This window comes from Amphiprion ocellaris, chromosome 19 (genome assembly GCF_022539595.1).
Source record: "Amphiprion ocellaris isolate individual 3 ecotype Okinawa chromosome 19, ASM2253959v1, whole genome shotgun sequence".
Taxonomy (NCBI): Eukaryota; Metazoa; Chordata; class Actinopteri; family Pomacentridae; genus Amphiprion; species Amphiprion ocellaris.
In genome coordinates this window covers 22584648-22728826 of record NC_072784.1, presented here as the reverse complement: position 1 = coordinate 22728826, position 144179 = coordinate 22584648, and the positions used below count along the sequence as shown (strand labels likewise).

At 41.2% G+C, this 144179-nt stretch overlaps 3 protein-coding genes across 10 annotated transcripts; all 3 read right to left on the bottom strand.

Annotated features, from left to right (window-relative positions):
• Positions 1 to 36198: 36198 nt before the first annotated feature.
• Positions 36199 to 43607, bottom strand: LOC111564670 (transmembrane protein 235). The gene is made up of 4 exons (XM_023264390.3): positions 42995 to 43607; positions 41831 to 41908; positions 41149 to 41286; positions 36199 to 37891 (listed from the first exon to the last, which is right to left on the bottom strand). The coding sequence occupies exons 1-4, from the start codon at positions 43167 to 43169 to the stop codon at positions 37647 to 37649; spliced, it is 636 nt and encodes a 211-aa protein (XP_023120158.1). The 5' UTR covers positions 43170 to 43607; the 3' UTR covers positions 36199 to 37646.
• Positions 43608 to 50262: 6655 nt separating this feature from the next.
• On the bottom strand, positions 50263 to 59137 carry fscn2a (fascin actin-bundling protein 2a, retinal). Its single transcript, XM_023264385.3, has 5 exons — positions 58042 to 59137; positions 54250 to 54406; positions 53818 to 53939; positions 53564 to 53731; positions 50263 to 53455 (listed from the first exon to the last, which is right to left on the bottom strand). The coding sequence occupies exons 1-5, from the start codon at positions 58862 to 58864 to the stop codon at positions 53250 to 53252; spliced, it is 1476 nt and encodes a 491-aa protein (XP_023120153.1). The 5' UTR covers positions 58865 to 59137; the 3' UTR covers positions 50263 to 53249.
• Positions 59138 to 75410: 16273 nt separating this feature from the next.
• Positions 75411 to 141191, bottom strand: LOC111564614 (BAH and coiled-coil domain-containing protein 1). Of its 8 annotated transcripts, none has more exons than XM_035945463.2 (29): positions 140934 to 141191; positions 137758 to 138081; positions 110450 to 110632; positions 103665 to 103790; positions 101138 to 103501; positions 100141 to 100255; positions 99850 to 100049; positions 99441 to 99602; positions 97752 to 98044; positions 97060 to 97405; positions 95317 to 96261; positions 93698 to 93867; positions 93393 to 93529; positions 93121 to 93234; positions 90220 to 90334; positions 89675 to 89909; positions 89352 to 89546; positions 88234 to 88407; positions 87810 to 88099; positions 87178 to 87258; positions 86598 to 86727; positions 86390 to 86504; positions 85072 to 85147; positions 83071 to 83179; positions 82869 to 82985; positions 82606 to 82767; positions 80142 to 81388; positions 79715 to 79951; positions 75411 to 79096 (listed from the first exon to the last, which is right to left on the bottom strand). In XM_035945463.2, exons 2-29 carry the CDS (start codon positions 137927 to 137929, stop codon positions 78887 to 78889), a joined length of 8820 nt encoding a protein of 2939 aa, XP_035801356.1. In that variant the 5' UTR covers positions 137930 to 138081; positions 140934 to 141191; the 3' UTR covers positions 75411 to 78886. The 8 variants fall into 8 exon arrangements, with proteins under 8 accessions (XP_035801356.1, XP_035801359.1, XP_023120068.1 ...); XM_035945466.2 differs by having other exon boundaries at positions 89352 to 89543; XM_023264300.3 differs by having other exon boundaries at positions 89675 to 89906.
• Between the last annotated feature and the right edge of the window lie 2988 nt (positions 141192 to 144179).

The window sequence follows — 144179 nt, the reverse complement described above, 5'->3', positions numbered from 1 at the left end:
AAAAAGCTGCAGTCACTTCCTGGATCAGTGGCAACAACAACAAAGCACATGACACCAAGAGTCATTAGTGTTGCAAACATGTAGAATTTTCACGGACATTTCAGATGCAGATGGACTACTGGGTCTTGTCCTGAGGAGCTGATCTCCTGTGTTGAGCCATGTGCTAATGAAGCTGTTGTTTAGTCTCTCCTATGTACAAGTCTGTGCACTCTTCCCTGCACTGAACATCATACGCAACATTGCTGCTTGTGTGTTGGTGTTTTATCCTTGGGATGAACCAATCTTTGTCTTAGAAAGCTGCTGGGTCTGAAGTACACCGGGATGTTATGTTTGGAGAAAATCCTCCTGAGTTTTTGAGATAGTCCAGCTACGTGTGATATAACAACATTGTTCTTCCTGTTTTCTTTGCTGTTTGTTGAGGTGTTTTGTTTACTATATTGTTTTGTAGATGTGATGAAGGCCCAGTTGTGGTAGCCACAGTTCCTCAGTGCTTTCCTAATGTGGGAATGCTCCATCTGCTTTCCGTTCTGATCCCAGGTTTATGTTCCAGTGGATGGTAGAAATCAAACAGCAGATATTGGTCTGTATGTGTAGGTTTCCTGCAGATTTCAATGTTGAGGCCTCCATTCTCGTCGACACGCACTGCACGGTCCAAAATAGGCAGTTGGTTATCCTTCATATCTTCCTGAGTGAACTTGATGTTGCTATCTACCAAGTTAATGTGCTCTGTGAGGGCTTCTACCTCTTGGGCTTTGATTCTGACCCAGGTGTCGTCCACATACTACCATCCAAAAGTTCAGGATCACCCAGACAATTTCATGTTTTCCATGAAAACTCACATTTTTATTCATATGCTAACATAATTGCACAAGGATTTTCTAATCATCAGTTAGCCTTTCAACATAATTAGCTAACACAATGTAGCATTAGAACACAGGAGTGGTGGTTGCTGAAAATGTTTCTCTGTACCCCTATGTAGATATTCCATTAAAAATCCTCCATTTCCAGCTAGAATAGTCATTTACCGCATTAACAATGTCTAGACTATATTTCTGATCAATTTAATATTATCTTCATTGAAAAAATTGCTTGTCTTTCATAAATAAGAACATTTCTAAGTGACCCCAAACTTTTGAATGACAGTATCTGCTCCAGCCACTAGGAGTTGTTCCCTTAAACGTGCTCAGAGCTATGTTTCCACTTCCTCCATGTAAAGGTTAGCCACAATGGATGCCCATGGCACAGTTGTGCTTCTGTCTGTAGAATCCTTTGTTATATTTCAAATAGGTGGTTGTCAGGCAGAGATCCAGCAGGGTGCATATCTGGTTGGGTTTGAGGTTGGTTCTGTCCCCCAGGGAGCTGTCTTGCAGGAGGTGTTTTCTGACAGTTTCCACTGCCTCCGATGTGGGAATCCACGTGAAGAGTGATGTGACATCGAATGAAACCATGGTTTCATCCTGGGCCGGTTTCACTCTCTGAACTTTGCTTGCAAAATCAGTGGAGTTCTGTATGTGGTGCATGGTTTTACCTACCAGCGGTGCTAAAATTGATAATAGGTGTTTTGCAACATTGTAGGCGACCGAGTTGATGCTGCTGATGATGGATCTGAGTGGTGCTCCCTCCTGGTGTATTTTCGAAAGCCATACTCTTCCCAGGGTCTCGTAGGTAGTACTGTCACTGAGTAGTCGAAGTCGGGATAGTCGAAGGTGTTGAGTGCCACAGTGCATCTACCTTCGTTGGAGGGCAAAACTGTGATACTCTTGGCCATGCCGAGAGATGCTACTGCCCTCCTTTCCTGGGATGTGAGGTTGGAAGCTAGCATTGGAGAGTGTTGCTGATATTTTTAACCTGAGCTGTTCACTACTGCTTCTGTGAGGTTGTTGTTGTTTCTTATGGCTGTTTCTGTGGCTATGACAAGATCCGCCATTGGTACCTGCTGTGGAGATATGCATAAATTCTGTCCTTTGGCTAAAACATTTTTCTCTGGTTGGGTTAGTTCTTTTTCCAGGGTTAGGTTTTTCACCCATCTTTCCGGAGTGTCCAATATTGTGGAAGACTAGGTTTTTCCTGGTTTATTCGGAATTTGTCCTAATGTTGTTTATCCTGACCTGTAGTATTAAAATATTTTGGTTTTGTCATTTCTTGCCATTTTCATGTTAAGCCAGCTGTGTCCTCTCAGTAAATTTAGTTATTTCTTCCATGACTGTGCTGGGTAGGTCTGTATCCAATTTTTGGAGTGTCTGTTCACTCCTGTCCTGAAGTGCTTCAATGGTGAAATGAATCTGTCTGACCTTTTCATTTAGCAGTTCTGTGCCTTTTGTAGTTAGAACTGAACAAGCCTCTTGGATGAAGTGTCTTCAAGAGACCTACAAGAGAAGTCCAGCTGATTTTTACTGAAGCTCCTACGACTCCCATTTTATTTTTAAGTAACAATATGTGCAGACGCACAAATACAAGGTTAAGGCATTCACCAGTTTACTACTAGCATCAAAAATGCTTACAAGTATCAAAAATCACCCTCATTATGGTCCATTTCAATGAAATTTTTAATTTAAGGGATTATTTATGGATTATTAATGTGTCATTAATCCAGTTTTAGAAAAATATTGTTTGTTTTCGAAAAAGACATTGTCATTCATCACAAGTTACTTTCCACCACGGATGTACAACATTTGTATGACATATTTGGACTCACATGAAATAGTGCAATGCAACTAAGACTTACATAGATACATTATTTAACAAATGATACCTGACGGTGCATACTACCTGTCAGGTGTCATCAGTAACATGATGGATAATGTAGAGGCTAAGAAGTGCTCATTATCTATTTTATATTATAGGTTCATACATTAATAATGATAATGCTAGTTTAAAACAAACAAACAAACATCTGTGTCTGGTTATACTGTCTGTTTTGCAAATGATGATGTGAAATATAACATACAAATGATGTGTTGACTGTGATTTTGTGATTTTTGCTGTGCATGAACTATGGGTCATACAGTATTCAATCTAAGTAAAATGTAAACACTGAAAATGCATAAAGACAGATGGTGCTACATTTAATTGTTTTTTATTTATTGTTTGACTCAAATGTTTTTTTGTTGTTTAGCTTTATATTGTTTCCTAGTTTTAAAATTGATTCAGTATGTTTAACTGTGCATTCTTGCCACTGGGTAATGTGAATAAAATAGTAATAATATTAATAAAACAGCATGGACAAAACATGGAAATACAGAGGAAGTCATGTTCCACTAAAAGCAACAATGGAATCTCTGGGTCACAGAGGGTATCCTATGCTGTGGTTGTTAAACAGTGTTGAAATGCACTGAGCTTAAGACTATATTGTTTAAAAGCAACACATAAAGCACTGGTTCCATATTAATGTATTCTTATTTAGCTTAAAATGTAGCTCACATCTGAGATCTAACAATGGCCTTAAGCTTCTCTTCTGCTCAGTGTTCTATGATATATATATATATATATATATATATATATATATATATATATATATATATATATATATATATATATATATATATATATATATATATATATATATATATATATATATATATATATATATATATATATATATATATATTCAGCCTGCACTTCCTGGGTGTGTGAATGTTAAATTGTGCTTTTTAGTTCCCTTGACATGTCTTTGTTGAATGGCAAGTCCACACTTGTACTTTTGTAAAAAAAATAAATAAATAAAAAAAAAATGCATCTCAGGAATTTTACCAAAAGAAGTTTGGAAACACAAGCAAAACAACAAAAAAGTCCAAAAGTAGACCTCTGTACTCTTTGTTACAGCATTAACAGTGATCCCTTGGTTTGGTTAAGCACAATAAGTCACAACACAGGCATCTGTAGAGAAATCCCCATGGTTTCATTTTTAAAGAGGGAGAAAAAAGTGCAGCGGTGTTGTATTTCTAATCCTTTTTGGAACATCCAGCATAAGACCAAGGGAGAAAAAGCACAGACAGACCCATTTACTCTGTTTTAGTTTGAAAATTCCTGTCAGGACATGAAAAGATATACCAGTGAAAACAAGCGGCTGCCATGGAGATGCATATTGAGAACACTCAGATCTCTCACGTCAAAGGAAACCGCATGGCACGGAGAAACAGCTCCTGCTACTTCCATGGAAGCGCAGCACTCGCGAAGAAGGAACAATCCACACTGTTTGCTGTTTCTTAGCAGACCACATACAACCCACACTGACTGCAAAGCCTGTCCTGTAGTTCATTGGCTCTTACAACTCAGTCAAATGTAATAATATTAAAGGTCACTATTATAGGCTCAGTGACCTGAAAATAAAACAGGACTTTACAACATTTTTTTTTTTTTGATAGGAAACCATGCTATATATGGGTGAAAGTCTGGTGGTTTCCATTGCTCTGAAAAGTTTGCTCAGCAGTTCCAAACTTTAAGAGAACTGTTTGGGGGAAAAAAATAATGAAGTGGAATTTTACAGTATCTAATGGTACAGTTTTTGTGTTCAAGAATGTAGGAACTTTAGTATTTGCTGTAGCACTGTGCATTTACTTTGTGTTAGTGTCTTATTTCAGTGTGTGACACACACACAGGGTAAAGAGGTTCAGTTTCCAATTAGGTTTTACAAGGAGATGCTTGATCTGAGCTGCCTTGAAGATAAATGTCTGAGGCGCTGGGTCAAGTAATTGGGGTTTTTGTACAATACAGTGGCAACGGTTCATTAGGAGCTGTGCCATATGTCCTGTATATTACTGGGCTATATATACTTAAGCTAATAAGGTGCATTTCTTGTGGCAACGACTCTTCCCTTGAGGCTAAAGTGTGAATGTGCACAGGATTTATATTATAACTTGTTTAACTTTGAGTGTAATTAAAAGGGCAGCTTATGATACTCTGTTCATGCAAAAACAAGAAAATTAGGTAACAGCTGAAAGGTGAAAAAAAACACCCTTCAAACAAATTTCATTTTTGCTGTAGCATGCAAATGGCAAAGGCCCAGCTGGCATATAAATAGCACAAACTCTGGGAATAGTCTTTCCAGGTGTCAGTGCAGGTTCAAGTGTAATCAGATATGCAGTGAATGGGTGGAATCATCTGAAAAGTAATTGCATGCCTTCAGCTACATGAGGCTCATTATCAATAACATCTGAGGTTGATGATCACTGGCTTTGTTTTGCTTTAATTGATGTTGAATTTTCCAGATACCAAAAATGTATCCTTTTCTTTAGCCCTTAAAAATATTAAAAGCTGTGTTTTGTCAGTCTTTGACAATATGCAGATACATTTAAGTAGAGCACTGTGTATTAATCAGGGCAAAAGATTAAAAAAAAATTGAGATGGGAATGCTCCTCCTGTGGCTCCTTTTGGAAAGCAATAATAATCACAGTTAAACCAAACTGACTCACAGCACTGGAAACAGCAAGGACCTGCGTGAGAAAGGTCCAGAATGTTGCTAAGTAACAAACTGAGAAAAAAAAGAAAACTTCTTGATGGAACTTTAGCAATATGTGTTGAATATTTAAACTCTTTCCACGTCTGCGATGGTAAGTAAACACAGAGTTTAGACAAATGAGCTCACAGGTCAGTGAAGGACAGGAAACACGCAGGCGGGCTCATTTTTAGTGGGCTGACTCATGTGTTTGATATATCGAGAGTTAGCGGAGGCAGGACTTTGGATTAACCAACTTTATCTCCCACTCTATATCATTTACTATTCTTTAAAAAGCTCTTTTTCAGTTCAAGGATTATTTTCAGCAGTCATCATGTGCCATTAAAGTAATGATGATATTAGCATAATAGTGTTCCACATCTTGCCACTGGTTTGAGATGTGCTGTTGGTGGTTGTTTCAGCTGGTTTAACAGTATGTCAAGAGAGTAAAGTGAACAATATTTCTGTTTCTTAGACAAACAAAACCTCTTTTTGCTGTATCACAAAAGCATTCATCCAGTGTGGGAATCAACTTACACCGAACACAAAGGTGAATAGAGTGTGAGGTCTACTTGCAACACCATTATCGAGGCCAATAGTAGTCTGTGACCATAATTGGCCAACCTATTATTTATCATGAGTTTGATAAAAGTCATAAGCTGTATACTGACAGATATCTTACAAAACCTGTGAATGAATAAGGGTATAAGGGAATAAGGGTGATTGTCAGAGCCTGTTCCTGCAGGTTGAGTCACAAAACACACACAGTGACTGTAAACTGGGATGGATCACTGTTCCCATCACCTACATACACACACACACACACACACACACACACACACACACACACACACACACACACACACACACACACACACACACACACACACACACACACACACACAGACACCACACACACACACACACACACACACACACACACACATCCCGCTGAGTACATTTTTATCTGGAAAAATGTTTCATGATATTTTGTCTTTACACTGAAATGTGCTCTGAGCTGGTCATGCTCTCTCCACCAGTCTTTGTGTTGTGAGGTTCCATCCAGAAAAAGCGCTACATCGAAGCTTAAAATCACATTTCATCAAATTCACTTTATTACTCCACCAAGGAACACAGTGGAGTTATGTGCCGATCGCCGTTGGTTTGTCTGTCTGTTAGCAACATTACTCAAAAACGGATGAATGGATTTGGATGAAATTTTCAGGGAAGATCAGAAATGGCACAAGGACCAAGTGATTACATTTTGGTAGTGATGCGGCTTATAGTCTGGATCCATGGATTTGTTAAAGATTTCTGTATCATTGTGAGATAGCGTCACGGCGTCACTGTAACTATGACAAGTGAAGACTACGTCAGCTGCCTGCTGACAATCACATGATTGCAATCCTACTACAACTCCACCGCTGTGGACCATGAGTTTTTTTAAAGATTTCATCCGTCGGAAATCATACAACAACTGAGCAGCCTTGGTGGAGTACTGTGCTCCCGGAGTGCTTTTCTTGTTCTATATGTCATGACTTATTTTTAAAAAAATCACCCACGGTGAACAAATTGCACCAGATCCTGTGAGGAAAAAAAACTATTCTAAACTCATCAGCACATCAGACAAGTCATGATAGACTGAGCTGTGACCAACCAACACATGAGGAAAATTCTTAGTCTTTTTAAATGAACTGCTCACATACAGCAGAGGGGACACAAGTATGAAGGCAAATTGAGAGGAAAATGACCCATACTTCATGAAAATAAACAAATACAGTCTGTCTCAAAAACAGCATACAGAGGAGCAAGTTGATAGGGATTTTGAAAGATATATTCAGCTTGGTGAAATATCTGTCTAAAGTTAATGTGCAGAATAGTGTGAAAAAGGCTGACTGAGGGTGTAAAAAGGCAAGTTGTAAAATATCTCTAGTATGCAGAAGCAATGTATTATATATAATAAGTATTGATAACACCTGTGGGCAGAAAAATGTTGCATGTCTTAATACCATTTTTAAATTTAACAAATAAAAAAATCTACTTTCTTTTTTAAATTATTATTTAGGGTTCTACAACTTTGTCATGCACAAAAGATATTTATTGAGTTCTTTCTACTCCTAGTCATGGTTGTGCTGTTTCCACAGAGGTGCAGGACTTCATGTTGCAGTGAAAAATAAGCCCACAGTGAGAAAAAAATGTAACAGGAGCAAAAAAACCAACCAACCAAACAAACAAAAAAAAAACCCAAAAAGCACAGAAACTGCTTAGGTCAAGAGGGCCATTTGCACATAAAAAATATACATTTGGGAAGTACGGCCATAGATGTTGAAAACAAAAGATATAATGTAACAATTTCAACATCGGTCAAAACAGGAAAAAAAACAATTGCTACATAGTTTTTGCTTTATATCCCGTCACAGATGTACTATATTGTAAAGACCACACTTTCAAAATAGCTCTAACCAGAAGCACACTTGCTCAATTTACATGCCAGGAAATGCTGAAACAGTTCTGTGTATTAAGTATGAAATAGTCTCAGTGGCTGATTGCAGGTGCAAATGTTTAAAAAAAAAAGAAAAAAGTGATGTCTTGATGAAAAACAGTGAACGGATCACTGAGAAATGCAGCTGCTGGAGGGACAGCTGTGAACTCTGACATTACTGGCTAGCACATTTTCAGTGATCACATGGTGCATGTGTGTGATTGTGAGGTTTTCTTTGCATTTTTGGAAGTTTTTGACACACCAAGAAGGGAAGTGGATCATTTTTCCAGTTGATGTGATGAAAGACACCTAAAATATTCCGCAATCGTCACACAGTGTTCGTGTAGCTGCAACTAACCAGCAATGGACAATTGTGTTAAGTTTCTACCATGCATCACTTCCATTATGAGGAAATGTGACTTTGGCAAAATGGAAGGTGTGGCATTTTTATGATTTCCTATGACATAACATACACTACCATTCAAAAGTTTCGAGTCACTTAGAAATGTCCTTCTTTTGGAAAGAAAAACAGTTTTTTTCAATGAAGATAACATTAAATTAATCATAAATCCAATCTAGACATTGTTAATGTGATAAATGACTATTCTAACTAGAAACTGCTGATTTTTAATGGAGTATCTATATAGAGGTACAGAGGAACATTTCCAGCAACCATCACTCCTGTGTTCTAATGCTACATTGTGTTAGCTAATGGTGTTGAAAGGCTCATTGATGATTAGAAAACCCTTGTGCCATTATATTAGCACATGAATAAAAATGTGAGTTTTCATGGAAAACATGAAATTGTCTGGGTGACCCCAAACTTTTGAAATGTAGTGTATAAGTCAATGTTTTTCACTGATGCCTTTGTGTGATTGTTTAAATCTTGTTGTAATCTGACATCCTTACAGCACAGTTCATGTGAGCTGCTTTCTACATTCCATTCCTGCTTGGTGGAGAAATGACAAGGAAAGAAACTTTTAAAAAAATTTTTTTTAACATTTTGTTCACTCTTTTATGGTAAATCAGTGAGAAAAAAATGTAATTAAAGTTACAAAAAAATCTCACTATAGTTAAGGATGGAATGATGTGTCTGTGTTAGAAATGACATTAAAAAAAGTAATGAAACCTTTCATTGTAAGACGAACAGCAGCTATCAGAACAACTCGTCTGACACATTTCACATGAATGAGAAAACAACTACCATACATAGAAGAATGGGAGGAGACGAGAGAGGGAGGGAGGGAGGGAGGGAGGGAGGGAGGGGTGTTGCTCTCTTAGTAACAGTTCAAGGAATTGATTGTGGCCTCTGAGAAGTGTGACTCATGCAGTGGCGTATCAGGAAACCCTTCAGATGCTGGTCACAACCTGTGCGCCTTAAGCAAACATTACCACATTTCATGCAAAACGGTCACACTCCTCTTCACCCCTCTCTCTCTTTCTCGCTCTCTCTCTCTCTTGTTCTCCTCTTTTTTAAAAAATCTTTCACATTCTCAAAACAACTACCTGTGGGCAAGTCAGGCTTCACTTTCTGCCCCCACATGATCTGCTCTTCGTTTCCCCACTGCAGTTTTACTTTACTCTAAAAGCACTCGAGCAGGATATCAGCACGTTTGTGCTTGGAAGTAGCAGCACAAGAAACAGAGCTTCACATGCCAAACTGCTCACGTCAGATGAGTAGCTTTTGTTCTCGTACTTCCCATAACAGAAGAGCAAACTGTTCTCATCCTGAATGACTGGCTGTGCATTATTTACAACTAATAAGCAGTTTGTGCTACCTCTACAAAGCTATTTAAATGATACATGTCTCAGCCTATGTAACTCCAGCCAACGTTTGAATCATCCATCTGGAACCTGTTTGTGTCCCACCAGAAAATTTTATAGAGTTTCAGTGGACTTCTATGTCTTTTATTTAAAATTAAACAAACTTTATTCTCGTGGCTATTTCTAATAAACCAGTGGTGCAGCAAAAGCCGAGTCTTGCGCTCTCTCTCTGTGTTTCATGGTGGGTGACATCAGGTCAAGAGAGCATACAATCCTCCCCCTCCTCTTACCCACAGCAATGATAGGAAGTGATACTGCTGGGACCCCAACTGTGGTGATGATAACACTCAAGGCCCAGATGATTAGTTTCCTCTAAAGTCTACGTGTTTTACCACAAATGTACGAGTGTCATGTTTAGTCAGACAAAGGTAAAGGCAATATCCAGTCAGACTGAACAATTCCATTGCTTTGTTTTTAAGGTGGACAAAGTGAAAATGAGTACATTCAGTTCCTGTAAGATTTGAAACGTTTCACTGTGGTGGTATTTACGAGTCTGATTTACTCAGGCAGTAAGTAGCCCCCTCAAAGAGAGTTTGACTAATTTTGGATTTTTGTGATTGAACAGATTCTTTCCATGGCTGTCTGTAAATATAGAGTGAAATGTAGTGACATATCCTGAGAATACATTTACTGTAACTCTTACGGAAACGTAATCTTTAAATACTTCATTCCTATCTTCACTTCCTTTTCATCTTTCTCTCTCATTTACAAACATGCGTTTCATGCGTTGATGATTCTGTCATATGAAAAAAAAATGACATCCAGGAAGAGAAATAGAGTTAAATCAGAATTCACACTTATTTGGATGCATGTTGCAAAAAGCAAGAGTGATTATTTTATTGCTTTTATTCAAAGAAAGACAGCGGATACGTTTCACTATGCCTGGTATAGTTTTTCTCAAGTGTGCCGCTTCATCCGGTGTCTATGTGGTGGGGGAGGAAAAGAAGACGCAAAGGAGACGGCAAGAAAGATACAGTGAGATAAACTCACACTTGCACAGCGAATTGTGGGAAGTGAGAGTGAAACATTTGAGGCTTTGGACATCAAAGATGTAAGCTTCATATCTCTATGCTCATCTGACTCAGGTGAGTTTTGTCAAAGAGGTCTCTCCCTGCTTCCTGGAAGAGTCTGTTGCAAACCGAAGAATTGTTTTTTTCTTTACACATCAGATAGCCAGAAAGCATAAGCTTCCCATAAACTACAGGCTTGCAGCGTCACAAAGCCACTTACCCCTCATGAGAACAAACAAAGCAGGGATGATTATAAAGTATCATTTTACTCTAGAAAGTTGGTTTCATTTAATTTTTGCATTTGAATAGTTTAAAATGATTTCATAGGAACTATTTCTCCTGACATGGCCTTCCTGGAAATCAAATAGGTGGCTTTATTTGGAAGCCAAATGACACGGGCGGCATTCAAATGTCCATTTTTGCCAGTAATTCAGATAACATGCAGGGGAATGCCTCACTATATTCCACTGAAATTCCCATGAAGAGTCCTGTATACATTATTTCCTGTTATCAGTGTTGATATTTGGTAAATGTTCAAACATTTATATGGCCCTTGTTAACATTATAGGTTTGTGATTTACAGTGTATTTCTCATTCACATTCACTCACACACCAACAGTGGCATATCTGTCACTATTCCATCCATTGGTATGGATTACTTCTCATCTTGTCATCCTTTTCGTTAATTTACCTTTTTTTTAAATTTCAGTGTCAAACACATTATCTGTAACTCAGGGCAGAATATAAAGCCCAGATGTGGTAGGTGAAAGAACAACATGTAAATGGTTCAAGTGTCAGTAAGTCCTCATTTGCCTTCCTGCTTAAGTACATTCCCATTATACTCTACATTTATCAGCGCCACATCTGGAAAGCTGTCTGTGCACGTGGAGAAGCAGAGCTGCATGCTCTTTGTGTCTTTTTGCTTTACACACTCAGAGCACTACAATAGAAATATTCTTAATTTATGAAACAGGACGTATTTGAGCTACCTGGGTAGTAGCATTGAACAACAGTTGTTCTAAATGGCAGTCCCTTTTTCCACAAAACTCCCCAAGTGTTGCTATCACAGTGTAGAAATCCCGCATATTAGGAAATAACATGATGATTCCCGAAAATAAATGAGACTTGCCAAAAGGCTTGCGAAATTAGGGAACAAGCAAACTGAGGAATGCATGGTGACACATATGTTGACCCAAGAGCAGAAGTGTCTCACCCACTTCCATATTATGCACAGAAAACAGTCTGAGGTATAAGTGGGAGAGGGACTTAATTCCTAAGCTTCCATTAGCAATGAATGAGGTCTAACACAGACAAGACTGAGTGTACAAAAGCAAAGCAGCTGCAGTGAATTACAAGGCTATTATGAGGAATGTCTCTTGTAATGAGTGCTTTGTTACTAATTTGTCTGTAATTTGTTACAAACAAATACAAATTTGTCATTTGTCACATTTGGCTTCAGATGAATAGTTCTCATGATTTCATGTAATAAAGGAGAGCTGACGGTAGGTTTACACAGTAAACCTGTGTGAGTGACAGAAAAGCCTGTGCATGCAAACGCTGCATGTGTGCAAAGAGTTCCACTTTAAAATGATAACTCACATCTTCTGTGGAATTTACAGTAAAGTGGACATTGCTGTTTACTTGGGAGGAAGCTTCTTCGTAAGAAGTCACCACAGCTATCAGTTCCCTTGAAGTTCATTTGTTTGAGTTGACAAAGTATTGCTTCATGATATTTACACATGATAAAGTAGAACAATATTATAACAGTGGATTTTATGATAAGAAAGTGAATTAACAGCTTTGTACCATGCAAGAGTTTGTTTTAAATCATAAAAAAACTCATTTAAAGTCATTTGAATGTTTCCCAGTTCCATATGATTTTTTTTAACACTTTAGCCACAAAAGTCATTGTGTAGGGGTGTGTTACAAACAGATGGGTGACATCCTGAATCTGGAAGCAGATATCACTACTGTACACAAAATGTCAAAGTTGCCTGTTAGTACAGCAAGAAAGGAGGGATAATTACATCTGAAGAGAAATAGAAAAGGAAGAATGGAATAAGCAAAAAGAGAAACTGACACAGACAAGCAAGACAAAGAAGAAAAACAAGCTAAACAAAAGCACATGGAAAGAAAATAATACCCATCTCAGCCTAACCCTCTGGGGCTCTTTGTAACACAGGATATGGATCTGTTATTCCACTCTTTACAGGAAAGAATGACCACATTGTTACTATGGCAACCAGGTGACACGGCATGTGGCTTATCCGCTGAGCAAATAGGCCCAGTGGTCAGGCAGTCTGACATGGTATGGTATGAAGACCACAGCCCCTGACCCAACTGGCTCAGATCAGCAATGACACCAGCCAAAGCCCTGCATTCCCTCGGCCAAGACATTCAATGAGACATTCAAGCATTCCCAGTCAAATAAGCGCAGATACATTTGTGATAATTAACATGTCTGTACAGAGAAACAAATAAATGCATGCACACAACAAATACACAGGAGAAAGAGGTTTGCCACAATGCAGGAAAAATCTCCAGTTTTCAAAAAAATTGAGGCTCTTCTTTTTTTCAGCCCTAAAGGTCAGAGCCATAGTTAACCTGCAGCAAAACACACGTGGGTCAGCAGACTGGAAATAAATTGTCCATTTATCAAATCATTCAGGTTTCATTTTCTGCACACAAAAATGTAACTTCGCAGCAGAGCAGTGCAAACTGATTTTCACTTGTTTGGATTGACTGCTGTATTAGTACAAAATGATTAAACTATTATATGATGTGTCCAAAACAAAGGATTTTTTTATTACACAAGCTGTCATCTCAAAATTAAAATCTTCTAGCTCAAGTTAATTATTCATATGGACAGTGGTTATAGTTTATTTCTTCTTTATTAGTTTATATTACCAAAATTTAAAGTAAAAGTTTGGTGGTGTTTGCCTGGAAACACCACTGAACAGCTCTTTATTTCATTATCGCCAGAGTGCAACAATAAAATAGCGACACTCACTAATCAGAATCCCTTTGTCACACATGTTCAAGTCTGCAAGTTGAGCTGAGTATTCATCAGTGCGTTTGAGCAAATAAGAATGTGTAGGTAAAATAATTAAAATGGTCTCCCTGCCTTTGGGGACTAGATTTTTTTCTCTCTCCAAAATAAAGCAAATCTTTAAACATGATTCTGATGCACAAGGTTATATGGCAGTGTTAAAATTGCTACACTTTAAGAACATGTTTGAATAATTATTTGTGGACACTGTGGCTGGTGGAGAAAGAGCTGCTGCTGCTGCACAATGAATGGGCCAGATTCCATTTGTCTTGCCTGGTGTCCACTCAGAGAAATCCAAGCTCCTCCGGTCTGAGGTAATGCCATAGTGTGTGCAGACGGCTGCTCAAGTGGATCAGATGACAGCAGGGAGGCCAGGGAGAGATGCTTCCATTTTTAATCAACTCACTGACACACACATCTTCTCTCTTTGTTTCTCTCTTTTATGTTGTCACTTTTTTTTATTACTCTCCTGGAGCTGAAAATAGCAATAAAGTCGCAAACAAAGTCCTGGGCCCATGTACCAAACAACGTTTTTGTCAGGATGGCATCTCAGTCTCAAAGACAAATTGTGTCTAAGCATTAGTTTCACTTTTTATCATTTGTCAGATATTTCCAGGTGACTTACCAGTAGCCAACTAAGATAATTGTTACAAACAATTACCTTAGTTGGCTCAAAAGATTAAGGCAAATTAAAGACATGAAAGTGCTAGAGCAGAATAAATGCATAAGAACTACAGAAACAGCATCTTGTACAGACTTCCCCCATAAGTGCTGGACTGTAGCATGTATTTGGTAAGAAAAGAGCAGCAAATGGTAAACTAGAGTGTGCATTTAGACCTGCTGACGTATTGTTATATGGATTTGTCTGAACCACTTTGTTACTTCTTTACAGGACTGTTTATGAACACCAGACAACCTCTTTCTGGCTGACCTTAGCATCAAAGGTGGGGTTTTATAACCTCAATGCTTAATAGCAGAATAGTCTGTAAAGTGTTCACTGATTAGATCGTTCTGTTAATTATTGGTCATTCCCCTTTAGTTAGTTGACCCTTGACCCCATGAATTCAAAAAGGGTAATGGAAGCATGATTTGATGAACACGTGAGTATTAGTTATTTAGAGACAACATTTGTTATCCCTATACAAGTTGCTAAGAAGACATTCAGAGACTGAGCTTATAAAAAACAAAAACTACCTAATTTAACTTTGGATGATATCTTCCAGTGCAGCAATACACTGCTCCCAGTGCTCCTGCCACATTGGGAATGCTCCTTAGAAGTCAAGCATATCAAACACCATCTCCAATGTGCTTTCAATCTTGTCCAGCATGTAAAAACTGCAACCCTTCAGCTTAATTTTCATTTGGGGAAGATGAGCAAGTTGCATGAAGTCTGATCTGGTGAGAGGGGCAGATGGTGAATTGCCATTGTGTTGGTGTGGCCAAAAAATATGTGTGTTTTGCACTATGAGTGGGTGTCCACTGGAACAATATCATGAGCAACAGTACAGGTCGTTTGCCCCCAGTGTTTTCCCTCAGACACCTCAGAATGTGAAAGTGGAGCTTGGTGTTGACGGTCTGGCCCCAGGGAATGAAATTAGAGTGCACAACCCTTTGAATGTCCCAAAAAAGATGCTCTTGCTCATGGTTGCACTGCTGATCTGGTGTGTCTTTCCACTAGCTACTCCACTGAAGACTGCCGTTTGGTCTCTGAGTTGCAGCCGGAGACCCATTGCACATTACCAGTGATGGTCCTTGACATGAAGATTGGATCATTTTGACACAGAATTTGATAGTTGCTTTCTGTGCAGGTTCCTGGTTGTATTGCAAATGGCCACCTGCAAGTCATCCTAATGGGTACCTAAAGCCCCCCTGATTTCTTCCATTCAATCTATGTTTTAAGTGAGAACTCTATGTATATAAGCAGAAAGGTTATCTAATACGAACTTGCCCTGCATGAACAAAGTATTGACTCACTTACTAAATTTAAAAAAAAAAAAAAAAAACAACTAGTGGATTGATTGAACTGGTTGCAGCTGGGCTAGACACACCCGGCCTGATTACTACCAGCCCTGTTTAATCAAATCATCATTTTAAAAGACCATTTTCTGAAGCATGAAGCTGGCTAAAAGGTCAGATCAGTTGCACACTAAGCCAAAATTTGATGAAATCTCATAAGAAAGTGAAATACAGGCATCTGGGAAAGGCTACAAAGTATTTCTAAGTCTCTGGTGCTCCAGATACACAGCGAGAGACTTTATGAACGAATGGAAAAGACTGGAACAATACTGAGCCTTTGAGATAGCCAACATTTCCAAATTCTTCAAATCATCAAAAAAAAAAAACATCCAAGGAACTGCTAATCTCACCTCAGACAGAGGTTCTGTGCCATCAGGGGTATACCAAACACAGATTTAGAAAAAGAATATTAAGGGCAAAGAATGGATGTGGCAGTGTGATGTTGTTTGAATACTTTGGTGCTTCAGGGAGCAACTTGCCAAAACTGAGTAAAACATGAATTCTGCTCTATAACAGAAAACCCTGAAGGAGAATGCCAGGACAGGCATAAACGTAGGACCACTAGTCAGTAGCAAGAAAGAATAGAATTAATGTTTGGGAGGAGCATTAAAGTCCAGACTTGAACCGTATCATGATGCTGAGGTGCTGCTCAAAAACAGCAGTTCATGCCTACAAACCGTCCCATGCATTGCAGCAGTTCTGAAAGAACACTGGGCCAGTATGACACCACAGCAATGGCAGTGACTGATCTGTAGCTATCTAAAGTGTTTGGTTGCAGCTGTTGTTGCTAAAGGTGACACAACTTGCTGTGTAGTTCTGTGGGACTATTATTTTTCACATTAATGATATTAGGTACTGGATTACTTTTATGCTTCAATAAAGGCAACTGTATTTTGTGTTTACTCAGGCAACCTTTATGTTCTATTTTGTTTGAAGCATCAGCAAGATACACATAAAAAGAGGAAAATAGAACAGGCTCCTACATCTTTCCATAGCAGGGTACTGCATCATAAATCTTTATTGAAACCAGTCGCATCAAAATAAATGTTCAATTTCAGTTTATTCTGAAAAAAATGGTGCAATGCATCTTTAGAGAGACAGCTTATGGGAAAGTTTGAGTGGCTGATGAATGGAAACTGTTCAAAAACAGCTTTGTAGCAACAACCCCTTGAAGACCCCTTTATTACAAGTGAAAATCCCGTATTTTAAATTTTACTTCAAGAAAAGTAAAGAACTCTCAGTTGAGGTCAAAAGTGCTCCTTCAAATTGTTTGTTGCCAACAAGTATTTAAATGGTGTAGTGGGTTGACATGAAGCTATTTTTAGCCTCTTTATGTACAGCTGAATCATATGATCTGTGTAAAATCAAGCAAATAGTAACTTCAAGTGCAACAAAAATATGAAATAGAGAAAAGGAGCATTATCCCTGCCTGAAATGAAGTAAGTATAATGTAAATAAATAAAAAGAAAAATCCTTTATTTTGGAACTCAAATGGACATTTTATCAGTCACACTTCCTCTCAATTCAAGATCAGCAAGTTTGCAAAATTGCGGCTGCAGTTTACATAACCCTCTTAACATTCTGAATTTCGTGTGAATCATTTATCTGGTTTCTCAGGAGCTATAACATGGAATTTTCTCAGTGACACAATATAAATGAGTCTATCAACTATTTCCTCTTTCTCAGTAAGTACCCAAGAACAGGTCTGGCATTTGACAGCAGTATCCGCAGATGACAAGTTCCTACTATTTGTGGATAAAGTTAACATACAGTCAGATGGTTAATCTTTAACTTTTATGCTTTCCTCATTAAGCTTTACTCTCAAAGGGTCAGTTGACAGACTGCTTCATGCTTATTCTGTCTTGACCACCAAAGTCATACCAAAGAAATTCACAGACCAAGAAAAAATGTAAAATTCAGCTCAGACTAACTTGAAGAAATAGAAAGAATGCAAGAGGGAAGAGAAAAGAGCACTAAGAGCAGAGGGAGAAAAAATGGCCAGATGTGTGGAAAGAAAGAATGGTGGGGAAAAAAAGTATTGAATTTCATATTTATTTAACACCTGGCTGCAGCATGGAGTGCATTTGAATAAACTTATGGATACCTCATCTAGCTCATATTCAAGCTCCCGTCTGTTTTTACTGGAAGATAGTGAAGGCAGAGAGACGGATTGGAGGGGGGGAGGGTATCACAGAGGTCTGATGTAGTATGGAGGGCAGGAGGGTTGGCAGAACTCCACCAGTGAGCTCATGTTGGCCCTTTCCATCTTGGCTTGACGTTTGCTTCATCTGTGAGGGGTATGCAGTGTGACGGCCTTACAAGAGTTGTTTTGGCTCCATTGTTCAATCACAGCCGTGGGGTGGACCATGCACTGCAGGTGGAGGGCATAGGTAGATGACATTGAGATGGTAAAGGGCATGTAGTGACACAGCACTGTTTTGTTTTTGTTTGTTTTTTTTGACAGAAGAACTATGTCTATGGGATGAACACATATATGTCAGTTGAGCCAAGCTGTTCGTGCTACATCCAGTCAGAGCACTAAGCAGACCTATAAGTGGATAGACTGTGGAATAGAGACAAATTCTTGGAAACACTGCATCACTGTTTGTTTGTTTACCATATAAGTATGTGACTGAGAGCTTGTAAGCAGGGGAAGATACTGTTCACCCTGCACACAGCAAAAAGACCATAATGTGGGCCTTTGTCCTGCCACCACATGAAGACATCAAAAGTGGGTCATTGTGGGTCAAAAGTGAGTTGCAGACATTCCAAACACTAAACAAAGGATTTTTTTCCTCCTATGAGACATGACCATCAGCTTCTTTTCCAAAAGAAATTCCCAAGTGTGATTTTTAATTTCTTGCCAGCAGCCTCTGCAGAAAGAGACAGGACTTAAGCTGGAAAGTGTACAGAGTTCAGATCAAATGGCGCACAATTCAAAAGTCTCTGCGTCTGATGGGATAATGTATTCCATGACATACTTTTTTCTGAATGCACATGCTAAAAAAGGAGGGGAGGAAAGGAAGTTATTATTTATGCAAAGAATCATGGTTAAAAGATAAGATGTGTTTGCATACATTTCAATGGAGGAAACTCTCACCAAATTGTGTCCACCATACAAGGAAAAGCACCTTACTCTAACTGAATACAAAGCAGGAAACACTGCCAAGACACACACCACTGGGCCTTACGGGAAGCATTTGAATTTCCTGGCATGACACACGTGTCACCTAATGCCAGCTACAAGTAATCTAGTGATTGCGATCCAGACAGTAATATTTATTACATGCCTTGACAACAATGTGTAGAATGTAGTTGCACACAGAGGGACCCTGCATTCTTTAAACATGAATGAATTTATGAATTAATTGTTTTAATTAAAATATTTGCTCCTTCAATGTGTGAATGTATTGCACTCAATGTGGTAAGTATGTGTTTTAATTTTGAAAATGTGAAAGTATGAAAGAAAAACAACATCATCCAACTCTTTTGATTGCAATTTAATCTGTAATTCTACTGTAATTTAACACTTGCAATTTCTTTAATATTATACTGTAAACAAATCTAAAAGTCAGTTTTGCACCCCACTATGTCACGGCATAATGCAGGTGTGCATGAGCACAGGCATTGTTTTAAAGCATGAGACTAATCCTGGTTCAGAGTCTGTACGCTGTAATATGTGCAGAAAGTGGTGAAAGGCTTCCATCTAGTGGAACTTGCGACACCACTTCATGACAGAGTCCAGAGGAGGAGCCTTGAGATTATTACAAACATTATGTGTCAATCTGAATGATTAATTACCAGCCTACAGGGTCGCTGCATGCATAATTTGTAATAAAGCTTGAACAAGCTCCTGTTTATCACAAGGAAGCCACAAGGGCACATTTATCACTTTGTTAATTTTAATGTGTTTGTTTATTCACAACTGCTCACATATATTATGGTGATATTTGCTGTAGTTATATTTATTAGCTAAAATGCCTCTGACTATGGAGTCACAGGAGTGCCACAATAAAATATAAATCTGTTAAAAAATAAGGAAGTAAATGTGTAAATATAAAGAGAAATAAATAAATAAATCTGTTAAAAAATAAGGAAATAAATGTATAAATATAAAGACGAATAAATAAAAGAATAAATAAATAAATACATATATAAATATATAAATTAATAAAAAAGTAAATTTTGTCTTTGCTTTTCCCTTTTTCTTTTGTCTTTTCTTTTTTCCATTTTGTCATTCTTTCCATTTTGTCATTGCCTTTTCCTTTTGTCATTGCCTTTTCCGTTTTGCCTTTGCTTTTACTTGATGGACTGAGCTGTCAATCAGATGGCTCCGGGCGGGGCTTTCTGTCCAGGGTGGGTAGCCAATACCTGATCACAGGATTCCTGCCTGACGCCAGCTCCTAGCACTGCTAAAGTGAAGTGATGTCACCATGGCGCCTCCGCTGATTCTACCAGCAGACACTGAAAGGGCTCTGATCATTCAGTAAGTAAATGTTTATTTTCTTATTGGTGCCAGTTTTAATGCACTTTATATACACCTGTAGTGTCAAATATAATGTGTACCATACACTCCAGATGTCGATGGAGTTTATTTGTGTTTGTGTTGACCAGAGAAGAGAGTTAGCATCCAGTAAATACCTGCTTTAATGTGAATTAGCGATGCTAACCGAGCTAGCTGCTCAGTCGTAGCCTGATTAAAGCTAACGTAGCATTAAGCTAACGATGTTTGTGTTGTTTCATGTAAACAGCTGAATTGTGTTGTGTTAGTATAATGTGGTACATTAAGTTAATAAAACTGTCAGTGGAGACATTGGTTCACATCAATGCAACGTTTAGAAAACCTAAATGTGATTAAAACAGTAAAGTTAAGGTTCTGTGTTGTCAGTAGTCCTGAATATCTGCTGAGTCTCTGAAGTCAAACTGGAGAAAGCAGTAAATCTGCTCTCTAGTCGTTAACATTGTTTAATGACTGATTCACATGTTGTAGTACGTATTCCTGCAGTGTAGACTGGAAAAGAAAACTCCCGGAGTAAAGTAATGATGAACACTACAGTTATTACATTTAAATGACATCACAGATAAGCTGAAGAATAAAATCCTCTCCCCTAAAGCTAAAGTGACTACAGGACTTTCTTTCAGTCCTTGGAAAACTATATGAAATAGGAAATCTTTCCAGGGATACTTTAAAATGAACCTCTGCTGGTGATGCTGATACTGTGATCTCTGTCTTCATCTCAGGTGTCTCATATTCACTGTGAGGATCTTCTGAGTGAAGCCAACAGAAGGAAAACCTCGTCTGGTTGTGAAGAAGGAGTTAGAAGAATGGACGACATCCTCAGTGAACCACTTCCTGTTTAGATTTCACTTACAGAAGGACAGACCAACTGTTTCAGCAGTTTATTATTCTCTGTTCTTAGTATTCACAAGTTCCATTTATCACCTTTAACTTCATCTCCGCTGTTGTAGCATAAATCCAATATAAAAAGTCCATGTTATCTATAGCAGATGTGCAGCATTAAAACATCAACACATTCAGGTCAAGAGCTTCATTATTACCTTTATTGCACATTTAAAAACTGCATTATTTAACAATTCTGAACTGCAAAGATGTGTAAACACATATAATAACTGGATGAAATAAACAATGTGTTGCTTACAGTGAAGTGTAAACCCTGAACAGTCACAAGACAAGTTGTATTATGAAGAGAGGAGCTGAATCTGCAGCATTGTTGTTATTAATGGAAGGATGAGGAGGACATCAGTGCTGCTCTTCCTCACAGTGATGAAGGAGAAAAGACTCTTCAGACAACCACAGCTGGATGTTCATGTTCACTGTAGTTCTCAGTCCACATCAGACTAGATGTTCCCAATGATCCAGACCAAGGCTGGAAGGAAAAGACACTAACAGTGAGGAAAAGATCTACATGGTTCTTTCATTCCAATTGCTGGAACATTAGATATAATAACCGTTGTGTTCATCATTACTTTGATCATATTCCGGGAGTTTATTTTTCCAGTCTACACTGCAGGAATATGAACTACAACATGTGAATCAGTCATTAAACAATGTTAATGACTAGAGTAGATTTACTATTTTCTCCAGTTTGACTTCAGAGACTCTGCAGATATTCAGGACTACTGACAACACAGAACCTTAACCTTACTGTTTTAATCACATCTAGGTTTTCTAAACGTTACATTAATGTGAACCAACATCTCCACTGACAGTTTTATTAACTTAATGTACCACATTACACTAACACAACACAATTCAGCTGTTTGCATGAAACTCAACACAAACATCGTTAGCTTAATGCTATGTTAGCTTTAATCAGGCTACGATTGAGCAGCTAGCTCGGTTAGCATCACTAATTTACATTAAAGCTAATATTTACTGGATGCTAACTCTCTGGTCAACACAAATAAATTCCATCGACATCTGGAGTGTATGGTACACATTATATTTGACACTACAGGTGTATATAAAGTGCATTAAAACTGGCATCAATAAGAAAATAAACATTTACTTACTGAATGATCAGAGTCCTTTCAGTGTCTGCTGGTAGAATCAGCAGAGGCACCACGGTGACATCGCTTCACTTTAGCAGTGCTAGGAGCTGGCGTCAGGCAGGAATCCTGTGATCAGGTATTGACTACTCACCCTGGACAGAAAGCCCCGCCCGGAGCCATTTGATCGACAGCTCAGTCCATCAAGTAAAAGCAAAGGCAAAACGGAAAAGGCAATGACAAAAGGAAAAGGCAATGACAAAATGGAAAGACAATGACAAAAGGAAAAGACAATGACAAAATGGAAAAAAAAAAAGACAAAAAGGGAAAAGCAAAGACGAAATTTACCTTTTTATTTATATATTTATTTATTCTTTTATTTATTCCTCTTTATATTTACACATTTATTTCCTTATTTTTAACAGATTTATTCATTTATTATTTCTCTTTATATTTACACATTTATTTCCTTATTTTTATAACAGATTTATATTTTATTGTGGCACCCCTGTGACTCCATACTTTTTAGTCTATTTCAGCTCATTGTATCAGTATTAATATCTGTGATTTAACCATTTAAGATGCATCAGGCAGCTGTTTTCTGCAAAAAAGCTACATTACAATTACAATTACAATTACAATGCAGCTATTATACAAATAGGTGCCCCATGCCAAACAGCAAAGAGACCAGTTTAACAATGAACACTGCATAGCGGGATGAACGTTGAGGAGAATTTAGTGCTAAAGAGACAGATATTTCCCTTAGGAGCTGGTGGAGAGCAAAATGAGAGTGACTATTGAGCCTAATTTGTTTGGTTGCCAGAAACACAAATCCAAATCAATGCTACTGTTGCTCTTTGTTGACTCCATGTGCGAATAGGCAGCTGCTACAGTCTCTTCACCACAGGCATATGCCTGTGATTGTGTGATTTCTACGATCATAAGAACCTGTTATCATTGTTGTATGTGTCTTTGTAATAAACAAAAGCACTATACATATGTAATCACAGGTAGCTGGTATGTCCAAATGGCTATAGCACCAGTTAATGCAGGGTTAAATTATTTGAAATTTAATATTTAATACTACTGCAAATGATGTATGTGGATTCAATTGTGGACTTTGCTGTCTATTATGAAGCAACAATGTTAGAGGATTTGTATTTGTGCACAAAAAATAAAAAATAAATCTTTGCAGCTAGATAATTTGGACCAAAAGCATCATTTCCTATTCAAATGTGCTTTTATTTGTTGGCTTCTGGCTGTCTATCACAGCCTTCCATGCAACAGTGGGGTTTAATTTGACTGCTGTTTATTCCAGGGATTTCAGTGTTTCCTCACAGACCCCTGAAAGCCCTCAGAAAGACGTCATTTCAGCTTTGTACATGTATATAGGCCCGAGCAGAAAATGCCATAAAGATTCAGGTTGGTGTCTTGAATCAAATTAGAGGCCATGTGTATCATGGTTTATTGGGTTACCATGTCTCTGTGGGGCATGACGCCATTACAGCTGCTGCAGCCACCCTGCATGATATTTCTGGGCAGTGAGGGACATGGAGCTTGTTTCTCACTGACAATTTACCTCATGGCCTTTTTGCATTATTTGCTGGCTTCATTTAACCATATTAACCGCACATGGACTGTGTTTGCTGGCAATTTGGTAGCTCTATGAAGGAAGCTGCACTGTGGAGATAAGAATACGTTTGGCTTGAACAGAAACAATTTGTATTTGTCAGCTGAAATAAACCCAGCAAGACGGGGAATGTGAAGGGAGAGGGTGACAAAGGTGGAAGAAAAACCGAGCCATTTGCGCCATGCTCTTGCTGTCCTCTCTGTTCTTTACTTCCTCTTGGCTCAAGGCTGACAATATTGAGCAGCTGTCGTCAAAGAGAACTGGGACTATTTTATTCACAGAGGGGATGTCTTCTTTCTCCCAACTTTTCCTTTGATCTGCCTCTCTGAAATCACACTTACCAATATCTGGATTCGCTTTTTATACATAGACACATTAATATATACGTCTTTACAGCCTTCTAAGCCCACCAGGGAGCCCTTCCAGTTCTCCTCCCACTCTCAGCTGAGAGAATTGATAAGATGTTCTAAAAATCAAATGTTACAGCTTTTAAATCCAAGTCACAAGTCTCCATCAGTCAATTTCAAGGCATTAAGATCTCTGAATGATTGTCATCATGTGATGTTGCATTTAGCATTAATCAACCATCTGGAAGCTTAAGCCTTTTCAGCCATTATTTTTGAAGGTTAAAAAAAATATAAAAAGTGTTAATGAGCAGCTCCTGAGTAACACTGACTGGGATATACTGTATTAATGAATTCATTAAAATTGCTGAAATGGAATAATGATCACTTTCAAGTCAATCTTGATTAACTTTGAGTGCCGCGAACCTCTATCACTAACTATTTCATTAGTAGTTGTTTTTGTGCTCTATTTGGTGGTATTAAGATACTGATTGGAAATTCCTCTCTAAAAATTCAGTATGCACTTACTAGTTTTGTATGACGATGCTCTACTTCACTTCAGGTGGCACAAAAATATAATTGCTTGTAGCTTGCTTAAAAGTGGCTACAGGCACAAGGCCAGGCACATTACTGGTTAACTCACACAAATGATGTATTTTGCGATGTCTTGACTTAGACTACAATCACTGAACAGACAATGGAATAATATAAGTTTGAAAATGGATTTGGGTTTTTTTTGTATAATTTAATTTCACTACAAAGTAGTAATGATATTAAACTGTTGCTTTAGCACCTTTCAAAACTACGGTAACAAAACAATAATATACATAGTACTAGAAACCAGCAACATAACAACAAGAGATCATCAAATATTAGTAAAGACAATAAAACAGTAAAAGGGCAATAACAAAACATTACATTATGAAATGTTTTTCTGTACTAGCAGGTTTTAAAAGCTTTTTGATCTGAGGCATTGCCTGAGATGAATGTAAAGTAGAGCTTGTTCCAAGGTGTTGGGACTAAAACAGTAAAATCATAGTCCCCCTTTGTTTTAAACCTGTGATGTGGGACTTTTAACAGTTATTGATTATCTGATCTGAGGTTTTGTGGTGCAGAAATGATTTAGAACAGAGCCAGACAATGTAAAGATTTAGGAGTAATCAAGAGAATCTTCAATTGAATTCTGCACAGGTTAGGGAGCCAGTGCAATTCAGCCAGGACTGCTGTAATGTGTTCCTTGTGTCGATTCTTTGTGAGTAATATTGTTGCTGACTTTTGAATCAACTGTAACTGGGTAATTACTGTATCGTCCAGGCAAGTGAAAAGTAAGTTTTAGTCATCCAAGTGGAAGAAAATGAGAGTGTCCATAAGCTATTCAACAGTGGTTTTAGGGAGCATTGATTTGATCTTGGCAACAATTTTTAATTTGTAGGTGGCAGAATTGAACCAAAGTCATAATGTGCTGATTAGAGAGATGGTTTGCTCAAAAACAACTCCCAGATTTCTGGCTGAGTGCTTCATGTTCATTGATAGTGATCCAAGGTGGAGGGGTGATATTGCTTGAAATGTGGTAGGGACCAACAGCTAAAACTTCAGCCTTATCTGTATGAAGTTATGGGAAATTAGAAGGCACTGAGTACTTAATTGCAGTAAGACAATATTGCAGAGACTCAACATTGCCATGACTTTCTGTGGTGTCCAGCTGGGAGTCATTGGCTTAACAGTGGTAGGACACAGGGGTAAAATAGTGAATAACATGGCTGAGGGTCAACAGAACAGAACAGAATAAATTGAGGCCAAGACTGAACCCTGTGGAGACCCAGTCTGACATGAGGCAGTTAAAGAAGTTGTCAGCATCAACTTTGAAAACTCGGAGCAGTTCCACCAAACCCAACCCACTTTCTGGGTCTATTGAGAAGAACTGTATGATATACTGTGTCAAATGCCACACTAAAGTAGAATGCAAACAGTGCGACTACCAGAGTCCGCATTCATTAGGATGTCATTTGTTACACTGTTTCTGTACTATGGTTCTTTCTAAATCCAAACTGGAATTGGTCAAAACACATAGTTTCCTTCCATTATTTCCAAAAAATGGTTGTCAACTACCTTTCCAACAATTTTTGGGACCAAAAGTAATTTGAATATAGAATGTTTCTTGAGAAGATGTTGAATACAGGCCTGTTTAAAATAGTCCAAGAGACTCATTCACAATGGTAAGAGGGCAGGACGACTATGACTCCAAAACCACTTTAAACAGCTTGAGAGGGAGTATATCAGATTTCCAAGCTGTGAGAGTAATGTGGGACACAGTGTTGGCCAGATCCGTGAGGGTAATGAGGGCAAACACATCTAAGAGTGGTGGATGGCGAGGGCTCGGGTAAGGGTGGAAATGAGTCAACAGGAGCAATTGATTCTTTGTTGTTTTCTATCTTCTCAACAATATACTCTAAAAACTTCTCACAGTCCTTTACAGCAGTGGTACAAACTGTAGCTGGGGGAGGGTGTATTAAACTCTTGATGCTATTGAGGTCAAGATTTGACTTACATTTTTAGAGGCAACAAGATTTGAAAAATAAGGAGTGGGAGACCTCACTTGTTACCAACGAAAGAAAGGGTGAAAGAAAACAACAACTACATCACATGCATCAGATGAAACCAAAGCTTTTGCTTGTTTTCATTTTTAGCCTCTCTATCCACTTTTTTTTTTTTTTTTTTTTTTTACTAATGTTGTAATATTTTCATGGACCAAGTGTTTTGGGTTGTAGGGACAACATCACCTAGCTTTCATAGGTGCTATTTGGCCCAGAGTTCTGAAACACATGATATTAAATTGATTAACCATGTCATTTATGTTGTTACACTGAGGAAAACAACCATGAGCCCTGAAGATAGCAGAAAAGTCTTCAGGGTTGCTAGATAGGTTGCTATTTGCTTTCATTTAAAATCATTTTTATGATTTGAAATAAAACGTCTCAAAGAGGGAGTACATGTCTGAATCCAGGGTAAAAACTAAGTCAACAGTGTGGCCTCATTCAGCTGTTTGAAATTACATATGTTGCTTTAGATTTAGAGATTCACATATAGTTAAACATTATGACCTAAAATGATCATTAAAATGTCCAACCAATAAAATGTGATCATAATAACAACGGAAAAAATATAGAAAAACTGGATGTGATACATGTAGTACCAGGTAATTGTATGTTGTATTACTATACAATGCCTATAAAAAGTATTCACCATGCTTGGGAGTTTTACCCTTTAATGGCTCTTCAGCATTTGATCCTGACCAATTTAATGGGGCTTTCTTGACAAGAATTGAAAATTTAAAAAAATTCTGCAAAGTAATGTCAATTGTCCATAAATACAGGAATGTAAAATAAGTGATAGCGTAAGTATTCAGCCCCTTCAAAGTGACTCAACAAATTCAAAACAAGTGCAACCAATTCACGCTAGAAGTCACACAATTCGTGAAATAGAGATCATCTGAATGGTTGTGTCTCAAGTGAATGTGTTGTAATATAAAGTAACCTGTATCTGGAAGGTCTAGTCAACAGTGAATCGGTATACGTGGCCAAAACTATACCATGAAGGCAAAAGAACACTCCAAGCAACTCTGATGCAAGAATTTTCAAAGTCACTCCATATCCCTTTGAATACAGTCAGATTCATCATGACTGAATGGAAGTAACCAGGCATATGTATAAATCTGGAGAGAGCAGGATATCCTAAAAACTCAGTGAATGTTCAAGAAAGAGAATAATGAGTGAGACCACCAAGACACTGAAACTCACTGTTCAAAAAACTAATTAAATCTCAACCACAGTTCACCAGAGGGCATGTGGCAGACTAAAGCCAACTGGAAGAAGATTCTTGTTAGAGAGTGTTCAGGTAAGGACCCCAGGACACAAACAGCAGGCAGATTGTGGCAAAAGGGATATTTTAATCAAACAAAACTACTAAACAAAAGACATAGACAGGATACAAAACAGAATGACGTGGCACAAGACAAGGGAAAAGAAAATGGAAATAACAGAAAAGGGATGTGGAAAGTACACATACACAGAAGGAGACATAAACAGGGAATACAAGAGACATTGAGAAGGAACACACACAAAGGAATCTAATAAAATAAAATTCAAAACCTAGACAATCCTTTTGTCTGATGAGACCCAAATTTAGCTTTTTGGTTGTGAGACTACACATTATGTTTAGAAGACACCAAACACTGCACAATATCACAAACACACCATCCACACCATGGGGCATGGTGGTGGCAACATCATATGAAGATGCTTCTCAGCAGCATGTCCTGGATTTGTAAAGGGTAAACTAAATACAGCAAAGTATAGGAAAATGCTGGAGGACAAGCTGGTGCAGTCTGCAAGAGGTCTGCAACTTGGACAAAGAGTGGTTTTCCAGTAAAAGCAATGAATCAAAACAAACAGTCAAAGCTACACAGACATGGCTGAATAACAAGGTAAATGCTCTGAAATGGCTGAGTCAGACCCCAGGCCTCAATCCAACTGAGAATTTGTGGCTGGACTCGAAAACGGTTCACTCACAATCCCCAAGTAACCTGACAGAGCTTTTGTAGTTTTGCAAAGAAGGATGTGGTAACAGTGCAGTGTCCAGGTGTACAAGGCTAACTGAGATCTATCTGCACAAGCTCAATGCTCAATTGCAGCCCAAGGTGCACCTACTAAATACTGTCTTGAAGGGGGTGAAAACTTATGAAATTGTTTATTTTTTGTATTATATTTTTAATGAATTAACATTTCTTTGTAGAAATCTGTTTTTGCTTTGACATGATCATTGACCATGAGTCCATGTTGAAAAAAAAAGAACATTTAAGGGGAAAATTCCAAGCAGGATGAATACTTTTTATAGGCACTGTAAGTGGCATGATAAAATCTTTTAAAATAAAATGTGGCTAATTGTAGCAAGAGGAAATAAGCATTAAACTGTTTTATTTAATCCACAGAGTGATTTCAGTCCAGCAACTAAATAATGAAACAGGGATCTGTGTGGCAAGACTACAATAATAAGGCCTGCCTGATTATGTATTTTTTACTGCTGCAGAATTTTACTGGGTAAAACTGCAAAAGTCTGTTTATTCTTGTCACACGATCCTGTACATGTGGCTCACATTAAGTTGAGTGGAAGTCTTGGATCTAAAGTCCCCCACTCAGTTTATCAATCGCAGTAATTCCGCCTCAACATCATCTTCAACTCTGTATTTGTATGCAATTGTGCGCCTGTGTGTCAATGTGTGACATAATTTACAGGTGAGAACTACCCCTCCCACACTATCACTTTCCTGAAGAGAGTATCCACTACCAGTCAAAATTTTGGACACACCCTCTCATTTAATGTTTTTTTTTTTATTTTCATGACTATTTACATTATAGATTCTCATTGAAGGCATCAAAACAATGAATGAACACATGGAATTATTTAGTAAACAAAAAAAGTAAAATAAGTCAAAACACTCTTGGCATTCTCTCGATGAACTTCATGAGGTAGTCACCTGAAATGGTTTTCCAACAGTTTGAAGGCGTTCGCAGGGATGCTGAGCACTTGTTGGCCCTTTTGCCTTCACTCTGTGGTCCATCTCATCCCAAAAAATCTTGATTGGGTTTAGGTCAGGTGACTGCAGAGGCCAGGTCATCTGACTCAGCACTCTATCACTCTCCTTCTTGTTAAATAGCCCTTACACAGCCTGGAGGTGTTTGGGGTCATTGTCCTGGTGAAAAATAAATGATGGTCCAAATAAACGCAAACCAGATGGGATGGCATGTTGCTGCAGGATGCTGTGGTAGTCGTGCTGGTTCAGTATGCCTACAATTTTGAATAAATCCCCAACAGTGTCACCAGCAAAGCACCACCACACCTCCTCCTCGATGCTTTGCAGTAGGAACCATGTGAGTAGAGATGATCCGTTCATCTTTTCTGCGTTGCACAAAGACACAGCAGGTGGAACCAAAGATCTCAAATTTGGACTCATCAGACCAAAACACAGATTTCCACTGGTCTAAAGTCCATTCCTTGTATTTCTAGGCCCAAAAAATCTCTTCTCCTTGTTACCTTTCCTTAGTAGTAGTTATTAGTCATTTGACCATGAAAGCCTGATTCACGCAGTCTCCTCTGAACCACTGATGTAGAGATGTGTTTATTACAACTCTGTGTGGCATGTATCTGGGCTCTAATCTGAAGTGCTGTTAACTTGTGATTTCTGAGGCTGGTGATTCGGATTAACTTATCCTCAGCAGCAGAGATGACTCTTCTTCTTTTCCTGGGGCGGTCCTCATGTGAGCCAGTTTCATTGTAACGCTTGATGGCTTTTGCGACTGCACTTGGGAATACATTCAAAGTTTTTGTAATTTTCCAGACTGACTCACTTTCAGTTCTTAAAGTAATGATAGACTGTCAGTTCTCTTTACTTAGCCGATTGGTTCTTGCCATAATATGGATTCTAACGGTTCTCAAATATGGCTGTCAACTGTGTACCAACTTGACTTCTGCACAACACAACTGATGGTCCCAACCCCATTAAGAAGGCAAGAAATTCCACAAATGAACCTTGACAAGGCACGCTTGTGAAAGGGAAAACCGTTTCAGTTGAGTACCTTAAGAAGCTCATTGACAGAAGGCCAAGGGTTTGCAAAGCTGTCATCAAAGCAAAGGGTGGCTACTTTGAAGAATCTACAATATAACACATATTTAAAGTTATTTCATTTCAGAATTGCTTGTTTGCTACATAATTCCATATATCTTGCCTCATAGTTTTGATGTCTTCAGTATCAGTGCACACTGTAGAAAACTGTAAAAATAAAGAAAAAACATTGAATGAGAAGGTGTGTCCAAATTTTATTGGAGGAAACAGATGAAAATGAGATCCATGGCATCATCAGTTTCTTAGATGATCCCATTACTATTGGTGCTCACTGAGCAAGGGATAGGTCTAATTAACTTTTCAAGTGGTTCCTCGAAAACACATCTTATTCACGTTCCTCCAGGGATTGAGTCCCTCCTCGCTTTATGAGACCACTCAATCCTGAGACATCAGCCACACACAACCCTCAATAGCGGCAATGGAATGAAGCAGTGGGATGTGGAGAAGGTGACCGGGCAGGTTACAGATTTAAGCAGCAACCACAACAGGAAAGAAAGATGAGGTGAATCAAAATGTGGAGATGAAAAGGTTGGTGAATTAATCTTTCAGACCTTTATGCCCTTGCTGCCCTGGAGGGAGATGGTGTAAAAATATGAGGAAATGTGCAGAATCTGTCTCAGTAAATAAGTTTATGCTAATTTTCAATAAGAATATGATAGCTATAAAATTGTGAGATATACTGGATTTCTAAAAGGGTATATTTAGAGATTTAAGATCTTTCTTCAGGGGTCAGTTATTGTCCTATTTCCTGTTCCCTATTCCACTGTGAGCATCTGCTGAGAGCTTTCATTTAAGAATTGCAGGCTATATATCTATGGATTGTGTTTGTTTAGAATTATAGATACTAAAGATAATTTTCCTTGTAATCTCATTGGACCCCTGAATGTCATCAATTGTAGCAGCTCAAAATCTGCTGCAGTGAAACAACAACACAAAAACAACTAAACCATATATACACAGCAGTATAATGAGCTGCCTTCCCACCACAAAAACAGTCCTTCACATGCAATCTCAGGTGTGATCCACTCTATTCAAGGTGTTGACAGGATGTGTAAAAGGCATTGCAAACTCCCTTCAGAACAACTTATTATAAAGTCAAATTCACAGATGAAAAAAAACAAATCTGAACATGTCACAAGAATTGCTCAGTTCATTTTATATCCTCCACCTAAACAAAACTGGACATTTTTCAATAGGATTTTCTGAATGCATTTTCACTCAAGGCCACTTCATCAGTATCACAACATGGCACCTCCACAAGAATGAAATCCTTGTCAGCAAAATGAGAATCTGTCTTACATTCAGTGAATAATATTGTTGTCCTTGAGGAAGTATTCCATTTTCTGAAGCATTAGAGTGAGTGGCTTGTTCATTATGATGATAGACTACAGAGGCTCAGCACACTTTTTTGACACAGTACAGAAAATCTGTCGATGGTTTATGCTCTACTGTGTATACCAGCATTTCTATGACAGGGTTTCTAAACCTTTTCTAAGTTTGTGTTTTATATATAGACTGTAGACATAGGAACACAGTAGGCTCCAATTACCTATATGAGCTGTCATACTAAGCGCAAGAACATGTAATGTATTATGTCAACCCACCTGAAGGTACCACATGTCTGCTGGAGAAATGGATATTAGCCTTTGGTAAGGTGAGCGCACTTAAAAATGCACCAAAATGTTTTCTGAGTAACCACATAGAGAATCCTAATTATGCTTAATGACACATATAAAAGTTCACCGATAATAAAGATACATGTCACCTTGGAATCTCAAGCCCATCTCATACAATGAGTATTTGTAAAAATGCTGATTGATAATATATTTGAGAATGTCAGAAAACAACTTCCCAAGAGTGATATTGATCAAGAAAAGCAATTCTGATTCAAATAAATTCTTAAAACTGAGAACCTAGAGGTTGTGTGAGTGAAAATTACTGCACCCTGTCGAGGACAAGGGCACAAACCAGAGTAATGGCTTAGCATCAACTTTGGTGTTCTTCTGCCAGAGCGGATTGAAATATTATGTTCCATAAAAATTTAATGGGATTTCAGCACAGCTGATATATAAAGAGGGCTGCAAGGCTGAGCCATTGTGGTTTGGTCCTTCTTTTACAGCTCTCTCCTCTCTATACCATCGGAGACAGGAATACTGGGCCGGTAGCTGCCATACAAACAGCTGAGTGGACACAATGTTTCACGTTTTGGATTTTGATTAAGGTGCTGATGCACATTAAATCATGTTGCAAATCACATTTAGACACACCTTTTAATGCTTTCGAGTCTATCTCTGCCATGAGCACCCTTAGTAAAGACTTTTGCTCTTCTTTTCCCATTACAGTGCAAGAACATGTATTTTAAAAGTGTGTTTAGTGCAGGGCCACATCTTAGGGTTGATTCCACTTACGACTCTATTAGCCAAAATTGCCTCTCACATTTTCGCTGTCACTTTTATTGCTCTTTTGTAATTTTTTTTTAATCTTTTCTCTCTGCTCTCTGAACATACTGCACAAGTCCTTGTACAGATTCTTGAAAATCACACATAAACTACTGCAGATCCTTACCGGCAACAGCACGTCACCATGCTGTTCAGATTGCTTCACTGGCTTCCAATTCAAAACTCTGACACTTGCATTCAAAACTGCTCCTTCCTACATGAACTCTATCATCCAGGTCTACACAACACAACAACAAAAGGTGCCTGATACAACCACCACAACAGAGCTGGTCGATAGCTAGCTTCTTTTCCTCTGTGGTTCCCCGTTGTTGGAAGGAGTTACCAAACTCTGTTCAATCTGCAGAGTCTCTCTCAGTGTTTAAGAAAAGACTAAAAACCCAGCTCTTCAGTGAACACCTTTGCATTTGACAGACTGCAAAAAAAAAAAAAAATTCCTATTACGCATTGCTTGTAGGCACAACAGTCCTGTTCTTACATTTGTTCGTTTTAGAGCTCTTATCCAGGTTTTTTTCTCCTGACTAGAGTCTTGCTTGTGTTGTATCTACTCTCAGATGTATGTCGCTTTGGATAAAAACGTCTGCTGAATGAAATTGTAGAATTGTTGAATTGTAGGGTCAATATATAATTGAGGGACTTTTATTGTGCAACACATTTTTGTGGAACAACAAAAGACCTAAACTGAACTTACGCAAACTTCAGAGACCTACGAATTGTGGTGGACTTGGAGTTCCGAACCTTATGCTTTATGATCAGGCATTCAGTCTAAGACATATGGTTCGTTGGCTCTTGCCCCGGGAGAGAGCTCCTCCTTGGATGGCCATTGAAAGTGTCCTTTGCAGTCCCCTGCCTCCAGAGTATTTAATCACAGCTAAATTACCTTCAGGAACTAACACACACCCGGTTGTTTCCCATCTGCAATGGGTCTGGAGGAGAGTTGCTCTAACTCATAAAGTTAGCCCCTATCTTCACTCTCAGGCAGGACTATGGCTGAACCCTAGGCTCTGCATTGGTAAAGCACCCTTTCTGTGGGAGTTGTGGTATCAAAAAGGGATACGGGTCTTAGATGACCTCTATAATGAAGGCATATTGCACTCATTTGATAATCTAAAACAGCAGTTCGACATCCCACAGAATCAGTTCTGGAGATACCTACAACTGAGGCATCTGCTGATGCAGACGTTTGGATCTACTTCCACGCCACCTCCCAAGGTGGATATCTGGCATCGAATAATAACTATTTCCAAAAAGGGCCACACAGCCTCTGCTTACTACTCCATGTTACTGCTTATTAGTGTTAATAAGAAAATGTTGCCTCTCAGACGGATATGGGAGACAGACTTCAATGTCAGTTTCACTGAGGAGGCTTGGAACGCAATTCTTAGCAACTCCAAGATAATGTCGACAGAACTCAAAACAAGACTTATTCATTTCAAAATATTGAATAGAGTTTACTGGACTCCGTCCAGGTTGCACAGAGCAGGGCTGAGGGATAATGCAGGCTGTTGGAGGTGCAATGAAACCGATGGGTCTCTGTTGCACATGCTGTGGAGGTGTCCACAGGTTAAGGCATTCTGGCTAACAGTTCATGACCATATCAGTGAAATTATGGGTCATAATATCCCTCTCACCCCAGACTTGTTCATACTAGAAGATCCAGGAACATTGAAGAATTTAACGTCTTCACATGATGAATGGATTCAGACTGCACTTATTTTGGGTAGGAAACTTATTGTTATGAACTGGAAGTCCCCTTCTGCTCCGACAGCCACTATGTGGTTTATCCAATTAGGAAAACTTGCTGCTCTGGAGAATCTATCATACAGGTTACTCAATAAGGTGGATCTTTATATGTGTAAGTGGGAAAGATACCTTGCGTATATGGACAGAGGACAACAGTGTCTTGTCATAAGGTTAAGATGAAGTCGATGGTTTGCTGACTGCAATATAGTAAAGTGGCTAAATGTCAATCTTCTCCTGAAGAAAAGACTGGCAAGACTCCAAGGCTTTCTGAGTTATTTAATATAAAGTAGTGTGTTAGTCAAGTATGGATTTATGGCATGTCAACAGGTTTACTACAATATCTTTATAAATGACTTTCAATTTTACTCAATTGTTTATATAATACTTTAGAAGAATCTTTCTGTGAAAAGGCAATGTGGTGTTTGGTTATAGGCGGCCATGTTGATTTTAGGCCTGAAAACAGCAAAAATGTCAACTATGATACCTGTCAGCTATGTTACAAAAAGTTCCGCAATTATATATTGACCCTGTACAGGCATATGAAAAGAACCAGTGAACAAATCTTGGTGTCAAGTATATTCATGGAGGTTTATGGAGCACCCTGTGGAGTGCTCTTTGTAAGTGATTAAGTTTTCTGTACATTATGTATTGTATTTCAAGGGTTATTCTTTCTTATTTCAAATTTCAAAATTCAAAATAAAATGTGCAAATGGATTGTTGCCTTGCTATCACGAAGTAGGAAAATACCAATTGAATACTTTGGCGTTTTTCTGCATTTTGCTGATTTCCAGATTTCCAGTTAGTCAATGCAGAATTTGTTGCCTTTGAATTGTATTGCAAATAGAATGTAAAACAAGTACATCGTGCATGAGTGAGCATATAATCTCAATGCATTTGATGATTTGATTACAGCTATCCTGGTCTTCTTTTACTGTTGTCTGTTTCAAGTATGCATCTACTCTACAGCTGGACTGATGTTTCACTGCTTTTCTGCCACTGCTAACAATAAAAACAGAAACTGTTCAAGTATAAAAACACAAGGAAAGTTTGTTATGTTTATACAACATCTACACAACAAATCTTACTGCAAAATGCTGTATTGTCACAGTGCTCTATTTACTTGCAGCATGCAGAGAGAACAAGTTGCATTTCCAGAACAGAGTATAACAGTAAAGCAGGCAGTAACACATGCACCCATTCTATACTGCTGAAAACAAATAGCAGCATCCCCATGAGTGCACTTATCTTCAGCCCTATTTTCATGATTAATTCATTTATTGTTAGGTTGGGTTAAGACGTCTGTAAGCAAGAGGCACAAGCTAACATTTTAGATGTTGTTCTAGAAATCAAATAGTCAGCAGCTAACAATGTCTCAGCTTCGACAGATTAAATGCTTTTCTAAAGCAGTGAAATGCAAATTTCCTGGCACACAGAGCAGCATATGCAGCAGCTGTTCTATTACAATATATTAGAAACTGTACCATGTCTTACTGTGTGCTATAAAGTCTAGTCTCCTTCATTGCCTGGTAGGTTCCTCCTGCAAAATCAGCATCAGCACTATTTCACTTGAATGAAATACTCTATGTCACTGATGCAAACCATAATTGAATACAGTATAACAAATGGGTGCACACGAGATATTGGAGTGTATTTAATGAAAAAGCCTAATAGAGCATGCAACCAAAAGGAAATAAACCCATACAACTTACACTTACTGCTCGTTTTGCCTACATTTATTTTGCAAAGCAGAGAGACAGATTAAGCTGTTCTCTATAAAACACAAACAACTGCTCACACATACAAATGCAGAGCTAAATCTTTTTTTTTTTTTAAAAATCCAAAATTATTCATGCAGTACAATAATTAAATGGGTCTATTGGCTGAATGATGGCATCAAAGCTGAAACATAATGTATTATTACATACAGGATTCATTCAAAGCCTAAACAGCTACTTTTAATCTAGCGGTAATTACTCCATGAGTAAGAGCATTTTATGCCTTTATTTGATAGTGGGAGAGAAGATGCACAGGAAATGTGGGAAAAGAGAGTAGAGGATGCATGAAGCAAGGTCTGGGAATCACACTAGGGTCCCGACTCTCAGGGAATTTGCACCCACATGGTTTGGCTATCAAGTCAAGCCCAAGCATATTTTTTTTTTCTGTTTGTATGGCTTGCATCATTTTTCACCAGGACAATAGACAGAAAATGATAGCAAGAGAGTGACAGGCAGAAGTGAAAATTTAAAAAAAAAAAAAAAAAAAAGATGTTCACCAGCATAATTTATTTAGTTTCTCTGTGTCTGTTGTTGTACTTATGTAAACCCAGTTTGCAGTTTGTTGTTCTGACTCTTGATTAGCTTGACCTCTTCTCATCTGTTTTCCCCCAGCACCATAAATAAATGATAACTGCATTTCAAAAACAACAAAATGTGACCTTTCAGTTTTACTCGGGCACTAGAATATGTCAGTTTATAACATGGCGATGGCTACACCGGAGTCGTAATGCCCCTTCATTTGAATGATTCTGGCAGCCAGCATGAGTAGCAGGCCAGTTGCCACCTCCAAGCTATAGGAGAGCCAGGCTGTGGCTAAGGACCAGCCGAACGACACATCCACATAGACGAGATTCTCTGGGGACACGATTCGCTGGAACTCCTCCATGGCCTGATTTGAGTATTTGATGTAGATGCTGACTCCAGACAGGGTGAAAAGACCTGTTGATGCACAGACAAACATGTTGGGTTGTTAACACACATCCCTTGTTTGTACCTGTAACATGGATCCATCTGGAATTGGAATGAATTCTCCAGAGTTTGAGCTGAGTAGTCACACACTGTAATCACCATGATGTATCACACTTCGCTAGCTTTTATAATTAGGTAATTACAACAGTAATCCATTATTTAGCAAACAATCCCTTTCCAACACAATTGTCCCCACATAACCCTATAGATTGTATTATGAAATATAGGTTTCAACTTGTGAATGTGTAACTCTACAGACAGTACCTGTGGTCTAAGTATGACGTTTCCAGTATGCTTTGTTTTTGATTTCTTTTTGTGTTCCCAAACAGAGGAAATGTCTCGCATGACAATTACCACAGAGGTGGGCCAGCAAGAATAACATCATTAAATGTCAGCCTCAAAAGTCCTTAAATATTGAACTATAAAATGAACAATTCAGACTGACCTTTCCTGTGGCACAGTGGAAAGCAGAACCACTATACACTTCAAAACCTGCACCTGCAATTAACTTCCGATAATTACAGATTATAAAAAAACACAACTGTGGCCTTTTTTCTCAATGCTTATCAAGCAGCGTGGCTAATGTAGGCACATCAGAAAGATGTGTGGAATTAGGGCAGGTAACTGTAGTCTGCTGCAAAGAAAAGTGCAAACAAAAATAGCTTGTCTTGGTGCTGATGGTGTGACAATGGCAAGATTTCCCCTTAGGCTCTCATCTCAATCCATTTCTTATGATAAATTTCCAATGTACGGTATGCCTTGTAGAGTTCTACTGGAATTAATGTGAGGTCTACACTGTTACTGCATCAACACCACAGTAAGGTTTTCCTAAACACTTGTTTAGCCCATGCTAAATTAATTAAAAACTATTAAAGAAACTGAAGATACATTTTCAGAAGAACCAGGGTTAGATTTATCAGCATTGTGATAGGTGATGTGAGTGTTTTGGGTATCATTACAAAGACCTACTGACACCCAGATTACTATGGTTTCTCATGCCAAAAACTACAAACTGGGTTCCAATGTATTTAATAAGAAGGAAAGAAAGCAGAACAAAACACAGAAACCATTCACCCCTTTTCTGTTTACATTATAAGACGGATGGTTTGGAAAATGGCAGAGCTTGCCACTCGCAGGTCTTTTGATGTAAGAATGCGGACAGGGCATTCAGCACAAGGCATGAAATTAGCTGTCTCTGTGTGACATGAGAGGCTGGGCATGTCAGCACAGATGGCGCAGTACATAATAGGACCTTCTACTCCTTTGACAGAATCATGCGTTTACCCTCAGTCCTACCCAAATGAAGATTTGTACTCATTCCTTTCGAGTTCAGACCTAAGCATGCCCTGGAACCAACAGATCAAATCTCCTTTTGGTGTCTACCATACCCAACTTCTGCTCAACGGGGACTCTGAAAGGCTTTTAAAATATATTATTTAACCTTCTGCTCTTGTGGACATTCACTTTATATTACTGGACAATGAAAGGTAAATGTGAATTGTTTCAAGTGCATCACTGCTTGTTTATGATTGGACTCTTTCTGAACATTGTGTGCAATAGAATTTATATAATAGGCTGTCCATTTGATCACACTTAGGTTCGATAAAAAGGAAGCTAAATATTATTTTATGGCAACAGAGAATGACACGAGAATGAGCTGGCTGATGATTCCAAAGGGAAGTCCGACTGGATGTCTAAATTAACAACAAGCTATTCTGTAATTTTCTGCAATCAGCCAGTGATCAATACTGTTAATTATGCCAATATCCATGCTGAGAATGTTTGTTGGTATGGTGTCTAAAACCACGTTCACGCTCATCACGAACCAGCTTGCAATTATGGTTTATTTTATGCAAATCTGACTGGGAAGCACAGAGAGAGAAAAAAATGCCTGCAGTAAATCACTGCAACAAACAATTTTTATTCACATCTTTCTAAAGCATGGTAGTGTTTGGAAAGGGGTGTCAAAAATGTGATTTAGCATGTGGGATTTCATGTGAGAATAGCCTTACCACATCTCATAGCACTACTATAATTGCATCTGAGTGGCTTGAGTCAATGAAGTTGTAGACACATATTCACAAAATCTGTCAGATATACACAAAACCAGACAGGCTGAATAAAGAGACAGACTTGTTACAAGACTCACAGCAGTTTCTCGAGCATGAGAGATACTGAATTTTTCTAGGGCCCATACCAATTTTAATTGAGTAAAAATACTGATATTGATCTGTCAGTCAATATTCTTTATATACAGTTGTCAGCAAAAGTAAACATACACTTGTAAAGACCATGTATATCATGGCAGTCTTGAGCTTCCACTGACTCCTATAACCCCTAATTTTCTATGATGGAATCATTGAAACACATGTAGGAGGAGATTTCTGTGGTCAGATGAGTTGCAAAAGATGCAACTTTCTAGCAATGTATTCATGAATTAGGTGGTATATGGGAAAGACTTTTTCCACATATTGGAACCAATATTGTCCAAAAACATCACAGACAGCAAAAAAGTTACTGTTACTTGATTCTGCACCACTACCTGCTCAGCTAAGATGTGTATTTTGCTACATCTGCTACAGACAGCGATGGGGGAAATTTGTAAACACTGGAGTCAGAGCCACTCCACTGGACAATGTATGTAGTGACACAATTTAGAAATGTACCTGTAATGTGGAATATCAGCCATTCCCACCAATATATCACTCTGGGTCTATCTTTTTCTTTAAACAATTATTTTCACCATTAAAATCCACATCTCCACACCTCTCCAATAACAGTTTGAGCAAAAGGATCATTACCTAACTTAACTCAATGAAGCTGAATGAGATTTTTAATGTGCACATAGAGATATGTACTATATAGTTGCAGATTACACCTATAACGGCCTTCTCCAATCAATTGCAAAATATAATATTTACACAACTATATTCAGTGTTATCTCATTGGCCATTAGCCTGCCCAAGCATACTGTTTATGTCTAGAAAGGATGAAATCAGATAATAACAGTGCCGTTAGTTATAAGTGAATCATATGGGGTTCACTTCCTAGGTGTAGTTAACACACATATATCTGTGATGTGTCGCCCACACACTTTTTCTCGTGCTGTACGTCTTAGATGCTGACATAATCGCACAAAGGATTTGCTTCAGTCTCATTCCACATGCCAAGGACACATCACCGCTAAAGGCTCAGAAAAAAACAATAACGATTCTATGTGGACTTACTGCAGAAGAGGAAGTAGCATGCCGATCCAGTCAGCAGCTTGGGACTGCAGGCCAGCGAACTGACAAGTCCAAAGATCCAGCCTAGCACCAGCAGGACCAGGCTCAGTGGCAACAAGATCACCACCACTTTATGCAAGCCTGAAAGCACACATGCACACATAAGACAATACATCAGTGTCTGTGCATAAATATTTTAAAGAACTGTGATTTTGTTAGGCGGTTCTAACCATGAGTGAGCCGTATTTTACACTACTGCTGAGTGCAATTGCTTGCAAAAGCAGCTGAGATTTTCAGATTGATGTCTCCCATCTGGGGAGCCATTGGTTTTCATTCTTATTGTCAGCAGAGTATAAAATCAAATTCCACAGACCTGCTTGAGATAGTTTCTGTCACACTGGACAATTTGCTTTTGTATTTTGTATTTGTGCAAGTTGCGAACAGGGGCAGGCCTTGAAAGACACTCTGCTTCAACCTAGGATTTAACAACAACAAATATACACTATCTTTTCCAAAATGCCTATCTTGGCTCATTGTCTGTCTTCTAGATGGGATCGTTTGAAAGCATTGCTGGTAAATGCAACGCTTTTAGGCAACAAGATAGACATTTGAGTCAGTATTACCAAGAATCTTCTACTGTGTGTTCTTACAGCCTTTTCCTCAGTTGATAAAGAAATCCACTTACCAAGAAGATGCCTCTCGGCCTCTGAAAGGCTGGACATATTTGCTGTGAAAGAGGGGATCACTGAACTGCTGTTTGCTCCTGGAAATGTCAGAATAAAAGGTTACACATGACAGGACCTGCAATGGTGCAGGGGACTTGGCAAAAATTGCTCCTTGATACCAAAAAATACAGATTTGAGTCAATCAGTGGCAAAGAATAGGATCAGTGCTTAAAAACACCACATATTCCTCAATGACACCAATGAAACGAAACCTTCATATGCCCCAAATGTCATTAGTTCTGCATGTTTTGCAACGAAAATATTCCACAGTTGCTAGGTGGCCACAGGTGAGCACAGCATGTTGTCTCATTACATGGCATTTATTGAGTGAACCGTAGGTGCCACCGAATCAAATTGGACATGTCTGGACCTCAAACTGTGCAGCCCACAAGCAGATTATATTACAGTTGTATGTAAATCACCTCCATAGCTTCCTGCCCGTTTGCCTGCAGCTGCCTGCAGGGACTGATACAGATCAGGGGCTAAAGGTTGCCACAATCACAAATTAACCAACAACAACAACGGAAAAATACATTTACCAAATGGTTTATTGTATTCACTGCATAAACAGTGTTTTTTTAAATTTATTTTTTTTTTATTGAATTGGAGTCTGGTGAAGGAATTTAACCAAGTAATTCAGGATACTGCCAACCTCAAGCTAAAAGCACTGACATGTCCTCTGTGCATCAGTGTAACATACTGAAATCCACGCAAGCAGCTTTTGCACCTGTTCTAACAGTGCTGCATTACCGTGTTAATACATGGTAATGCAGCAGCACCAGAGACATCATCCATGAACAAATATAAGTATCGCTAGATCTCAGCAAAATCATGTCATCCACAGTCTGTCGATTCCATCTTCCCTCCTAAATTTAGAATCCATCAATACTTGTATTTCACAAGTTAGAACACGCCTGAATGACAAAGAAGTCACTTCAAAAATAAGAAGACCCCATCATTGAATCATTAGGGCATTTTACGCAGTGTTGGTGACACAAAGGCTTCTCAAAATTACCTTTGAGAGAAGCACAGCAAAAGTTACTGCTTATTACGCCGCTCTTACGCATTACTAAGCGCTCATGTATACATTCCATAATATCCAGACTGAAGTTAAACTGACTTACCTTCATTAATTGTCCACAGTCCAGAGTGTGAACTCAAGTCCTCTGTACCTGTGTAGTTAGGTTTATTCACATCAATTATATACCAGTAATCAGTCCCAATTGCCACAGCGAGGAGACCAAAACTCAGCAAACCAGTGAGCCCAGCAGTTAGAACCACCGGTCCGTACTTCATCATACAGTCCACACGCACAGTGCAGGTGCACTAATACTCCATGATTTTTTTCTTGTTCTACACTGAAATCTACAACGAAGCTCTATGCCTTACGATGCGTAACGGCTCTCCAGTTTTATCCTTCTCTAGAAATTGGAGGTTCTCCATCCTAGAATGTAGTTCTGAAAGGAAAACAAGGAAAAAAGAATTAAGGCCAGCTCAGGAAAATGACACAAAAATAGAAACTACACAATAAAGGAGATACGCGTCTTTGTCTGTGCCATCTTATAGTGACAGGTAGCGGCTGAGCGTCTGTCGGTTTCTTGCTGCGCTCCTCCATTGACCCATATTGTCAAGTTACGGGAATACAACGATACAGCTCCTGCGCAGAATTTCAAAATAAAACCCAGCATGCCGTGGAGGCACTTTTAAGTATTTTTATTTTTGCTTCAAAATAACACATCCTACTGATATGAATTTTTGACTGTAACTCAACTGTACCCTACTCTTACCTGCAGCAGTTACTGCTTTGGACCTTGATATAGATAGCTGTACTGTAAATTTAAAAGCTGGCGATAAGGGGGGGGAGTAGACTTAATAAAAATCACAAGTAACGTCTGAAAACTTGCTGACCTGACTACACTCAAAACTAAATCTAATATTTATTTGTTTATTTATTTATTCATTCATTCATCTATTTTCAAATCTCGGCTGACATGACTATCAGGTTACATCAAATTCTGAGCCGGTAATAATCAGGCAACTTCACACGACATACCAGGAGGGTTCTGCAGGTGGGGCAGGTTAATAGGTGGCGGCGGAAATTCAGCACAGCTGGGTTCAAATTGAAAACAGCATGTCTGTAAGTAGCCTTTACATAGTCGTGAATGGTAGTAAAGTATGTGAGATACTGAATGGAGAAAACAATTTGGAGAGATGCCGCCTGTTGTTGTCATCTTTACCTTCAATCTGGCAGGTAGGCTATATTTTTACCATGAGATTAAGCTTGTTTTAGTCACAGATTCTCAGAAGATTTTAAGTCAAATTGCAGACAAATCTCAGACACTTTGTGAATACAATTAATCAAAATTATAACAAGCAGAAATATTCAGCTTTTCCAAATCTGCCTGGCCTTTAGATGGCTCTATCAGCCCGGCACCTTGGGACATAGCATTTCCTCCCATTTCTCCTTGTAAATCTGTCCATGCTCTGTCATTTGGGAAAGGGATGGTGAGTAAAAAGCAATTTTCTAGTCCTGCTACAAATTCTCAGTTGGACTGAGATCTGGGCTCTGACTTGGGCACTACAGGATATTTTGAAGCCTTTCTCGTGTATCTTTATGGCTTTGGGTGTTGCTGTCTCACTGGACAATAAATCTCCCACTTACTTCTCTAGACTGCAGTGACTTCTCCTTATTCTCTGTTTTCACCAGAAAATCTAGCTATTGATTTTAGAGTGAAGACTGGCTACAAGGTAAAAAAGAGAAAAAAAAGAGGGAGAGCGATTTTAGCATCTATGTTGGTAATCAATCAAGTTTAGAGTAATTTCACAGTCTCACAGTCTAAGGTGCAATGGTTTTTCATGCTAATTAGGACTGAAGCAAGTAAACCTATTTTAAAATCCCACTGCCCTCTGATCAGTGACACTCAAAACAAATTAGGTTAAGTAAGTAAAAAGTGTATTTAACACAGAGTTATTTGAAGCTGTTAGTCGATCACAAGCTGGACACAATCGAACTCTCTCTCATGTTGCTATTGTTGACTGTAAAAAGGTAGGCAGGGGTACAATGACATGTTTTATACTTGATTGTGGCCATCGTCATCAAATGGAAATTTTGTACATTTTTATAGAGAAAGGAAGGAGAAGAAAATGTGGATTTGTCAAATGTGAATTGGTAAAGCAAGTTGTTGTTCATGTCTGCAATTTTGCAAGGCACCAGTAATTGTGCAGCGTATTTGTGATTAGAATTGCTTTTTAGTTTTGTCTCCAAATGCAGTCAGTGTGGCATGCAGAGGAGCTGAACCATACATCCCAATAAATAAAACATGAATTGAAATAGAATTCATTTCTTCTCTGTGTTTAACATAGACCATTACATGGTACACACACATATATATATATATATATATATATATATATATATATATATATATATATATATATATATACACATACATACATACATACATACATACATACATACATACATATAACAACTTTCACACACATCTATATATATATATATATAGAGAGAGAGAGAGAGAGAGAGAGAGAGAGAGAGAGAGAGAGAGAGAGAGAGAGAGAGAGAGAGAGAGAGAGAGAGAGAGAGAGAGAGAGAGAGAGAGAGAGAGAGAGAGAGAGAGAGAGAGAGAGAGAGAGAGAGAGAGAGAGAGAGAGAGAGAGAGAGAGAGAGAGAGAGAGAGACTATGCCTTACGCTGTATTTCAACACCCACCACACACACACAAAATGCTTCATTTTCATTAATACCATGTTTTTAATAGAAACAGAACTTCAGGGTCAGTATTATTAAAGCAAAAGGAATTGGTGTTTCACAAATGCAGGCAGTGATGTATTATTTTTGTTTGTTTTTTAAAAACATGTTTTATTGATTTTTTTTTTTCCTCCTTGGAAGTACAGTGGTCATTATTTGTACCATCTCTGTTCAGAATTCCAATGTTTTTATTGGGAGGAGAACATTGGCTTTAATTTCACCCTAATTTAATGGCAGAAGTGAATTCTGATCAAGCCCATCAGATTCTTAGCATCTGTTCAAAACAGGCAAAACTGCAGACGCCATCTGAGCAGGGCTGTACAACACACTGTGCCGTCCCTTGAAGATACTGTGGGAAGAATTCAGTCAAACATCTTTACAAATGTGCTCCAACCAAATAAATGGAACATTTCAGTCTTGCCAGCAGGCTTTGTATCCTTACTGCATCCATTTAAACCAGAGGTCATTTGCAAATTCTTTTATTAGAATACCACAAATGCTGTCGGGTGGAAAGCAACAACAAAATGTCACGATGTGTCAGAATTGATGAGGCTCGGGTAATTATGTCATCATCTGAAGCTGTCTTGAGTATTTTCATCAGAGTATTACTTGACACTGTCATGCAGGTCTGGATCTTTCTTTGCAGACTATTCAGAAATTTGCCCGAGACTTGCATTGTATTAAAGACTATTGTTAATGTATTTTAAATATGAAAAAGTCTCTGATAATACATGAATTTCTTGATGCTTTGTGTAGCTAAGTAGTACAACACTGCTGACCAATTATTATTGTCAGCAAGATGAATGAGAAAACAGTTTTCTCTGTCTTTTAATATTGAAACACACATAAAAAAAAACTAAACAGTACGTAATTTTACAGCATTTGCTCTTTGGCTATTTTGAACTTTTTGACATCCTGCAGTTTAAAAATTTTGCACCATCCTTCTACAGTATATTACCATATGCAAATGCACACTACAGAGGAACTAGTGGATGTGCTATTTGAAAGTCATCTTGCTGTATTTATTCTTTACTTCTTTTTTCATGCTAGCTACAGAAGACACTTCCCCCTCTAGCTAATCTGAGATTGATGCAGCAATGAATCAGAATATGGCAGATTCCTAATTACATGATTGTGTGCAGGTATGATGCACACGGTGACTAATCCTTCTTCACATACTCATTAGGTGAATGTTATTGAAGTAGACTCAGCCACTACTATATCCTGAACTGTGGAAGACAGTGTGACACACTAGCAGAGAAACAGAAGGTAGGAAACAGAACCACCTCTTTCTCCTGTCCAGTTTCTTCCCTGTACACAGAAAACCAACATGCCCTCCTCTCTTTTTTTGTGCCTCAGATTGTCTGTTTGCACCTGCTGTTGGCAGAAAGGACTCTGTTGGTGTTTACCAGTTGCAATTTCCAGGTTGTTGTTGCTCATGTTTTTCTCAGTTTCTGGTTGTTCATTTTAACCCTATAATCAACTCATTTTTGTCTGTCCAGGACTAATTAGCATTACTTTGTAGTTTTTGTAATGCTGTCCAGTGGTTGATACTTTAAAATTTCTTTGCGTTCAGTCTGGTTTGTGTGGGGTCTGTGTTGAAGCAATTCATTGTTTTGCTGGGTTTTATGGTCCATATAGCTGAGAAGACTTCTTTCTGTCTTTTCCTCATTGTAGCTTTGTAATGGTTGGAGTTAGGCTCATTGACTTTAAGGTGTTTATAGAATTTTATTGGTCTTTTTTGGATCCTAATTAAAAGTTGGAACCTGCTTCTTTCAGTGCCTTGTGTGTTGTGTTTGCATTGTGGGCAATGACGCCACCAGTTTTGACAAGGAATTTCTGTTTGTTGCAAGTTGTGAGTAGTCGTTAAATTCTACATTTTATTGACGAATTTGTGACATCAAGGCTGCTGTCCTTCACCGTTTTAGGGCCTGAATTTTGGCTGCTACAGAAGTGTCCGGGTGCACGTTGCCTTTACACTGAACCCAGTGTATACACTCAGCCACTGTGTGTATTTGTTGTGCGTGTTTTACTGGAAAGTCTCTGCCAATCCAAGGAGTTGGCTCGTGTCCCCTTTAAGCTTGATTTACAGAGGGCTTAGTGTTATTCAGCCATCTGTTTAAAACTATACCTGCCTTGATTCCAAAAGAAAACGGAACTTGAATTCTTTCCAATGTTTATATTTTTGAGATAGCCTCCTTAGCGGATTTCAGTTATGATGCCTGACAATCTATCACAAATAACCACAATCTACTGTAGTATTTTTAGTCCAGAACACTCTGCCTGCAGGCAAACCTAGCCAGGGTTGGGATACAGTGCACAGAGTTGTAAGATAATGACAGCTGTGATTATTGATGAGTGAACCATTCCCTTCAGAGTGCTGCAGTTTTCTAGTTAGCACTCAGACAGACAGAAAGGGAATCTCAGCGCTTGGTTTCTTTACATGAAAATATGTTATCTGATTTTGGAGTTCTTTTAGAAAATCTTTGGCATTTACACTGTTAAAGTTGACAGCCCATATTAATGCGCTTTGTGAAAAGCAGAGTCAATGTCATGGTAAAAGAAAGTTAATCAGTTAAAACATTTTCAGTCCACTGAGTAGTGTGTAATGAATAGGCTTAGTGAGCAGGAATTTTACGGGCTGTGATTTTCAAAGAAAACCTTTGCCAGTGTAATTATAGAAATAAAAGAGTGGAGGCAAAGTGTCAATGTGAAATGTGTTGGGCGCTGGCAACAAAAAAAAAAATGTGTGTTTGTATGTGTGTCTTTTCAAGAGGGACAACAGAAACCCTTGAAAAAAACACTTTTGTTTTTGCACTATAAATATTTCAAATCGCCATGAAACTCGTGGAGAAGGTGATGATAACTGACCTGAGAGACTGTCTCTAGGTACTTGGAAATCATGTCTTTTTCTCCCTAACAGTAGTGTTCTATAACAGACAGCTGAGTCTGTTTCAAAAAGTGGATTGTTGAAAATATTAACAAGTGTCACAAAGTCAGTTGCAGTGTTTTGGTTTGACTGTAGCAGCATATGGTATTTTTAAAGCACTTCAGTGAACATTACTGTAAGCAGAGAAAGAACTAAGCCAGGTGCACAGTGCCACCTACTGTAGTGAATGGGAAAATCCTTTTAGTTCCTCTTACCCTCCCTTCTCAGTGTCTAGTTTGTACATCCTTGATTCCTTTCCTTGACTCCTCTAGAGTACAGTCTAGGAAAAAGACATTTTATAAAATCCTAGGCTTGTAGCTTGTGCTTCAAAGCGACATCAGTTAAATACAACGTGTGCCTACATCATCTGTCAACTGTTTTGTTTTATTTTTAATTTAATTCACAAATTGACTCGTCAGTCCTGCTCCCAACGCAGCTTGCATATTCCAGCTGAGTGTCACCCTTTTTTTGTTGTTGTTGTCGATGTTGTTGTCTTGCGTGGACACAGCTTCCAATCCATTGAAGATACACTCAAGTGTCCTCACTAAAGCTCCTCAAGCAAACCTCCTCGCTTCTCAAGAAGCATTTTCTAGAGCAAATCATCATGATTATATGCCAAGATTGATTTCCAAGTCACAGGCAGGTGGACAGAGGAGACGAGGAGGCTCAGTTTAGTAAAATTAGGTTGATCTGCAGCCAAACAGATGCAACGGTTTTGGCCTTTTGGTTATTATTACCACTTACTTGTCATGTTATGACCCAGGAACTAGCATTTAGCTGTGAGTAACATTGCTTTTCCTAGTATGTTAACATTTGTGCTGCACCAATATCTGGGTTCTCAGGGCTCTATCAGGGGCATCTTTTCATGGAATGCAATTATGAGGATGTGGCCACAGGACTCCAGCAGTTACCAATTATCTGATTAGGCTGAGTTGAGAGATCAGAAGAGAGAGAGGGGAGGGAGTATGGGGGGGTTTTGCTAAGTTTGACGTCTGCTTAGTATTTCTTCAGTTTATTATTTGTTTACTTTAATCTATATCCAGGGGTAGTCATTTGCATTGTGTATTTTAAGTGTGAATAATGTTAGATTATATATATGCTTAAAATGGAAGTGTGAGCAGGTGACAGTAATTTCACTGGGGTGGGAGGAGACTCCAGGTATAAAGGCCAGGTGAGGGATTAGTGCAGTGTGTGAGAAGGAGGGGGTCAGATTGAGGCTCTTTCTGCTCTGCTGCTACAATCTGCTACAATCCACTGCACCTTGGTGACTCTTTTGTCCTGCTGGTTTGGTGAGATGTGTATTTTTTTATGTGGACATGAGTAAAATCTAAAGCTTTGGAACAAAAAGCTCATTGCTGGTCGCCTGCTCTTTATTGCTCCATCATGCTTTGCCCTTTGGTGCCGTTTGGTTCATTCAGTTTGTAGAGGCCTATCACCATCAAAACCCTACACAAACCTTGGACAGATACCACTGCATTACAATGATCTGACAGATTTGTTTATCTAAACTGAACAATTTGAGGTTCTTTCTCTTGCGTATTTGACACTGACATATGGACAGCAGAAGCCAGAACTCCACCCAAGAACTCGAAAAATTGCTGTCTCGACTACCTTTACCATTGGAACTAATGATTCCCAAATATAACTCTATTCGTAAAGCTTTACCCAAAATTTCACTTTCAAAGTCAACAAAGATATTGTCAAGTTTTTATTGTCAATAAAATGTTCAAAAATCATATCAGAAAACAAAGATAATAAAACAACAAATGTCTATGTATATTAAATGCATTCTAAAATATGGCCAGAAGCTCTCTGTCGAGCTGATACAGGTTGTATAGGTAACCAAGCATTTTAGAACTGGCTTTCTAAAATGTGTCTCTATTAATTCCAAATTGCACACATCACAAAACCACAGGTTTCAACATTACACTTGATCTATTGCAGATTTTATTATTTCCTGGGGAAATAACAGACAAAAATCTACTGGATTAATTGTATACACTTTCAGGTTTTCCTGAGTACTGCACACCAACATCACTTCTAATAAAGTCTGGGCAGCTTGTGCCCTTAGTGATCTGATGAGTGTCAGGAGTCTGTAATGAGTTCAGTGAGTCATGTGAGATATTGAGCCCCCCCCCCCCCCAAAAAAAAAAATATATACATATATGTATATATGTATGTATGTATGTGTGTGTATATATATGTATCCACATTAAAAAGTGTGTGTTGGGTAAGGGTCAACTACAAGTTACTGATCTCATTTTCAAAAGCAGTTATCAGTAGAGGAATACTCTACCATTTTGTGAAGTATAGCTGATTCCTGTCAGTTAGTTGAGAATATTGATATCGGTTTCAGTGGGATGTTCTTGGTCTAGCTGTGCACAAAGTCTGAAAGCAGAGGGTAGATGGATAGCCTGACTCCGACAAAGGTCAAATAATGTGTTTTCCAATTCTTCTGAAGATGTCTGACAGAACATTTTGCAGACAGAATGAGGCTGGGCATGACTAACAACCCCTGGGCAAAGTCACAGAAGAAATTGTTGGAATATTCTAATCTGACTGTGGGCAAACAGATGGAAAACACACATTATTTCAAGATTTGCATTGAGACATAAGAATGTATATAGAAGATGGACGTAGCCTGCAGGTCTAAAAAATAAAACCTTGATCTTTTTTGATTTATTAACTCAGTAAACATTCTCTAAACGAGCTCATGGTGTCAATCACTAGATTCAAGTTTCCTTCATTACAGCATAATGTTCATTTTGTGAACTGTGATCCCATTAAGAGTAAAACAGACATTACACCAGCAAAAAATGCCATACTTGAAGTTTTAAAACTGTAGTCCACAAACCAGTGAGTGACTATGTCCATCTCTTATATTCAAGCTATGATTCAAACTGATTTTTCTTTCTTGATATTTCCATAAGTTGCCACTGTTGTATTGGCCTGACACTTTTTTTAGATAAAAGTATTCCAGCAAGCTGTTTTTCAAAAATATCTGTTATTAAAATCCATGGTATTTTCTTATCTTGCTACCCACCAACATGAAAACAAGGTATAAAGGGATAGAGTAAAGTATGGATTAAGGCCCCTAGGCAGAACACCACAGAAGCATTTTCTGAGTTCATACCAGGTACATTTAAAAATGATGTGCAGTCCATCAAATGCTTTATATGTGCTCCCTCTCTGGATTCTTGCTTGTCCCTGATATGGATGGGCCATATTCCTTCTGGTATTCTTTGTTCCTGAACATGTGTGATCTTTTTGTGTGTTACATCTATGCTAGCAAAAAAAAAAAAAAAAAAAAAAGGATTTCAGTGTTTGCGGTGAGGCTGCCTTAAGTCTTCTTTGGATTTACGTTCTCAGCATTGCAGAAGCGAGTGAGACGCTCTAGTTTTTCATGTCCACTTGAATTGCTTCATTATGCTCTTTGATGGTAGCTGCAAATGTTCCATTAAGATAAATGAAAGCACCATGGCTCCAGCCGTTTGCAGCCTTTGAAGACAATGGAGCATTACCTTTACTTAGCGTGACTCATACCGCACTTTTCTTAGAGAGCATTTAAAAGTAAGAAATCACTTATGTCACCAGAGGTTGCACAATATATATATCGGTGCAGCTGTCTACTGACCTAAAGCAAATGAAATTAAAATTTTTGTCTATAAATGAGTATCCCTGTGGAGTTTGCATGTTCTCCCTGTGCATGCGTGGGTTTTCTCCGGGTACTCCGGCTTCCTCCCACAGTCCAAAAATATGCTGAGGTTAATTGATTATTCTAAATTGCCCGTAGGTGTGAATGTGTGAGTGCTTGTTTGTCTTTGTATGTGGCCCTGCGACAGACCTGTCTAGGGTGTCCCCTGCCTTCGCCCGAGTCAGCTGGGATAGGCTCCAGCCCCCCCCCCGGCGACCCTAGTGAGGATTAAGCGGTGTATAGATAATGGATGGATGGATGGAGTATCCCTGTTTTTTAAGTAAACCTAAGAATGATTTCATGATTCAGGTTTTATTTTTAATTTATTTTTAGTTGGACTGTGTGAATGTTGCTCAGCACTGATGTGACTTTGTCTGTGCCAACATTTTAATTAGCAAATTTTTTATTTATTTTTTTGCTATCTTCTGAAGATATTTTGTCTGTTTAGCATGTGGACTATAGCAGCAACATAAGGAGTGAAGGTTCCTTTTGTTGCATTTAATGAAAATACTTTCTGAATAGGCTAAAAAGAAAATTTGTGACAATTACAACAGCAGCAAACCGAGTGAGGCACTGAGCCTCTGTTTCTCTATGTTTTATGAGTGACCAGTGTGGCTGTCTTCAAAAACATGGCTGCCATTGTGTGTATATTGAACAGCGTGTGTTTGAAAGAATTGTAACAGCCACTCCCCTATTCCCTATTTGAATTTATACATTTTCACACAGTATGTGTTGTTTGATGTTGGCATTTGTTTCATTTGAAAGACAAAACATCTAATATTCACAAGAAAAAAAACATGCTTTTCTTCTAAAAGGTTCTCTCCTTCCCAATTTAAAAAAGAAAAACAAAACAAAAAACATGGAATAGGATACCTAGTATAAAAACAGGCATGAAAATGTTATCCAGTCAGTCTGCTTCATAAGACCTGACAAAAGCTGATCATGCATCTGTGTGTTAGGGTCTCGGTAACAACCCTCATCGAAGGGATCAGTACTCCCAGAGAGATGATGCATCAACAGATGGGCCATCACCCATGAGTGTACCTCCCTGATCTCCACGGAGGTACTTGCCATTGGAGCCCTTGATAGCGACACGTCCATGTTCCAGGAACTCAAGGAAAAAGTCCTCTGACTTCTCTCCATCTGAGCACACTAGGCCACTGTTAGAGACGTACCAGAACTTTCCGTTCACGCCTGCAAATAAATGTCATTAGATTATATTTAGGCCATTACTTAAGAAAGTAGTAGATATGTCATGGTAATATATGCAAATATATGTTGCGCACACACGAAAACACTAACTTTTTATATTGTAGGCGCCGTCATTGAAGATCAGTGAGAAGATGTCATAGACGGACCGATTTGCATCCAAAGTGTTGGAGTTCTTGTGGTGACACACAAAGCCATTCTCACCATGAAGGATCAGCATTGGGCGGTTGATGAGCTTCATCAGCAACAATTCGTCATCACCTACAATGTGGATAAATATTGCTCATCTGGTGTTCAGGGGTCAAACGCAATGTTGAATCCCAAGTGTCATGTCTGAAAGCACTTACCCACTGTATCGCTGACCGCTGAGAGCTGCCCATTCTTCTTTGTGCAGACATACTTTCCATTACTTGCTCTGATTGCTACTCGTCGTCCTCGCCACTCAATGTCAAACATTGTGTTGACCTCACTGAGTGGAAAAAGACAAGCATGGATAGGTGAGAAGATTCAGGTGAGAAGACTGAGGGTTGGTAGATTGATAGATACTAGCTGAAGGCTAAATTCAATCAAATCAAATAAAGTCTGAAAACAATACAGCATCACAACAGGATCAAAATTAACAGTTAAATCACACGTGTCTTTAATATACACTGTGTAATAAGAATAATATACTATAATACGCTGGACATCTGTGCAAGTTAGAGAGATAAGTGTTCCTGCAGAAGCTAGATATTCTTTTAAGTGAAAACTCTTCTTTTACAACTAGAAGAGTCACTTACACTTCTGTGGCAGTGGACTGGATCTCTCCATGACTCACTAAAGTCCAGTATGAGCCACCATTGGTCCTGAACATAGACTTTTTGCTCTCCTTATCTATCTCCATCTGGAAGGTCTCCATGTCTGTCTCCACATCCTGATTGGCTGAAATGCTCACTCCTAGCAATAAGGGAAGAAGAGACAGCATTGACAGTTATGCCTTGCACAATAGAATATATGATTTACAATGCTGCGTCCTGGCAAATTACATTTGCCTCTCCTTGAATGTCATTTACTCATACAATCTTTGCCAGAGAGACTCATGCTTAATAGTAATCCAGCATTAATTAGGTACATCCTTGTCCTCTCTATTGGTGTGCCACATAATAGAGTGTGCCGTCTACAGTGATTCATTCAAAGGTTCTGTCTCCTCATATAGTCAACAGGTATTGTTATGTCACGCAGCATGTTTAATTGCTTTATGAATACATGTTTACAGTAATAGGAAACCTATTTAGAAAAAAAATATTATTTTTTTCAGCACCCCCTTGAATTATATGTGGTTGCTTGGTTTTCTACAATGCTAGTCCTTGGTTCTAGAAAACAAATGTTACAGCTGTTATCCATTTCCACAAATTTATGGTACCCTGCTGTTGCTTTAACAATAAAAGGACACATCCAAGTGGAGTAGCACATATTACATATTAACATGTTTATTAATATTACTTAATTATAAGTACTACTGGCATGAATTTGTGTTCATAGTATTGTGTGTTAACTAACAAGATGGAGGCTGGGGTGTGATCACATGTTACATTACAATGTTTGCTATAATAAACGTTCATTTAAAGATCCCATTTAATGAGAGGAACATTTTTCGTCTTGTGGCCATGTGTCATGACTGAAATAAGCATTCAACAGTATGGCTGAGCATTCCTGTCTGTCTCAAACACAGACATCTGGAGTTTCATTTTTAACCTAAGGAACCAATCCTGTCAACTGACAGAGAGAGGCTTTCTGTATAATGCTTCTTCTTCAGAACTGGTTTCCTGTGAAGCATTTATGGCTGAATTTCTCCAATATCATTACTTGCCATTGTGTAGTGCAGAGTAGTTTTCCACTGTTCCTGTAGTTTTGCAGGTGAGCCGGTGTGCTTGAACAAGCAATGAAAGGGTTTGGGTGGAGGTGTCAGTGGTTGGTTTAAATTGTTTTGGTTTTATGAAATCCATTTCTTAAGCATTAAACATGCACACATTGTTTGTTCACTTATAGGAAGATAGGGTTGATTCTTTACTTTTTTAAGTCAGTTATGCTGTGCTGCATTTTTATGAGGTTTGGGTGTTTCACTCTATTTTCCACACCATGAAAACATGTTATCATTGGAATGCACTGAATGTCACCTTTGAAGTATATAGGGGTTGATTCAAAAAGATGATTAGATGGTCATTTTAGATAATTATCCCAATTTAAAGCCATGTGCAAGTCTTGGTTTCTGAACCATTGCTTTTAAGCAAATTTCATGCGACCAACTTGAGTCGTCTGTTGTGCATTGAAACATCATCTTGCACACAACACTACATCAAGGAAACTTAGAAAATCTGTTAAAATTGTACCCATCTTTCCAGTCATTAGTAACCAGTTCTCTAAACACAAACATCTCAATTGCAGCCAGTCTGGTGTTACATACTTCCTCCACATGTATAAACTCTGTCTAGTGGGGTGGTGGCGAATACACAGACACACATAACTGAACTGTGTCTGCTGTAGTTCAAATTAGATGCCACTAAAATATCCTTCAACCTTTCTCTTAATCCCGTTACAACCCTAATCCCCCATAGTCACCCCTCCACCTTCCTGTTCATTCGCTTGCTGTAATTCCCTGAGTGGTGAAATGCAAATCTGCACTGCAGGGCCCACTAAGCAGCTTTCAGTGCCTTGTTCCTTAAAAAACATGGAGCTGCCACAAGGCCAAACACTACAGTTGAAAATAAAAGTCTTTGCACTGTATTATGAGGATGGAGTGCCAAGTTGCTGAAATATTGCCCTGATAATGACTTTCCTTCATGCAGAATGCTATTGATGCATGAGCATAATAATAAGTACAGTCTAAAGTTAGTCTAAGAAGCCCTGTCCTGTTGTAGTGTACGTGCATTGTAGAGATAACTACAGCAGTTAGCAGGTCATATAACAATGCTTGCAAGAATTATGGTTTTAATTGAATTTTAAAGCTCTGAAAGGCTGCAATAGAACACAGTTTGCTCCCCAATCCTCCCACACTTACATTAGTGTACTGGACAGAGCAGACCACATCATGCAGACTGCAAAGAGATCATGTAACTGATCTGTCTGGTAAGGCATGGCTGTAGCTGCTGCCGCTTTCTTGTCACTGTATAGGACTATAGATCAACATAATTTGGAGAACTACACATGATGAATGACTGTAAAGTGTGAGTAGCTGCACGGCTTAAAGCCCATTGATGGTAATTGACACTCCTGGGGTGCAGATCTGCCCTGGTCATTTGCACACAGCTTAATCTTCAATGGACACACAGTGGAAATGACAAAGCCCATTACCACAATTACCTCCACAGTATGGCTGTCAACCAGTCTGGAGCCAACGTGAAAAGGGAACATTTTCATCCATCATCTGGCAAATGAAACATTTGTAAATATGTTTTTGCTACTGTAACCTAACTATGAAGATTAAGAAAAATAAACCAAGGTAATATGAAGCCCTCATTACTGTAGACTGTGCAATAGTTGATTCAACTTGACATCTACAACACTCAGCAGTGGTTCTGCTCTACTCAGGAAAGTGCAGTATTTGTGAAATGGCACACCATGTACCCTGTAGTGCTACGCTGTCAAGGTATTTCACGTGAGCCAGATTTGTCACCAACGTTGATGCATAAACCTGCAAAATATAGCAGTCTGTGAAACCATCCTGGTTCAGTTTTGGAATAAATTTACAAACACTGGAGGAATTGAGAAATGTGTGAAAATAGAATGCTGGACGGATCCAGAATATTGAACTAAATCAGGGACAACCTCTGATTTTAAATCAACTGTACCTGGAAGATAATAATTGCATATTAACACAGAAAATTTGTATGGAAGATGGTGAAAGAACCCAAAACATTTATCTTGTCAAGGCATTAGCAAGGAGCACTTTTAAAAATGTGTGCATGATGTTTTCAAAATTTTTGCCTCTGTAGGATTTGAAAATAGTCTCACCTAGTCTCATGTGCAGCTAAGTGCATAAGTCAAGTCACCTTTATTTATTTTTATATATATATATATATATATATATATATATATATAAAACACAAAGGTTGAGCCCACAACCGACTGCAGCTGCATAGTCATTGCAAAATCATGGCAGAAGAAATCGCCTTGTCTCTTATTTTAAAATGCATGATATTCATAATTTCCTTCTTCCCTCATAGTGAACTCAGTTTGTTTTTGTTAGTCTTTGTCCATTTTTTACATTAAGACACCACTGCCTTGCCTCATTTTAAGTACATTCAAGTTTCTTTAAAATGCATTAAATTAATAAAATGCAAACAATCAAATCTCACTATTTAGCCTCTATGACTTTCACTGTTGAAAGTAATCCCACCTTGAAGGTTCTTGTACACCTAATACTGGACTTAGAAGATAGATATCATGAATGCTGCACTCCAGTCCATTTTCTGTATGGAACTGTATAGTTGTTTGTTTGTTTTTTAATATCAAAGACATATTTCTTAGCATTAGATAAGAGTTGTAACGATAAAAGGAAAAACATATTTTTTTCCACATTACTGGAGAGTTACCTTGCTTGACTGAGACAAATCTTTTATTGGTGGCTTGAAAAACTACTTGTGGATGACTCTCCTCGAGATCAAACAGCTCGTCTTTTCCAGGCTTGGAGCATCGGCCAGAACGCAGCGTTCCTGTGGGTCCCACTGGGGTCAGATATTTCCCATCACAGTCCTTAAAAGCCAGCTTGCCAGATTTCAGCTCCAGCGTGAAGCTAGTGTTGTTGGTGTTCTCCTTCACCAGTTTTCCATCACTGCTGAGAAAACGACTATCGCAGGTCTTCAGGCTGTACTTGCCATCCAGGTATACTAAGGTGACCAGTGAGTCCACTCCCCAGGGGATGTTGCTGTCCACTGAGATCTCACCATCTGAAGCAGACAGATGGGCATAACGCTTACGAGCCACACTGAGCAGGCTGGCCTGTGGGTGTAAGGCCAAATGGACGGCCCACAGCTCCTGTTCCCCAATGACTTGGGCAAAGCAGGACAGGTAGTCAGCCGAGCCTCCAAAGTAACGCAGGAAGGGCTCGGATTGCAACGCCCAGCGACCGTCAGACTGGGGCACAATAAGGAAACGACATTCAGGGTCAGGCTTCTCTGCCCCACATACGATCTTCCCATCTTTGTCAGAGGCCAGATAGCGTCCCAGGTGGCTGCGTAGGAACACTACTTGCCCATCTTGCTCATCTTGCTCCAAGGTCCAGATCTGTTTCTTCTTCATGCTGATACCTGAGGCGTTCACCTTGAAGCCAAAGGCCTCAGCTGTCAGGTAGCGGTTCTCATAGTTGATGAGGCCAAATTGCAGCTTGAGAGCCCGGCTAAGTCCGTTTGTGGGCATGCTTGAACAGGCCACACGTTACGATTACGAGCAGAGAGGTTTAGGAAAAGCAAGGGAAAGGGCAATGAGGGAAAGCAGGCATGAGACTGAGCAGCAAAAGTAAAAGAATTTCTCCCTTCTTCTGTCTCTCAAGCCGTGAATTAAGTCCACTTGTCTCTTTTGATGGATTGTTAGTGCTCTGTCCTTCTCCTGTCACTTTCTCTCTTTCCCCAGAGGGCTTGCACAGGCACTTGCTCTCGGTTCCTTAATGAGTTAGGATTAAAATCAGCAGGACACAGCACCTCAATCCAACAAGCTGCTGACGTCACGTACCAGTGCACCAACTGCAAACCTCCCCTCCTCCTTCTCTTCTCCAGTACACCGTAAGTGCAGCTTCATTCTCTCATTCTCTCTTTTACGTGTTCCACTTTCTTATGTTCCTTCCCTTTTCCTCTCCACTCCTGTCCTCCCTCCCAGTAAAGCATACTGACACACTCATTTGTCAGCTAAACTCCTCCTGGTTGTCACTCTAATATTTAGGTCCATAGTAGCCATGTTATCCAGCCCAAGGATTATCCTAGCTTTGATCTGCTGACAAACCACAGTCTAATTGGAAAATGTCCAGAGAGTAAAGGTGCTTTTGGTTGCACCCCTTCTTCTCCTTTGAGTTCTCTATTAAAGAGATTTTTATCTAAGAAGAGTGAAGTTTTCCACGGGGCAGTTTTTGTAAATATAAACACATTTTAAGAAACCATTTTAAAACATGAACAAGCATTCTGTTGTGTTAAAGACCTCATCTAGGGATTAAAATTGCATTCACAAAGTACCCCTTTTACATTGGGGCAGCATTAATGAGCATGGCTGACTGATTTAGAAGCGTAGTCTTAACTCTCAAAGCAGTACAACATTTTTTAAATGAAATTTCTCACAGCATTTTGCCACATGTAGGGCAGGAGCAGCTGGACATCCACAGCATGGTTACAGCAAGTTCTTTAAGATATTTAAATATGTCAAGTCAGTGAGGTCAGCGAAGGCGAATTTGAATGCTACACATTTGAATGTACATTTGCCTTTTCTCAATTTTCAACTTAGTCGATTCCAGTTCTTGTTCTTCCTCTGTTATTCCTTCACTGAATCCATAATAGAGGATGCAGCTCCATGCCCCATGACCTTTGTCACAGTGCGCGTCACTAAGGTCAACCTTTGTAAGAGCATTACCACCCTCTTTCACAGGTTCCCAAGCATGATGAGGGTAATGTCAAGGAGACCTGTGTATTGTGAATCCCAAATTCGCCAAAGGGCGAGATTTGAGCTCTAGTACAAAGCGAAAAAGTGTTATTTTTCTTATAATCTTTTAATGAAAAGTGCTCTCCTCTGTTAGCCCTGACAGTTAATGGTAATTAGCATGGTGATCCCAGATCACCATTGGGGGTTAACACTCTGCTGTTAATCTAAGCCTAGAAGTTGGTTATATCCCAGACCTAAACAGAAACTACTTCTGGAGCATAAACATGTAATGAGTTTCAATTTTATTATAGCTGTGAAGAAAAAACCTTCCTTTTATCCATATTAAATTTCCATTGGATTAGAATGAGAAATTATGTGGATGAAGGTAGAAAGAGTTTTGCTCCAAAATAAACTGATTTGTACAATGTACTGTATGTTGAAGTCTGAAAACAAAAATGATTGTAGCTCTTCCAAAAGGTCACACTTGAAGGTGAGGTGAAACTAAAGAAAATATTAAATATAGGCATAACAACACACACTGGGACAATGTCTGTGTAGATTCTCAGTCACCGCAGTCACGTTAATCCTAAGAGCTTGAGTAGAGGGCATCTGGACATGTTTTTTTTGGTTCTTGAAGGAGTCTGATGTATATTTTCACTCATAAATCACATGGCTTGTGGTCCATTAAGGACCTAACACTCATCTGCCTTGAGTTGTGAATGGTTGTGAAACTGCCAGGTAAAGGATGACTCAGGTTGTTAATGGTGGTGACACTTTCAAGACTGCATTACAAGTGCTTAATAATTGGTGTTGTAGACCCCTTTCTGTGTTTAGAGATGACTGTTCCAGTTCAACATTGATGGCTTCTCTCTAAATCTGTCCTCAAATGAGTGTCCATTATCCATTAAATGCAGGTTGACTGCTGAATCTTGTCTCGAGGAGCTTTCTCTCCTGTGTCTCATGTGCTTGTGGAGCAGATTTTAGTCTCGTCTTTAGTCTGCTGAGTAGGGTGAACCACTTTCAGACGTGCACCGGTATGTTCCTCGAAGTCTGCCAGGCGTATCCGCTACAGTCCAAATGATCTTTCCTCAATGGCATTCACAATGTTACACTTGTCAGTGCATAAGAAAAGCCACAATGGTATGAGAAAGTAGCTTACTTTTTCTTTTATTGTTGGATTATGCATTTTGGAAGGTTCCAAAAACTGCAGGACACAGCCCACCAGTCCTACTGTTGAAAAGCTTCAATTGAAGCATTCTAATATCTTTCCTGGAAAATCTCAGGATCCCTTAGTAATTGCTGGGTGTTGCCACTATGACATGAGAGTCAGTAAGCAGCGAAAATTGTACGGTCAAATTGAAATCATTGTCAGAAACACTTATTTTACTGTTAGACTCCTCATTACGGTACAGACTGGATAGCAAAGTCTGTGTAGTTATAAAGCATACTTGCATAAAGAAACATACCGGAGAGACTCAGTTTGTGGTTTTGCAATGTCATCACAGATCATGGCCACACAATCACTGTGTTGACATGACTATTATTTCAGGAAATATACATATACAGTCAAATCTGCTGTAGATTTCATTTGCATATATTTTATTACAAAAGCGTTGTTACAAGGCAGCACAGTTCTGTCATGTACTGCTCTAATGCAGCTCACCATGTGACACTGTGGTGACTTGAATGATTTGTCATTTCAAACGTTATTCTCTTTATTTTTTCTTATCTTTATTTTTGTTTTATTGTGTTTAACTCAACACAATTATTGTTATTTTTGAGGAATTCATAACAGAAGTCGTATCTCCTAAAACTTGAAATAAATTTTTTAAAAAGTACAAGTACATCAATAAATTCTCTAACATCATTCTTCAAACTTAGCAAAATTAGCATTATTTATTTATGCTTGCTTTAAATTGTATAGCCCAACAGTTTTTTCCACAAATGCAGTGTACATTGATTTTCATGTGTTTTCACCCAGTGCTCACTGGGTGGCAGCATTGTCATGTAACAGAACAAAATAGTGGTTTGCTGTTATGATTAAATGAAGTGTAGATGGGTTAAAAAAAAATAAAAATAAAAAATAAAAAATAAAAATATATATATATATATATATATATATATATATATATATATATATATATAAAATACATTGTCTTTCTTAAGTTTATTTACAAAATTTACTGAAAAATCATTGAGATTAAAATAAATTGCGTAGTCCATCTTTCTATATACACAAATTTGTTCATTCCCATCATGTGACATTGTGAACATTGCAGTACATCTGTATCAACCATTGTGTCAGTATTGTTTAATGAAACAAATGTTGGCAGTCAGTGCTCATTATATAATTTGCACAGTCTAGCTTAGCTGCTACTGGTCTGAGAGGAGATTCAATAGGAGATTATTAAAAATGGACAATGCAACAGTTTCATATGTTAAAATCAAGTTAATCTAATGAAACAGTATAAATATTACACTGCCTTTGAAATAGTCATATAATGTAGACAGTGGCTCTACAGAAACTTCATTATGACTAAGAGAACTACTCCAGTCACATCACTTAAATAAAATTGGTTTGGACATTGGGTAAATTGGTTTTAGTAGAAATTCTTTGACATTTGGATGATATGGCCTGAAAAAGTCACTGTATGAATAATTATATTTCATTTTTGGTTACCAAATGTAGTATTAACTGTTGGGACATTCATCAGCTTTCCATGAACTTTGCCATTTGTCATAAAAGAAATTATTTAAAAACTGCTACTCTGATATGTATACCTTTATAAGTGGTACAACCGATTAATGTCCAGTAGATGGCAGTGTTGACTGCAGATTGTAACTAGTTAGTTTTTTTGTTTTTTTTTCCCTCAGCATTTGGATTCTTGTGTTCACTTGGTGATGCTGTGAAATAGAAAGGAGTTGCTTGGCTGGTTGAACACAAAGCAAAAGCTGAATTAATTCATGGCACAGTGCTGCAAATTGATTTGACTTATGTGAGATGATGAGCGAAGAGCTTTAAGCTTTCCACACCTGCTTCCTCTTGCAAACACAAACAGAAAACAACCATTTTGAGGGGAGATTCTCTGAGTGATATCTGATGATGGCAATAATATTTAACTAATGAGAACAGTCTTTCTACTGTCCTACAGATGCCCCTACTCCTGAGCAAATCTGGGTTGCCTGGCATTCCTGGAAACTTATAAGTAATAACTGCACATCATTTGAAGTGTTGGGGTTCAGTGACCAGGCCAAATGACAGGCGTAAATGTCTATTTCGTTCTTGATTTGTCTTTTTTTAAATTGCACAATATCTCATTCATCCTGTCAGATCCCCTGGTAGAGTTTGTGTTTAAAAGATAGTCAGAAAGAACAATAAAACAAATTCATCAGGATGAATTAAATTAGTTGCTTACTGGCAAACACACACACACACACACACACACACACGCGCGCGCACACACACACACACACACACACACACAGACCTGTGCACACATGCACATATATGCACTCACCCACAGATCAAATGTTGAGCTGAGGTCTGCCCCTAGGGCATGAACATGGATTAATGTGCCCAGGGCGATTATTTCATTTATAACTGTCCTGGACCTTTTCAGATAAGACCATTTTTCAGGTTGCCATCCATTAGCACCTTTAGACTGCATCTATTAGCCTGCCAAGTACTCAGAGCGCCATTTAAAGGGCCAGCGCCCTCCCTGTTTAGCTTGCATTGTAAAGCACTTTTAAAGAGTAGTCAAGGTTGTCTTGGAGAAATTGAGCCGAGCTATCTCCCACAGGACTAAGGTGCAAATGTTTAAATTATCAGAAAAATGACACGTAGGTTACCCCCAAAAAAGGCACTTTGAATGTGAAGACAGCGCATCTGTTTGGAGTGAAATGCCATAAGCAGGGTGCATTTCCCAATTCAAGTAGGCTCAATACCTAAAAAAGTAAATGCTACTACATTTTCTTTAGGAAGGTGAGGAATGATTGTGTCAACATAAACTCACTGCAGTATGTCTTTAAAGTGGTTAAGGGTTTGTTTTTTTTTGTTTTTTTTTTAAATCATATCTGCATATCTTGTAGCCCCAGTTCTCATGTTCTATATACAGTATGCACATCCAAAAAAATGTCCTTTCTTTTGTGCTCCCATTGGACCCCTCTAAAACCAGCAGAAGAAAAGGGTCCATGAGATGCAGTAAAAGTAAAATGTAAAATGGCTGCCTTGGCTGGGATTCTCCTTCCTCAGCAGCTTGGTACTCACTGACCCCATTAATCCAGGTGTTCATTCATCTACAGGACAATCCTCCCCGGCCATTAATGACTCACCCTACTGAGTTTGCCCAGCCCAGCCCAGCCCCGGTCTTCTCCCTCCTGCCTCTACCCAGTGTAATAGGTCCTGGTCCCATACAAATGTAATTGGGACTGCCAATAAGCTAAGCGTGGGTAGCCATATAAATGAGCCTTGGTAAATGTCAAGCCTTTTAATACTTAGTTGTAATGCCACATTTGTTTTGTAGGCTGTCATTTGGTTTTAGAGTGACCCAAATTTGTGAACCCCCATCCTCCCCAAGAATAGGTCGAGAGAAGGTGGTGTATATATTTGAAGTTACACTGCTGTCAGTGCAATGCATTATTGGCAAAGATCCTGTATCTCTCAGTCAAAGCGGGCTGGATATGTGTAAGCAATGCAATAAGTTTCTCATTGATTAAACTGCAGGCTGGTGGACACTGTTGTGTGCAGACTGGGCTCCTGTTTAGACTCAGACAGGGTGAGCTTTAAGGGACAGGAGCACTCATGTTAATGTCATTCTTGCCTCACCGGCTCTGACATCAGGTCTAATATGAGGCCTCAGCTGCTGCCAATCTGACAATTCAATGTGTCTTTTACATAAAGAGAACGTTCATGTGAATTAAAATGGCAGGCATGTTTGTCTGTCTGTAAAAATGTGCTTGTTTGTGTGTGTGTGTGAGCTTACATCTAGGTGGATGTGAGCTTACATGCGTAGTCTCATACTCGCTTTGCTTGAGTGTGTTTTTTGGTTGTGCGTGCATGTGCATGCATACATGGTAATTTATGTGCAAACACATGTTTCAGCGTCTCCACATGTTGGTCTGCTCACTCAAAGGTTTATATGCAAGCTCTGCCTTTCGCAAGAGCCAGACATACGTCGTACTCCTCATTTCTCGTCTCTCGCTTTTTACTGCATTCCCACATGCAGAGACTGTAAAAGAGAGTGATTTACACACAAGTGAATAAATACTTTGAGCTGGCAATACGGTCTATGTCCTATACGTCTCCTGTGCTGATTCCAAAGCTTTAGTTAGCCCTGTGTTTCTTAAGAGGGCCAGAGAAGCATGTTTGTTTCGTGTCTGAGAAAATTCTGTTGAGGGATTGTTAGTATAGCTAAAGGGTAGAGTGGTTAGAAGTATCCAAAATGGTGCAAGCAATGCAAGTAACGAATCACAGGAATCGTCACTGGTATGTAAACTGAAACATAATTTTCACCTTTTTAATTATCTAAGTGGCTGTGATTGCGACTCGTGACAACATGTGACGTGAGTATTGACACTGATCACTAATGAAACTGGCAAGAAATCAGCAGCTTAGGTCAGCAGTTGGAAAAAAAGGGGACAACCTGGGAGGGGGGGAAGAGTGATACAGGAAGGAGAGACAGCCCTTATTACGTAGTGTGAACTCAGCCAAGCTTTATATCCAACGTCTGTCTCCATAAGCCCTGAGCACTTGCTATGTGTTCATCTACACAGAGAGATGCCATTTGTCCTAACAGACACACACACACACAAGTGGATACACATTCCCCTCAAACAGACTTCCGTAGCTTGTTTGACAAATTGAGCACATTTGTTCAGTGGAGAAATTTTCATTGAGCAACTGGGTCTTCTCTGTGTCTCCTGTTGTTTCTCATTCAGAGGTTTCCTCCCCTCTTTCTCAGTCTGTGGGTAGATTGTTTACAGCAGGAAGTGCCTGGCATCCTCTCACTTGGCATTGGGAGAGTTGGCTGGTGCTGTTAGCCCAACATCATTCACAGTCCCAGTGCCTGCTTCAATGTAATTCATGTGCTTTTGGGAGGCATCCTTACCGGAACAGAGAGCGTTTTTGTTGATTATTCCGTCTGTTTTTGATTACATCCTGGCTGGCCTCTGAGAGCTAGTGGACAATTTAGCTATCATTCCTAGATGGGTTAATGGGGCCCAGGCCATAAATTTATTTTGTGGTTCAAAACACTAGGTTGGCACACATTTTTAGTTGTAACTGCAATGATTACTAGTTAGGAATGCTTGTGTGGTATTTCTTTCACTTATGTGCAGACATGCATGTTTGTGTGTGTATGTTTTGCTATGCTAGCATCATGACTTTGGGCATGAGAATGTTGTGCGATGTTTGGCCGAAACTAGAATATTGTAACATTTAATAGATAGATTGCTGGCTCCCAGGTGATATATTCAACCTTGTTGATCCACAGACTTTAACTGGACTACTTGATGTTTTTGGATTTTAAAAAATAGCTTGACAGCTGTTGAATGGACTGTCATGAATCTGGTCCATGTTACCCAGGGGATGGTCCTAATAGCTATGGTAATTCCTTGATGCTTTATCTAGCACCACCACCAGCCTCCCTAAAATATCCTGTGAAATATATATTCCTGATGGATTGGTACATTTTGCACAAGCAATCATGGATTCACAACAGTGTGATCTACTGAGCCCCTGACTTTCCTTGTAGAACCAACATGTGGTTGATATTTGTGGTTTCGATTGAAATGTCTCACCAGTCAGATGTATTGCCATGAACTTTGATACACACATTCGTGTCTCCCTCAGGATCCTTTGTTTTTTCCCCCTTGGTTTCAACTGTAGCACAATCATCAGAACAAAATGTCAATGTGTCCAGCTCTTTGATTTATTTTTTCTTTACCTAAAAAATATCTGCAAAACTACAAAACACAGTCACTCGTGGCAAGTCATAGCAGTTGTCACTAAATACAATTAATTCTGTGGCAAATTTGATGACAGGTCAAAATTAAACTGATGCAGTGTGATGTTGGATATGTTTTCTCTGTAAACCAGACTCATTGCTTCTCAAAGATTGTCCTTGAGCACAGGAGCTCTCCTCTGCAAAATCCAAAGTGGACTGACTGCTTCAATAGTTGCAACTCCATCTATCCGTCCTTTTTTTCCCCTCCACTTTACATGGATCAAGAGGTCATGTCGTGGTGGCAACTACGTAAGTTGAGCATTCCAGATGCACCGTTTCCCAGCAACGTTTTTTCAGCTCCTTAGGAATCCCAAGGTGTTCCCAAGCCAAATGAGATATGTACCAGATATCCCAGGTGAGATATCCCGTCAGAGAGTTCTGAGCCTACACTGAGGTCTCCTTCCAGTTGGGTGTATTCAGACAATCTTCAAAGGAAGGAACCCAGGAGGCATCCAAAATCAGATGCCTCAACCGTCTCAGTTTGTTCCTTTCAAAGCAAAGGTACAGCAACTTTACTCTGAGCTTCCTCTAGATGTCTGAGGTCCTCACCCAGTCCACCCTACTGAAAAAAACCCCTAACATTTCAGCTGCTTGTATTCACAATCTAATGACCATAGGTGAGGGTTGGAACATAGATTTGTTGGTAAATCAAAAACCTTCACTTTCCGGTTTCACTACCTCTTCACTGGTCCGGTACAACATTCACATTGTTGCTTGCATTGCCTCAGTCCATCTGTTCTTCTCATGCTCCATTTTGCCATCACTTGTGAACAAGATCCCAAGATTCTTAAACTGCTCTGCTTGGGGCAGCAATTCAACCCTAACACAGAGGGCCTTCCGGCAGAGAACCATAGCCTCTGTCTTGGAGGTGCTGACACTTTTCCTGACAGCTTCATAGTCGACTGCAAACCATCCTGGTGCAATAACTCCAACACATTGATGCTCTCCTCTGTCGAAGATCATCTCACAGCAGTAAGTTTCTTACATAGAGCAGTAATTTAAGCTGAGCATTGGAACATTTTGAACCAAAATCTTAAGCATTAGATCTTTTTGGATTTAAAAGTGTCAAATACATATATAATAAACATTTAGGTAAATATAAATAATGGATTGGACTCAATACACCCAACGTTAATGGATTGAGATTGGATCTAGGATCAAAGAAAACATGGTTGAGAAATCACTGGTTAGAATACTAACTCACTGAACTTAGGTAATGATTGAGATAAATGCAATGTGCTCTTTTCAGCATTAGCATTATCACTGTAATCACCTTAGCATTCTAAGATTTACCTGTATTTCAAAACATCCCTGGCCTAAGTTCAAGTCTCACAGGATTACTTTGACTGTGTTTTTTAGTGTTATTTTGACAGAGTTGTGAGTCGTCAAATGTTTAATCCATCTCATGGCTGTTTGTCCAGGCCTCTCCCTGTTGTTTATCCCAGCTATTTTGTGAAACACACTGAAAAAGAGAAGATATTGGTGTCTTGGATGGGCAAACAGAATTTATGGCATTTGACCCTTGAGATGGATGTTGCATGGTCTGAATAGTGCTAGCCCTTGCATAAGTACCTCAATTGCTCTCTGCAGAAGTGCTAAGCCTACTGGGGCTGTTTATGCTGGGTAAGCTTGTATTTCCTTGAGCATGCACCACCTGTCAGCAAGCACAACTGTATGTGGATGTGTGCTTTTGTGTGCATTTCTGTGTTCTCATATGAACACATGCAACTGTATTATGAGCCATGAATAGTGGCACAAGTCAAACCCACATGTTGTTTAGTCTACAGCAGCAGTAAGGTACTAGCAGTAAATGGTTGGCAGTCTCTTATTAAGGAGCTTTTAGACGTTTAGTGTAATTGCATTCCAAAAGCGTTTGTGCTAGTGTATTCTTACGTTAGCACATGAGCGTACATGCAACTTTCCCATGGGGGCTACCTGATCCTATTACATTATCCACCGCACATCAAAGGGTTAAGAGCTGTCTGCCTCTATAGTCATTAAGCCCTCTCTTAGCCACAGTAAATCAACGCTGTGCCAGCAACAGCTGCTCTGATCACCTATTAAAACTTCCATAATGTGCTGTGTGTACAGAGTGGGGCCTGTAAGCTGACACTGGCCAATAGACCACAGATAAAGGCTATATTGAGCCTCTGATCTGGTTCCTATAGTCATCATAGAAAAGGAAGTGGAGCTGAGTGACTAGAGATGACAAAAAAGCCTTGTCATTAACTTCCTCGGAGCTTATAACCATGCAGGATACAAGATGAATATGCCCTTTACTGCAGATGTATTTGTATCTCAAATCACTAGACTACGAGATGTTATCAAGTCTTTAACCAAGTTGGCTGAAGTCTTTAAACCTCAATATATTTAAAGCTGGAGATTTCCCAGGCAAAAATCTGATGGCAGCTGAGAAAATACTTTATTTGTTGTGTTTAGAGCTATAAATTATAATTCAGTCAAGGGTGCATACCATTATAGGATTCCACTTAGAAAAACAAATGAAATACAAGCAAATAAATGATTGTAAACAGTGACAAGAATGCCCAGGTGCTTTCTGCAGTCATCCAACCGGTTCAGTTTGCAGCAGTGGACTTGACCACAGGCTTGCTTTTTCCGCTGATCTTGAAATTGTGTGGAAATCAATAGCAGGACTAGCTAGCTGAACTACTGTCAGTCTGTACAGAAGCCCACACTCAGGAGGCCTGTCTCCATGGAGACACAAACAGGGCATGAGACTACCCTCAGGTGAATTCTCTGTGTGGCTCTGCCAGCTGAATTGGTCCATTTAGGTTTCATTTTCTTTCTTGTCTACATCTTTCTTTTTCTCCTTTTCTTTCACGTTCTCTCCTACTGTTCAGCTGCAGACCCTATGCCTGACTTTATTATCTCTTTCTTTCATTCACTCACTTTCTGTGTCTCTCCCACTGACAGGTAGCATGGCTAAAATTCAAGAGAAAATATGAGGGGAAATTGGGTCTCTATACATAACAACTGTCACCGGCCATTCAAGAGATGGATGCTGATTTGCCCCTGCCAAGGTTACAGAGATGTTTGTCAGCTGATCTCATAGCGTGGCCCATGCATGCTGTGATCTTCCCTCTCCTCTCTCTGACAGGATTTCTTTTCACCTTTTTTGTGTCCCCACCTCTCTTTTACATTTTTCTTCTTTTTCTCCTCACATGCAGATTGTTTTCCAGCATTTCGCCTCTTCATTAAACAGACCATATATGGAAGTGTCTCTAGTTTCTGCATCACAAGGTACATTTAGTGCTTTGAGTTTGTTTCGAATTTAGCACAGCAACCCCACTGGATTTGTTTGAAGAAAATGAGAGATGTCTCCAAAATGTCTGATCAAAGCCTGGCTTAGTTGCCCAGGGGCTTCAACTCATGTTGATAAGATGTCCAAGTGCCAGTCATGGAGCTTATGACTGCCTAGTATCTAAGCAGATTGTATATTTTTAAAGTGCTAGATATAAACAAGGAGGAGAGGAGAGCACAGCCATCCAGTGAAGGACATGGATGTGTTTAAGGGCTCTGGCAACCAGTGCTGGAGGCCTGGCAGCTGGGCAGAATTCTTTTATATCCTGCTATGACAGGCATTTTTATACATACACAGGCATGCATGCATGAGTTCATGCTCTGTCTCTCTCTCTCTTTAATACGCTCACTCACCACTCATGCCATTATACACACTGATATCCACTTTTTATCGTGGGTGAGGCTATTACGGAGCTAGGCTGGATAGGAGAATGAAGTTCTCAGTGTGAGTCTGCAGCTGCTTGTGTCTTCATCACCCTGAGAGGTCTGTGCTGAAAGTTGTTTTGACCACCTGCATGTCAGAGTAAGGGAGATTTTCCTTCTGGTTTTCTTTATTATAGTGCTGCACTAGCTTCCTGGTCACTTCTTTGAACAAAAAGGAAGGACAGTTGGAGGGAAATCAGGGTAAAGGGGGTTAAGGTCAAAATCTAACAATACATTGTCCACACCATAGAATCAAAAACATACAACTCAATGTAGTGAGAGGAAGCGGGACTTATATTCCTTTAATATATAACGTATCTAAATACATAATATTAATATCTACTCATATATCAATATTATGTATTATGATGATGTGATAATTTGAGATTTGATGAGACACTCTATGCCTGTATGCTATATAAAACAAATGTAATCATACATGTGCAGAAGCACGACAGGAAGAGAAAAGATGCGCACGCACGCACACACACACACACACACACACACACACACACACACTGGTCCCAGTTCACATATTAACACTTGTATACATGGAGAGGAACATACTGTATGGACCAAGACAGGCTCATATTCCACTGGCCCCAGACAGCAGCTATTGTATTGTGATAGATGGAGTGTCTCCCATCCTTGTAGCCACAGGGCACGGCATTGGTCCACTGGGAGCCTGTGGAAGCTTGGTGGCCATTCTCTTAGGTTTCCTGTCTCCTGATTCAGCACCAGCTGTGCGCACCAGCAGGAAAAAGAACATGCAAAGGGTAAAAATAATTCACTGGAGATTCATGGTATAGGATGACCCCTAAGGCAGTAGGATAGACAATAGTCTTCCTTTTACCTGACAGCAAGACAGGCAAATATAACAGCACTATAGATGATGTCATCAGGAGCAGGAGAGGGTACCTAAAGAAAATGTGCCAAAATGATTTAAAAAAAAAAAAAAAAAAAGCAGCTTGTTTTGTAATGACTTACTATAAAAAAAGCCTTGTTTCATTGTACCAGTTATTCCAGATCATCTGGATATGATTGCTGCTTGTTTGAACCACCACAGAACTGCATCTCATACGGAGAAACTTAATCAAAAGCTGAACTTGGCAAATTTGTTTTGTGGTTTCAAGACAATCTCTGACAGTTGCCCTGGCTGCTTCTATGCCTACAAGCCACTCAGGCATTGAAGGAGACTGAGCTTTATGGCAACAATGGCAGGCGTGCCAGTGGAGCCAGGCAGTCATCGTGGTAGCGACTATGGTGGGCTGTCCTAGAGAGCTGTGTGGCAGCACTGTGTGGTTGAAGCGCCCTGCTCTATCCCATAATGGAACAGCTGTTTGGAGCATGGTGCGCCAGGGCTCTGGAGCACAAAGTAAATAGAGGAGAAGAGCAATGTAAACAGAGATGGGATGGTGGGAGCTGCTTCTCTGCTACCGTGAAAGGGGGTAAACACCCCAGAGAACTAGACGGAGGGGTTGTCAACACAGGAATGCACAAACACCACAACACAGAAAGATGTGGAAAGAAAGGGGAATAATCTGAACGAACTAAACCATAATGCTCTACTCTAGTCTCAGTACCCAGTACTGGATGTGGATGTTTTTATTTTACTTGAGGTGGTTAATTATAAGAGTTGAGACAAGAACTATACCTGCTACTTTGGAATTCATTCCCAGTTTCTCTGCTTTAAAATCTTATTTTGAACCTATGCCATAATTTGATTGGATTTTGGATGAGACTAATTAAATAAGCTCCAACTGATCATCCTGTTAAGACGGCCAAAGGTGTTTCTTTATTATTTATCAGATATAGAGTGTTTCCAGCTGTCCTGCACTTAGATAGTATGAGAAGGCGCCTGACCCCTTTTATGACAGGCTGTAATTTTTCCTGCTATTGTTAGGTCAGTAGCGCACTGCGGACAGCGAGAGAACAACTGCGGCTGTTGGCAGAGTATTGTTTTGTAATGTGACACACGAAAACATCCATACATGCTTGACAAAACCCATATTCATGTAAGCATGGAGGTTGATTCAGGAGCGACAAGTGATGAGCAGCTCTTCTGACTGTGTGGAAAAACTGGCTCAGCTGAATGTTGAACTACCCTCATGTTTCTTCTTTTTTTTTCTTTGCTTGTGCAAAAAAAAAACAGCTGAGGCTGGAAGAGATTTAATCTTTTGGATTCAGAGACCCATTTCAAAATTCAAACCATCCCTTTATTACACTGTATTCTGTGAATATTGCCAAGTTGGGTAAATATGAAATAAATGAGCAGTTTAAGTATGATACATATCTGAGATTGTTGAGAGTGCGTGACTAATAAATTCTCCTTTTTTTTTTACCTGAGTGGACAAACATGCTGAATTCTCCTTTTTATTTTCCTTGTTGATTCATTTGTAGACACAACTGTATTATACAACAGAAGGACAAAATAGGAATGATTTTGGGATAAAGGACTCATTCCAACCCACAAATAAAAATAGGGAAAGACCCTGAGAATGAGTCATGCATTTGTTATTTTGTCACTGCCATGTAAACAGGTTGGCAATATTACATTAGAGTTTGTCCACAACATATGTAGCAAGGAGCAACAGTAATCCCATGTAATACTGTGAAAAGCTCTTTTAGCATAGCTGATACAGAATCTTTACAAGCCACTAATAATGAGCAACAGAGAAATGGATTAGGGGTGGCATTGCTGGATCTTAGCCACAGCAAGCAATACACAGCGCAGTTAGTGAGTTGACTGTGTGTTGGCATATGCAACATAGGAGTACAGATTAGTCCAGCGTATCCCTATGAGGAAGTGTAGGTATTTGCAAACAGCAGGTGGTTCAGCATTCAGTCCACCTCTGAAGGCTTTTTATTACTAATGCTGTTAACACACACACACTTGCAGCTTTTCAGGGTCTCTTGCACCTAAAGTTGTTTAATTATAGATTCTGAATAGAGTCTTTGCACAAAATGATAGGGGTCTTGTTTATTATCAGACCTACTAAAAGACCTACTTTCAGACGAGCATTTAATTTCACTTAGCATTTGCTGCTTTCATATGCATGTCATATTTCTCTTACTTGTAAATGTCGCTCTTTAATATTTGTGTATATTCAAATGTAGAAAGCAAAGATGCTTTATGTTTCTCAGACTTTAGCTGCAGTTTTACTTCATATTATAGAGAAATTGCTCAAAATGTCTGTGTTGCCTGTATCATTGAGGTTAGTCCACCATGGCTCCATAGCTGATATACTCAAAAAAATGAATGATCAGAGCATTATTGCCATTTATAAAGATGCAGTCATAGCCTGAGTGATCTGTTTGTCCTGCTCTCTTCTCCCAGCACCTTGTTAAGACCCAAAACCTCACCTCTACCCCATGGCTACACACGCACACGCACACGCACACGCACACGCACACGCACACACACACACACACACACACACACACACACACACACACACACACACTCGCACCAGGCTGTCTGTCCCCTTCTCAACCCCCTCACAGTCAGAGGCCAGACAGGGTCAAGGAGAGGGCGAGACATTTATGAGGTGTAGATATTTGTGCAGGAAAGCATTCCTCCTGTTGACACTGGGTAACAGTCTGGATGCTGACCAAGCTGAACTAGACGGGCACTGAAACTTAAGGCAGGCAGACCGGTCTGTTGAATGAGAGATAACAGAACCCACATTAAACATTTTAAAATGTAGTCCAGAAGAGAACAGTGATAACTTTGGAGCACCGATCTGTTTCAGTGACCTTATCTTCTCCACAGATACAGCATGTTTGCTTGTTTAGGGTATAATTTGTCGAAAAGATCCTAATTACAGCCCAAAATTACATTATTAGATCCCTGATGAATACTGTGCTGACTGCATGTCTCTAAGCATTGAGGGGTAATGAAGGAACACCATCTCAAAACACGACAACAATCTTATTACTTCTACACACACCCACTCTTAACCCTGTCCTCAGCTCGAGTGGTGTGGAGAGTCCCTCTTACCCCTGTGCTGCTGATGCAGGAAGGGCCATGGCTCGGACACGGGGCAGTGGCCTTAGTCAACACAAAAGGTTGTGGTGGTAAACAGAACTGTTTGTGTTCACTGGGCCACTGTTGGAGATGACTGATGTGCCCATTAGCCCCTGTCTGGGCATTAGGGGGAGGGGTGCCGGCGCTCAGGCTCCATGCAGGACAAAAAGACCCCTGGGCCTGCAGAGAAAGGTCACTGACCCATATTGTGTTTCCTTCAGGCCTAGCCAGTGGTTATTTCACTGATTCAGGTTACAGAAATTGGCTTTGTCAAAGCTGATGAGCATGTATGCAAATGGACAGATGCTGTAGGTTATGGGTAGTGTGGGTGGATAGAGGAATATACCTGCTGCTCCAGGTAGTGCACAGAGAAGGGTACATATTGCTGCTGGCACTTTGTGCTCTACTAAAAATTCATGAAACTAGGCTTTGTTATTGAGTCAAAATTTGAGGGGGGGAAATAAAACGGCGTTTCAGTCTGAGTCTGTTTTTTTGTATGATGTATCATGCTTTGTGATCCACTAGAGAGCACCCTTCTTTACTTCTATCCCTCATTCAAGAGATATGAAAAATGTATATATAAATTTCTTTATTTTGATCAGAAACAAACATTGAATTTGAATAAAATCTTACATTTTTGTTAGATTTATATCATCTATAAAAAATTCAATCCTATACCACAGGTTTATATATAAAATTGCAGCACAAATACAGAAATAGCACATTTACAAATCTTAAAAACATGAACACACTGAATGCCAACAGACTTGCTCGAGGGCTGGGGACAACATGGTAGTTTTAGTAGCTTTTGGGCCAATCATGTTTTTTGGGTTTTTTATTTCCCACCCCTACAGATACACTTTCAATGGATCAATTTATTTTCAAATGAAAATAGGCAAATATACTTTTCATGAATCACAAAAATTCATATCTATCTCTAAATCAGTCAATATCATATTTACAGAGCTTGGCAGATAAACCCAGCAGGCTTTATATGATGCTGTGACAGATCTGGCTGTATTTACCAAAGAACACAAAGCTCACATAAACTTAGTTCAGCCAGAGACACTTACATCAAAGGATTTATTGCAACAAATAAAAGAATTTGGCAAAAAAGGGGCTTTGTGCTTGATGGTGCTTTGCAAATGAATCCAAGTAGCCTCAAAATTCTAAGGGGAGCACATTAAACCTCCCGATGGGGTATGAACAGAGCCAAACATGGACGTATAAATGAGATATGCAATATACATAATGCACAACAAGGCAAGAGCTGCACAGCATCCAGTAATAAGAAACTAGCAAGAGGTGGAGGCTGGGGGATGGTTGAGGAAGAAATCAGTCATGTGATGTAGGTAGGAATAAAGAGTATAACCAGCAGCAGTAAAAGCAAAGCAAAATGATCAAAAGAATGAGTGCGAGTTTGTCATGAAGACTCCTTACTGACTTGCGGTTCTGGCAATTGTTATATTCAAGTGATACTTGTTTATTCCTTCCTTTGACAACAGCAACAAATCTACCTTAGACATGTGGAGAAAACAGTACACCTACACTTGGAAAGTGATAATTTGTTTCAAAAATATTGTATCTTTGGTTTTATTATGCGTATATTTGCATCATTTGGAAGATAAAATTTTGTTCATTTTGTCTTTCAAAGCCAATGTCTTAGTCACATTATGAAGCCTGCTCAATCTGTGTTCTTCTGAATTCACAGGGACCCTCTGAAATATCTCACTTTCTTTTTGTCACTTACAAGGAGTGGCAATCTAATTTTTACTCCACCACATATATATCACCCACATACAGTATGTAAACTGTATACCGTCTGTGATGTAAACACATAGAAATTGGTGTGTGGCAACAGTTTTACTGCACATTTACTGTTATTTCTGTGTTTAAATCAAAGAAAATAACTGCCTTCACATTAGTCTTCTGATAAAACTAAGTTTTAAAAACATATGTGCAAAAAATAATAATACTGGGCTTAACATAAATGTGTTGATGGGTAATGGCAGGTGCTGTAAAATGGTAGGCACAGTAAGATGAAAGGGACACAGCCAAAATAGAATTCATTCACAGAGGTTTGTGGATGAGAATAATCCAGTGTTGCTTTATTTCTTTTCACTAGATGGTCTCTACCAGACCAGTTTTATTTAAGAAATGCAAATGCGACATCACACCAAGAGAAACAATGTCACATTCTCATAAAGCGCTCTTGGCATGAACAAACAGCAACATTGACAATAAATAAAATGTTGGCAAACAAAATAAAACTTTGTGACCAAAAAAAAAACAAACAAACTCAGAATTGCATATCAAACAGGACAAAAACAGAGAAAATGTACTTGGCACAACTTAAATAAACTTAAGTAATTTTCAGATTGAGTGAACCTATTCTATGTCCATTGCTTTGTGAATCTGATTGTCCTTCACAGTTAGCATTGAGTTTGTGTGTATACTATACAATATAGACGCAGATGGCTAACAAAACTAAAATAATCTGATTTCATCAAATTATCAGTACTCAACATCTTACTTTGTCAGTACTTTGACCTTCATAGTAACACCTCCAGGTGGCATTTTGTACTAAACAAAACTGCAGGTACATTTGCAAGAAACCATTGTCACAATGCAAAGCCAATACATATGCATACGGTGGAGGAAAAATATTCTCTAAGTTACCAGTGATTTCTGATTTGAGTTCAGTACAGGTGCTTAAGAAATTAAATAAAAGAAAATTAAGGTATTAAAGACACTTTGGTATTTTGTAGGCCATAATGTGCAAACCTATGCACTGATGCACATTTAACACATTTTTATTAAATGACCCAGTCTTGTTCTAAATTGATTTGTGTGGACATGATTATAGTGATGCCAGGACACTCATCACACACAAATATTGTGTCATAATAGTACACTCATATCACTGATCCTAAATCATTTTTGACCCGTGATTGCAGTCCAGTGGGATCTGCTTTGCAAGGATGACCAACTCAGATACATAAATAAAAACGTGTTTTGTTTTTTTTTAAAGGCTAACAAAAAGGTGAAGTAACAGAACACTTATACAAAAAGCCACTTGACGTATTTTTTAAACAGGGTGACCCCTCTCTCTCAGAGAGCGAGTCTTGTCCTGTTATAGACTAAATCCTTCTGTCTTTGTCTGTGCTCTGTCTGTCTCGGTCTGTCTCAGCAGGGCATTTGCAGTGCAACACTAACATCTCCAATCTTGACTTCCCAAAGCAAAGGAAAAACACAACATAATGTATTCTACACCCATATAAAAATAAATCAATTGCAAACATGGAAAGATACATCTCATATATACAATAAATTCCTATATAAAATAGCTTTTATGTACATATAGACAACAGACAACAATACAATAATCGAACTGTACAATGTACACCTGAACAGTTAAGACAGGTGAGAGGTACTGAAGTGTATGGCTTGATTGGGAAAAATTCTAAATATTTACAGACATCAACTTTATGTCCTATACATGTTTTCAACTTCCCTGGAATGAAGAGGCCTAGGGTGAGGTCTATGCCTCTCTTTCATTTCCATTCCCTCAGGTAAGGCTGCCTCTAAAGAATTGGTCCACGGTGACTATTGAGCTTCATTTTACTTTGCACAGTCTCATGCACTCTCAGCTCTCCTTTGGTGATGCATGATAGGAGCTGGAAGCATGAGTCTTAAAACAAGTTGTGGAACTATCAATCACATAGGATCTTTGAAAAAGATTAGTTAGATGATTCAAACACCACTTATTACATTTAGTGAAGCCCAGGAAGACCCAGACTTTTTACAATTCTTCATGAAAGAATCAACCAGTTGTGGACATCCCCTTCGCTTCCACAAAGGTTAGATGCCAAAAGACTCCAGTGTGTAATCTCAGACAGCCCTGCTTTGGCACTGACATTTAGTCCATGAGTCCTTGAGGCATACCCAAGGAATGTTTGTCATTCTGCAAGGCTGAGCAGTCTCATAGTTGAAAGCATATCCTTCCTCCAAAGAAGTCCGCCATAGTGTCCTCATGGAGGTTCAGCACATGATAGAAACCCCTTCAGCAGTGACCAGCTGACCAGTGGTGGGGTCATACGTCCCAGCCAGGTAGTAGAGTTCTGGGGAGTTACTGTTCAGCTTCTGATTGCGGGTCAGACACTCATATTCCTCCCTGCTCACCACCTGGCACTTATGTGAGATTGTCTGGACGTCATTCTCATCCTCATGACACGACTGGTACAGGGCGTGCTGGATAGGGAAATGACAGGGTTAGTTGTATCATATTATCCATAAATTAACAAAGAAAGAATAACATCATTTGAAAAGTTGTCTGTGTAGTTTCTCATTCATCCAGGTCATGGTTATCCAAAGTTGTTTAAATCAATCCAACTGGACTTTAAGAAGATTCCTTGAAGACATTTTAAGAACAGGGTGGGTGGTCTGCGACATCATCTTTCGCCAATTTACAATCAGGTCCTTTCAAAACTCCCCAAAAGAACTACTCAGCAGAATGACTCAGGTGAGGTGACTCATGCTAATGACCACCATTAGCATACGAGGGCTCGGTGAAACTTGCATTTCAACGACCCCCTTTGTCACTCCCTGGCTCCCAACAACCATCGTTGAGGAGCCAGACGGACCTTGGCAATGGTCGTCGGAATGTGAATAACACTGACCACACCTCACAGAGGTTATAAGCTGAGGCAACATCAACCACCACCAGAACTGAAGAAGCCTCTTGGATGAGAGGTGAAACGTCTTCAAGGAACCTTCTTAAAGTCCAGTTGGATTGATTTAAACAACTTTGGACATTTGAAAAGTTCCATACGTCACAAATATAGTGTGCCCAGTCCCATCACGACTTACTTTGCCATCTCTGTGCCTTTTTCCTAACTTGGTCTCTTCAGGGTGGTAGAACCACTTCACTTTGACTACCATGCTGGAGGTCCAGGATTCCCAGAAGTTCTCAATTTGACCTACATATGGGAGGTTAGGGCGTCCAGCTGAGAGGAACACAGCACAATCGCCCACTCTCACTGTGTCTCTGCCTCGCACAATGGCCTTATAGAAAAGCTTCCTGGCTTTGCCCTTTAGACCTCGCCTCTGTGGAAAACCAGACACTTTGACCAATCTTCCTTGATAATGATGGTTATTATTGACATTTCTTGACCTCTAGTGACATAGTAGTTTAAGCTATCTGAAATGATATGAAAGAAAACAAGGTAAATCTTTATCAGCTAGACAATACATGTAGTACAAAGATGAAAAAAAAAATATATATAAAAATTCTCACCTGTGTAGGGTTTCCTGACCATCTCCACATTTGTCGTCCTGCAAGGAATGCAGACATCTTAGGCCTTGGAATAAATGAGCTGTCATCTGGAAGCATTCTCGGTTTCTTCACAAATTCCTTAATTGATTTAGAGGTGGAGTTAGTGCATTCTTTCCTCTTCAAGGACTTGCTGTTGGACATCTGTTCAGGGTTGCCTCCTTTAGCATTGGAAACGGCCACAGCTTTGGCCACAAAGGAGTGTTGGCGAGGCCTGGTAGAAGTGGAGGGTTCAGATGGCTGCAGTAGCCCACGGTGGGAGGACAGACAACTCTGCAGCATCAGTGTGGAACTATCCTCATCTTCTGAGCTGTAGGACGAGTCATTGTCAGAGGAACACAGGCTAGAACTTGACAGAGAGCCTGAAGAGGAGGAGCTTGAAGAACCAGAGGAGGAGGAGGAGACAGAGAGACGAGAAAGGAAACGGCCAGCTGTCCTTAGACCTCCTGAGGCTGCAGCCAGTGCAGCCCTACTCCTCTCCTCCTCTTCTTCCTCTTCGTCATCATCCAGATCTGAGTAGGAGCTGTGACACTCTCTGTGAGAGCTGAAGCCCAAGTCACCATAATCCCCCAGGCTCAGAGATGGAGAAGGCTTTTTTTGGGGTGTAGCTCCTTTCAGGAGAAGTTCTACCCTGGAGGCACCACCCTTTTTGTTGTCTTTAACCAGCAGGACTGGGTGAGAGTACGCCTCCGTCCTAGGCATACCACTCACACTGGAAGACCCACCTCGCAGCAGCAGAGCCTTGCTGTTTTTTGTCTTGGGGGAAGTCACTCCTTCATGATCTAACTTGACCAGGAACTCTTGTCCAGATTTCCTGGCCCTCGGCATAACCACATTTTCTTGCCTGCGCTTCTCACTATACAGCCCACTTCTGTGGCCCAGAGATAAACCCGTACTTGGTCCTGTAGACTGTGTACAGAAGGATGAGTAGCCATTTGCAATGCTTCTGAAGGAGTCCACCTCAAATGAGCTGCTGCTGAAAAGGCCTTTGCTTGGGATGGAGGCCAGTACCTGGGTCTGAGGCAAGGAGAACAGGTCATCCTCCTTCCCTCTCAAGGCCTTCCTGGGTGCCCCATTGAACTGAAATAGATTGTCAGACATTCTCTTCCTGGTGTTAGCTAATGGAGACCAACCCAGGAAAGGTAAAGGATTTTTGTTGGCATTTTCCACCTGCTGCTGCTTTTGCTTTTTTCCAGACCCTTTCGGTCTTCCTAGAATGAAGAAAAGACGTTACATATGATTTAGCAAATCACAAATGATGAGACATGGCTGTGGCTCATTTGTAGTTACTGTACTCTAACCACTTTAATCAGAAGACCTGTTTACTGTAAAACTATACAACAAAATAGACCCACAATAAGTCGTATTGTTCTCCACTGCTTCTGATTTTATACTGAGACTACGCCAAGTGTGTTGATTCAATTCTGTTAATTTTATCACCCTAATTTTATATGCATGATGTTGAAAATATTAGAAATACTAGAGTTTGAACAAAAACCGAATATTACTAATAGTATCTTTTGCAAGACTATTATGCTGGATTGCAGCTAACTGTACACAAACATACTGAATACTGAATTATCAACAAGAACTTGCATTTCAGATAGCTGATATATGTCAGGTTAAATTAACGCTCCTGTTATGTTGCGGGTCAAATTGGCCCATTTTAAGCTAAAAAAAATGTTTTTTAAATGTTTGAAGTATTTTTTTGGTATGAAACTTTTTCTGCTTGGCTTAATAAGTGTAATCAACATATACAATGAAAATGGTTTATTTCACATATTTGCAAACCCACCCTGAACAGAAGAGGTGTCCCCTGTTAATTTATCAATTCCAAAATAAGAAAAAAGTTCAAAATGTAAAAGAATATTTTTAAAAATCAATGTCATGTAAAACTATTGTATTTTATATAGAGGTCTTTCCAGTGTACATTAAAAAGTTTTAACATGCATTCTTTATGAAAAACAAGTGAATTATCCTCATTGAACCATGATCTGTGAGAAGTAAAGAACACAATTGCTTTAAATATTGATTTAAATGGTTAATAATGAGATATAAACAACTTTTACTACCATTTTTGGATAATTAAACATGCCCCAGGTCAAACTGGCCCAGGAACATCATTGCTGTTCCTGAGAAATGAACCTAACAGGAGGGTTAATAGTAATTTTGTATAAAAATAGTAAATTAAAAAATATTTTGATTTGATTCAATAAGGCTGCTTAAAACACATGGCATTTTTGTTAAAATGCTTCAATCAACTGAAGCTCAAATGAGCTGTAACTTAAATTATTTGCTAAAACAACACATAAATAATGCATGTGATTCTGTTACTCCAGATAATCTGTTTTTTTCCCTTTGCTTTTCTTTTTTGCAACTTCTGGGAAATTTGAGTTGAAATTAGTGGTTTTCAAGAAAAACAATTTACCTGGTTTTCTTTTAGTGACAGTCAGACTTTGGGTGTTGTTTACAGTGTTTTTAGTGCTGAGTCTGTCAGAAGGTTTGTCATTGATGGGGGCTTGCTCCAGACTGGAACCTCTCTTGGCTGTTTTCCCACTGGGTAGCAGCAAGGCAGGAGATGACTCCCCACCTAAAGGACAGAGGGTAGAAGATTTGTCAGCATTTACAGCTAGACAATACATTGCAACATGAAAGGTCAAATTAGCAATTACACAGAGAGGAGGCACCCACAGTGAATCTGGTATCCTGGAGGCAGCAGGCGGATGTTTGGGAGAGAAATCTTCCCTCGATCTCCATCATCAAACTCTACCATCACTCCCCCCTGCTTCCCCTCATCAGATGAACCACCTGCAAGATACATACATTAACTTCCTCCTATGTGCTAAAAAGTGACTGTGTGTGCATACAGTTGAATAAAAAGTCGATGTCTCACCTCTCCGAACGTAGCCTGGGTATAAGCAGCGTGAGCGTTCACTCCAGTAAGCACACACCCTTGTTCCTTCACTGAGCATAGTGTCTGACTCTGGACGTATATCCAGGACCTGGAAGCCGTAAAAAAACATAATTAAGATTCATTACAGGTTGTGCACAATGCACACATAGACATGCATGCATAGACACTCTCGCGCACACACAAACAGTGTAAGAGCAATGGAGCATTGTGTATGAGCAGCCACTGTGCCACGTTTCCAAGCGGCACTTATCTCATGCCAATGTGCCAGTCAGGGCTGAAAAGAACGGAAGCCATGATGCAGTAAATCCTGACTTGCTGAGTAATACTAAAGAGGGCCTGAATAGAGGGCTTGTGATTGCAGGTTGCCAGATCCTCCCTCCAACAATGCAGGCAGCCCCAGCATCCGCCACTCACTGGGGGCTCTTTCAGGTTGCTTTCATTTACTGTTGCCATGGCGAGGGACCCTCTGACTGATGAGGTGTGGTTGTGAGTGTGTGCGCATACGTTGGTGGGTAGGGGCGGGAGGTCGGTGAAAATCGGGGTATTGGTGTCAGAGTCAAATAAATGGCTTTTGGACTAATTTAAAGACATGAAAGTGGAAGTATGGCATAATTAGAACCAGCTGTTATGTGATGAGTGTTTGGATAAGAGCAACGTTGCCAGAAGTGCTTAGTGTAGAGAGTTAGGACACGGCACTGTGAGAAGAATTAGTGGAAAAAATACATTAAACATATGGGCAGGCTTATATGGATAAGAGTAGAATGAGAGCGGTGAAACAGAAAGTGGACAAATGGGAAGGCAGGATCTTCTGTAGTTTAACAACAGGAACTTGAACACAAATCTTTTGGACAGTTGAATGCTGTGAAAACAATAGGGAGTTGTAAACACTCCACCACTAAACAAACATATTTGAGAAGTACATTAATTTTAAGAAGAGCAGTTGAATCTATATGAGCCTATAAGTTCTTCCCATCCATTTCCAGAGAGGTGAAAAAAACCAAAGGTTTCGCACAATATTTACAAAATATTTTTGCCTGAACCATTGGGGAATTCAGTTGTGATCATTTCCACATCACAGTAATAGTTATCCATAACAATTTCGGGTTAATTATATGCACAAAACCTTTAAAGATGAGGTGCCTGCACATGAACTGTGCCCTCTTGGCAGCTTCTACTTTCTGAGGCGCAATCATACCAGTTAACCTCTGCTCTACTCTTCTAGACCTCCTCATCTTTGGAAACTCCATTGTGTGCAAATACAACATCCCCTGCCCTGTTTGGCAATAATGAAGACTTATTTCCACAGTTGGAGAAGATGTGGGTATGACAGCTTTGCTTTGGTGACCCAGTTGTTATTAGTGCATAGAGACCAGCATCCTCTCACTCAACAAAAGTCTCCTGCAGCAGTAAACACTGACTTTATTCAGAATGCAAAATAGGTAAAACAGGAGGCAAAATGCGATTATGGAGTAGATGTGTATTATAATAGGTTGATTGCTTGCCACTTTTGCATTACTCCAGGTCTTTATGCATTGTTTATACTGTGTCTTTGTCAATCTGAGCCTTGAAACAACTGTGGTATTTTGCCAGCAAAAGAGATGTAAAGTTCATGTGATTTTCCATTTAAACTCCACAACATGAATGAATCCAGGTGTTGGTGGGATTATCCAACCCACACACACACAGAGCCTGGTTTAACGGACATGCACAGATACTGATATGCATGAACCTAAAGATCCTGCCCATCTGGTCATATTCATTTAGGAGTTTTTATGACCTCAATGATCCTGAAAGACAAAAGGGGAGGTTGAAAAAAAAAAGCGAGCAAAGGGACTAGTCGAGCTGCAGAAAAGCCTAGAAGGCAATGCAGTGCAACGAGGGTGTGAAAAATGTTAAAGAGAAATAGAAGCACTTAGTGACCAAACAAGAGATGGCTTTTCTTGCAACAGAAAGCATTTTAGTGCAGTGGGGTGAACTTACAGCTTCCTGTAGCAGTTGCTCCAATGAATAGATTCTTGGGCGGTTTCCTCTTTCACCGTCAATAACAATGCTGAAGCTGGAGAAAAAGCACAGCAGAGAGAGAAAAAGATGAGGCTATTTTCAGATGCTTGTATTATGCTTGCTTGGCTCCCATGTCATATGTTACTCCCACTCTGCTGTTGTTATAGCATCTCTTTGCTGTGTGAGCCAAAGGAGAAGTATTGATACTCTGAGCTTGGTATGGGATAATGTGAGGTTTGTTATGTAAGGATTAAAAAAAGGCTTGAAGAGAGATTTTAAAAAAAACAAAAAGAAAAGAAAAAAGTACTAGTGAAAACTACTAGTCCTCTCATGCAAAATTCCTCTTCTTGTAATGATTAAGATGCAGACCTCAATAAAGAATGTCGAACGATTGATATTTGAGTGGAAGTATTAGCTTCATCAATCAGATTTTCCACCACTTTTAGCCATGCTTCAGCTTCTGCATAGAAATGCCTCTTTAGCATGTTTGAACACTGACATAAAAAAAAAAACTATACAGTGGTGTAAATATGTCTTCAAGCTGAAGTAATCCATAATTGGGTTCTGCTTACTTTGATTTCAACCCTCTAAACCTCAGTCACATTTTTACTTACTGTGTGTTTTGTATTTCGAAATAGTCATACACCTCTATGGAAACACGACACGAAAAACTACAGTTTTACAATTTGTTTCATTATTTGTTTTGTAAAAAAAAAACATATTAAAAAAAAAAAACTTGAATCAACATGCACAATACTTTTCCAACCGCTGCAAGGTGTTATCAATACTGGGGAAAATGTCGGGGCTAACACGCTATAGATAGTTTACTATTTACAGTTGGGCAATGTTTATTTAGCTCTGAATGTCTCTAACTTGATTCCACAGTTGTCTTCTATCTGATCTTTTTAAAGGACACACTGCAGTTCACCCAAAAAGTGGCAATTTCACTGAGGAGTGCAAAATGTATAATACTTTGCAGCATCTATTTAATGTAGAAGTTTCTTTTTGGGTGCATTTTTAATTAAGACATCTAGAATAAAGTGACTTTCATGAAATATTACAATTTTGTACTGTTTAATTTTATGCGTGATTAGTTCAAGGATCACTGGAAAACTGAAACTCAAGCATTTTTATTCTTTCGGTCTTAAAATTTTTTTGGTCTCTGATAGGTAGCGTCATTTTTATTTATTGTTTTTTGTAAATGAAACACTTCAAACAAACCAGCCGGTTTTGGGGTTCATAAGTTTAATAAACAGAATTCTAATTAAGGTATTTAACACGTTGACTGTTCACTTACATGTCTGGAAGATCCAGTGTGTGGACCCTGGCAGCATATAGAAGCTCATCCTCCTTAGAGATCAGCACCTTCAGTCCATCAGTTAAGAGTTCTTTGGTCAGGACACAGTTAGGAGCTGCATAAAAAACACAGTGAACATCAAAATTAGCAATCGGCATCACTACAACTAACATCACTAAACACCCTCATATCAGTCTAGATCTCTAACCTTCAGGGCTTTTGCTGTTGTATGCATGCCTGCTGTCCTCCTCTTCTTCTGAGAAGCTGCTGCCATCCATCTGAAAGCCCTCATCCGCCGCAAAGCTCTCCAGCAGACGACTCACTGCTCGTCCCTTTGGCTGTACAATATAACAGAAGGAACACACAGAAGAATAAATTGATACAAAGATAGATTTAAAAAATAAAAATGGAGACAGAAATTTGATCGAAGAAACAAGACATAGTTGAACATGCTACTTAGACAAGGAGACTTCACAGTGCCTGTATCATCACCTATCTGCAGCCATTTTCTTTTACATTTTTTTCACTTTGTCACAGCAGAGAAGTGTGAGCCACCCCCCTTCCCACATCTTCTCTCTCATCCTCTTCTCCCCAAAGATTACTCAGCAGGAGACTGGGCTACATGCAATGTGCTAAGTACTTTTAATAGTTCTACAGTATCAGTTCTTGTGGTGAGAAATTAGGACAGTAGATCTAACCAGAATTTTTAAGGGATTGTATGGCTCGCATTTGGATTCGGTTTTGTGGTTTGTATGTAACAAAGATTTTGAATTCACTGCCGCTGATACCTGTTGGTCCTTGCTCCTTCGTCCTCTGCCTCCCTCCTCACATTGCAAAGACTGAGCCCCAACTGACCAGCAACTTCTCCTCTGTAAAAGTCGACATGAGAAAGGACAAGATGAGTGGTAATATCACCATGAGCACTCTGGTTATGGTGACAGCAAGTGCAGCGAAAGCAGAAATGGGTGCAAAGTTTGTGCCCATAAATTATCAGAAAATGATAATTTGGGAATGTGAATTAAAAATTTGGGGGAACTTGTTCCCAATGTTGTGGGCTCATAATTCACAGGTGCTAATGAAACTGTGGGTATAATTTAAAATTGCTGCATACTAATTTATAAAATTTCATTCTTGATATCTGTCAAGTTCTGCTAGAACTAAAGACAGTTTGCAAGCTCCTAATACTTCTCATCAAATCTCTTAAGTAGTACGTTACTTAAAGAGTACCTAATATATGTTGCTGCTTTTATGCTTCCATCTCTGAGAGAGGTTTGGCATCACATGCCAAATGTATATTTTTATTCTTTTATCTTTGCTATTTGTACTACCTTGTCACCTTAGAAAATGTAAGCAGTATTAGTAAATTCAGTTCTACTAATTCAGTAAATCAAAAGTTCTATAAAATGCTTGAAATACTTACTTTACTGATTGCTCCTCTCAGGATGGTGCTCTTACGGGTCGCCCTCTTCAGCCTCTCATTGGTGGTTGGGAAGGTGGCTAGTCCCAAGCTCCTCCGGTAGCGGTTGCCCCTAGTTCCAAGACTGCCCCAACGAGGCTCCTTCGACCTGGGTCCACATGTCCTCCTAATGCCTTCAGGCCGTTGATCTTGGTGGTCTTGGTGGTTTTTGATTGCAGTAGTCATGCCCAGCCTACAGGTGGACTTCTTCCTCACTTTGACTTCCCCCTCTGCTCCAGACAGACTCTGGGAGCCTGCACGGTTCAATTACAGAAACAGATTTAGACCAAGCTAACAAGGAAGGGGGAGAAACACAAAACAGATGCTTCCCATGAAGACGTGGGGCAGCTTTGTTGACTTATAAGTCATTTTCAAAGGACTGTCTTACCATAAAGCTCCTGTCTCTGTTTTTTGTTCCTGGCTTTCTGATTGGCCTCCAGTTTTACGACAGACGAGGGACTTGGACCTGCCATGGAAGAGCTAGAAGTGACGTCTCTCGGGGGTTGGGCTCTGTAATCTTGACCTTCGTCAGTATCATAACTGCCTTCCTCTTCTTCATCTTCTAATGGTGATAGCAAACAACACAACACAGATTTAGTAGGATTTTTTTGAACTCACTCGGCTTATCAAATCCATCTCTTTAAATCATTACCAACCAGCAGAGTTCTTTAACCTGCTCTCAATCATTTCACAGGCACTTCATTAGCATTTAAGTAAATAGTTTTAACGGTTCATAGAAATGATGTATGAAGTGCTTTGCCTCAGTGGTATTTCCTGGTGTTAACCCATATGTTATTGTGAACTAGTGTTCTAGAGAGAGTAGGAGTGAGTTTTTGTGTTTGTCACTGCACTTTCTCAAGCAGCTCCTTGACCCAGTCTGCTAGTCTCCAGCGCTGTCTAAGTCTTTCACAGCCAAGTGTCCACAGCTGTGGCTGCACATCTAGCCCAGACCAGCCAACAAGGTCAATCACTGAGGTGTTGAATATCCATACACACCCCAGTCTGTTACAAGACTCTCATCAACACCTTTTCACTCACCTCCGATTCGTTTTCAAGTGATTTACAAATTAACAAAAGGCACACTGGATATAAAGGGCCGTTCTTTGAGAGGATACTCGATTCAATATGTTAGCAATCCTCTGGTCAGATATGTATGGTAGGGTTTGTTATATATGTGGTTAAATAAATCAATACGTGCTATAATGTATGAAAAACGCTAATATATATATATATATATATATATATATATATATATATATATATATATATATATATATATTAGCGTTTTTCATACATTATAGCACGTATTGATTTATCTTCTGTAGCATTGTAGGTCTTTGTTGATTCAAGAATCTACTTGACAGATGGGTGTTCCATCATACAGGTAACAGTCTCATAGCTGGACAGTTAGATATCTACCATGAAAATCCATGTCTTTTCTTCTTTGGCTAGGTCATTACCTATCTCTGTGCATGTCTTCTAAAGTCTCAGTGTTCACTGCTGTACCTTGATCAGAGGAGTCACTTTCTGCCGGTGAGCTCTCCTCCTCCTCCACTGCTTCTTGCCTCTGCCTGCGGAGAACCTTCGCCCTTGGCTGGCTCAGATGGGAAGAACCCTGTGTCAAGGCAGTTGATCCCTTTTTACGTCCACGGCGCATCAGTCCAATCCAGCTCTCTTGAGGGACACTGTCCACACTAGCTGCTGAGAAAGTTTTCAAAACCAACCACTGTTTAAATCTAGTGTAATTATTGGTGGAGCTTTCATCAGTGCGTTTCAAGTGCTTATTAAAACCAAACAGCACAAGGCCAAATCTGATTGCCAGGACCTACCTGTGTCGCTTTGTCCTCCAGACTCTTGCCTGGACTCAGCTTTGCTCACGCCCTGGCTTCTGTGTCCATGCTTGGTGTTGGAGCTGCAGGGCAAAACTTCCTTGTCCCTCGAGCTTGTCCCTGAGAGATTCTTTTTAACCTGGCCCTTCTGTTTGAGCTGAGCCACATCACTAGCCAACTTGGAGCTGAGCACACTGTGAAGACTACTCTTTCTACAGCCCTGTGCTTTTATCTGCTGAAACAGAGAGATAAGAGAGCCAGAGAAAGCCAGTTACACTCTCAGTTGCAGTAGCCGCGAAAGCATCAGAATGTCAGAGCGAGAGGGCCCTCATTTGCTCACACACAGAGAAGAAAAAGGATTCATAGAAGCCCCACTGAAAAAAGATATTAATATGGAGAGCATAGGATTTGACTCCTGAGGGTAGCACCTAATTAGAAATAGTGTGCAACAAAGGAACATATCAAATGCAAAGAAACAAAGAGCAGCCTCTTTCATTTCTAGCTTCATAGAGGGACAAAAGGGAGCAGGACAAGGGGACCCTGACCTGTGTGCTGCTGAGTTGCTCAAAGCCTCGACTGGACAGCCTCTTCTTCCTTCTGTGACTGTCTCCGCCCCTTCCTAGGTCCTCAGGCGACAAGCCAAGCCCCACCCCAATCGACCTGCCAGTCAAAACAAGGGAGAGGCATTCATTAGAGAAGAATGGTGGTGGTTTGAAAGCAAGAGAGGGGGTGGGACATCACAGGGGAAAAACAGAGTTGAGTCACCTCTCTGTGGGATCTAATAACTTTCCTTTCTCTGTCCGATGAACAGAATGACAAAAAAAGGACAAGCAGAGCCCAGTGTCTGTGACAAAAACTGGGATCTAACAAGGAACCTGGGATTGTTTGAGGGCAGTGTGGTATAAGAAGCATTAACGCTTTATCTAGGGAGGGTGTTTGCGGTCTGTGAAGCACTGCACAGCTTTGAAGGACACAGTGGATGGTTGGAAGGCACTGCATTTGTATGCGGCCGTATTGTTTTCAGAGAATATCATAGCTCTCCAGTTGCATTTTCATATCACTGTGGCACACTCTTTCCCCTACACTGAGCCGCATCACAGGCCAACCACTCCAAATGCCCTTGAATTTCCCTCTGGAAGCCTGCCCATAGAACACACCGACGTGAGCCAGGCCATGCTCAAACAAAAGATTAACTTCCCCTCTCCTAGTAAGCGTGCAGCCTTGGAAATCTGTCACATTTACAGAGCAAGCAGAGTTTAAATGTGAAGCAGATAAATAAAGTTGTGTATATTAAAATTTCATGTTTGTTTCATGTAGTTTCACACACCGTTCTGTAACCACACATTGTTTGGAATCGAATGCGTGTTTATGTGTCATTTATCAATGTAGGAGCATGTGAATAGAGAGGATGTATGTAGGCCTTGATTGTATGTAAAATCTCATAATTGCTTGCTCATGGGGGAATTGTTGGGCTTCTCTCTGTATCACTATAAGGCTTTGGTCTTACTACTACTGAGATGACTTGTGATTTGGCACTGTATGAGTAAAACTGAATTACTTTATATAACCAGTGTGTCAACATGCACCTGTAACACATAAAAAGACTGAAGCCAATTGTCAGGCAGCGGGACCGTCTGCACACTGACTGACTGTAGAGTGACAGAGGTGCCAGGGAAGTGTGAGCTGTCCCTGTGAGGCGGATCCTGCCACGGCGAGCATTCCGCTGCTGACAAACACAATATGACAGAGTCCCTCCCCTCTGTGGGGGTGGGGGGCTGGTGGGGCTTAGTGTACGGTGACTAATTAAACAGAATTGATTAGTAGAGTATGCTGGCAAGCAGTACTTCTCTCCAGCTCTCCCCCAGTCAAAGCGGCACCACAAAGGACCCCAGTGCTGTACCCACAGGAATAACAGAGGCATGCACAAAAACAAACAATGCCTGCGTAAATGCTCATAAGCGCACATTTGCATCCATACCTAATTGCGCAGATGCATAGACTGCACAAGCAAGGAGGCTTGAATGCATCTCTCGCTCATACTGCCACACACAGTCCCAGCAGTTCAAGCAAAATAAGGTAAGAAAAGATATTGTACAAGGCTGGGCTATTGCCCACTGACCCACTGACCTCCATCAGCACAAAAGTGTCTTGTATTGGCGTGAGTGGCAGGTGTAGTACATGCTTTTATAGAAACCTGACATGCAACACAACATGGGGCTAATCAGTCCCCATTCCGCTCGCCTGTTCTTTCGCTCAGCAGCGTCATGTCATTCTATTGTGAATTGTACACACACATTAGAAACAAAAGGGAAGAAAAGTAAATGCACCTGGACTGTGGCTCAACTGTGAACACAGCAGAGAGACAGAGTGTGATTTACTGCACTGTGTCCTGTACAACACCCTGCCAACTCCCATGTTGTCCCCCAACTTCTCTCCGCTGCACTTCACCCCAGGCCCTGGCCCTGCTACCCTTTCATTTGGGTGTCATTGTCACCCAGCATCAGCGTCCCCACTCTGATCAGTGCTGGCCTGGCGAGGGGACAGGGGCACATGGGTGGAAGAAGAGTGGAGGTGACATCGCAGAGGGGCAGCTGGGAACACTATGGACTGTTGCCCAGAAACCACAAAGAATGGGAGAAGGGGAGATGGAGAGAGGGGGAATGCTGTGATTTGACATTTTGTGCCCTAAGCCTATATCCTGTACCCTCGTGACAAGGCTAATTGAAGTCTGACAGCAAACCTTTATCCCCTGGAACCTTCTGGTTTATCACCACCATTTTAAAACAGCAGTGGTATTACTGTTTAAAGCTGACGTACAGTTTTTAAAATGCTATCAAGATATTTGAAGAAAAAAATAGGTTAATAGTTTCCTGAACAAAATCTAGATCCTGCCCACTTCTTCTCCATTAATTGTTTTATTTTTCTTGAAACACATACACAGACATTGCATGACAGCTCCAAATGTCAGATTAACTTTGATTGCCTCGACTGTCTGACCCTCATGTTATCCACTGGACCTTTGGTGACCTCATATGGCTGTAATGGCAGTGGTGTGTCACATTCCTGCTGCTGGGACAGATTACAGGAGAATTCACAGTACTCTAATTACATCCTCTGCTTGTCACCCAGCACCCAGCTCTCTCTGAACATAGCCCCGTATAGCTCAAAATGCACTACACTAATGCCACTGAGGTTTTTGGCTAAGTTGCAGAGGTATTGAGTGCATATATCAAGCCTAAATAAATGTTATGTGGTGTTATACAGTTAACACCAGTGTTGATTAGATTAAAGAGGGTTCAAGTAGACTTCTTAGAATGGTTCAGCAGTTCTCTGATTTCCTGTTTATGCCAGTGAGAGGTAGTCCCTGTGTGACAGTGGTACAGAGGGGCTTATCATGCGAGGCTGGACTACAGCCAGCCAGCAGATATGGGCTGACCGATACTCACTTGACTTTTCTCTGGCCCTCAGTTGAGGACACTGGGCCTGTGGAGAGGGTGGGTTTCCGCTTCCTCGGCCGCCCCGGCCCTCGTCGCGCTGGGCTGCGAGGTGTTTCCTCCTTCCTGCTTGCACACGCAGATGTAAACACACAAGCGGAGAGAAGAACTGCGTGATACTAAACTTAAAAAAATTGTAGCAGTAAAAATAGGTTAACATTTTTCTTACATTGAAGATTTTTGATTACAAATTGGGGGAATAAAGAGGATAATGTCATACTCACTGATGGTCATGCTTCCTCTGGAGTTTGGCCAGCTCCTTTTGCTTCTCTTTGTAACGACGCTGGATGTCAGCCAGCTTCACACGCATTGCAAGCTCAGGACCATCCATTGTTTCCATGCTACCTTTGGTCGGGCATACCTGAGGCACACAAAATTTGTGGTTATTTTTTAACACTAAGGGCATACATTTAAAGCTAAATTTATCTTCATTTGGTAATTTATTTATTTTTGTGAATGGAAAGTCAGTAAAACCATAAAGCCTCTTTCTGTTTTGAAACGCCACGATGGACACAAGTTGTCATCTTACTGGTTCATTTCGAGGTGTCCAGCTGCATTTCCTCCGTAAATTGAGGATCCTGCGGGCTGGGAAGTGTCGCCCTGAAACCATACTGGTGTCTTCCTGGGAGTCCAACTCCAGTGCACGGGCTGTGGCCAAGGTAGCAAGACTTTGGAGGTCAAACATGAGCAACTCCTCATCTGTGAAGGGGAACAAAAGAAAAGAAAAAAGTGCTGATTTGGTTCACTTTGTGTCCATAGATTCTTGATTTAGAGACACTAGTAGGGGAAGATGTAGGGTTTTTTTTTGCATAATGAGCAGTATATGTCAGCATTCTACCTCATAACTTGCACATGTAGCTTTATCATTTCAGCAGTAATCTCATAATACAGAGGAAAAAATGGCAGGGAAGAAATAAATTGAGGTGGAATTGGGCACATTAAGTCAGTATGAGGTGGAGGTGGCAAATCTATTCAGAGGTCACAGCAATATAGACTCACCAGATGCTGGGATGCCAACGGCCATCTGGGCCAAGCCCTTCCTATGTAGCCTACCTGCCTTTGACACTGACTGGACTATCTGCCTTTGTTGGACCGAGCTACCGGCTGAATAGCAGAGATAACAGTTTATTCCCAGAGAGAAAAGTGGCATTTTGTTTACAAAGCAACACTGTCTTACATGTTAACATGAAAAAAATAATAAATACTGATACTCCTCACTTGTTTTAGTGCTTGTTTTTGTAAAGACTATTGTTGTGACTCGAAACCGACATGTGCCACTTCCTCAAGCTGTCAACAGTATCGCATCACGAAGACAACATCACTGACTCTGGAATCAGACGATATCCTTTTTATAGAAACCTCTTGTGGGAGCAGTTAAATGCATTAGGATGCTGTGGTACACACAAAACATCCTTTTGTATGAATAAAAAAACCAACAAAAAAAAAAAAAACACATGGTGCTTTGAAAAACAAGGAAGCTTTTAAAGGCACTTTAAAACAATGGGGTCTAATTAGCCAGGCAATGCTCCAGGGTACTGAAAACATCGACTGCTTCTGTGATTACACACTAACTTTCAGCAACGTGTTGTGTTTGGGAGAGAGGGAAACCAATTCGTGTGTCTCCTTTTTGTTTAAGTGTGTGTATTTGCGTTTGGGTGTGCGCATATTTCTGCACATGTGAAGATCAAACAGCTGCAGGATGGAAAGACAGAGAGGCAATTCCCTAAGGAAAGCTGGACGAGGCAGGGAGTGAGAAAGGAAGGTGTATACCCTTCACAAGCAGTTCAGCCCTGTCCTCCTGTTTCTCCTCTCTCTCCATAGGTCTCTGCATTGTTAAAACTGCCTTTTAGGAAATAAAAGTGCCTTTAACATGCCCAAAAAGAGCAATGGCAAGCAGGCATGCAGACAGCCTCTCTGGGGATCTGTTAGAATCCACCAGAGGCTCTTGAGACCAGCAGGAAGAGGAGTATCTGGGAAGAAACACAGAGCGACGGAGGCTAGGCCTGAGGGGGGAGTGGGAGTTTGTCTCAGTGGACATAGAGGAAAAGGAAGATAAACTACGGGAGAGAAGTGCATTCAGCTGATATGAGTGTGTTGCTGTGTGCATGTCAATACGGTGTGACTCATGAAAGAGCCACCGTCCCTCACCCTGGCTTTTCCCACAGGTGCGCTTCTGCTGTTGCAGCTCCAGATCGACCAGCTCACTCAGAAGCTCCATGCCCTGGTGGGGGCTGTACTGCGATGGGGCAACTGACGGAGCACTAAAAGGGAACAAGGGAAATGGGGGTACGTCTGTGCAGAAAGCTGCAGCAATCAGCAGCTCCAGACTCCAGTAGCAGGGCACAAGAGGTTTGTGGGGTGCAGCAACAGTTGGCTCACTTGGGCTCGGGGCAGAAACTGAAGCAGGGGAAAGACACACAAAATCCCCTGAGATGTCATCAGGGGCCATCTTGCTCTCGTGCTGAAGCTCGCTGTCCTTTGCTCCCTCAGGGGACAGGGACTGTGACTCAGGGGCTGCAGGGGAAGCAGGGTCAAGCTCGATGATGACAGGCAGCTCTGGCTCCTGCTCTCCAGGCAAGCTGACCTTTTGAATATTCGCCACCTGACTCTCTTCACCAGTTGACTCCTCCTCCTCTTCCTCCTCCAATGTAATGACAGCTTCTGGCCTGTCAGGCTCCTCTGTTGAAAGGGGGACTGGACAGGATGCAGCCTCACAAACTGGGCTCTCAGTAGGGGGGCAAACCAGCACCTCTTCCTCAGCTGGCCCCTGCTCCTCTGCCTCCTCCTCTCCGGGCACATAGTTGGCTGCTGTCACTGCTGCTACCTCCAACTCCTCCCTCTGTTCGAGAACTCTCTCAACCACGCTCTTCTCGTCTTCTTGTTCCTTGAGTGGGAGTGGCTCTGGGAGGGGCCTGACCACCACTTGGCAGTCTAACTCCTCCCCTAGGCTGGCGAGAGGCTGAGGAGCATGCTCAGCAGGCTCCACTTGGACAGCTTCCAGGTCGGCCGGCTCTGCCAGTTGAACATCCTGAGGGGATGGTCCGCTCCTGTAGCCCATGGCAATACTAGGGTAGGTGTATCCAGGAGGCAGATCTATAAATGGAAAGAAATATAGATATTGTCGATATTGGCTCACAAAAATATTGCATAATAAGTTTTTTTTGGCTGAAATGCAATAGAAAGCACCATTTTCTTGATGAAACCATTACATTTAAAGGTGTTATGCAAGCTTAAAATTCTTACACATCAAGCCCACACTAAGCTTAACACCCTTGTTACATAGGTCGCAAGGGGTGAGAAACACGCATGCTGCCTCAATCTCCTAGCAGACAGCACGGTAGAAGACCACAAGTAACCGTGTGTGTATTATTTAAAGTGGGCCAGACCTTTGGTTTATCAGCGAGCCTGACACAGTTCCTCTGGTGTGCAAGAGCCGTTAGTCAGACATTAATAATGATGAACAGAGTGTGAGGCCTGTGGAGGTGGAGGAGAGGTGAGGGCCACTACTGAGGTGTTTCTCAATCATTACCAAGGTAACAGTACTGGAAAGCCCCAGCATAGCCAGCAGCCATTTTCTTGAGCTTTGAGCTGTTTAGTAAATCAGGGGCTTGCCAACAGAGCCACCCACACATATTACCACAACACCAGCAGAAAAAAGGGACCATATAACAGTGGCAGCTGCAATTATCAGTCAGTATAATGTACAAGGTGCTATTTTGTTTAAGTGGTCTTCTTCTGTTGCTGTCAGACTTATTGTAATCCATGAGAAGCCATTTACCATCTCAATCAGTGTTCACCTAACATTATCAACATTGCTCATGCTTTCAGCTGAAAAACCGTGAGGCATTTCTATATTTTTGCTTGCATGTAGATACTTTTGCTCATGCTTACCAGGCTCCAGAGACTCTGGGTAATCCTGTGGGGGTTGTCCCTCTCCTCTCTTGTCCTGGGATTCAACCCCCTTGAGCATTTGAGGTGGGGCAGGACTGATGGCAGGTGAGTGAGGGGCTGCTGCAACAGGGCTGGGAGCAGGGCAAGGTGTTGATGGAGTGCTTTTGGCATGTTGTCGCAGTGAGGGGGACTGGCAACAAGGGGACAAGTGAGCGGCACAAGCACCCGGGGGTGATGTGTTCCTCTGTGGTGGGTTGTAAGAGTAGGACTTGGCAGGTTTAGATGTTCTGGGTTCTGATATGAGTTCTTCTAGTTCCACTGAGGACTCCTCTGGTCTTTTTTGCATCTGTGGAATCAAAATGAAAACTACTATCATATCTACATTTAGTGAACGAACCTTGAAGGCAAAAAGCAAGTGAGTTTCTATTGTAGTTAAATGATAATCAATTTATTTCAGTCTAATTATTGGCACCAAAAGCTCTGCAGCCTACATTCAGCGAATCACTTTATCTCTGTAGGAAAATCAGCATATCCCAGAATAGTATTAGGTGGGTTTAAAATAGACTTAAATGTCATGTGAGATTTTAAGTTGACTCATGCCTAAATTACTCTTCTTGTATCCTGTGTATGTCGCTAGAGCGATGGATGATCTAAATTCTAATGTTCCATGCATATTTTGACTTTATAATCACCTGTGCGTTGTGAGCTGCTTGGTGTTGCATGTTCATGCCATGTGCAGCTCGGTGCTGCTGCTGCTGCTGCTGCTGCTGCTGCTGCTGCTGCTGCTGAGGTTGAGACTGCAGCTGTGGCTGCTGCGACTGGTGACTCTGGTGTTGATGCTGAAGCTGCTGATGCTGCTGGAGAGCGTACAGCTCTTGTTGCCGTAGAAACTGAGATCGGGAGTACACAGCAGGATGTTGCATGTGGGAGGGTGGGCCCCGGGCACCATACACAGGGGGCCACAGCCCTGGCTGCTCCATCACATCTAATGAGAAAAAGGAGGAGGAATGTGATGGAGGGGGGAGGGGGACCTTAGAACAATAACACATGCATCCACATACACACATTCAGCATCACTTTTCTTTGGAATCATACACAAGAACACTATGCGCAACACAATGGAATACATTAGTGAACCTAGAACAATTGTGTTCTCCATATCAATCATTTTGTACCTCCCACACAACTATTTCAAAACCGTGAAACCATTATGGATCATTTAAAAATCATTGTATTCACATTTTATAGCAACAGCATCTATCCCTTCAAAAAACAATTTTTTACTTCACAGAACAACATCTCCCCAGGCAGCAGCAATCCCACACTCTCCCCCACTCAGAACTGAAAGCTGTCTCTTAAGAACTGCTTTGAGAATTTTGGAATGCTGGAAAAAAGTTCTGACAGTGATGAAATGTGAACAGATGATAATGGCTGTAGGTTGATTAGAGGTCAAATACTGGGCTGGAAATACATGTTTTTCTCATTTTAGCATTCGCTGTGGCCTTAAAGCTAAAAAGTCCCACCTGCCCAGCCAAACCACAACAGGGGGTCTACAAAAAGGCAGTGAGCCTGACTCCCATGTCTGTGGGTATTTCATTATGTGGCTTCATGGACAAATGATTCTTGATGTAGGTGATGTGCTATGACAGAGTTCCCAATTGGAAAATATATGGAAAACTGCATTTTTCTCCTCTCTGATTAATAGTGCATTATAGTTACACTTCTCATAAACAGTTTCATCCAAATTAACTTGATCTTTCACCCCCTTTTTGCAAGACACACCAAGAATTTAGTCGCATAAGTCAAATATGCAAATGTTTCCTATGGGAAAGTTTCTGTGGCTGCATTTCCCTTTCCCAGCTGAGACTCCTGTGGAACCCAGAAGGAAATGTACTGCCAAAGATTGTGTGCTAATTAAATTTCACAGCCTGTTCACTGAATATGTGTCTACAATGACTTTTGAGAAATGATCTGTCCCTCACTATAACGCTTCCTGTTCCTCTGCTGTTGGAGTCTAGGGTGGTGCACATATAGCTTATATGTGCATTCTGACCCACTGAGAGCACTATGACTGCTGAGCTGAGCAGTCTGTGTGCAGGAAATCTTTGAACGATGAACAAACCCATGAAAGGGAAGTCTGTCAGCAGTCTTCACTGAATCAAAGCGATTACCAGTGGTTATTTTCATGTTACCCCAATGTTAAGTGAACACTGAAATAATAATAATGTTCCAGGGTATGTAGGCTACATTTAATGAATTTCTAATTTATGTGGATTTGGATGTCTGAAGTTCATGCTTGTATGTGCTTGACAGACTCATTTGTTTAATGCGCTTAAAAATACACTTGGCTTTGCAGAGGAGAAAGCAAGGTGGTGACATACCCAGGTGATGGGTTGCAGGATGGGTGGGAGGCTCGGAGGGCAGGACAACGAGCTGAGCAGAGGGGTCCTGAGGCAGAGGCAGGACAGGCTGCAGAGGGCCTGGCATGGCAGCAGAGAAACCCGGGGGCAGATTCTGGTGCAGGGTTGTATGACCTATACCTGCTATATATAGAAAAGATTTCAGTTTCAATTACAAACCCATCATATTACACGAAAAAAATATTTAAAAAACCAAATATACCACAACAACTAATCAAATAAACTGTTACCCTGACTGATAAATAGATGCTCAAGTTGAAATGCTCATGAGCAAAATTATTTAAAAGCATCCATGTCCAGTCGATGCAGCATAAAAATACTGAGAAATACCACATAAAAGTTGTTGTTTTATGCTAAATTACTCCCTTACCATAAGAATGCCCTGTCATCCAGAGGGATGGGCTTCCAGTTCTTGGCATCCAGTGATGATGAGTAGAATGTGCAGCTGGATCTCCTAGCTGGCCAGACTGGAGGGAAGTCCCACCTGGCACCATGAGATGAGAGGTGAGGTCTCCGTGACAGCTGTTAGAGGGGTGAATCCTTGCAAACTCCACCCTCTCCTTATTATCCCTGGAATCAAGATGAAATAATGATAAGTAAACACAAACAAACAAATACAGATTGGAATTGGATATTGAGTAATGGCTTCAGACTTGCTTACCTGATATATGCATCTCTCTCTCTGTCCAAGCAAGTGAGGCCTATCTGTTCTTCACTCATCCTCTTCCTCTCCTCCTCAGTGGTGGGATCTGAGGGGTACATGGAGCGAGGTGGCCCTGTGAGACAGATAAAAGTTTAATTATAGCTTTCATTGTCTCTTCTAGTGAGGGCATACTCCCAAGTACAATTCACAGCTTAAATTCCTAGTTGTCATCATGATTTTGCTACAACGATATTACAGTCAAACCCTCAAATATGTAATAAATAATATTAAGACTGAATTCAGATCCCTTTGTGAAATGGTTTAGAATATGTTGTGCACCAGAGTTTTTAGGGAGGCATTGCACAAAGATGCATTTCATCACCACCATCTACTGTTTTAAAAATGACACGACGGATAGACAGTGCGTACAGATCTAAACATGACAGATATGTGTTTGAGATTGTGTACAGTTGGTGTATTTAAAGTAGTGGTGCTACAGATTTTTAATTTATTCATTTAGTTTTTAATTGGGCTGGTAAGTTAAAGAAAAAGAAAGACTGTGTTGTTGTGTTGCATCAAAATGGAGACATGCTTAGAAATACTGATAGTTTAAATTGCTATTCCTATTCATTACTCCAATCACTTAAATATGAATTCTTGGAATTCAACTGTTAATATCTGTCCGATTTTCAATAAAGGATAACAAGAAAGCTAAATAATACAGAACTACATTAAAATTAGAAAAGCATAATTTGAGATTACTGCAGAGCAAATCATACTGAAATAAGAATTACATACAATACCATACTCTTAGTGCATTCACCAAAATGTTATATTAAAGTAAGGTATTTACACTAATATCATATCTTTTAGGTTTCCATATCTTTAAAGTTTGTTATTTTCTGTTTCCTTTTTTGTTTATTTTGTCTTCACAAGGTCACAGATTGGTCACAAATGAGGAAAAAAAATGTTTTTGCTCTTCACATCTCAGGAGGCAGTCACCTAGACTGCTTACCTTTCACAGAGGGATGTACCCGACCCTGCCGGCTGTTCGGATGACTGTCTGCTGAACGACAAGGTGGCTCCCTTTGTCTGGCCACTGCCACTGCAATTCCCACTGGTGGTTGCCGCACCTCACTTTCCCCGTGACCTGCCTCCCCCATGTCCCGACTCCGCACACTGTAATCAGGGCGCTCACCATCGCTGGCTGGGCCCTTCCTAGATGGTAGACTCTGTTTGTTGCCTTGCAGGGCACAGCTCCCGCCAGACGGTCCTGATTTGAGACTTCCCAACCCTCCAAAGGGGCTCTTCTGGGAGAGGAGCAGTGGCTGTTGCTGGTTGCTGTACTTTAGTAAGCTTTTCATGGCACTGCTCTCGCCCTGTGTTGGACCCTGGGGATCAGGTTGCTGCTGTGGCTGCTGCTGTTGCTGACCAAGTGGAGGTACAGTGGGGGGCTGTGGAGCAGGCAGGCTCATTCCCGGCTGCTGTTGTTGCTGTTGTGGCTGCTGCTGCTGTTGCTGCTGTTGCTGCGAGTGTTGCCCACCAGCGTTCCCTAACTCCATGTAGGACTTCCTCTGCTCCTCCTCAGGTTGTGACATGTGATGAGGAGGTCTCATAGCCCAGGGTGGCACTGGAGGCTGCTGGTGGTGGTGCTGCCCACTGCTGTTGCTGTAACCATAAGGAGACATGTCTATCTTTCTTTTAAGCTCTTGACTATTCCCCTGGTTCAACTCCGCTGGAGAGGGAGCATCTGGGCCAGGTCGTCCATGCTGCTGGTGGCGAATCCTGGCTACCTTTTGGCCATCTCTCTGTAAGGAGCAGCTACCTCCAGGACCATGGACTGCTCCGGTCCCACTGTGTTGGCCCATATTTTTACTTCCAAGTGGGGAAGAGTTATGTGGAGGTCCTGGATGAGAACAGTCTCTGTAAGGTGAAGTGTTTACAGAATGAGGGACAGAGTGCCCTGCTTTGGGCCCCTGGGGCAGCGAGGATCTGAACACATCCATGTCAACACCACTGTTGATGCACTCAGCACTCCGTGATCGCACAACCTGGTGATGCTGTTGAGAATGTGGAGGCTGCTGTTGTTGGGGAGGTGGAGGAAGTTGTGAGGGTTGAAGGTGTTGGTGGTGGGACTGCATCCAATCTGGAGTCTTCTCAGCTTTTCTGTATTGGTGCTGCTGTTGCTGTTGTTGCTGCTGCTGTTGTTGTTGCTGTTGTTGTTGCTGTGACTGTTTTCTATGCCAACTACTATGGTGCCCACCACCACCATTCTTTTCTATTGTCTTGTCCTTGGCATTGCTGCCTCCTCCTCCACTACCCACACCCTGGCAGTCAGGGTTACCAAGCTGGAAAGGCCCACCAGACTTGTCCCCTAAGTCCGCCACAGATGGCACAAATGTTGGCCCCGTGACTTTAGGTTCTTGCCCCACATTGACTGGCCCCCTCTCGTGTGAGGCAGGATTGGCGAGAGGAGCAGGTGGTGGCGGGCAGAAAAAGTCCGGATGATGGTGTGGATGGTGGGAATGATGTGGGTGGTGTGGGTGGCTGGTGTGGAGCTGAAGGCAGTGGAAGCCCCCGGGGTGAGGATGTGTGTGGGGGTGAGCATGTGGATGTGGATGGGGATGTGTCCCTCCAGCAGTTGAACCCATGTGTAAGGGTGGGGGTACAGAGTAGGGCAGAGAGTGGTGAAGTGGGGCCTGACCTCTTTCCAGACAGTCTGAAGGTTGTTCACTGATCCTCATCTCCCCACTTACCCCCTCTTTGGTGCAGCGACTACTGCCGCTAGACCCCATATGTCGACCCTGGCTGCTCCCCCCACCCCCAATAGCCCGAAGAGTTGTGCCCTCCCCGCCACAGCTGGACATGGAGACCTTAGCCCCCGCTCCACTTCCTGCATCTCCATTTTGCATCTTGCCATTGTGCAAGCAGGCACTAAGGGGCTTGCCCATACTCTGAGGGTGTTCCTTGTTGTATTCCATTGTGAGTGATGCCTTGTGCCTCTCTAGGGCCCGACTGTTGACCTCTTCCAGGGGCAGGGGGTGCTGTGGATAGTGCGGGTGATGCTGATGGGTGTGGGAGTGGTGGTGATGAGTGGGCTGGGGCGGCTGGTGGCTGTGGTGCTGCTGCTGCTGCTGTTGCTGTCTCTCCTTAGCCTCCTGTTTGCTACTGGACCTTTCCTTGTCCTTGACAGGTACTACTCCTCTTTCCACAGACCCCTCTTTAAGACCTTTATGTATGCCCGCCCCTACCCCTGGATCTCTGTCTCTGCTGCAGGACCCCTGAGAGTGTCCTGAACCTGCTCTGGACATTGGTGGCAGACTGTGATTGGCGGAGATGAGAGGTGGTTGGGATGGGAGACCCCGAAGGTAGAAGTTCTCTGCAAGAAGAAGGAAGGCAGGTCAGTGAAGAGAAAAATATTGGTCAGGAAATAAAAACACAGTGACAAAATCATTTAGAGCTTAGTATTCCATGTTAATCTACTACTATATTGTTTAAATTGGATTTTAATGCCTTATTTGTATCTGATTAAATTATCTCACCTTTTTGCGTGTCATAGAAACGGTGCTGCCCATAGAGGACTCCACTGTTGGCATGGTGATCCAAGTGGCTCATTGGAAGGAAAGTGTGGGCCAGACTCCCTGAGAATCGAGGATACCCTGGACCTGCTGAGATGGAGAGCAGAGAGAGAGAAGAAGAGATTTGATAAGACAGGACAACAGCTACCGAGATGCAGTTATCCATTGTAATCCTTTAGGTCCAATGCAGCTGGTGGTGTTCATACGCAAATAAGTACTGGCTCTGCCTCCCGTGTTTGCCTTTCCTGCCTGAGTTAAGAATGCAAACAAAAAAAGACAAGCTTGGGGATTGCTGTAATATATGAAATTTGTCTCTGAAACATATGGCTCTTTCTTTTTCTCACTCTCAGAACTGGCAGTGGCACCACTATCCATCTGAATGGAGTGATAAGGATGGATTTGAGGTCTGTGTTTACAATGAACAGAGAGCCATGCGGCTGACCTTTACTGACCTACATCAGAGGTAAAAGGTCATCGGGATGTTGGGCCTGTAAGCCAGTACACCTGGGCTTATTACATCAAGCCCATCTGGAGGAAATTTACACCACAACCAAACAAAAAAACTCATTTTGCGATGGGACATTGAAAAACACAAAAGGACTTAGAGGGTGGAGGAGAGAGAAAAGATGGTTGAGATGAAAGCCCACTGCAATATTAGGACAAAGATAAAGCATCGCTATGACAACCCACTTCCACTACAATTGGGAAACTATAGCATCTGAACACATCAATGCAAATTAAATTAGCCCCTCTCTACTACTGTATAACAAATTATTTCACCCATTTGCAGGAAAGTAATTCAATAATAAAATCAAAGAACTGTAAAATACAAAAATAGGGCAGTATGGTGATGAAATCCCTTACCGACAGCAGTGCTGCAGAGCCAATGTTCTCATATGAGCATATTATGTAATGTGATACTAAAAAAAAACATGATTAAGAATGTGCCGCTATGTTATACACAGGCTACAAAAATAAAGAAAGCACACCTATACTTAATATCACCATGAGTGAGCCAACTTCAGGGCTGAAAGGAAAGAAATACAGGAAAACGAAAACATTGTTTCTTTTCTAATAAATGTAACAGACAGAGGGGTCATCTGCTACCCACCAACACTACATCTAACCATCTCGGTGACCTCAGAATCACCTAATGAAGTCCAAGGAGTTTGCACCTCCTTTTCCCTGCTTTTGCACCTGTCTCGCCCTCTAGCCTCACTTTCGAACACAGATGGAGTGACGGAAGGAGAAGAAAAAAGATAGGAAAACATGGCTCTATACAAGCTAAATGAAAGACAGACGTATTTTTGTTGGCAAGCATGTGACCTGATCCCGGAAAGCACAGATGCGGTTCATTTGGCCGTGTGTGCGCGCACACATGCAGAACAGTGGTTTTTACAGCAGTTCAGAGTGTTGAATGTCTCACTTTCTGTCGGTGGAACAATGGGGCCAGTGCTGTGAGCCAGCTCTGGGGAGGGAGGAGTGTTGTGGCGCGCTTAATGACCTCATCTTAGTCCGGCCTCCGCATCCTCCCATCTTAATTAATGAAATGCACAGAGTGCAAACAGCCCTGCAATAACACAGGAGGTGCTGCTTTCTGAGGAGGGCAATGGGGTGATAATTACATACTCTCACTTGTTCTTTATTTTCCCTTCTTCCACCTATTTTTCTACCTCACGTACTCCCCCCCACCCCCACCTCTTTTGTCTCTTTCTCTTTCTTTGCTGTCATGATTAATAAGCACACATATTTATGCCAATTCATCTACAGAGGGAGGAGGAGGGGGATCCTTTGTTTAAGCAAGACGTTTTTCTATGATTTTGGGAGGGAGAAAAGCAGAGAGCTTTTTGCCAGTCTTTATCCAAGCTGGGAGAGAGCCTTTTTTTTCTGCAGCAGCATGTTGTTTGTGAGCGTGACGATTGACGGCGTAATCCCTTTTCACAGTGTGGTCTGGCTGTGCCCGATAATGCCAGCCCGCTCAGTTTCAGCATGCTCTCCATTGGGGTGGCAAGAGGGGGACTGCTGGGCACGGCAGAGCCCATTCAGCCATTAATCTGGTCAGGACAAGGGAAGCTGCTGCTTCTGCTTCTGCTGCTGCTGCTGCTGCAGGCGACGTGAGCAGGGTCTGAGTGCAGTCTGCTGACTGCACAGCAGACTCGCTTCTCTTTCGCTGCCTGTGCACACTTGCACACATAAACAAGTCAACATCAGCAACTGAATGACAGAGGGGGAGTTCACAGCACATGCCCTCCTTTTCACGGGTGGAGAAGGGGCGTGAGGCAGAACAAGCAGCGCTGTATCCCAGAGAGGGATTTCCAGAAGTTCTGAAGGTATTTCTCACAGCACGGTGAATTGAGAGAAGCAGGCAGGGAGGACAAAGAAGGGGGCTCGATATAGAATGGCACCTAGAGGCAGAGGAGAATTAATCCTGCTGCATTAGATTCAGAGGACAGTGTTTCATTTCTCACTAGCACAAAACCACTCTCCTCCCTCCACTCCTATCCCTTCATCATATACCTGCTCTGAGGACACCAGCCCATTCAATTTCTGATGAGGGTTTCTTACTTTTTCCAAAAGACAAAATAGCGCAAGTGAGAATCCTATATTTTCTACAGGGAAATGGCTGTAGCGTTTCAGAGATAGAGCAATAGAAGGACAGAGTGAGAGAGAGGGAGCATGGCATAGGAAGACCAAGAGGAGAGGAGGAGCTGCCTGAGCTGCCTGTCAGGTCCACTAATTGAGAAAAAGTGACAGAACCATCAAGACACAGAAAGGGAGGAGAAGAGGAGAGGAGACGAGTGATGTTTGGCGGAGGAGGGGCAGTGCTGTGGTGGATCTCTCCAGGTTTGACTAATTGAAAGGAAGGGATGCAGGCTGGCACAAGAGAGAGAGAATGAAAGAGGCAGGAGTATGGAAGAGGAGAGGTGGGGGATGCAGCTTAAATCCTACAAACGGAAAAGCTAGCAACTGCTAGCAGAAGGAAAGATGGACAACTGAAGATAGGCTTGGAAAGGCGTATCAAACAGGAGTGGATTAGACAGGTGTGTGCCGGCAATTGTGCGTGTGCATGCATGTGTGTCTATATGTGTGGACAGAGATATGAGACTGTGATTGTTTTTGGCATAATGTAAGAAGTTTGGACTGCAGCCAGCTGGCTTCAGGCCAGTGAGGAGCCTGCAGTTTTTTGTTTTTTTGTTTTTGGGTCTATTTTTCTTTTTTAATTTTTCATCCAGATGATTCAGTGGGGTTTATTCAAACAGTTCCAAATATGACAATAAATCTTTCAAAAGCTCAGTGGGCCTAATCCATTTTACCAGGTGTTATGAAAAATTTTACATTTATAAAAGACAGCCACGACTCTGCATCTGTCCTTGCTTTTTGTTTGTTTGTTTTTTGTTGTTTCCTTCCTGTCTCCTTGTACCCACAATCATATACTGATACCCCTCTCTGTGATAGTGAGCATCTCAACTCAGCAAAGGAACAACAGACAATTCCATGTGGCTCATACAATGGCTGTTACTGTACTCTGACATCATGGAAGTCGCTAATAGTTTAGTTCTTGGCTGCTGTGATCTTATACAAATATCTCAGCATGTGTAAGACAGTAGGCTGTACACTCTCCTTTTACCAAAATAATAAATCATCAAGTTTGAGTCAACACAAGACTTTTCAGTAAAACTTGCTTTTCCAAAGTTATCTTGATTTGCGCCGCCAAGGTTACGCGATGATGTTCTTTATAGCTTTGCTTAAAGTCATAAATGTGGTCTAGATTCATGACTGAACTGCTCCTCTGTAAACGCACTGAGATCATGCTCACAGTAATATCTGTGCCAGTGCATATGAAGTATGAACACATATTTCTCTCCCTCTAATTTAGCCAACCCCAGAAGTTGAAGTTCATTCCTAATTGGATACTCTCGGGGGGGAGGGGGGGGGGGGGGTATGTTTGTCAGATTGTTTTTCACAGATTTGCTCAAGATGCTTCAGCTTAGCTAACATTCTGTTAGGTCAAATTCAGTGAGGATTTACATATTTTATATTTCACTTTCCAATCAGACAGTACAGGTGTTGTGATGCTTTTTTTTTTTTAAAGTTTCTGCTTAAAAACAATTGTATGAGCACAAAATAGTAAATTGATTTAGGGTCTCTGCAGCAGCAGCTCTGGGGGTGGCCATTAGGGGGCATTTATGAACGTCAATCAACATCATCAGTCACAAATTTTTGATGTAGTAATTCAACATCACAAACAAAGCAAACCAACGCCTAACCACTGTCTGCCTACTGCTATTATTTTCATCAAGGAGGTTATATTTTCAGGCTTATTTTTTATTTATTTTTTTAGTTCTGAAATAATGTAGTGGGATGTCAGGCAAATCATCTTGTGATTAGATTTTGGTTCAAATCCAGATTCTACTTCATATCCAGGAAAAACATGGCTTTAAAAAATGCTATTTTTTCATGCACTTCTGCACTTACTGGAATTAAAAACAATATCTGCCATGTGCATCTTTTGATTACGATGTGCTTTGCAGGAATGAAGATTAAACATTTCTAAAAATTGTCTGTTATTAAAATACAACATTGAGAGATTGTTGTGTACCCTTGGCATAGGCACCTGCATCGTAAAGTGCTTTATGATTATAACATTTTATTTGGCTTTAGTTTATCTCCAATATAATCTTATTTAAAATTCCTGCAATTATTATTGTATAGAAAATAAGAATGTGTTCTTACCCAATAAAGGTCAAATTAAATGCTTATATGTGCATATGATTTTGCCTTACTACATCTACCCATATTCCTGTCAGTGTTTATACCAAGTAAGTGAACCGTTAGCAAGTGACTAATGAGATAATCTTTATCTGTTGTTCGATACATGATAAATTTTAGATCTTTAATCTGCAGAAAATGTGTCAGAGGAATAGCAGACACAGAGACACTCTGCACAATAACAGGTATATGCCAGCAACATAAGAATCAGAAAATAATTTCTGAATACAAATTTGATCTGCTATGCTTGGATTTGCATGTAAGCAGCCACTTTAAAAACACTCAGAGAAAAAAAAAATCCAGAGCATATTTTTGAGGTTACAAGTGACACACTAATGCACCGACACACTAGCAAGTCAATGCCTGCTCTGCTGCTGGTGGGGTTCTGCTGACACCCGGAGAGAGGAGGCGAGAGTCTGGGTAATTGTGCCGCTCATTTTGATGACTTGCTTTTTATGCAAAACAGGAAAAAGACAATATGCAATTATCTTGAGGAGGGAACAGCTGAATGTGGTTGATGAACAGTCTGGATTCAATCATGCTCTTAGTGCGTTATATGCAATTAAACTGCAATAGAGATAATGGCCTCCATTGCCAACTGAGTAATAATCCCAGTCATAATCACCTCCATTACTTTTATTAGGCTTGGCATTATCATCATCACTCTTAATATTATTTTACTTTTCAACAAGAAGAAAGTGTTTGACAATGAAACCTTGAAAGTATGAGGTAAAAGAAACAGTGGGGCTTGCGAAATGAGCTTGGAGGGGAAATGTTTCTGACAGCTGATGCTGGCGCTGATATCTCATTCAGATCTATTCTTCCTTCCTTTGTGTTTATTTGCAGAATGATAGAGTTTCACCTATCCTCACCACCGTAGCAGCTGTCCACTGACTCAGCTGCTGGTGGCCAGGACATGAGAGCGAGGTGGGGTGGAGGAGCGGAGGAAGCTGCTGGGAGGCATCCAGTGGCTCAACACACTCAATAAACAGACAGCATCTCAACTGCAATGACCTAATCAGACATGGCCGCATATCACGCAACTGGGGTGATCAGAAATAAACACTCCCCACTGGCATCTCCCCAATGGACTAACAGCTGGGCTATTCTTAGAAAATGAATAGATAAATAAAATACAAGAGGGCTGAAATAACAATAGCCCCTCAGCTTCAAAGACTGTGGTTCACTAGATGACACTGGGTGGCCATCACCCCATGTAATTAGCAAAAGATTATGAACATGTAAATCTAAAAGTGACAGAAGTGAAGTCACAGGAAAGTAGACCTTGCATTAATAAATCAGTGGGTGGATAGGTCTTACATTTATCTGTCATCCTGGGCTTGTGAATTCCCAAAATACCCAACCAGCTTAATCTCTACTTTATCCTTGTATGACTTCCTGGCTATATCTAAGCAGTTATGTGAAGTGTTGAACTCAATATGTGTGTGTTTATATTTCCCTGACAGTGCACGTGTGTGTGTGTGTGTATGTGATTGGATTTTTGTAATGCTGAGCATTGGGTGTGAACCACCCTATTAAGCTGTGATGGAGACACCAGCTGAAGGCTCTGCAATCACTGCAACTTTTTACTGGCACATTCACGTGCTGCTTCAGAGAGCCCTGAGTGACATTCCTGCTGACGTTTATTGAATACCGCAAGATTCCTTGGCTGAACTTTTGACCCTGTATCCGCGTCCAGAAGCCATGCCACAGTCCTTCATCCTAAACATGCTAGGGTTGGGCCTATTTTGGTGCACAAATAAAAGGGTGGGAGCGCAGCTCTTGCTAGACGATTACAAGCTGTGCCTTGGCTGGAAACCTAACATGACCAAAACAAAAATACAATATCAGAGCAACAATACACCCTGCAAGGCTCTGTCCCCAATACTGCAGAGACATGAATATCGCCTCATCCAGATGACATGATCAGGTAAGGGGACTAAAAGAGGGGTGTGTGTTTGTGTTGTGATTTGAGGTACCTTCATGTGAATGGGGGAACCAGATTTGTGAGGCGCTGGTGTGGGGTCCGCCTCGGAAGGAGGGTGAAGAGGGCGAGGACGGCGGCCGGGAGGGGTGAGACGGGTGGGAAGGGGGGGAACCCAGACTACTGGCCAGAAAGGTCCCCATGAAGGAGGCGGAGGAATTGCCCATCAATCCACTGCCTGCATTCCCACAGGGACAAAGGTAAGGAGAGAAAACATGGTTAGAATTAAAGGGGTGCATGTATACTGTGACCATGAGTGTGACCAAAAATAAAAATTTTAAGAAATGCATAAGATCTTATTGTAAGATGTAAGGGTGAGAAACCCACTGGCACTTTATGTGGAATTATTAAGCAAGGCAGATTTGATCCCAGCCCCAGGGAGAGGGTGAATGACTGAGAGTGTATATGTGTGTGTGAGAGAAAGAGTGTGAGACACTCCTCCCCCTCACTGTCAGCAGAGTCCTCTCCCCTTGTCTTCTCTCTCCTCGCACCGCCTCTCCCTATGGGCAGGCAGAGGTCTCATCTCACAGCTGAGTACACACTTTCTCAGGCTCTCTCGCTCTCGCTCTCACACACTTTTGCTCCTGCTCCCCAGTGTCCCTTTCTCAATTTCTCTCCCTCCCTCTATTATCTTGTGCTCTCCATCTCTCACTTTCATGCCCTCAATCTCTTTTATTGCTTTGCTCCATTTCAACTCCTCTGTCTGTTTTTCTTGCTTTTTCTCTGCATGACTGTACTATTCTTTCTTTTTTCACTTCCATTTGGTGTTTTACTCCTTTTCCTTCGTCCCACTGTTTTGTTACAATAGCCGTTTCCTCTCTTCCCTTTCCCTCCTCTGTCCCATTTTGATGAGCAGAAATACACCATGCGCAGGTCTCTTCCAAATCCTCATTGTCTCTTCTTTCCCTCCCTCTCTTCATGTTTCCTTCTGACACATAGCATTGCTTTGCTTTGTTCTTTGCCATAATGATGGCAGCAGCAGAGCAATCTGTCCCTGGCTGGCTGAACTGTGTGTTTAACAAGACTATGATGAGTAATTGACCATTTGTAGCAACGCCCGTGTGACTGGGGGCTGATTGTCTATTATGCATTGCTGGGCAAGCTGGAGAAAACACACTGATTAACCACTGCTTAAATTGCATTCCCATTACGCGCCCGCCAGTGCACTTGAGTGAGGGGCTCGGGTGCCCAGCTCTTTGCACATTCATTTCCCCTAAGTCACACCGCCATGAAATTTCATGCATATGTATGAAGTTGCCTGGATGAGAGCACACATGCACATACTTGCACAGACACACACATACATTTGTGTGTCACATAGTGCGCACACCGAGCTAGCTGTGAAAACATAGGGGAGAGCGACATGGTAAAAATTCATTATCAGTCTCTCATGACGAGCAGTTCTAACAAGAAATGCCATGCGATTTGATTTTCTTTAAACATGAATCAGTCCAAACATGAATCGATCCTTTTCTGGGAGTGCGAGAACAATTGTGTGGAAGTCTTAATCAGCCAGGCAGTGAGTGAGCATATCCTCTGGGCAGGCAGCAGGGATAAACCCATGAGTCTGCCTCTCGCTCCTGCGCCGAATAGCCTATGGCTTGTAGGCCAGAGCACAGGAGCATGTAGGAGCACACACAGATACGCGTAGAAATGGGCATGGACACACATTTTCACACACATACTGAAACGCCTTTGTCACAGTTTGGACCATAGCTCCAGACAGGTGGAAATCCCCCACGATCCCCAAACTTACCAAGCGCTACCTCGAAAAACAACCTTAAAACCCTGTGTGTGTGTGTGTGTGTGTGTGTGTGTGTGTGTGTGTGTGTGTGTGTGTGTGTGTGTGTGTGTGTGTGTGTGTGTGTATGTGTGTGTGTGCTCTCAAACTTCAGCCTTTCAGAGACTTGTGGAAGCTTTACCACAGGATACAATATAAAAAAGAAACCGTGCCATAATTAACATTTCCATTGCTGTTCTTGCTGTTCATCATTTGTGTTTCATTATTGTTTTATGGATTATCTGCTATGAGTTGGGTTTTTTCCCCCACACGCTTCTCTCAGGGCAAAATACAAAGTATAAGCAGAATACATACATTTGCAGGAAAAAGCAGGTAGAAATGATAAGGAGACTTTAGCAGACAGGTAGGAGTGGCTGCCATAGCAAAATTGTACTTTGACATTGAGAAGTAGGTTGGTGGTATATAACACTATTTCCCTCTATTCTACTTTTCAGCCTCCATTCCCCTCTTTTCCTCAACGCTGCCACCAACTATCACCTTTTTCCCTGTGGAGCACTCCTGGCACAGCTCTGTGGAGTGCAGGGGGGGGTCTGGGGCAGTTGGAGGAGTGGATTATGGCCAGCATGCTCACCAGGCACACATCCAACCATCATCATCCAGACACCTAGGGCTCCCGTATGCGACCGCCCTCCACACTGCGCACTCGTCGTCGCCTCCCTCCCTCTTCCCCCCTCTTTCTGCCTGTCGCCCCCAGGAACCCCAGCTTTCCTCAGTGCCTCCGGCTCACATAAATCAGCTAATCCTCCTGCATTATTAACAGCCTTGCCTCAGAGAGAGAGAATGGGTGAGAGAGACGTAGAGAGTGACAGAGAGAGGCCGCGAAGCCCCTCTTAACACACCAAGAGAGGAGAGAGCCTCTGCCAGAAAGACAAGGGAAGGAGAAGGACAGTACATAAAAAGAGGATGTCTAGATGTCAGGCAAGGAGATCTTTGAAGTTTAAGCTGGTGTTAAGGGAGAAGGGTATTGAATGAAAACCTTAGAAGGATCTTGGATCAAATCATACATGAAGCACTTCCCACAATGCAACCTGATTAGATCTCTCTGTGGACCAGTTTGACCAAAACATCTGTAGTAGGAGAGGGGCTGACCACTGGCCCAACCTGAGCAGCAGTAGGTGCAGCATAGTAATGCAGTGGCCTTCACCTCTGTGACATTGGCAGACTGCTGACTCCACAGCCTGTCAGTCACGGTAAAAGACCCCTCCCTCAATGTTATTTCTCCTGTTTGCCTCCCGCTGAAAAATATGCTGTGCATGATGCTGTGTAAATCTCTCTCTTTCTCTTGCAGTTTTCTCAAGCATTCTAATGAGTTACGCTCACACATTGTTAATATGATGCCCTCCCTGAACCCATTTAAATCTTAATGAATCAGAGGTGTTGGTGAGAAAGCGCACAAGTTATAAAAGTGGGCTGCTTTGCCTTGGTGTCAGGGCAGTTTCATTTTGGGTGCCAACCAAAGCAGTACAGGACAAGTGGAGCGAAGGTCCGAGGCATGACAGCACCAGTGCTGGACTCACTATAACTGTTTATTTAGCAGCTTATTAAATGGTGACATGGATCCAGGGAGCCTGCCACCGCTACGCCAGCTCCTTGTAAAAGTTATGTTTTCTCTGCCCGTGTGTTTTTTAAAAACCATGTTTATTTATTTCTGCAGTTCTTAAGTGGTGCCAGCAGTGCACTTGTATGGGCTCTTAAGAAAATCGGGTCATGTGCATCCTAATCGGCGCCGATCCCTGACAGCGATGGAGATTAATCCTATTAGGGAATTAAAGGAGAGGGGAACACGGGGATGGGGGAACCCTACCTCCCTCCCTGACATCTAAACATCCCACCCTGACACCCTCACTCGCACAGTTACGTTCAAATAGTTTTAAATGTGCAAGCACAGAAACAAACACAAATATCGCAGCACCTCTGGAGGTGGAGGTGTTAACTAGTGCTACTGTTTCGCTCCAGCGTGGGTGTGTAGGGTAAAGGAGACCAGTTTGTGCACGACAACAAAAACACACATGCATGCACACACAGCAATGTGGGCCCAGGCAGAGGCCCCCGAGGACAGCATGGAGTGAGCAGCAGGCAGGGAGGCGGAGCAGGGAGAATGAAGGCCCAGTTGTCATGGGAACGAGAAGAAAAACAGCGCTCGAGGCAAGGAGGCTGAATACTAGCCATTACAACAGCAGTGGGCAGATGCAGTTGGTCAGCGAGCTGCTCAGCAACAACAACAGCCCGCTTCAACTATCTTGAAACCCCACCTAAGCCACGTTTGCAATCAGACACACACCTTTCTACAGAATTTAATCTGGTTTCTATTGTTAAGCTGCCAGGAGGGAGATGGCTTCATCTTTGTCCAGTTTGGTCACTAATCTGCTCCGTTAGCACCCCCTACCCATTAATATACCTCATGGGTGAGTGGTTGTTTGGTGTCTTAACAAGGAATAATACAATAATAGGATGCAAAGGGATTCGTCTAAATGTGGGCCAAGCCATGATGGGCGGAGGGGGGGGAGTTGAGAAGACAACAACCACCCACCCACAACATGTTGTTCTTTTGAATGCTGGGAATCAGATCAAGCTTTCCTCCTGAAGAATCACACACCCATTCGTGTGGATGTGAGTGGCGCGCACGCACACACACACACACACACACACACACACACACACGTATTTACAACTATGCCTTTAAGAGAATGAACAATTATTCCACTGTGCATCATATTTTCCTGTCTGCTCTTGAAAAATGAGCCAAGGTAGTCTTCAGCTCTCCGTCTTATTCGCAGACGGCAGCCTGAAGGGACGGATGGACGTGTCGTCTAGACAAGGACACCAGACAGACAATGAGAGGTGAGAGTGATGGTGACAAGAGGAGAGGAGAGACAGAGAGAAAATTGCAGGTGTGACTGCATCAACCTGCTCTCCACAGCTCAGTGATTAGCGAGTGCCAGAGAGAGAAGAGGCCAGACGAGGAAGAAATGCCAGGGAATAGAAACATACTCCACCAGATTATAAGACCTCCTATCGCATAGAGAGTCGGTGAGCACAAGGCACTTGAAGTTGCACAGTAAGCAATCGGTGCCATGTGGCAGGCAGCCTCTTCAACACACCCTGAATAATTATAGCTCACATAGTCTCCTTCTGTCATGCCCTGTGCTAAAACACACACTCCTTTCCCTGTCTCAAATGAGTAAAATCATCATCAGGTAGATGATCAAAGAGAAAGTATTTTCTTATTCCAAGAGCTGCTTAAGATCCCGCAGTTACTTGCAGTACCTGTTGCTAGAACTGTTTTAACTCTCTGACACAGCAAATCAAGACACAAGAACATGTGTTGTTCAGTTGGTAACTCCAGACAGGATCTTTTCATTCAACTCATTACAATTTTTTGTGCTTAGCTGTGAATTTAAATGGTTTGGCTCCTCAGCACTTTACTAATAAAAGGAAGGAACCCTCTCTAAAGGCAGTGGATAGAAACTGAGGACAAGAAACAATAAAGAAAGAGACATTTGAATATTGACTTACCAAGTAAGAACATATTGAGCAGGGTCTCTGTTGGGAAGAGAATTTTACTCCCACTTTGGTGTCTTTCTCATCAGACTTTCCTACTGATGCAGTTCCATGTTGTGCCCAGGAATTCAGACAACCAAGGAGAAGCCGGCCAGACTTTCCACACACACATATTCACCCATAAACACACAACTAAGTTTTTGACCCTCCAATAACATGGAGAAACTGGACTGGGTTTAGGCAACTATACACACCAGCAGCCCCAGACAGACTGCACACGCTACCCTGGAGGGCCGCTGACTAACCCAGCACCTACTTCCTCACAATAAAACACAAAAGGAATTTGAAATGGCTACTAAAGTGGGGGGATTTCCTTCAAACAGTCAAAGGCATCTTGAAAACATTAGCGCAACTGGTAGCCAAATTCCTCCTCACTTTGGAAACAACTGTAGCAGGAGTTTTTTTGTTGTTGTTTTTTTTGGAACTTTCCCCCTGTTTCACCAACTCCCACCCACACTTTCTCTCTCTGGGTTGGAGGGTGGCTGGGTGTTGGGACTGAGGGAGTGGGCAAGTACAGTAAGAGGCTGGTTTGATCAGAACTTTACTGAAGTGAATGAGAAAGAGAGAGAGAGAGAGGGAGACAGAGAGCAAGGAGGCGGTCCAGTCCTGGAGCTGGGCCCAGTGCAGGGGTGGGGGAAAGTGCCAGCAGCGCACGCCTCCGACACTCTCCACACTGCGTGCCTGTGGAGTGAGTTTAGTGGATGTGGTCAGTGCGGGGGCGGGAGAAGTGGAAAGGGAGCAGGAGACGCAGTCGGATAAATGGATGGAGGAAGAGAGTGAGAAAGGCTCTCTTAACACAGGACAACATCCAGAGGAGGGGTAAAGGGGGTGAGAGCTTGGAGTAGAAGTGTAGATAAGAGTGTGAGGAACTGTGAGAAACTTCCAAAGTGAAAGAGCAGTGGAGAGCGTGTGGGAGTGTGTGTGAGCTGCCAAGCATATGCAAGCCTCTGGGTGTGTGTGATTGTGTGTCCGTATGGTGGTCCTCTCGCCGAAGTTGACAGCCTGTGTTTGCAGAGTGGCTTCGTGGTCGGCCACTTGTTCAGGATTGAAGCGATGACAGGGTAAAAGGGATTTTTTTTGTTTTTGTTTTTTTGTTTTATTTTACAGAAGTAATATGCAAATAAAATTGGCTTGGGGAGGTCAGTGGAAGCACCACAGCCACTTCACCCAAGCTGTTTATACAATATGACATGATAGGAATAAGAGAATCTAATCCTAAACAAATTAGCCCAACTGGCTTGTAGGTTGGCAGGGAGCATAAAAACAACAATGGCCACGTTTACATGAGACTTTTAATTCCTCTTTAATTCGGAATTAAAGTTAATTCCGCTTTAAAATCTCCTTGTAAACACTTAATTCCGAATTAAAAAGTTAATTGCAAATAAACTTAATTCTGAATAAACTACTTGGTTTATTCCGATGTTAATTCCAAATAAACTAATTCCTGTGTACGTTCTATTCATGTATACAGTTAATTCCGGTCATTCTGCACATGCTTGGCTCCTCATGTAGCGATGACATAGCGACGTACACCTTCTGCGACCTTACTGGCACGAGCACATTCTTCTCCGGTATTCTATCTCTCTTCTCCTTCTCAACTGACACAACAGAAGTAGTACGCCATTGTCGAGCTGCTGTTTCAAAACGACAATAAAAAGCAAAGCGAAAAGCATGCTTATTAGTTGTTCGTCCATGTTGTTGGGGAAAAGAAATGCCGCGGCAAATGGAGTTTGTTTTCCTCCGGTAAACAGGGATACGTCACGTCCACTCCCTGTCCAGTCAGAATCCTTTCCAACGCCCAAGCGTTAAAGTGGAATTAAGGAAGGGGAATAAACGTGCGGTCCATGTAAACCTTAATTCGAAATTAATATTTCCATGTAAACGCGAGGCACAAAACTTTAATTCCGAATGAGTTAATTCCAAATTAATAATTCCAAATTAAAAAACTTCATGTAAACGTGGCCAATGGACCCACAAGGGCCACGATGCTACGGAGAAAAACAGCAGACAATGTCCTTGAGGAATATTTTGCGCTGGTTGGGGTTGAGCGATGTCAAAGAATATACACAAATCCCTTTGTCCTCTTTTACTGTTTGTACAGGGGTCTGCAAAAACATCAGCTTTCCTGACATGACAAAGCAGTTGTCACATGTGTGCAGCTACCCGGCCAGCTTGTCGCTTCTCAGTTTTACTACAATTAATCATTCATAAATAGAAGCTTCACCTCCAGTCACGTCACTCCTGTGCCAATGGTGGTGCGGAGGTGGGGTGAGGGGTGTGGCGTGGCATTGCGTGGCCGACAGGAAGCGATAGCAACCACTGGAAGAGTTCCTGCTGAACAGGCGTTTTATGGGCACAGTAAATAAAGAGGACATACAGCACCTTTGCAGCTATTTGCAGGGGAGCAGGCCAGGAAATGTGTCATCTAAGAGACAATAAGACCTCTGACTGTCAAAATAACAGCTAACTAAGGGGTTAAGCAGTGCGGGTGATAGCTACGGAAGAGGGAAAAGCTGAGGTAAGGGCAAAGGGGTGAAGGGTAAAGTGCATAGCTGAGGTTTAATCCTACGAATAGCTTAAAAAGGAAACTGGACATAAAGCAGCTGGAGCTGTATTATTGGTTGGACAATGGACTAGTCTTGTGTTTACGTGTTCTTGCTGTGACACATGTGAAAGTGTTTGCTGAGTCACTGGCCTCATCTGTGGAGAACAAGCGGACATTCCAGACTGGGACGCAGAAGGTGGGAGGATGGATTTGAAACAGCAGCAGCACCAGGCCAGGACAAATGAGCTCAAGGCCTATTACCTTCCTTTTGCACCCACACTCCCACCCACCCACCCAAATATGCGCACTCTCATTTCCTATTCCCATAACACAGATTTAATAGCACATACAAGAAAAGCGATGTCACAACACCAAATCACTACACTCCACTTTCATTCTGTCTTTTCTCTCTCAGAACTTCAATATTCATGATGTAACAGGAAGAACGTATTATGCCAGTCTAGCAGTTTTCCTTGGATGGAACTCTTCTTATGAAGTGTTTTGTCTCCAAGCACCACATTGTCATTTCCATCAGCGTTTTACTGTATTAAATTTCCCTCCACAACTAAACCTAGTGCTTTTTCATCTCTTGGTTACATGTAGAAATTGCAAATGTTTCTTATGAAAATTGTGGGGGAAAAAAAAGTTGCAGAGAGCTTGAAGTGTCAGAGGCACCACTTACCGCACACTCCTCAAGGAAGTCCATTTGTTATATGTCTGAACTTTGGCAACTATGCTTGTTAATTTACCTATTGTTACATTAAAGAATTTCAGGGGCGCTTGTTGCATCCCGGCGCTATATTCTTGAGGCATGAAATTGTGATTACCATAGTGAGGCTCATCCATCATATTCTCTCAGCCACATTTCCAATGCTAACATACGCATTTTGCTATCTCTCATTCTCTTCCCTTCTCTTGTTGTTTCTGTCTTCCTCTTTTATAACACACACACACACACACACACACACACACACACACACACACACACACACACACACACACACTCAGCAGCGCACCCAAACACAAAAAAGAGCCGCCCACAGCTGCGTCAGGCCATCTCTCTAACAATCCAATCTGTTTTCTTTCCCATGATGTTTCCCATTGGCACAGGGAGGAGAAAATCAGATTTACTCCCCCACAGGGCCCATGCAGTTGCACTGATATGGAAAATGATTTCAGTGCTGCTTGAGCCCATAAACATTATTTTGGTCTCCCCTGTTAATGACACATTTCTTCCCAGCATTGTGGATCTCACAGAGGAAGGGATGAGTGTAAGGGAGAAGGAGGAGGAGGAAGAGAGGAAGGGGGAGGAATCCTCTAGGGCTCCACATACAACAGGGGAGTCCTTCAACCTTCAAACTGTATCCGGACATCCAAGACTTCTCTAGACCCCTTCCTGATTTACACACACACACTGAAACACAAACACGGGAACGTAAATTGTAACAACCTTCAAACAAAGGTATTAAATAAATAAATATAAATTAGAGAGGGAAAAAGATCAGTGCACAAAGATAGCCCAGGAGAGTCAAAGAGGGATTTCTCACTTCTCTCTCTCTCTATTTAGCTGTCATCCCGATTCCAAACACACTGCATTTGGCTCCGGGGCTCAGAGCAGCCCCACAACAATTGTGTCATACAGCCCACATATCTTTTATTGATAGTAGCAGCCAATACAGCAGCCCCTCTTCTCCTCTTTAGCACACGGATAAAATTTATACTTTCAGTGGTAAGTTACAAACACTTTCCGCCCGAGGCGTATTGTCAACAAGAGGAGCATGTTGTAGCCTCCAGTCCTAAACACAAGCCATTTAATATGATGGCATTAAAAAGAGACTCCAAGAGGCCAATGGTGAGGCACTAAACCTCCCATTTGGCATCCATTAAAACACATCTGCAGGACCAAATATGAGGGGGCGAAACAGGAAATAGCCATGTTAGATATGACTAAACACTGTCCTCCATTTTTGAATATTCTCTCACAGGTCTCTAGAAACTCTAGATCCAAAAATGGGATTTTCATGGTCCTCCTCTTCCTCTGGAAACATCAGAATGGAATGCTCTGGATCTGGTTTGCTTTTCAGCTGATGACTGATCTGTCTAAATCAATTGGTTTTGTGTTCTGGTCATAGGGATGGACGGGTGACTAATGGCAGCTTGCGTGCCATGTTTTAGCCAACATAGCCAAAGCTCAGGCAGTCAGGTCACTGAAACAGACATGCCTGGTAGTGGGGAAAAAAAGGCAGATTAAAACAAGTACTCAGCACTATTCTCTCTAATTAGTCCCCCGTTAACTTTTGAACTTAACTGGTTAATTGAGATGTGGTTAGACTGGGCAGGTTTCCCCTCCCTCAGGGTGACCATACGGCTCCAGTATTTCAGTTTGGCACTGCTTGGCACAGGAGGTGGCTGTGTCTCTCTAACTCTCTCTGCCTTTTCTCTTTCTGAGCATCCCACCGCTCCACTGACGAGGAGTAATGATGCCGCACAGGAGGCAGTAAAACTGTGTTTTGCGAGTGTGTTTTAGCAGACATTGTACCCATGCACTGCACATATGCTTGTGCCACATCAAAGCTGCGCTTTGACTACCCAGTCCTGGGTGGTCCAAAACCTCTCTTCTCTTAACCAGTGGTGCTAGGTAGATAGGCTTTGGAAAAAGTGGAGTGAAGCTGTGGGTGGATGTTACTTCACCACAGGCGAGTGCGTTCTGTCAAACTCAGAAGTTAGTTTGCTTTAGAGGAGACTTGAGCAGCATGAGGAGGGAGAATTAAAGAGCACCGCAATGCATAGACAGATAAACACACACAACCCCATAGGCATCACATTGCTTGAGTCTCCCCATCTCCTTTGGTTGATGTATAATGATACCCACAACACCACATAAATCTGCAAGCAGCTCCATTCATTGGGGCAGATTTTGCCTGCTGTCTTTGCTTTTTTTCACTTTCATCCCCTCTTCTCCCTTTGCTCCTTTGAGCCCCATCACTCATTCCCCTTCTCAGTTTTCCCTTTCCGTCCTCACACCCTCTCCATCATCCCTCCATCACTCTCCCTCCTTCCCACTGCTGCTCCACTACATATTTCTGTCCTCCCTCATCACCTCGCTCTCTTCCCTCAGTTGGCGTCATCTGCATGCTTCAAAATGGAAACACTTTCTCTTCATTTTTTGGGTTTTTAAAAAACGCTTTCCCTCCCACTCACTTGCCTCATTTGCACGCCGTTTCTCTGCTCTTGTTCGTCCATTAGTTTTCCTGAGGCCTGGGAGCGTAATGAACGTCGTGTTTTATGAGGAGTCACAGGTTCACCCCTCCCTTCATCAGAGCCACCCATAAATCAACATCCTAACATTCAACTGGCAACCATCACTTGTCGGAATGTCCTGTTCTCTCTTGTCCTCCCATCCCCTCTCCTTCCCTCCCTCGACTATCTGTGGCCCGGCGCCTCCTTTAGGTCATGCAGCGCAGTGCTGGACATGAGAGACTTGGTTGAAGACACTGCATTGCTGCTGTCCTCTGAAATCTCTTGGATTGGCCAGTAATATGATAAAGTCCTGGAGTGATGTGTGTAAGAGAAACAGAAGGCAGCACCCTGCTCTGGCTTCTCTCTGTCTGATGTAGCCTGTCAGAGGCCCAGAGACAGAACAGTGCAGATAACAGGGCCCGGAGCCGCCACACCAGCCAGCCAGCCCAAGGTCTTTCTGCAGTCCTGAATGTAATTTGCCATTAGTTCACAAGGGGAACAAAGGAGAAATGTTTAATACTTGTAGCATTGACCAAGACAAATGCAAGCATTTTTATTCTGATAACCTACAGACAAGATGAAGCAAGGCACCTGGGTAGCCAAGGCCACACATTATACAGTATTACCTTGTAAAGAAGACACTGTATAATCGCTTGTGGATTTCCTTGACTTTTATTGTGGCAAAGCCTCTTACCCATAACGATAATGTTCCTCCTCATACAAATAGCCACGCTCTGTCCTGCTGTATCAGTAGGAAAGAACCCTAACCCTAACCTTAGCCTGCACTTTCAAATGCATCCCAGTTCAGCTAAATTGTGCTGTAAATTCATTTATGAATGCATCTGACAAACTGGGCTTTAAAACTGAGTTATGTTTCCTGACCGCTGACACTGGTCATCCGTGGAATGCTGCTGCTGGGGCCTGCTCAACATCTGCAGCAATACACTCGAGCAGAGATGAGAAAAATTAGGAGCATTTACAGCAGTCTGGACAGAGGAGAGGTCATCTTCATCTGAACATGAGCAGATGAAGTGTAGCACCGAGCAGGACAGCAATAAAAAAAAGCCTTTCCTCTAGCTGGTTATCTTGATCGGCTTTAACAGCTAGGAGTAGAAAACGCAAAACTCAAGGTCAAATAGCAAAGAAGGTGGGGATGAAATATCATCTTGATCAACTGCTCATTGCTGACTGTCTGGCTGGTTGGCTGCCCAGCTTCCATTGCAGTCTTCTACCACCTTTGCCATGACTCCATTTTGTCCGCTGGACAGGTGGGCGTCTTGGATGGCAATGTCTTATCCTCCCCTCACTCTGTATTTGTCTGCAGGTCGCATACATAAATGGGAGACCTTGTGGGGTTACAAGAGGCTTGCAGCATCTGATCGAAGTTAACAGATGTGTTGGAGCTGCTCGTCTGGTTTGCCTTAGCACAAGAAAGATGAAAATTTAAATAATATATTTTCCAACTGGTGGTACTCAGTAGCACTACTGGCAGTGTTTTAGGAGTCAAATAAAAAATCCACATCCCAGAGTAACTATTAAATTGACTCCGAACAGTATGTATATTCTTATTTTTCTTGAATATATGCTTAACTCTGCTGGTGAAACATATCAGCGCCTATGCATTGGGCCAGAGAACCTCAAGTTCTATGACGGGTCTGACCAGTGGAATGATTTGGTGAATCTTGTGAAAGGAAGGGAGCAAGTAGTTGAGGAGTTAAATGGAGGGAACACATGGGAGAGGTAGTGCAGAGAAAACTCAGCCGGGAGTCTGCATATCCACAGGATAGCAACAGCTCTCAGTAGGTTATCGCAACACCGGTGTGAGCCAAGCTCAGTCTCGATCTGGCTGAGGCCGTAATGGAGAGAAAAGGGAGGGAGGAGGAAGCAGACTAAAGAAGAGTTATTAGGCTGATGTGAGGCAATGAGGGGAAGAAGGTCTACTGAAATGTTTTGACACAGAAAAATAGCAAATGTGACACAGGTACTTAAACAAAGGTTTGAAAAGCAAACCGTTGACATCATTCTTTCTGTGTCCTGTCTCCCCTTTTTCATTTTCTTTTCGTTCTGCTTTTTTCAAACACATTCTCACACAAGTGATAGTTGCTGCTTAAACTGCTCATTCATGTCAGCCTGATGGCAATGATTGTGTTATGACCGACTGGCCTTCATTCTTTGCCTAGTTGAGAGAACTCCAGGTCCTTCACCGACATTACGGAAATCCTAACTACTCCATTATTTTCACGAGCTAACATGAACACCAGGCAGTCTGGTAGCATGAACAGCCTGCGCTCGAATCATCCCTGCATTGTCATTTATGCATTGTTTTAAACCATGTCGCATCAGCAGCACCAGCTTGTAGTGCCGTGCAATACATTCCCTTGCAGCCAGTGTGTGTGTGGGTATGGATTTGTGTGTTGGTTTCCATCTCTTACTGTATTTGTTCTGGTGTTCCATTGTGGGGCTGGGCTTTGCACTCCTCAGATAAGAGAGCAGTTATGTCAACACTGGGTGCTGTGAAGGAGCCGCTTGGCCGTGTTGACATTCTACAACACTGCTTATTTACTCTGACCACAGAGTTCAGCCATCATCTAGCCTCTAATGCACTAATGACCAGAGGCCTCCTGGAGTGGAGCCCTCTCCTGGCGCTCCCTGGTACTGGCAGCTTTCTATTTGTCAGGTGAGAAGAAAGATGTGTAGAGTGGGGATAACTAATGGCTTTGAAAAAACCCTGAGTTTCAAGCAGACTACCAATGGATTCTGGGGTGGGGGGCTTGACAAATAGTTCTCACAACACACACCACCCCTTACAGACTCAGGCAGCATGAGTCTGCATATTGAGCTGTGCTGAGCAGTCCTATCAGTAAAGAACCACTGGAGCAATCTATGCATAATTAGGGTAGGGGGAGGGGGTTAATTGACTTCTTTGAGAAAGATCCTGATTTCTATCAGCCAGTCCCATAATCATGTGAGCCAGGGCTCTCATTAAGTCCCCTCCCTCATTTATCTCTCTTCCATTCTTCTCTTCCCCTCCAACCCTTTACCCTCTCCACTGACTCCTCTCTCCTCCCCTCTGCTTTGAGGAAGGGTGAAACCCCAATTGCTCCTGCTGTGTCCTCAGCAGGCCAGGAAAAGGTGAGGCAGATTTATAGTTTGCACCTGAATGAGTAAGGTGCACAGTGGCACACAGACGCTCAACAACAGCATACGCACACGCACACACACACACACAACACACACACACACACACACTAGGCTCCAGACTGCAGCTGACCTGACTGTGACCTCACTGCAGTAATATACTTGCTAGCAGGTTTTAGCAGCAAACCTGGTTACATGTGTCCCTGCGGCTGGAAATGTTCTCCACCCTGTGTTCTACAAAAGATTCAAGCCAGTTTTCTGTCTCTGTGAGATCCGTATTGGAGGCCGGCAGATTATATTTTCAGTTTGCTGATCCGTCCATCCCATTCTCATGACTGCAATATTTCTTAAACAACTAAGGGGGATTTCTAAAGTTTCGTAAAACATTTACTTGAGAATAAATAGATTAGATTTTGATGTTCAAAGGTCTAAAATCAATGTCACTGTAACCGCACAATGCTAAATATAACACAATGTCACACAAATGTCTAACATGATAAAACAATGAATTGACTGAATGAGTGATTTTATATCCTAAAAATCAAAGGTCAAATCTCAACCAACATGGATGCAAACTGCAACGTGACTGGTTGGTGGAGGCATAAAACCGCAAGGTGGTAATTCCAATTCTTTTATTATTTCCAGCAATAATGCTCAAACCACAGTGCAGCAAGGGCAGCACCGTAACAAGTGCTTTGAATTATTTACGAGCACAAAGTATACACTGCTTAAGGACACACATCCTTACCACAAACAAAATACATTACACTGGCATGTCAGCACCTATGAATATTTACTATAACATATTCACTAAGACAAGGCTTTTGTTCAACATGGTTTTAACTGCTTGTGAAAGGAAACCAGCTCCCTCCTGGCTGCTATCCTTTTCCTTTTCTCCCCCTTTTCTCTCTTCCTTGCTGTTCATTGGAAGCAGTTGAAGACTTGGAGGAAAACTGAATTCCACTGAGAGAGAGTGAAAGAGAAAAAAAAGGATGACGTGGAGAAAAGAGATGAAAAGTGACAAATGAGAGATTTCCTTCACAAGCCCATAAATCAGGAGATGCGGGCAGGGGCAATGTGAGGCCTCCCTCAAGAAGCTAAACTTTTTTTTCCCCTTTCACAGCCAGTACTAACCACCCTTCTCCCTTTATATGCACACATACACACCTACACAAACATATGTGCTTATACACTTTTCCCCCCTTCCTCTCTGCACACCGTCTCCCAGATGGTGTGTGCTGGAATGGCATCTTCGTTGCTCTCCACCAGTCTGGTTGTGGCACAGCGGCCGGGCCTTCTGGCACAGAAGCATAAAATCACTTACAGTTAGAAGCGGTGCAAGCTTCACAGCTGAAGGGCCCAAGCAAGCATGGTGAAATAAATCTTGCTCATTCTGTCACATAAAAACACACAGTGAAGGAGGGTGGGGTGGTGCAGCTGTTACTACAGGTGAGCGGGATGGACAGCCGAGGGAAATGTGCTCTTCAAAGAATTTCCTATATGCACACAGTGGGGTGCCACAGATCAGTTGAGGATGCACAAGAGCAGAGTGCAGTGGCACCCTGCTGTGTTTGGAGGTATCTGCTGAGTTGGTGTGGAGACAACAGAGTGAGAAATGGGAACAACTCTCATCAGCCCTTTATAGCTTCAGAGTTTGTGTGAGTTAATGTGAACCATTGATGAATGCAGGACTAAAAACCATGGCTGTTACACGGCCGGGCTGCAGAGCTTGGAAGGCTCAGTCAGTGCCTGAGAAACTTGAGCTCTGCGCAGGACGGTTTCAGAGACTGGCGGACTGATGGAAATCCAAAAAGACTTAGGATCTGCTTTCACTCTGAATGTTGGCCATCTGCTTAGCTGGAAAGAGAACCCATGGAGCTGGAGAAAACTCTGTCAACTGACAGATGAGACAGTGAGCGTAAAAGTGTGTGTATGTGTGTTGTGTGAGTGTGTGTGTACTAGTGCAGACAGTGTGTCAGTATTGATCCTCAAAGCAGCTCCACTTTCGGAAAGAAGATCTGTCAAATGGGGATACACACATTTACTCACACACACAAAAAAAGAGTTAATACTTTGTGGATCTCATTCCGTAAATAAAATTCTTTCTGTAAAGTAACAGACATCTGCAGCAGCATCACATCACATGTTCCAGTCCAACCAACCGTCATCTCCTTCCCACACAGCTGCATAGTCTGCCATTGTGCACTCGGTTGATTGATCCATCCAGTTTCCATGTGTATAGATGATTCCTCTCTTCTCATCCCTCACGGCTTTGCCACGAATTAGCCAGCCTTCTACATTACTAAACTCACCAAAATAAGCTTTCCATTATGTTTTATAACAACCAAACAAATCAGCATGTACACAATTGATTTATGACCCCATTGCAGCTATGGTCCACTGTTGATGTCCAAAAACCTAAACTTTTAAGCAGTCCAGTCTGTGATCCAGTAAATGCACACAACAAAATTCCTGTGACTGTGTGTGAATGTTCTCTCTAAACTTCTGACCCTGTGGAGAAACCACAATAATGTCTATATTCCTTCTGTCTAGTTAAAAGAGAGATAACACAGGCCTAGGGGTCTGATGAAGAAACAGCAGATACACTCCCGTAACCGTCATCCCATAAGCTGGGAATGTGCCGTGACTTACGACACTTTTCCAGTTAAACACCAAACTACAGCTTTTTGCGAAAGGTTGCTTCTGCACACCTGAGTACAAGCTGTGCCACAAACCAAGAAAAAGGAGTAATTAAAATTTTGAGGTGAAAAAAATGTGAAATCGCAGCTTCTAAAAATTCATTCCTGATTTTTTTTTTTTTTTTTATATTTGCAACAGACTTACAGCATAATAATGTATAAATCCATCTGTGGGTTATTATTCTGATTACCGTCACAGACCTACCAGCTAATCAACACTGTAATTGAAGCAGGTGGATTTACAACATCCCCAACAGCCCCATGCAGAAGTGGAGGAAAGAGAAAGATGGATGGAATATCAAATACCCAGGGATGAGGTAGAATTAAGCACCTGCATCAGCCCCCCGTCCACCCCCACATGCTGCCCTCTCAGCTGCCTGCCACTCTGTTTCCTCTCTCGCTCTTTTTATACAGTCGCTCCACCACACAGCTCCTTTGATTGCTGTTTCCCATAGGCATACACACACACACACACAAATACAACACATGCGCTCACAAAAAAAAGGAAAAAAAACTCAAAACACACAAAAACACACTCCTTCTGTACTGTTCAGACAGTTGTGCCAGCTGAGTTTTGATTCGGAAAGAAAAGTTGCCTCTACTACAAGTAATGACAGGCACTCAAGAAAAAAATGTAGAGCGCAGTTATCACACAGTAAACACACACACACACACACCCACACACACACATATGCACGCAAAATGCAGAATTCACAAAAACATGCAAAAAGCACACACAACCGCTCTTAAAAGCAAGTTTAATCACAGATACACACAGGCAGCCACCCACACACAGCAAACACACACGAGTGCGCTCACACACCCTCCCATTATGCTGTATAACCAAAAGGCATTCAGCCATTTCAGCAGCGTTCTGAGAGCCAGCCAAGTAAGAGGTCTGTCAGTGCATTAGCCAGCATGTAATCATAGCCCAACCTCACTGCAATTAGAACTGGTTCTAATTCTTCACTGGAAACACTGCCTTCTCCCACTGCTAATAGTTTACTTTACTCCAACAGCTGACAGACCCAGCCCTGCCTCCTGCCACAGCTTCCTAAACATACACACACACAGACTCACAGGAACACATCCACAGCTGTAGCTCGTCTGTCAGTGTGGGAGATCAAAATGGATCCTGGGAATAGTCCCTAGTCATGTCCCACTTGTGCCACATCAGTCCCATGAGTCTTTAGGCTGTGCCACAGTTCACCTGTGCAGTGGAGCCCTGTGAGTAAAGGCTTCCTCTCTGCCTTCCCTCGCTGCCTTCAAGTAAAAAAAAAGAAACTCCTATTTTAAAAAACATGACAGAGACAAATGACAGTGAAATCATGAAACAATTGCAAAAATAAAAATAAAAAAACCTGAGAGCTCCTGAAGGCTCTCTGTAGAACAGGCAGATGCGCAAGGGGCGGGTGGCAAGATAGTGCTGGGGAAACGTTAGCTAATGAAGACGGAGGAAGAGGGAGCGCTCCCTATACTGATGGTATTGCTATTAGCCTGTGAGCGGGTGCACTTGGGTGTCACTTCAAAGCATTCCCCACTATTAATCAGAGGCTATCCAGCCCTCCAGCAAAGGCCCCGCTGGCTGTGCCGCTAACTACCCCCCTCAACATCAGCACAATGGAGCTATCATTACGGCCGTTACGCTACGCCTCGGCCAGACAGCGCACCTTTATCTCGGCGTATATGTTACATACTCATAGCCAATTAATTTACCTGCCATGTCTCACAATAAAGGGGGTGGGGCGGGTGATGGCAGCGAGGTGTATGCAAGCACACATTTCCATTATGTGGTGGTTATGTATTAGGGTGGGGGATGGGGAGCACCTGGCTCAGGTTGCATCCAGCACGCTGTGCATTTGGCCTTGGGGGCTCTTTATGAAAGCACCTGCAAGAGAAGAGGCTGCAACCTGTCTGGCCCAAACCCACAGGCCCAACCTTGCCCTGATCGAGCTCTCACCTGGCATCCCCCCCGGCGGGCAGCCCAGCGTCTCCCTGACAGCTTCCTCCCCCCTCCCGGCCTCCCCCTGGCAAACAACAGCCACTCAGCTGGATATCAGCCACCAAGCTTGAGGATTAACTCCCGCACTGGCCCTGTCTCTTCAATAGCAGATACATTTTAAACAATACTAATCCCCAACATCAGCTCTTTCTTCCTTTTGTTTTGACTGTTGTGATGGACAGCACTTTCCTCTGTGTAGAAGCCAGAGCCCAAAGGGCAGGGGTGAAGAATTTATTCTCTTTTTATTGGGGTGATCATCAAGACTAATGGACAGAGTACATCTTGTTTTTTTGTTGTTTTTTTTTGCTGCCGCTCTTGTCTTGCAAATTTGCAAATTCATGTTATATGAGGATGAGAGGGCTTACAATACAAGACACTCTCCCCTCCCTCTCTGTGTCCTGTTGTACTGTACTGAGAGACTGCAGACTGTAGCAGCACTGAGGGGATGAGATAACCGTTCACCATTGTGAGAAAAGGCTGTCAAAGCTTTGCCCCCCCCGCCTCTCTCTCTCTGTCTCGCTTTGTCTCTCTGCATCTCTCTCTGTCTCTCTCTCACTCTCTCAAGAATATAAAAAAGCTGGAGCAGTAGTTGCAGAAATAGTCCTGTTTCTATAATTAGATGTAAACAGATGAACCAGACTCTCAAGCTTGCTCTGTCCCACTGGCCCCGTGGCCTCCTGGGAAGCAAGATGCGCCTGCCGTGCTAATGCTGTGTGTGTCTCTGTGTGTGTGTGCGTGCATGCACATAAGCATGTGCGTGTGCGTGTGTTTGTGTGTGCGTGTGTGTGCGTGCCTTTTCATGCGTTTGTTTGCAGTGCACCAGTAAGTGTGTGACAGCATGTGACAGTGTGCATCTAGTCTTGCTGTCACTTTCCTCTCTCTCACTGTCTGTCGTTTTTTTCTCTCTTTCTTGGACAAACTAACTCATTCCCCTCCCCCCTCCCTCCAACATTCACCAGAGGGTAGGTCAGGGGCCGTGCATGGCAAGCAGAGGAAGCTAATGCATGCAGCAACAGCAGACAAACACACATCTGTTGCTGCAGAGCCAGTCATTTGCCCCAGATCCTTGGGATGCACACTGTATCAGAGAGAGGAGGCAGTGTAGCCTAGTGGTCACACCAGGCAGAGGGGACAAAAAAAAAAGAAAAAGAAAAAATGCAGAATGAAGTGGACAGCAGAGAGGGATTCACTGTGAGAAACATGGAAACAATGCATGTCAAAGAGAAGGGGGGATGCAGGGAGGAGCAGGAATGTAGGTAAATGGATAATATAAGGGCGAACATGTAGACATGAATATGGTGCAAGAAAATGTGACTGGACTAAATAAAGTTTGTCTAAAAAATTTGGGGGGGGTTCTAATCTATGGCAGAAGGACCTCTGTAAATACATGCATGTGAGAGAGAGAGGGAGAGAGAGCATGACAGAGCGGAAGAGGGAGGATGCAAGAGAGCAACAAGTCCCCTTTGGATTGAGGACTAAACATCTGGTTGGATGGTCCCAAGAGACTTATTAAAATGGAATTCCTGACGCTAATCTTTGTTTTCTCACAAATGGGCTGACACATCCTTGAGAGGCATACTGCATGTATATTTAATGGCAAATCTTTGCCTATATTTAGAAGTCACCTGTCCCTCCACCACATACTATCATTTATGGATCATAGTCATTTGAAAAAGGGAAGCTGAGAAAACAGAAAATATACAGCAGAACATAAACAGTGAGAAGCAGGGAGGAAGCAATGTACAGGAACAGCAGCTGTATTCTATAATTGCTTCCCTTTTAAAATAATCCCATACATTAACAACATATTGGTGCTACAGCAGAAACTTCAGCCTGCACAGGCACCCTGCACGTTAAACTGCTGTCTGACAGATGAGAAATAGTGATTCTCAAAACTTCTCTCATGTGCAGAGAGAGAACACACTATTAGAGCTGCATTGTTGGTTCTTAAGATGTATGCAGCATAAACGGGAGCACGACACAATCCTTCCTGGAGCACCAGCAGCAGATCCAGCAGGGACAGACTCAGACGTTAGAGGGTTAACAATGCACCTGTCTAGGCCTCACAGCCAACCACAGGGTGCCTCAGCTTTAGTGGGAGGGGGTTTGTCTGGAGAACTTAGCCCAGGACGCATGCAAACTCACCCACCAACCCAAACATAACCCCCCCCCCCCCCCCCCCCCCACACACACACACACACACACACACACACACATACACACACACACACACACACACACACACACACACATTCATGTGCGTACAGTGTTGTCACTGACCACAAATCCACTAACAACAATAGGGCAACAGCCCTTTTTTGTTCTTTTCACTGAACGATTACAATAATAAAATAGAAATTAAAAAACAAGTAATCTGGATTTTCTGCTTGAGCCGTTAATAATGTCTAACAGCTGTCACATGCAATATGGCCATGAGCTGAGGTGGGCCTGGGGTTGCCTGATGAGAAGCAGCCTGATACTGGGAGAAGGGGGGAGAATGAGGGGAAAAGAGAGACAGAAAGAGCAACTCAGAGAGAGATCCAAATCACAAATAAAATAGCAGTGGTTCACTTTGGGGAAATGTATCAGTACACTAAATTATGCAGCAATTTTAGGTTTTTGGTGTGTTTGACATGGGAAGTGAATGAGAGTCTTAATTCTTAATTCAACTTCTAACTTCCTTGCGTCGAGTGTAAAAATAGATGAGAGGGTTTTGAAATCCAATGCCCTGAAATCCAATACAGGAAGGTATTACCCTGCCCATCACTCTCACCCGTGGGTCTCCTTTGTGTTTGTCCTGTGTACACACCCCATGCTCGAGGCAAGGGCACTGTGGCACCACGCCACACGGTGTAGTGTGGGTGGCGGTCTGTTTGAAGAGCCTGTATCTGAGGCAACATGGCCACTAGCTCGCCAAAATCCTCTTGCAAAGCCAGATCCCTGTTTTTTTTTTCTTTCTTTTTTTTCGGGCAGCATAAGCCTGCACTTACTGTGGACAGTTTCACTGATGAGCAAAGAAGGTCACAGGAACTGATTAAATCATCTATCTGACTTCAAATCTGCCATTTATGTTGCCTGAGTGTAATGAATTCCAGATGCTGTTGCTTATTTTTTGATGAGTGTTTATTGGACACCTGGTATGATAATTCAATAGTGACAAAAAAAAATAATCAGAAAAAGGCTACAGCTTGCCTGAGTTTTAATTATACGGATGCTTGAATACACTCAAAACATGGTAAGTGCATGTTACTCTTGGAAGTAAAAAATATCTAAGGGGCTTACCCTCTTAAAAACAGTTGACTGCCCTTGCCAGGCGTTTGGGTTCCAGGGGGTGTGTCAGGGGAAGGTGACAGATGGCAGAAGCACTGGGCAAGGTGCTGTTTCAGCCAGGTGTAGGATGCCAAGCAACACCTCCACTATTCGGGGTGACTCCAGTGACAAGCCGTCCGAACGGTGTCATCTCACAATTCACAAACGAGCGTGACAACAGGCCACGGTTCTCACTCTGGAGTGGGAACCAAAGCAACAAAAAGGAGGGAGCTCACAAAGCTGGAGCCAACTGGAACTTGGCCTAAGACCCATGTTCTGTCACTGTACATCCGCCACAGTGGCTTCTGTATACAAGTAGCTCTTTAATGTAACATTCAAGATAGTCATGATTTATGTTTTTCCTCAGGTAAGGATCACATCTGAATTCCTCTCACCACTGTAAGAGAGAAATGACAGGGAAAGGCTTCAGTGGTGCTGGGCTGCTAAATAATTACGCCGAGCATGCAACACACTCCAGCCACTGCTCTTGTCTGGAGTCAGTAAAGATTAGGGGGTATGAGGAGCAGGGTACGAACTCTGAGTGCTCACAACAACAACTACAAGGCCAAGGTGAAGAAGAAAAGAAGAAGAAGACGAAGAGGAAGAAGAAGAAGCCTTCCTTCCCACAAACAACCCTCTCCCACTCATTGAGGTTTATTCTTTTAAAGACCCTGGTTGTAACCAGCCCTTTGCTAACTCCACCAAACACCTGTGTTTGTCTTTGAAGCGTCTTCCCAGCAACCACAGACCCATGGGATATTCAAGCAATGAGACGTTCAATAAAAGTCTCAGTAAAGTTATTTATTCTCCTTTGGAGCAAAAAAAATGGGAGAAGGCAGACAACACGGCTAACCTTTGAAGGGGGGAGCTACTCAGATATCCAGCAAGGACATAAAAAGCAAGGGAATGACAGGGACATCCTACCAGAAAACAATAAAGGGGGTGGAAGGGACTGTTTTTTATCTTTAACAGCAGCTGTAAAACACACACAAAGCTGGGGTCTGCAACAATGGCCCAGGGGCAGGGGAGGGTGGCTAAAACAGAAGTGGCAGGAAGACCACCACTTCCCAGACACAAGAGTCTTCCTGCTGGAAAGAAAGGAGACTGAAAAATGGAGGCGAAGAGAGAGAGAGAGGACAGCTTATGGAAACGGAGACAGAGCAGATGTAAAGGAAGGGGAGGCTCAGCGAGCGAGATGACACAAATGTGACCTTTGATTACATGGGGTGTTTAGAGCAGAGCTCAGCCATGGACAGCCTCTGAACCCCCTGCTGCTTTCACACAGCTACACCTCAGCCAGAGCACACTGATCAGAACAATATGGCTGAAAGATGAACCCCTAGCCATAAATGCCAGCAGTAAAGACAGCTCCACTGTGTCTCCTGTTCTGACACTATCCAACATCTGAACCCTGGCCTCACAGCCAAGCGAAGACCGTCTCCAACTCTGCGCCGGAGCCAGCAGAAGATAAAATTACTATTTCAAAGTCTTTGTAAATGAACCGGCTGAATTAAACCGCATTAGATGCATTTACAGGTCTGTGTCTCACTGTATCAGCGAGTACAGAGAAGGAGAAGTTGCTCCAATGTCACATTCCCAGAACCCAGTGCAAGTGTAAACTATAAATCGACCACCTGACATGCATTACAAATGACTGGCTTGTAGTAGGTGAAGATGGACAGAGGCAAATGCAAACTGACAGAATCTCAACCGGGTCTAAGTAACATGGTTCAATGGACAAGAAGGTAGAAGTGTGTGTTCGCGTCTGTTGTTGCCTGACTGCAACCAAACTCACGAGTCAGTGTGAACAAAAGAAAGGAAATTTTCTCCTAAAATATGTTGAAATTTTGTAACCCTGCAAGGAACGATGCCAAGGGAGAGTGTTGCAACTGCCATCACTCTTTTCAGCAGCGAGGGCGAAGGGAGCGCTCACAATAAATACCTCTGCAAAGTCAGAGGAGCCCTTTCAAGGAGCCACATCAGAAACCTGCCTCTGAATGCATTTTTACATCAACCCTGAAATATTCATGCTCTTTGTAAAGTATTCATGTGAACCAGTGTGCAAGTTAGTCCCTGGGGGGAAAATGCAGAGAAACCGAACACACTCAGCAAACAACATGCTCAGTTGTGCTAATGTCGCCAGCACACAGGACACTTGAAGGAACACTAATGACCCGCCCTGTCAAGATGAACAGTCTGGGACCAGTTTGGTCAGACAACCTACAAGCATTTGACGGTTCTTACAGCCAATGACTTGATCGTATTCATTCGGGAAAACTGGGGAATAAAAGAACCACCAACAAGAACTTTAACTTGATAGCAGGATCAAAATCTTTAACAATAAATACATTGGAAAAGAATACAGTATATTTTTTCTTTAATTAAATTTGATCAAAATAAATTAAATTTGGAAATATACATTTTGTTTTGTTTTAATGGTTTCCCATTGTCACATTAATTTTAAATGTACATTTTCTGCTGTCTTAATGACATCATCTTTTCATCCAAGTGTAGGTTTTTTTTTTAAACAGCTTGATGAGTCTTTGCCTTATAAAGAGCCTGTTTTACCTCAAAACAACATGCTGAACATTCTAATAGGAAGAATTAAGATTTATTACAGGCAGCACTCTACAGTGTTTTAATTTTAACACAAAGTATCCAGTGTTTTCACAAAATTACCATCGTAAAAATGTACATGCCATGAATAATTCTGAATTATGTTTCATGTCTCGTTCGCTTATTTTCATTATGACATGCTTGACATTTTCAAATATTATTAAAATAATAAATCAAGGATTGCACATTGGCAGAGTGCAATAACTAAATAATTCTAATGGGGCCAAGGGACGATTTTGAAATTACAGGAACTTGTGTTGAATTATTCTTTATGTTGATTCAATCAAATGCCTGAAATGTAAAGAATTAAATCATTTTACAGATCTTGAGGGTATTAGGCTGCTCTGCAGTCACACCCATGAATCACTGACGAGACTGAGGAGAACAATAAACCACCTGTGCTGCTCATTGAACAGTGATGACATTTGGAGGGTAGGTCTTCATGTTGGTGTAGCGCAGTACCACAAAAGAAACATCAAATCTGTTGAGAGAACACTTTTTACCAGCATTGGCCAGCATTAGCCTTCATGCTATCAACAAAACTTCAAGAAAAAAATAACAACAACAAAAAAAAAACATATGGATGCAGGCACTGTATGTGTGTGTGTTTGTGTGTGTATGTGTGTGTTTGTGTGTGCTGCTAAAAGCAAACATGAATGGTGAGCGATGAATGGCGAACAATACTCATGAATTCTCCTGAATGACTAATTATGCCTCATGTTTAGCACGATTTTGCAAATGAATTCAGAATCTTTACAAACAGAATGAATTTGAAAAAAATATCTTGGTTAGCCTACTACAATACTGCCTACAGTTTAATGAGATATTAATGGTAGAAATAAACAAACAAGTGAATCGTAAAGCAGTACAGGACAAATTGTCAGAGGTGACTTTGATGCTGTATTTAACCACCTACACTGAGCCCACCTGATTCTGGTATAATTTTAGCTGCTATATAAAATAACTTAAAAGGGCTAAATATTCCTTTGCTTTCCAGCAACCCAAGACTCCTCAGCTGCATCACAAAAACCTATGTTTTCAGAGGCCACATTAACATATTTTCAAAAGCAATTGTTTCTGAAGTGGAAGTGTTTGATGCAATCAATACACCACTGTTTTGACTCATCTTATTTAAATGTCTTTTGTTTTACATGGGAGGAAAAAATAAAAACAATAACATGGATTTTGTGATCTACTTCATTAAAACATGTGTAGAATGAGTGCATTTATTTTATTAGTTGTTGTTTTTTTCTTTCTTTCTCTGAACGCAAAATGAAACGTCTTTACACATTTAATTAAATCCAATACATCTGCATAAAATTGCACATATGAGTACATAAATGATGATTTTTAAAAAATCAAGTAAGACTGTGAATATAAGTACAACCAAATGTTTTTAGAGGACTGTGCTGGAGCAGCTTTTGTTGTATTTTCGAAAATCTTTCAGCTGCTGTTCATTTAAGCAGTTTTCAAGTTGTCTGTGTGGACACAAGTGTGTGTACTCATGTTTGTAAATGTGCACATTTGGGTACACATGATACCCAATGTGACTTGCTAAACCTGATGCATGCACTGTGAACACATTTGCACCCCAACACTTCAAAGACTAATATAGAAGGAGGATTTTCCTTGCACTGCTCTTCCCCTCCTGTAACCTCCACACACTGGAACCCATGCAGACCTGCTCATCCAGCTTCTTCCTTTCTCTGCTCGGAGTGTGGCACAGGGGCTTCTTGGTTAAGTGATGGCATCGCTTTGACACTTATCAATTTAACGTGAAGTGACAAAATCTCATTACAAATTCTTCAATCAGAGCCAGTGGGGAAAGCAGTGCCAGCATGCTCTGTCCAACTTCCTACGTGCAAACTAAAACAGATTTTAAATGCCTTTTTAATATATATATATATATATATATATATATATATATATGAATACCATGCCATTTACCTAACTTATCAAATGACTGATTAACAAAGATATCTTCATTGCCTTGGAGATATTTAAGCTATAAATGTTGATTCAGCTTAATCAAAATTCCTCATCGCAGCGCCAGAGTAAATCAAATTTTCACCTGATTTATTAGCTCATATTTGAACAGTGAATTCTGTCAACAAGCCACACCTGAGCACCCCCCCCACCCCCCCCCAACGTAGCGCCTCGTCTATTACTCTCTTTTGTGCAGAAATAATCAGCTTTGTGCGACACCACGCATGCAGGCCATCGTCTATTATCCACGCTGATAAATGCACACAGGCTTTACAGCGCAGCGTTATAAGGACAGCATCCGAAACAACAGCCAGCTTTCACGTAGAAATGCAGTCGCTATGGGAAGGGGGGAAAAACACAATATTTCTGTGGGACAAAAATATATATACATAGATGCTTGACTAACCTGAGTGGGGAGCCATTGGTATGTGTGAGGGGTAGTATTTCCCTGGCGGGAAGTGACCGGCGTGCTGCACGGAGCTGTGGCCCGAGGGAGCGATCCGAGAGGCGGCTCGGTGCACCAGGGCGCCCCGCTCCGAAAGGAGGTGCGCCGGAGCAGCGAAATCCCGTCCTTCCATTCCGAAGAATGTTTAGTAATCCGAAATCCGGATGGGGCAGGTCAGAAAAATCAAACGCAACCCATATAATAATCCTTCCCTTCGTATCTATGTGTTGCATTCAGTCGATCGCAGGCTTCTCCAGCCAAAAACGTAGCCCCCGATCATCTTTTCTGTCAGAGAAGAAATCAAAAACAAATTTTATTATCAGGGGGAAAAAAAACAACAACTGGAAATCCCAGATAAGAACATGATGCAAAAATACTGACATTGCAGCCCTGCTATGAAAAAAAGCAAATCATTAGTGCCGCTTCATTGCATTTTGCTGTAATACCTTTCTGTCATATTAAGGTTGATATTGCATGTAGCTGAAAGCACCGTTTTCGACCTAAAATTGATTGCATAGAAGTCATCGCAGATGCAAACGGCCAGCGAGGCGTCCAAATGCCCAGTGAGCAGGCTCAGCTTCAGCTCTATTGATCAGCCTGGGATACAGGCCTAATCATATGGACAAGAGCACTTCATATTCCACAGGCACAACGAGCAGACTGACACATTCTAGCTTTCTATACATTCTGGTCCATTTATTACTGCTCATATTATATTTATTCCAAAAGCACTCAAATTCAAGCAGCACGACAGCAGTTACCAGCTGTCACTCATTTCCAAACCCTTATTAATATGCAGCCTCCTATGTATTTTTGTGCATCGTGATTCCTGCAGTAATCTCAGCAAAAATAATAATAATAATAATAATAATAATAATAATAAAAAGCGCAGTGGTTCTGTCAGAGGAGGAAGGGTGTTGTCCTGTTTGGGTGGGTTAAAATGATGGAAGCCTACTCAGCCTACATCTCAAGGTGAACAACGCTGCCTGCCTGCTTCTCCTGCTCGTCCTATTGTCTCGGATTGATGTAGACGTTTTTTTCTGCTACTCTAATCTCCATCCAGCTCTTATTACAGCTTTTTTTAAAATCACATTTTTTTGCACTGATTGGCATAAATAGCAAATATATGTTTGCACCAGCTGCAAGCTAAAAAATAATCCAGTTTGTGCTAAAACTGGCAATTGAATTAAAAAATAGCAACAATAAAACAGACCATATTCGTCCACCTAATTGTAGTCTTGCAATAAATCAGTGTCAGCTCACACAGTTTGGAGTTAATCATAAAGGTATTTTAAATAACAATATAATTAAACTAACAGATGCATCAGCTCCTGACTCTCCCTCTCGCGCCCTTTCTCAATGTGTGTGTGCGTGCGTGCACGTGCGCGCCCCCGTGTGAGTCTGTGTGTGCATGTGAATAACTGCACTCTCACTGTCTTCATCTGCCTTGACCTATTTCAGGTCAGGTAATCAAATGGAGTAGTAAATACATTATAGGCTACATCCTCTGCCATGCCACAAAAATAGCATTATGTAGTCGGGATGGGAAAATATACTGTATTTCTCTGTAATAAATAAATATAATAAAAATATACATATGTATATGGTTTTAATTTCATCTAAATGTTATGTTCAATTTTAGGGCCTCAGTGATGCCTGTGAGTATTTTTTTTTAAATAAAAGAGGTAGTTTAATTTTATATTTCCAGATTATTGAATATATATATTAAAATTATTGGTTTTAAATTGTAGCTTCTCAATCTGGGGCCCTACTGGGTATTCTTTTTAAAGAAATGATTGCAGGGGGTACCTAATCCAAAATTGTAATTTTACCATATATTAAATAACTAAATATATGTATACATCAAACTCTTAATGTAGCCTGTAAGAATGAGAAGCTATTATCCCCCCATGTAGCCAGTTACAACCTACAGCCTACAATTCAGTAATACATCAACAACAATAAAATCGCTCCATACGCAGGTCCAAGGGACAAATCCGTGCTACGTGAGGCTTCCTAAGGTAATGTATGAGCATGCATGTGGGTTATTAACGTGAAAACGTCTAAGAAGCCTCTGCTCCAGCCCCATGATCTCTGAGTTTTCAGTGTATGAGTGTAAAGGATCCTGGGTGAATGGCCGCCCGTCAGGAGGACTGCCTTTGTCTCCACACTGAGAAAGTGCCTTGCAGTCGGCCATTACCTTCCCCTTCGCCATGCTGTTCCATTCAGCCTTCCCTGTGTGCTCACTAACGACCCAAGAAGAAAATTATTAGGCATTTACGACATCGGTTAGGCGCTGCAGCAGCGTATATGTTGGAAATATACATTGAACTGCTGCAGCGTAAATGTCCACGTTCGCTTCCTTTATTTAAAAATGTAGCCCGAAATGAGCGTCCATCAAATGCACGCAAAAATAATAATAATACCCCCCCAAAAAACCTTCAGATGATCTACGCCCTAAATGCAATTCATTAAACAGCTGTCAATTTCATTTGCAGAATCACATCGACAGCAGAAAAGCGGATAATAAATCAAATTATGCTCAGAGTGTTGGATCGTGCAGCGAGCGAGAGAAGGCGGCCCTCCGTGACTGAGCTGGCCGGCAGGGAGTGCACCTCGGCCGGGGCGTGTAAAGACACGTCTCCCGCTCCCTGGATGTGCAAATTCTCCGCTAGGAATTGATAACAGACGAGGAATCTAGGTCGACGTATTTATTCACATATATTTATATATGAACAATTTATCAATGGATGGGAAATGTTGCCCAGCAGAGAAAAAAGGGGGTTACTAGCTTGTCACCTTTGTAAAATGTAGGATAATTAAAACAAAACATCAGCAAAGGTTGCCAACGTCAACACGGACATTAATAATAATAATAATAATAATAATAATAATAATAATAATAATAATAATAATAATAATAATAATAATAATAGATTTATTCCACATAGGATACAGCTCATCCTCATATTGTTTTTGAAATTAATAGCAATGAACTGTGTATAATGCACAACATGTCACAAATAGCATTTTGGACTAAATACAAGCCCCTGCCATTTTACAACGAGAAGCAGGCCCTGGAATTTTTTATTAAATAAAAAAATAAAATATATCAAGTATATAAAATTACTACTTACTGGTATGTTAAATCCTTGCATAACAATAAATTATAAAATCACAAAACTCGGGGAGGGAAGGTGCAAGGCCAAGTGCGACTCCCATTTAAAATCAAAATCTGAGATAAACCACGTGGCTAGAGTGAAATCCTACAGTATTTCCATCAGAGGCTGTGCAGAAGCCTGCTGGTTCAGTCTATGGAAGCAGTGGGGCTGGGGCTGCCGGCCAGGCTGGATTGCGGCTCGGATCTCCGAGCAGCGGTTTCTCTCCCGGTGCAACTGCGTACCTCGAGTCTCGGGGCAGGGTAAACACGCCCTCCCATTGGTCGGATACCTGCATGTTAATAAGCTCCTGCCGCCCGCCCGCAGACATGAAGGGCCCTGATTGGTCGGCAGCGCAGGCCAATAGTGTGGTGACTGGAGACGCTAAACAAAGCGAAGAGCGCCAGATTTAAAGCTCGGGATGGACAAATCACTTACAATAAAGCTCAGTGCACCGTGAGTTCAGCTTAAAACTCACAGCAGAGGAAACAGGCCTGGGGTATCTACATGTATGTAAATCAAGGAAAAATGAAATACGCAGAATTGTGCTTTAGTTTGTGCATGGCTTCAAAAACACCCAAAGATCTTAAATTACTTTACTATAATAAACATAAATATGTATACAACATACAGGCTGAGGACAGCACACTAAAAACGAGGGCAAGTGGTGCTTACATCCCTGCCTGCATAGCATTTAGCAGGAGCTGTGAAGTTACATTAAAAAAAGGAAATTCAAACAAAAATTATTACATTTTCAGAGCTGCAATTCAGTACTTGCTTTTGAGTTTTTTCAAATTTAAACATAGTTTGTTATTTAAACCACAAAAATATCAATATAACCACAATAAAGTCTATACACTGTTTACACCGTTTATGTACTTGAACATAGAGATTTATTCAATCATACAAAGCACTCAAATGTAAACAATGCAAAAGAATAATGACACAAGACAAAAATGTAAAAGTAAATGTAAATTAAAACCAAAAATGAATACTTTTTATGAGGTCATAATTTAAATGTAAATATAGTTTGTCGAAATCAAAAAGAGTATTAGAGTAGAGACAAAATATATAAATGTAAATGTAAACAAAAGCGAATAAATTGTTAGAAGTTTTGTTAGTAGTTTGTCACTTGAATAAAAACAGTAATAATAATAATTATTTGATATCACACACACACACACACACACACACACACACACACACACACACACACACATTAAGTAGACTATTTCTGTTACAGATTAATACATATATTTTTTTTTGCTGCCACTGAAATCATCATTTTAATTAAAAAATATATTTTTTAAGTCTTTAGAGCCATTTAAGGCTTGTTGACAAATTGTTTCCAGGCTAATTCATCCAAAATTCTGTCCTAAACAATACAGACAAGACAGTAATTCCAAAATCTCACGTTATTACCATGGATGCTGGTTATTACAATACTCTAAATGTTTACAAATGAATCTTCTTTGTATGTGCGGTTCTGATTGGCTGGCACCGTGCCAGAGCATTGTCAGTCACAGAATGTAAACAAGACTCTGATTGGCTGTTGTCCAGTCCGCATTGGGCTGTCCGGGAAAAAAAAAGGCAATAACTGGCCCTGCGGTTTCAAGGCGTCCCGGGATAGATGATGAAAGGGGACAAGAAGAGGCGGTTTCAAGGCGCCCCAAAGGCGGACCCCTATTGGCCCTGAAGCCATATGAGTCAAGCGTGAATCAAAGGGAATACTGCAGAGAGGGGGAATTATAGTTGGATATTTAAAATAATCGAGGCTAGTTTTCGTCTAAATACGGACCAGCAATGCCTATTTTTGAATGAACAGCTGTGAAAACAAGTGAAACGAGGTAAAAATAATAGCAATAAAAATGCTCCGGTTGTGGATCGCCCTGCCGATGTCCGCTTTAAGGGAGAAAATCTACGAGGAATCTTTCACCATTTTAAAGTGGGGCTACATCAGGTTTGTCGTAGTAGGGTCATTGTGGTGAAAGTAGAAATCATATAATTAGTTTGAAGTAATTTTTTTTACTTCGAGTTAATCGGATGATAGCGTGGCATGCTGTTTTTAATGGATGTGGTTTGGCTGTACGTCGGTAAATTCAGATGTTAAATGTTTTGCACGGAGCCTGGCGAGATAGCGGGCTGATACACGTGGAGACAATGTAGAGGCGATCGAGAATGAGGTACAGAGAAATTATTTTACGTTAGTTCTTTTTTACTGAAAACAGCTCTCTAAGCGATTTCCTATACAGACTATTATGTTTTTTTTCTTGTCTTCATTGTAAGAATAAAACAACCTTACCATTTTCTTTTCATTTGATAATTGTCCTACACAGCTGTGCATTGTGAGCAAAAATAAAAAATGGTAAACGTCTCATATAACAGCAAGATCACAGGATAATAAAATATACAAGTGGGGCAATAATACTGTTGGCAAAAAATAAATAAATCACAATTTGTGTGTGTTAGTAACCCTTGATTCAATTAAGAACATTATATTTTTAATTGGATAGTCTGACAAAAAAATATGTAGCTATATATTTAGGGACAGATTAAATCTCAGGCAGGTTTGGTGTTAGTCCACAAGGACTGCATTCTCAGAGCCTGTTCACATTGCTTAACCCTCTAATAATAAAAAGAAATACAAAATATTTCTGATGTTAAGATGGATTTTGCTAATGGATTTTTATGTGCGTGTCCATTCAATGTGTGCATAATGTGCACTGCCTGAGATTTTACAAATGGTCGACTACATTGCTTGAATACTAACCTGTATTTTAGCAGAAGGTGCTGGAATTTCATCTCATCATGAGCTCTTCTCAAGTGAGTGCATGCAATGTGAAATAGTCAAAGGTTGGTTGGTGTGCGTGCACACGCACACACACACACACACACACACACACACACACACACACACACACACATTGGTAAGTGCATGTGCACGCACGCCCACACACAAGAGGCAGAATGATAATTAATGCGGAGTGAGTGATTTCTTAAGGAAAAAAGCCCAGTTTTACAACGAGGATTGTCCTTGATCAATGAAGCGTTGATGATTGACAGTCTGCGCCTCCCACCCACATCTACAGACGGATAAAGGGCCCCTGGATATTGGATAGACAAATTCATTGTCTATATGCTTTTATTTCCACACATAAAATACTCAGGAGCACTGTGAGCAGCTGATCATATGGAACTTTTGACCGTGATGTACAGTATTCATGT

Coding starts and splice junctions, on each gene's coding strand:
- LOC111564614 (XM_035945463.2), bottom strand. CDS start 137,929: ATGGAAGGACGGGATTTCGCTGCTCCGGCGCACCTCCTTTCGGAGCGG. Junction 100,050..100,140: donor GAGAGAGATGCATATATCAG/GTAAGCAAGTCT, acceptor TCTTGATTCCAG/GGATAATAAGGAGAGGGTGG. Junction 83,180..85,071: donor AGCAACTGCTACAGGAAGCT/GTAAGTTCACCC, acceptor TACGGCTTCCAG/GTCCTGGATATACGTCCAGA.
- fscn2a (XM_023264385.3), bottom strand. CDS start 58,864: ATGCCCACAAACGGACTTAGCCGGGCTCTCAAGCTGCAATTTGGCCTC. Junction 53,940..54,249: donor CAGTCCACTGCCACAGAAGT/GTAAGTGACTCT, acceptor TTTTCCACTCAG/TGAGGTCAACACAATGTTTG. Junction 53,732..53,817: donor AGCGGTCAGCGATACAGTGG/GTAAGTGCTTTC, acceptor TCCACATTGTAG/GTGATGACGAATTGTTGCTG.
- LOC111564670 (XM_023264390.3), bottom strand. CDS start 43,169: ATGATGAAGTACGGACCGGTGGTTCTAACTGCTGGGCTCACTGGTTTG. Junction 41,909..42,994: donor ACTGTGGACAATTAATGAAG/GTAAGTCAGTTT, acceptor TGACATTTCCAG/GAGCAAACAGCAGTTCAGTG. Junction 37,892..41,148: donor ATGCTACTTCCTCTTCTGCA/GTAAGTCCACAT, acceptor GTGCATCAACAG/GTCTTTTCACCCTGTCTGGA.